This window comes from Lupinus angustifolius, chromosome LG08 (assembly GCF_001865875.1).
Source record: "Lupinus angustifolius cultivar Tanjil chromosome LG08, LupAngTanjil_v1.0, whole genome shotgun sequence".
NCBI lineage: Eukaryota > Viridiplantae > Streptophyta > Magnoliopsida > Fabales > Fabaceae > Lupinus > Lupinus angustifolius.
This window is the reverse complement of record NC_032016.1, coordinates 23,130,182-23,259,062: the sequence shown is the minus strand read 5'-3', so window position 1 is coordinate 23,259,062 and position 128,881 is coordinate 23,130,182. Positions and strand designations below refer to the sequence as shown.

General features: G+C 31.8%; 18 protein-coding genes and 1 long non-coding RNA gene across 24 annotated transcripts in view; 9 read left to right on the top strand and 10 right to left on the bottom strand.

The window, feature by feature from the left end:
- Nucleotides 4,687-10,565, top strand: LOC109355291 (protein argonaute 5-like). Of its 2 annotated transcripts, XM_019598364.1 has the most exons (22): nt 4,689-5,331; nt 5,545-5,762; nt 5,873-6,028; nt 6,104-6,258; nt 6,334-6,440; nt 6,760-6,863; nt 7,006-7,144; nt 7,231-7,347; nt 7,417-7,524; nt 7,607-7,678; nt 8,012-8,134; nt 8,217-8,385; nt 8,458-8,579; nt 8,677-8,814; nt 8,888-9,030; nt 9,169-9,231; nt 9,326-9,389; nt 9,474-9,600; nt 9,749-9,822; nt 9,910-10,004; nt 10,094-10,125; nt 10,216-10,565. In XM_019598364.1, exons 1-22 carry the CDS (start codon nt 4,828-4,830, stop codon nt 10,386-10,388), a joined length of 3,003 nt encoding a protein of 1,000 aa, XP_019453909.1. In that variant the 5' UTR covers nt 4,689-4,827; the 3' UTR covers nt 10,389-10,565. The 2 variants fall into 2 exon arrangements, with proteins under 2 accessions (XP_019453908.1, XP_019453909.1); XM_019598363.1 differs by having other exon boundaries at nt 4,687-5,331; nt 8,217-8,579.
- Nucleotides 11,507-13,135, bottom strand: LOC109355290 (GDSL esterase/lipase At5g22810-like). The gene is made up of 5 exons (XM_019598362.1): nt 12,809-13,135; nt 12,600-12,730; nt 12,261-12,491; nt 11,891-12,146; nt 11,507-11,779 (listed from the first exon to the last, which is right to left on the bottom strand). Exons 1-5 carry the CDS (start codon nt 13,035-13,037, stop codon nt 11,583-11,585), a joined length of 1,044 nt encoding a protein of 347 aa, XP_019453907.1. The 5' UTR covers nt 13,038-13,135; the 3' UTR covers nt 11,507-11,582.
- On the bottom strand, nt 17,730-22,109 carry LOC109355287 (putative phospholipid:diacylglycerol acyltransferase 2). Its single transcript, XM_019598360.1, has 6 exons — nt 21,385-22,109; nt 20,675-20,897; nt 20,140-20,423; nt 19,147-19,486; nt 18,490-18,755; nt 17,730-18,314 (listed from the first exon to the last, which is right to left on the bottom strand). The coding sequence occupies exons 1-6, from the start codon at nt 21,819-21,821 to the stop codon at nt 17,852-17,854; spliced, it is 2,013 nt and encodes a 670-aa protein (XP_019453905.1). The 5' UTR covers nt 21,822-22,109; the 3' UTR covers nt 17,730-17,851.
- LOC109355288 (UDP-D-apiose/UDP-D-xylose synthase 2) lies at nt 26,633-29,586 on the top strand. The gene is made up of 9 exons (XM_019598361.1): nt 26,633-26,945; nt 27,045-27,137; nt 27,252-27,359; nt 27,813-27,927; nt 28,017-28,150; nt 28,241-28,342; nt 28,476-28,568; nt 28,830-28,965; nt 29,068-29,586. The coding sequence occupies exons 1-9, from the start codon at nt 26,670-26,672 to the stop codon at nt 29,178-29,180; spliced, it is 1,170 nt and encodes a 389-aa protein (XP_019453906.1). The 5' UTR covers nt 26,633-26,669; the 3' UTR covers nt 29,181-29,586.
- Nucleotides 44,080-51,053, top strand: LOC109355285 (glucomannan 4-beta-mannosyltransferase 2-like). The gene is made up of 9 exons (XM_019598356.1): nt 44,080-44,748; nt 44,886-44,984; nt 45,334-45,586; nt 47,055-47,165; nt 47,264-47,400; nt 47,871-47,984; nt 48,089-48,288; nt 48,379-48,591; nt 50,495-51,053. The coding sequence occupies exons 1-9, from the start codon at nt 44,419-44,421 to the stop codon at nt 50,646-50,648; spliced, it is 1,611 nt and encodes a 536-aa protein (XP_019453901.1). The 5' UTR covers nt 44,080-44,418; the 3' UTR covers nt 50,649-51,053.
- LOC109355284 (splicing factor U2af small subunit B-like) lies at nt 52,995-55,410 on the top strand. 2 transcript variants are annotated; one of them, XM_019598354.1, is made up of 3 exons: nt 52,995-53,621; nt 53,790-54,213; nt 54,329-55,410. In XM_019598354.1, the coding sequence occupies exons 1-2, from the start codon at nt 53,089-53,091 to the stop codon at nt 54,172-54,174; spliced, it is 918 nt and encodes a 305-aa protein (XP_019453899.1). In that variant the 5' UTR covers nt 52,995-53,088; the 3' UTR covers nt 54,175-54,213; nt 54,329-55,410. The 2 variants fall into 2 exon arrangements, with proteins under 2 accessions (XP_019453899.1, XP_019453900.1); XM_019598355.1 differs by having other exon boundaries at nt 52,996-53,621; nt 55,071-55,410.
- Nucleotides 56,677-59,089, bottom strand: LOC109354154 (histone deacetylase HDT1-like). The gene is made up of 9 exons (XM_019596505.1): nt 58,986-59,089; nt 58,776-58,852; nt 58,470-58,675; nt 58,336-58,364; nt 58,205-58,243; nt 57,951-58,126; nt 57,577-57,666; nt 57,387-57,477; nt 56,677-57,114 (listed from the first exon to the last, which is right to left on the bottom strand). The coding sequence occupies exons 1-9, from the start codon at nt 59,008-59,010 to the stop codon at nt 57,029-57,031; spliced, it is 819 nt and encodes a 272-aa protein (XP_019452050.1). The 5' UTR covers nt 59,011-59,089; the 3' UTR covers nt 56,677-57,028.
- On the bottom strand, nt 68,394-69,381 carry LOC109354093. The gene is made up of 2 exons (XM_019596450.1): nt 68,673-69,381; nt 68,394-68,530 (listed from the first exon to the last, which is right to left on the bottom strand). The coding sequence occupies exons 1-2, from the start codon at nt 69,278-69,280 to the stop codon at nt 68,527-68,529; spliced, it is 612 nt and encodes a 203-aa protein (XP_019451995.1). The 5' UTR covers nt 69,281-69,381; the 3' UTR covers nt 68,394-68,526.
- On the top strand, nt 72,282-74,333 carry LOC109353415 (probable ribosome biogenesis protein RLP24). Of its 2 annotated transcripts, none has more exons than XM_019595678.1 (5): nt 72,282-72,363; nt 72,657-72,766; nt 73,500-73,613; nt 73,702-73,838; nt 73,937-74,333. In XM_019595678.1, the coding sequence occupies exons 2-5, from the start codon at nt 72,686-72,688 to the stop codon at nt 74,103-74,105; spliced, it is 501 nt and encodes a 166-aa protein (XP_019451223.1). In that variant the 5' UTR covers nt 72,282-72,363; nt 72,657-72,685; the 3' UTR covers nt 74,106-74,333. The 2 variants fall into 2 exon arrangements, with proteins under 2 accessions (XP_019451223.1, XP_019451224.1); XM_019595679.1 differs by having other exon boundaries at nt 72,328-72,392.
- LOC109353379 lies at nt 81,258-83,670 on the top strand. Its single transcript, XM_019595620.1, has 2 exons — nt 81,258-82,360; nt 83,366-83,670. Exons 1-2 carry the CDS (start codon nt 81,427-81,429, stop codon nt 83,536-83,538), a joined length of 1,107 nt encoding a protein of 368 aa, XP_019451165.1. The 5' UTR covers nt 81,258-81,426; the 3' UTR covers nt 83,539-83,670.
- LOC109353696 lies at nt 90,427-91,438 on the bottom strand. The gene is given in 3 exon segments (XM_019596051.1): nt 90,427-90,643; nt 90,773-91,301; nt 91,303-91,438. Coding segments are annotated over 3 exon segments (678 nt in total). The 5' UTR covers nt 91,327-91,438; the 3' UTR covers nt 90,427-90,518.
- LOC109353665 (stress-response A/B barrel domain-containing protein At5g22580-like) lies at nt 92,682-93,929 on the bottom strand. The gene is made up of 2 exons (XM_019596011.1): nt 93,459-93,929; nt 92,682-93,101 (listed from the first exon to the last, which is right to left on the bottom strand). The coding sequence occupies exons 1-2, from the start codon at nt 93,575-93,577 to the stop codon at nt 92,897-92,899; spliced, it is 324 nt and encodes a 107-aa protein (XP_019451556.1). The 5' UTR covers nt 93,578-93,929; the 3' UTR covers nt 92,682-92,896.
- LOC109355281 (probable DNA double-strand break repair Rad50 ATPase) lies at nt 95,183-97,209 on the bottom strand. Its single transcript, XM_019598351.1, has 5 exons — nt 97,029-97,209; nt 96,717-96,975; nt 96,258-96,368; nt 95,857-95,937; nt 95,183-95,424 (listed from the first exon to the last, which is right to left on the bottom strand). The coding sequence occupies exons 2-5, from the start codon at nt 96,969-96,971 to the stop codon at nt 95,350-95,352; spliced, it is 522 nt and encodes a 173-aa protein (XP_019453896.1). The 5' UTR covers nt 96,972-96,975; nt 97,029-97,209; the 3' UTR covers nt 95,183-95,349.
- On the bottom strand, nt 99,628-101,254 carry LOC109355282. Its single transcript, XR_002108645.1, has 3 exons — nt 101,236-101,254; nt 100,035-100,194; nt 99,628-99,903 (listed from the first exon to the last, which is right to left on the bottom strand). It is a non-coding gene; the product is annotated as an uncharacterized LOC109355282 (long non-coding RNA).
- Nucleotides 101,947-107,993, top strand: LOC109355280 (histone deacetylase 9). Of its 2 annotated transcripts, none has more exons than XM_019598350.1 (14): nt 101,947-102,152; nt 102,744-102,856; nt 103,067-103,113; nt 103,701-103,775; nt 103,856-104,075; nt 104,785-104,848; nt 105,073-105,165; nt 105,298-105,406; nt 105,563-105,612; nt 105,693-105,783; nt 106,467-106,537; nt 106,769-106,867; nt 107,504-107,570; nt 107,657-107,889. In XM_019598350.1, exons 2-14 carry the CDS (start codon nt 102,828-102,830, stop codon nt 107,737-107,739), a joined length of 1,098 nt encoding a protein of 365 aa, XP_019453895.1. In that variant the 5' UTR covers nt 101,947-102,152; nt 102,744-102,827; the 3' UTR covers nt 107,740-107,889. The 2 variants fall into 2 exon arrangements, with proteins under 2 accessions (XP_019453895.1, XP_019453894.1); XM_019598349.1 differs by having other exon boundaries at nt 101,950-102,152; nt 102,996-103,113; nt 107,657-107,993.
- Nucleotides 108,744-110,871, bottom strand: LOC109355631 (putative low molecular weight protein-tyrosine-phosphatase slr0328). Its single transcript, XM_019598874.1, has 5 exons — nt 110,419-110,871; nt 110,149-110,284; nt 109,810-109,877; nt 109,640-109,726; nt 108,744-109,162 (listed from the first exon to the last, which is right to left on the bottom strand). Exons 1-5 carry the CDS (start codon nt 110,791-110,793, stop codon nt 109,082-109,084), a joined length of 747 nt encoding a protein of 248 aa, XP_019454419.1. The 5' UTR covers nt 110,794-110,871; the 3' UTR covers nt 108,744-109,081.
- LOC109353300 (60S acidic ribosomal protein P2A-like) lies at nt 112,646-114,262 on the bottom strand. Of its 2 annotated transcripts, none has more exons than XM_019595521.1 (4): nt 114,130-114,262; nt 113,933-114,036; nt 112,960-113,183; nt 112,646-112,870 (listed from the first exon to the last, which is right to left on the bottom strand). In XM_019595521.1, exons 2-4 carry the CDS (start codon nt 114,018-114,020, stop codon nt 112,844-112,846), a joined length of 339 nt encoding a protein of 112 aa, XP_019451066.1. In that variant the 5' UTR covers nt 114,021-114,036; nt 114,130-114,262; the 3' UTR covers nt 112,646-112,843. The 2 variants fall into 2 exon arrangements, with proteins under 2 accessions (XP_019451066.1, XP_019451068.1); XM_019595523.1 differs by having other exon boundaries at nt 114,137-114,239.
- On the top strand, nt 118,167-120,764 carry LOC109353678 (DNA polymerase epsilon catalytic subunit A-like). The gene is made up of 7 exons (XM_019596029.1): nt 118,167-118,483; nt 119,065-119,130; nt 119,243-119,302; nt 119,484-119,579; nt 119,923-120,083; nt 120,241-120,329; nt 120,435-120,764. Exons 1-7 carry the CDS (start codon nt 118,304-118,306, stop codon nt 120,674-120,676), a joined length of 894 nt encoding a protein of 297 aa, XP_019451574.1. The 5' UTR covers nt 118,167-118,303; the 3' UTR covers nt 120,677-120,764.
- Nucleotides 122,393-128,881, top strand: part of LOC109355278 (DNA polymerase epsilon catalytic subunit A-like) — a 30,335-nt gene continuing 23,846 nt past the window's right edge. The window contains exons 1-13 of the mRNA XM_019598346.1: nt 122,393-122,697; nt 123,279-123,344; nt 123,457-123,516; nt 123,698-123,793; nt 124,137-124,297; nt 124,455-124,543; nt 124,649-124,866; nt 125,378-125,464; nt 125,616-125,750; nt 126,104-126,226; nt 127,182-127,265; nt 128,122-128,286; nt 128,391-128,567. Coding sequence (XP_019453891.1) covers nt 122,518-122,697; nt 123,279-123,344; nt 123,457-123,516; nt 123,698-123,793; nt 124,137-124,297; nt 124,455-124,543; nt 124,649-124,866; nt 125,378-125,464; nt 125,616-125,750; nt 126,104-126,226; nt 127,182-127,265; nt 128,122-128,286; nt 128,391-128,567 — 1,641 coding nt within the window. The 5' untranslated portion in view covers nt 122,393-122,517. The remainder of the gene's footprint in view (nt 122,698-123,278; nt 123,345-123,456; nt 123,517-123,697; nt 123,794-124,136; nt 124,298-124,454; nt 124,544-124,648; nt 124,867-125,377; nt 125,465-125,615; nt 125,751-126,103; nt 126,227-127,181; nt 127,266-128,121; nt 128,287-128,390; nt 128,568-128,881) is intronic.

Genomic DNA, 128,881 nt, shown 5'->3' with positions numbered 1-128,881 from the left:
ATAGATCGATCGGTTCCCTCAGGAACAGTCCTACCCGGACCTAGGTCGTACAAACGCTTTCAGGGCATCCCTCTCATCGATCTCGAATGCAATCCAGGGGTTGTCAGAGATTGCCTAGTTTGGCCTGTGAGAACTGTCCGATCTAGTTTATGCAAAACAGTGTGTTATATTTTGAATCACATTGTCACATTATGCATTCATGTAATCTCAAGAATGATAACATGAATATTGCAATGTTTCAACTGTGAAATAAAAAATAAAAGACAATATATAATATCTTACAATGTTCTATGTATTAGATAACTTTTAGTTTTTTTAGTTTAGCGCAACCCGCAAACCCGTCCTATCCATGTTTAGGGTAGGCAGGACATGATATTTCATGCCCTAATTAAAAGCGGACATGCTCATGCCCACCCTAATTTTGGCGGGCATTGTGTGGACATGGGCAGCGGCTCTAATTACCAATACTACTCCTTATAGACTTCACCAATAAAGATAATAGCAAGTGATTCAATTATTTGAGTGTTCAATTTTAAATAATAGGATTGAATAATTACCTTAATCAAATATATTCAACTCAAAATTACAATATCTAACATAAATTATTATATTTAATATTTATAACATATAGGTTATACATTATAAACAATAGAAAAATGGATTGATAGACACGAGATTGTCTGTCAGCATGTTAGTCTTTATACTAACAAAATATATATATATATATATATATTACACTCGTATTAAATATATATTATAAATATAAGATATATATCTCATATAAATTATGTAACATTGCTACATAATATAAAGTGAATTATATTTAGGGATAAAATCCTTTAAAATGTGAGTTATAAACCTTCAAATGTGACTTATAAAAAATAGTTTATATAATAAAAGAATATGAGTTCAAATCTAGTTGTCAATCCGAAAACTTTTGATTAAACACGAGTTATGTCCTAATCTTTGAAACCATGGAATCTAGCTCGCAAAAACTTTTTATTATAAACAAGTATAATAAATTTAACTTACCAGTCACTTTATATGCTTATATAGGTCTTAAAAGTGTATTTCCTCTTTCGTTATTATTTGATATTTAGATTGAATTATATATTTGTTGCAATATATTAATTGCCTCTCATTTTTATAAAACTCTTTTAACTAATTGATTTTTATATCTTTAAAATTTCATTTTTAGAATTATGAGAAAAGTAATTAATTTTTTACACAAACGTCACTACTAATTAAGTGAAAAAACAAATTTAATGATGACAAAAGGAGAATCAGTGTCAATAATAAAATATAATTATGAAAATACATGATCCACGAATTTAATGTTAGTTCATTTGTTTCATAACTTCTAATGTTCTGATTTTCATGTTATTTTAAATATTTTGATAATTTAAATGTTCAATACATATTTATATTTTACTTTCTTAATATAAATTTATTTATTACTCATTCTTTTCAGATTTTCATTCTACGCTTATTTTTAATTGGTTTTCAAATCTACATTAAACTAGTTTATTATAGTTAAATTGTATCAAATTTTTACAATATTTATTAAACTACTCGTATAATATTAAAAAAATGAAATTTTGTATTGTTGTTTGAAGCTACAAAAAAAAGTCACACATGAATTAAATATTATATAATATTTGGGGTGAAATACCAGATTATGATCATATTTTATAAGTTAAAATATCATACACTTTTTAAATTATTAGTATATATTATTTATTGTTAATCATCATAAATTATTAAATAAAAACAATACATAGGAATAATATATAACACATTAATCACATAAAATTTGTGCACAGGGAATATATAAATATTAAAATTATATTTTATTTACGTTCACATGAAATTAAAATATTTAATATGATTTTAGATATGCTCTCAAAATATTTTAGGTTCAAGAATACGTTATTAAATACAAGTTGGCTTTACAAAGAATCTACAAAATTTGATTAAATTCTCGAGTTCAATAAACTTTTTGTATAAATTATATGTTGGTCAATAAAACAAAACTTTATAGCTGACTCAAATAACAGAAGATATATATTTTTTATAATTTAGGGTGGCAAAAGTGTCTTTATGATATTTATATTATTGATAAGAAAATAAAATAACAAAAGATTTGTATTCGGAAGTTTTATGTATATCATATTTTTAAAAGTCCTATGCCCAACGAAAGAGTTTAACATCAAATACTATTGTTTACTTAAATAATATAAGTGGAAATAAAATTTTATTTAATTATATTAGTCAATGATATATTTAATAAATGTGTTTTAATTATTGTAAAATTGAGTAATGTTCACATTTTCCTTTATCCACATAAAATTACCAAAAAGATGTTATAAACAAGATTCTGAGATATTATTCTATATGTAAATTACACAACATTTATTTTTGAATATATTATATATTTGTCAAGGATACTACTTTAACATCTTAATTTAATTATGCTTATTTATTTATGTATATAGTAAAGTAACTTAAGTTTTAGATATTTTTGACTAGTTTTTTAAATAATAGTAATTATTTAGCAATAGAATGAGAACATAAACAAGCGTCATGAAAGTATTATTTGTGAAAGAGAAAGGAAATTTTATTTTGAAAAATGATATTTTCATCCTTGGAAGTGTTGAAGTTAATCTCCCAAGTTCAAAATGCTATTATTTTTTATTCATTGATGTCAGTTGGGAACTTATTAACACAAACAATATTATAATCATGAACTATTAAATATCTCCTTATATCATATAATTTATCTTCTTAACTCTACTCAATGTTTAATATGTGTTTTATTTCTCTTCGTTTAAGAAATTTTCATTTTAAAATATATTATAAAAGAAAAAAAAGATACATGTTAAACACTAGATAAATTTAAAAAGATAAATTATCTCTTATATGATAATATACTTTATTCTCTATACATGTATACACTTTAATGTTAAAGTTTAAGGGAAAAAATATAGAGTTTTATCACTTAATTAATGAAGCTTACTTAAATTATATCACATAGTGGATTTTTTATTATTCTTCCCATCATTATATGTCCGTTTGATGCCCTCAACTACAAAACTTTTGATACATGTAAGGTTTTTCTTTGTACTACTAATCACTATTTGAAATTTGTACTAATCTTATATGGAGTCTGTGATTATCTCCTAACAAATATTATTTTTAGGAATGTTGAATTTCTGGAAATATAGCATCATGCACTATTAGAGTAATACATTTTTGGTTGATATTTAAGGTTTGCATATAGAAAAGGAATATAAAATGATTAATAGAATATAAAAAGAATATAAAATGATTAATGTTATTTATACTATATATAAAACCAAAACTTGAAATAACTTCTCTCATAGTGTAATTTTTACTTCCTGTTTTGCTCTTAACATTATTTAATTTTTACAAAAAAACCATATAATCTCAAGCAATCACCGTCAACACATTAATTAACCACATATCCCACCTTAAATTAAACATTATCATAAATGCACAAAAATATAATATAAAGTACATCGAACACAACAAATACATTCTAATTCTAAAAAAATAAAATATATAAAACATCTCGATGAACATTTACTATTTCCATTTATTTGAGGTGTATTAATATTAGAGCACATAAATTAAGAAATATACTTAAGACAAAAAATATATGGATTCATAGTGTAAAAGTTTTACCGTCACTTTATTATTTACTACTATTTTAATTATTATTAACTTTTTAAAAAGTAACATAAATGAATGGTGATGATATAATGATTGTGAACAAATATTTACAATAATATTATACTCTATATTTAATACTGCAAATTGCATTGAATTACGTAATATTTTCCTAATTTATCATTTATTTCTCTGTAATAAAGATAGCCAATAATTCATTTATTTCTATGTAATAAAGAGACTTTTATAAATTTTATTCTTTTATCTAATTAAGTAGGGAGGGTGTATGAGTGTAACTATATTATATACAAAGATAAAATATGATATAAATGTCAGTTTAATTTTATTGTTTCGCATTTAACATTATTTAATTTATATAAAAAAATTCTCGGTAACCACCAATATAATAACTACCTCTTTCACCTTAAATCGAATAATATAATAAAGACAAAAATTATAATACTCTCAAATTCTCTTAAATAAAATACAAACAAATTAAATATTTAGTATCATACAATATATGAATGGATAGATATCAAATACATGGTGACACTAGTAAAAATAATAAATGTTAATTAAATATAGAAAATTATTACTACCTATCCATTATAAAGGTTTTCAACTCTTATAGTTAATAAAAACGCCATTTAAATGTTTGAATGAATTAAAGTTGATAGCAATATTTATTGAAATTGACAATAATTAATTTTTACGAATAAGGTGAGTGGATCTATGAAAGTTCACAATCATGAATTCATTTTCATTTGGATTTAATATGTATATACTGACAGTGTAAATATTATTTATACTGTCATACATATGTATATGCTGACAATATAAAAAACTTTATAATATTAGTGCACATATTTTAAACTCTTTTCATTTTCATAGCTAAACTTAAATAATCGCCGCTTTTTTTTTTGTTCTCCCCTTTCCTTGTCCGGATTAAACAGACTTTATTTCATAAAAAAATATTATTCAAATTTCCGTGTCTTCCTTCCATTACAAGGAGACGGTTTCTTTTTGACAGTGTTAGAAGTTCTATTTAAGCCTCTTACATTCTCCACTCACGCCATTCTATTTCCAGTTTCATTCTCTGTCAAATTCTTCTCTTTTCTTCAAACCCACTCACTCACAATGTCTCGCCGCGGTGGCAGTTACCAACCTGAGCAACGCCGTGATCGTCCCTCTCCGTTGCAACCAACTCCTAGCGAAGTCGCCGGGAGAGGCCGAGGTCGTGGCCGAGGCCGTGGAATTTCTGGTCAAGGCCGTGGAGCGACTCATGCTCCGGCACCGGTGACCGGTTCTCCATCTCAGTCGCCTGTGTTTGATTCTCAACCTCCGGTGATCGGTTCTTCTTCACAGGCGCATGTTGCTCCTGCCTCTAGTTCTGTGACGGTTCCTCCTGCCGCATCTGTTGAGGTGGCTCCGCCAACGGCTTCGACTTCAGTGGAAGCCCTGACATCAGAGGTTGCGGAGCGGCTGACATTGAACGCTCCGGCGCCGGCGCCGGCGCCGTCTTCGTCGAAGGCTATTAGGTTTCCTAACCGCCCAAACTACGGGACACTCGGAAAGAAAATCAGAATTCGGGCGAATCATTTTCTCGTACAAGTTGCTGACCGTGATTTGCACCATTACGATGTCAGTTACACAAACTTCTAAAATTTAATTTCACCTAAAATAAAAAAATATGTTGTATCTGTTCTTTATCGTTTACTGATTTATTTCTTCAATGTGGTTTGACGTTAAACTGAAAAGCTATGCAATGGGACTAAGTTTTGTTTGTTGTCTCTCTTTGACAGGAAAGAGTGAAGACAATTTATTTATATTAATGAATTGGTTTTATGTATTTAGGTTGCAATAAATCCTGAAGTTACTTCCAAGAAGGTTAATAGAGATATCATGACACAATTAGTTGAAACATATCGAGAGACACATTTAGGTAAGCGTACACCTGCTTACGATGGGCGTAAGAATCTTTACACTGGAGGTGCATTACCATTCTCATCAAGAGATTTTGTTGTTAAGTTGGCTGATCATGATAAACAAGCATCTTCTGAAGGTTCAGCAAGGTGAAACATGAAAACATGGAATTTTTTGTTACTAATGAAATTATGTCAATTTTAATTTTATATAATGTATGAGACTATGAGGTGAATTGATTCTTCTTTCTTTAACTCAGCAAAAAACGTGAACGTGAGTTTAAGGTCACCATCCGATTTGCATCAAAGCCCGACCTTCATCATCTTCAGCAATTCCTGAGGCGCCAACAGCTGGACTCTCCTCAAGAGACTATACAAGCTCTTGATGTTGTTTTGAGGGCTACACCTTCATTGAAGTAAGGTTTATGACATTGCATTTGGAGTTATTGTTTTAATCTATTTTATTTAATCTTGATTTTTTTAAAGTATAGGTATAATGTTGTGGGGAGTTCATTTTTTTCACCGGATTTGGGGATAAGTGGTTTACCTGGCAGTGGTATTGGTCCACTTGGCAGTGGTACAGAGTACTGGCGAGGATACTATCAAAGCCTTCGCCCAACACAGATGGGACTATCCCTGAATGTTGGTATGGTTTATATCCCTTATTATTGTATCATTTTCTTCTGTTGAGAGACTTTGTATAACGTTGCTTAGTTTGCAGATGTTTCGGCGAGGGCATTCTATGAACCAATTCTTGTGTCTGACTTTCTTGTCAAACATTTTAAATTCAATTTTTCAAGACCACTGTCCAATCAAGATCGTATTAAGGTATTTCTGTTAGATTTGTGCTATTTGATCTGTTCCATCGTATTAAGGTATTTGTGTTAGAATTATGCTATCTGTTCTGTTCCAAGTTTGATGCTTGTATATGTAAGTTGTAACCCGAGGGTAAGTTTTGCAACTATCATTGATTATTGATATAAATTAAAGAGTGAAATAAATCTTCATAGTATTAGTTTATTTGTGAATATAGTAGTTTATTTGTCTTATGCCTTTCTTTTGAACACTCCATAGTAAATTTTTATATATTCTGTATCCTGCCTGTTTGTGAAACTATTTCCGGTGTGCTCTTTACTTGTGAATTCAGGTTAAGAAAGCACTGAGAGGAGTTAAGGTAGAGCTTATAGGCATTGGGGCTTCAAGAAGTTACAAAGTTTCTGGTATCTCAAAAGAGCCCCTGCGGGAGTTAACGTAAACTTCTCCTTTTTCTTTCAGTTTTATTGATTGTTGTCCTGAGGTCGAGATAAACTGGGTATTTGTATTCTTTGATGTTTTTTTCTTCTTCTGTATTTCTGACTCTAATTCTTGATTTTTTAATTTGATTCCTCTTTAGATTTACCTTGGATGACAAAAATACAAAAAAGACAGTTGTCCAGTATTTCTATGAGAAATATGATGTTCAGTTGAAGTATACAAATCTTCCTGCCGTCCAAGCTGGAAGTGACACAAAACCAGCCTACCTACCAATGGAGGTTTTTCTCTTTAACTATTCTCCATGTGTAATGACTACAGTCCTGTTATTTTGTGCTCTGCTTATGTTTTCTTTTCATCATTTTAGCTTTGTCAAATTGCTGCTGGACAGAGGTACACCAAGAGATTAAATGAGGACCAAGTCACTGCTCTTTTAAGAGCAACCTGTCAGCGTCCCCATGAAAGGGAAAATTACATTAAACAGGTATATTTGATGTAATGGTCTTCCGTTATACTCCTGTTTTCTCATATTCAATGTCTTGCTACTTAGCAGATTTTGAGGAAGAACAATTTCAACACAGATAAGCTTGTGCATGACTTTGGAATTCAAGTAAATGAAGAGCTAGCGACGATTGAAGCCCGTGTCTTGCCTCCTCCAAGGGTATACATGTTCTTATGCTTCAAACACATTGGCAACTTAATTTATGTTATGATTATTATCTAATTTTCTTTTCTCACTGCAGCTTGTATATCATCAAACAGGGAAAGAATCAAGTGTTGACCCCTGGATGGGGCAGTGGAATATGATAAACAAGGTATTCACTATGGCTAGTTACCTATGGAAGTGTTTTTATGTATGATTTTTAGGCTAATGGAGAATTAGACATGATATAAGAAATGACATTGCTTGTATTTTATTGCCCTTGTGTGCTCTGTATGATTTTGTTGCATGTCCACATGATGCAATTTAATCTAATATTGTTCTAACCTTTTTTATTGCCCTTCTTAATATCACATTCCTTTTGTATTTCAAAGTTTATGTTGAAACCTTTTTTAATTTTAGTTGTCTACCATACCCCTAAGATATCGGTAGTGTTCTATGATAACCATATTTTTTATCAGAGAATTAATCTTTTGATATTTTACAGAAAATGATTGATGGTGGTAAGGTGCTACATTGGGCTTGTGTAAACTTTTCAACAAGAGTTAGCAGAGACTTGCCATCAACTTTTTGTTTTGAGCTAGTCAATATGTGTACCAGCAAAGGAATGGTATGATACCATTTTTATGCCATTTCATCAAATCATTTCCTTCCAATGGGATGCCTTTTACCTGTATGTATTTTTATGGCAGGTTTTCGCTCGAGAGCCTTTGATACCAATCATTTCAGCTCAACCTTCTCAAATAGAGAAGGCTCTTGTGGATGTGCATAAGCAGTCTGTGAGTAAGCTTGCGAACATGAAGCAGGAGGGAAAATTAAAGCTGTTGATAATTATTTTGCCTGATGTCAAGGGGTCCTATGGTGAGTGTTATCTAAATTCAAACAGAGTATCAAGATTTGGTTTCATCTCGTTTAATGTTTATCTTCTTACAGGAATAATAAAGCGTATTTGTGAAACTGAATTGGGAATAGTCTCTCAGTGCTGTCAGCCTAGGCAAGCTTCAAAATTGAGTAAACAGTACCTTGAAAATGTTTCCCTCAAGATAAATGTCAAGGTCTAGATTATCCATTCAACGACACTTTTCAGTAAATTTGTTTGATTGCTTCGAAATTTTATACCCATCGTTTTAAATAATTTTAATTTATATATAGGTCGGTGGTCGAAACACAGTTTTGAATGATGCAATGCAGAGGAAAATTCCTCATGTGAGCGATCTGCCAACATTAATTTTGGGTGCAGATGTGACACATCCACAACCGGGAGAAGATTCCAGCCCCTCTATAGCTGCAGTGAGCTATATCTCTTTTTTCAATCTTATTTAGTTATTTAGTTTTTTGTTTAAATTTTTAGATGTTGGTATAGGTTGTCGGATCAATGGACTGGCCTTGGGTCACAAAATACAGGGGAATTATTTCTGCTCAATCTCACCGCGAAGAAATTATTGAGGATCTTTATAAATCTTATCAAGATCCTAAGCGGGGATTGGTACATGGTGGAATGATCAGGTAATAAGTTTAGATTTGCATCTCTCCCACATATCGTGAAAGACTTGATTGTGCTATGAGGCTTAGATGTGCATCTCTACAGCCACATATCGGGAGAGACTTGATTTAGCTACCTGTTTTTCATTTCTCTTTCTGCAGAGAGTTACTTAGAGCTTTCTACCAAACAGCAAGGGTTAAGCCTGCTAGGATTATATTCTACAGGTCTGATTTGGTTTAAACAAAACATGTTAATATTGTCTTGTATGTTTTATATTTTAAATATCTTTTCTTTTCAACATTAACTTGTGCTGAACAGAGATGGTGTTAGTGAGGGTCAATTCAGTCAAGTTTTGCTTCACGAAATGGATGCAATAAGAAAGGTATCCAGTATTCATGTTTTGCCTTTTAGATGGAATTAAAAAAACTTGATTGTTCTATATAAGCTTCACAATTCTGTTTTTCAGGCTTGTGTCTCGTTAGAAGAGGGATATCTACCCCCAGTTACCTTTGTGGTGGTACAGAAGAGACACCACACTCGATTTTTCCCCGTTGATCGGTCTCAGATGGATAAAAGTGGAAACATTATGCCAGGTTTCACGTTTATTACCTGTAGTCAGATATATACTACATATAATATGCTTAGTTAATTTTCTGGATTGGTGTGTCAATATTACTTCCATGTCAAACTACTTCTCTTAACAATGTTTATTTTACCAAGTTTGTACTTTTATTTTTTCAGGGACTGTTGTGGACACTTCTATCTGTCACCCTCGGGAACATGATTTTTATCTTAATAGCCATGCCGGGATTCAAGTAAGATTTGCAAGTGCAACTTTATGCCTGGTCGACTGTTTGATGCTCTGTTGGTGTTTGAAAAATATTTAATCTGATTGCATGCAGGGAACAAGTCGGCCAACACATTATCATGTTTTGTATGATGAGAACAATTTCACTGCGGATGAGCTGCAAAGTTTTACAAATAACTTATGTTATACGTAATTCTCCCCTCTCTAATTGTGCATATACATTGTGACTTGTTAGTTAAGTTGTTAAATGTTGTACTTGTCCTTTTTTTTCTTTCCAGGTATGCAAGATGCACTCGATCTGTTTCAATAGGTTTGATACTTACATTTTTTTATTGCTCCTATCATAGATCACATTTTACAAATATGTTGTGTTTTTCAAAAGTTGTTTATTTGTATGTAGTCCCTCCTGCTTATTATGCACACCTGGTTGCTTTCCGAGCTCGCTACTACATCGAAGGGGAATCATCAGATATAGGTTCTACAAGTGGTGGAAGTGGAAACAGGGTTTCTAACGTGATGGTGACTATGCCCTCAGTTATGGACAGCGTGAAAGAAGTGATGTTTTTCTGTTAAAATGAAGATATATCTGCATACTAGTGATTTTGGGTTTTGACCAAAAACATTTAGGCACCCAATTTTGTCTCTCTCTCTGTCGGACTTTGTAGAGAGCTTTTTGTTTCTTGGTTTTGGTGGATCATAAATATGGAATTTTCATAAGATCTTATTAATTTGTGGTTATTATATTTATATGAGTGTGCTTTTTGTCTATCTTTATGTGGTTGAAGTGTTGGTGGGTTTATGAAGATTTAGAATTTGGAGATATGTATGAGGACTTTAATTTTGGATAGTGGGAAGAGGATTAGGAAGAAATTTTACCAACTTTCCACCATTGAAGGCGGAGGAGAAGATCAGAACGCCCCGAGGCATAATAAAGAGGTGAAAATGGTGGCGTTGGAAGAGAATGCCGCTGAGAGTGTAGTTTCAACGTTGCTAAACTGTGATCCATCACTCTCTTCCTTCTCTTCGCCAAACCCTCTCAAAGGTTTTATTTGAAGCATTTCTATATTTTCTTGTGGTAAATATGATCAAGTAATGCTTATATCTTCTCTCGTTACCTTCGACAATTTGCAACAATTTTGGGATAGTACTCTCTAAGTGCTGCACCCATACCTGCACTCTATTTCGTTTTTTTTTTTGAAGAGTTTTTTTTACCCTTGTAATCTTATCCCATTTACCCCTTTACCCTTGTAATCTTATCCCATTTACCCCTTTACTCTTGTTCCATTCTTTCACCACTAACTGTGTTTCTTCATCCACGAGCTGCCACCTGAATTACCACCACAAGAAGATCAACAATAAAATGAGCCTTTGGCGGTGGCCACAACTACCGCTGCTGCAGCTGCATTCGCCTTATTATTGCCTGTGTCCTCGTCCCCTGTCGCTTTTTAACTCGTTGGATGGACACAAAACTGGCCTTTATCTTCATGTCAGCCACCGTTGGAAGCTGTTTCTGATCCACCACCACCAAGCTTCAATTCTGCCTCACAAAAGATGGTGCGAACAAATGGCCCTGCCTTGCTCTTGTGTATTATAATATTTTACGACATCTTAAAAGATCTATTGTGTTATTTCACTAATGATTTACCAATTAAGACATATAAAATCTTTATTCATTTCATATTGCATGTCGTTTCTATGTTTTCAAAACAAAAAGATCAACCACAACTCTATTTAATCCAAATCAGTGTTTGACTTGAAAATTGTTGATTAAGATATAAGCTGAAAGATGCCAGCAGCTACCATTTGATCCGCCAAAAGCTTGTTTGCAGCCTCGGTAAGATGAACACTATCCCAAAATACATATTCAGATGCATTAGCACATGTTCCGATTGACTTCTCATTGCACAAAATAGACAACTCTATAAAACCCGTTCCGCAACAACCCCTCCTTGCTTCAAGAAATCCTGTGATGGTAGTGGGATGCATGTCACATATAAGAAACAAATAAATAGTGATGAATCTGAGGTTCATATGGAATAATAAGATTGGCAAACTAGGATAATTAGATTTTGTACCATTTTCAGAAGGCTTAGTTACAAGATTATATAAAGGTTGGTAGATGTCAAAGACAACCAAATTCAAGTCAGGAAGCAATTTTTGCAACTTCTCAGATGTGTAATTCAGCTTTTTATTGTAATAAATAGCATCTTTGTTTAGCCGGCCTACACATCCATTGCTATGAGAGCCGAAGAGAGTAATGAGTATTGGCAAGCAACCCGTTGGAGCTAAGTTTGTCACACCTATCCTCCTTGCTCCCAATGCATATAGATGCTGTCATGGGGAAGTTTGGAAACACAACTCAATATTAATAAAATTCTACAACAAAGTTAAATCTTTTTTTTCTTTGGTAATTTTTAATCAAAGGAATTCACTTCTATCGCATGCCTGAATGTATTTTGAATAGCTTTGCAATAGAATGTCTGAAAATTGATCAACCGTATGACCATTGTGAACCAGAACGTTTGTGTAATAGTTAAGAAAGTCACTGCAGCCAATAATAACCATATATATTGCACTTGATATAATTGATGAAGCTTTTGATTGCCCTGCTATTTCCACCAATTTACTCTGGCACTCTTTATAGTACTCGAGCTGCCTGTGTAATGGAATTGTATTCTACACCCACAAAGAAACTCAGTTCATCACTTACTAATATTGGTATATGATGAGGAAAGAAGTAAAAAAAAATGGAGCTTGAGTTTTAGGTTTTTAAATTGTATTTACATATAGCATGGGTATAACATCATAAAAAGCGGAAGCAGCTGAAGCAAAGTTGGCACCATTCAAGAGGTTATTTCCTTTGTCCTCTAAGTTGATGTAAGCTGGTTGGTAAGAAGTAAATCCAAGGATTTCAGCTGCAACAAATGAATGAGTTAATGAAAGAAACAAAGTTAAATGGAATGATGGAGAGAAAAATCAACATAACAAATTACCAATGAAGTCTGTGGCAAGCTTTCCATTGCAGAACCTTCCTGTAGGGGTGTGATTCTTGAAGTCTCTTCCATAAGGAGGGAAGTTTGCTTTAACAAAAGTAAGTAGTTGGTTATTATTGCCGTTGTCACCAATAGAATCACCAAATATGAACAATGCAGGGACCACAGGCTTTCCATTGACCACAGCTAGAAGAAGAAAGCAAGTGAAGAAAGAACTTGAATACCCCATACTCTTCAAATGAAAACACACAGAAAATAAACTCTGAATATGGTCTACTGTATTAGAAATGATTATGTTGCAGTATTTGTCTTTGAAACTTAACCCTAAAATGGAGCTGCTTTAGCTAGATTGTAGCTCATAGATTTCTCATTATTTAGCTTTATTAAAGAAGGCATAAGTTTATCAGGAAAGGCAAAATGTAAGGGCAACTTGGCACCTTAGTGAGTATATAAATGCAAGGGCAAAGCTACTCTAATAAGTAATAACTACCATAATATGAAAATTAATGGTTTGCACCACTGGTTCAAAACAATGTAATAATTTCTTCAAATATAGACAAATAATTTTCCTATTTTCCTTTTTCGGGGACAATGGAGACACTCACGATTCATGTTCATAACTCTCTACTAAGTTGACTTTATCGGGAGTTAGTATCTCTACACATTTATATTTTGCCACCTACCCTCAAAGCAGTTTTTGCTTGAGTTCTCTCGCCTCGTTCTCACTGATAAAGTTTCTCTCCCTCGGGTCGGTTCACAACATTCCTAAAACCAAAAACCTGACAATCAATTATTGTGATGTCAATTGATACATTATTATCATCGTTCTCACTGATCATGTTTAATAAAGGACTGTGATAACTTGCCAGTGCCACCGAGTTCCACACCACAATGAACTCAACTAAAACCATATGCTAAAACTATGGGAACAAAGAATATATGGTAAACAATGAAGAATCTAGACCACCCAGAAACGGTGTTATGTTGTGGGTTTCTAAACCTTAAAGCAAGTTGCACTACAAATACTAGATAATGGTTCATTTATAAAATAAGGAGGTTGCTTGATACATACATGAGGAAGATTATAAAATTATTATACCATGCTAGCATTTGGACTTGGAAATTGGGAATACTAATGCTGTTGGAGACTACTCATAGTTGTGTTGCGTGCCTTATTTACTCAACTTGTGCAGAGTCAACTTTGATCACTAAATTTATATTCAATTCGAGTAATGTAATATCTTAAGATTCAACAGAATTTTAAGTTAACTGTCGGTCAACTCTGCACCGAGATTAAGGGTGTAAGTTGTATTGAACAATATTATTACACTCAGTTTGGACTTATCGATCTAATCTAGAATGTACATGTGTAATTATCAATTTAACTCATCCAACCAGGAACACACTAATCTGATCATACTAAATTATTGAGTATCAGAATCATAATATGTCAGAATATGATATATAAGTGGCACTCACGCAATTTTATATAAGCTGAGGTGAAAATGTTAAATATAAGAGTATTACATACAATTTTAAGAGATAGTACATGTGTGAATACATATATAGGTAGTATACATGAGCGAAGGTGTGCACATTTGTATGATATTTATCTAATATTACTGTATCATCTATTATTTATGTTTAATTATCATTAACTCTTTAAAAATGATACAAATGAATGGTGGTTGATGCATTGAGTGTGTATAAATCTTTACACTAATAATACATAGATATTACACTATTTTTATATTTGAAAACCTATTATGTAAGTTTCATATAATAAACTGGGGTGGTTGATCTATATAAATAATATATAAACGATGAGTATATTAAAAAATTTAAAATTATAGTATTTTTGAAAAAGAGTAATAATTTTGATACATTTACATTATAATGGTCCTTCATTTTATTTATTCCTAATTTCTTTGTTTTTCATCCAAATATATTGCCATGCTCTTCTTGATCTTTGTTTACAATTGATTTTACATCCAAGACATGAAGTTAACCTCCTTATATGTGCATCCATGTTTGACATGGTTAATGAGAATTATTATTAGTTAAATCAAAAATAGGTTTCTCAACCAACAAGTCATTAATATTTGCTAGATATTAGGATGGTCAAAAGATCAATAGTTTGATTCTTCTGAGTGATACTTATTGATGGGAAGGACAACACAAATCACAAAGAGAATTAGGTAAGGGGATACCCTGGTAGTAATAAAAAAACAGATTTATCTTCACTTTTGGAATTAACATTTTTTCATGAAAGATGGAATATAATAAGTATGCCTAGGGCCATAATTCTAAATATTAAAGAGAAGAAAAAACAAATGTGAAAATTCATCAAGAAAAATTATGGAAATGTTTAAAGGTTAAGTTTTATTTAACATTTCACATTTTTTTGTAGTGGACGTAGGTGCAAAAAAACATCAACTTTTATTAATAAAAAAGTAGCAAAATTACAAAACATATGAGAAAATGAAAATTGAACTGCTCGTTGCATAGTTGGATGTTACATGTAGTAGTCCTTCCTCATTCTTGGGAGGCTTAGTTATGGATTTTGTCTAACGGGCTTGGTGGTGGTGATGTGCTGGATGGCATGGTGGTGGTGGAGTTCGATGTGTTGGATGGTGTGGTGGTGGTGGAGTTCGATGGGTTGGATGACGTGGTGGATGTGTTGGATGGCGTGGTGGTGATGAATGTGTTCTTCGTATATAATTTATACACAATTAGGATATTATTCATAATTGATTTATATTATTTTTTGAAATGTCAATATTAATTATATATGAATGATAAATGATACAATAACATCAAATTTTTTACAATTTCATTACCTACATTGTTTTCTCAAAATTGTTATCAATAAACCAAAAAATAATCGATGATTATGAAACACGATATAAACAAAAGATGAATTGTTGTTAATATTTATGTATTATTGATTTAAAGAGGAAATGATATATGTATTGATATTATAAGAAATTTTTATGATGTTATTGTATCATTCATTATTTATTAATAATTAATTTTTAAATAAAAATAATTTAAATAAATAGTGAACATCATTCTAAGATTATTAAAACTTGATCGTAATTATTAACTTTTGACCATGGATTCAATGAAGTTATTAAGTCATTAATGGGGTAAGTTTAGTTGGTTTACATTCAAAAGTTCTAAAATATGTGAATACTAACTAATATTAATTAATAATCGTATACTTAATAAGGAAGATTTTGATATAACAAATATTACAAATAAGTAAACATTATTAAATAAGATAAGTTTTACATTTTAACCCAACAAAAACCAGACAAAAAAAATTAAAACTTAATGAAATAATTAAAGTTTTGTTACAACATAACTAACAAATTAGGAACAAAACAATTATAACTACAAACATAAATGGAGATAATTTGAGGGTAAAATATTCTTTTCCAGACGATATCGTTTGACATTTTATAAAATAAATTGAATGATTTGACCATAATGTAGTCATTGGTTTTATTCATAATATAGCTGACTCCAACTAAATCATATGTAATATCTTTCAGTTCTAATATAATTCCAAGCTCATAGAAAAATATGATGTTTGATGTGATGTCACTTTTTTTAAATTTGGTATTTTACTGCAGATTTGTTCGAGAATATAACCATTTATGAACTCACTGCACATAAACATTTCTCCATTTTGCTTTTCTTACGGTGGAGAGGCAGCCATTCTGTTTCAAATATGTATTGCCTTTTTCTTTTGAAAATATTGTATTTGCCTTTAGCTTTTGTTTTCAAAAATATTTATTGACATTTTCATTTAATATTACCATTGGGAAATATTAATGAATCATCTCAGGAAAGCTGATTAGGGAAGCAGAAAGGAATGCATTTATTGGAAAAACATTATATTAAATAAGAGTGAGAATCGAACTGGGCAGTTCGCCTAGTCGCTAATCGGATTTGAAAACAGTTTTGGTTTATAATCTTAACTGAATGAAAAGTTAGTTTGCTTTGAACGGAAGAAATTCAGGTCTTACTGTATTAAACACGGTTAAACCAGAATAATATGGAAAGTGAACTAGACGATTAACTTAAAATTTTAAATAATGAAACACTACTCTAATATTTTGTTTTACTTCGATCCAAAGAAAGAAGAAGAAATATTACTTCATTTAATTATACATAATTGTTAATTATATAAAATTTTATATTAGAAATTATTGATTATATATAAATTTAACTCCTACGATCAAATAATTTAATCATTTAGTATCCTTGCTTTTTGATGTACATTGTTAAATACATTAAAAAGTGGGGTGTACATGTTATAAATAAAAATACTTTTTATTGCTTCATTAATCAAGATACTCGTTAACATGACGTTTTTTCTCTCTCTTTTTTACTAGTCATCTCAAGAAAATAAAAAAATTCTGTTGATACGAATTTAATTACTATACATTTTTAATTACTCCTTCAATTACACTTATGGGACTTTATGGTAGAATTTTTCAGAACATGTATAATCTCCATTAATGGAGAGGTATGTACATGATTTTGTGTTTCCAATAATAAAAGAGTTATTATATCGTAAATAAAGGATAAAATCTTATCATATTATTATTTTCTTTATTTTTTGTGGTATTTACCTCATCATTAATGGGAACATCCTTACTCAATTTTTCTATATCCACCCATCATCCTCCTAATCTTTCTTATAAGTCAATGATAAAATAAATAGAACTAATTTGTTGTATAAAATATTGAGTACCCAGTTTTTGGCTATATATATTTATATAGATGGGTTGGATAAACTATTTTCCTATTAGCATTCTAATTTAAATCCATGCCATATTTGCTACCATGGTTAATTCTAGATAACTGAAACTATAATTTGATGGCACCCTAATTTAGTCATAACCACATGTAGAGTTGATGCATTAACCTTGTTGACTCCTACAATTCTTACATAACATAACTTTTGAAGAAATTGGACTACCAAGTGCAATTCAATCAAACCCTGATCAATATAATTTCCCCTAAACATAATCACAATGTGAGATTTATCCTCTCAGAAATCCTCATTATATCTGAAAATATCCTATCACCACCAATATCCTCACCTTTGGCTCCAGCAGCAACTCTTAAAACATCTTCAACCAAAGCAACATTTCCCATAACGTTGTCACTTTCTCCACTCTGTATACCTTGCTGCTTGTGCTTGTACTCTCTTAAATATGTAGCAATGCCGGATGGATTGAACCGTGTTCTTCCTCGCCACCCTTTCGCACACATGAATCCGGCACTTATAACATGCACCCTCTCATCACCATCCACAAAATAAACACCATTTTGTAAGCAATGATCCCTTTCTCCATCTGCTGAGTTATCAATTTGGAAAGGAATGCTATTACACTTGTCGGAATGGGACAACTTGTAAGCATGTGATCTTTCAGTAGGAGTTCCTACACCATATAGACAGTATATTTCCATATCCGGAGCATTAGGTAGTCTGAATAAGAAATTCAAATCGAAAGCGTCAATAGTAGTTCTAAACTAAGATATCTTGCATAAGGCACTTATGATTATGAATAACTGAAAACTTGTGTCAAAATGAACAAAATATGCCAAAGAGATTCTTCCAAGGAAAAACCGGTCAAAATGAATTTATGGATCTACATACATACCTGGTCTCAAGTGGATTAGACCAGTATTTGTAATGAGCATATTTAGGATCATCTAAGTTCTCTGCTATCCCGTGAGAGAAGTGTGCCTCGGCACGCTTCATCATTTTTGGAGCGACAAAATTAAGTAGATCGAATGGAGTTCTTTCTGTATAAACCTTCTTTTTACCAACTTTTCTGATGCTTTCTCTGATCATCTCATCATATTCAGTCCACAAAAGTAATTCTGATAAGTTGAAAGTATCAGAATTACTTTTCCACAAAATTCCCTGCTGATAGTGAAACACATACATTATTATTGTTCTCCAATATGTAATTACAATTACCAAAAGAGGAAGCGACACATCCATGTAAAAATTGACATGATTATACAGGTATAAATTATGATTCAATCAATGATGTAATGTAAATTTACAAAACCTATAACATACAATTATGTCTTGGATGCTCAAAGGATAAAAGGGCATTGCACTAGGAAAATTAAAAGCCAGCATTTCTTGATAGTAGACTATACTTCATCATGAAATTTGAGACATTTTACTTCAGTTCTTCTATATCAGCATCGCTAAACAGTTGAAAATAGAGCAAGTTCTTTTTTCTTCCTATAGTTAACGGAATGAAATCATATTTAGAACAAAGAAAGACATGTAAGTATGGTACCTCCGAATCAAGTGGTGTGACATGCGAATCAGTTAACTCTGAGACTGCATTGCCCAAAGAGAATATTCTTCCATGATCGATAGACTCTTTTAGTTGAAGGCCTTTCTGCATATAGCTGCTGTATTGACTACCGTCACTTGCAAAGTGCTTCGCAGGTCCCTTCTTTTCGTGATCACAGTTGTTCCGATCTTTAGGAGACCAATCCAAGTTACCCCAGATGGTTTCACCACCTTTTGGCATCAATGATATGATCGAATCCCAAGTTCTACATACTCGCATGACATGCTCTAGAGTTTGCAGACTAAGATAACCCAAATTTAAAATGCCAGAAGCCATGGATCTGCAAAGTTATGATCACTTCATCATCTGTGAATCATATTATAATTGGTAGAGATGATAAAAAAATAATGTAACATCATTCTATTGGTGTATGCATATTTTGACACATAGCACTGATAACAGCTCCAGTTTTCAGTTGTTTAAATGAAACCACGGAGAAACAATTCCGATAAGAAAAGGTGGTCTAGACAGGTTCTTTTTTTTTTTTTTACTTTTGATTTAGATAAATATACAAATAGATGGAATTGCTACTGAATTAGATAATGTCAATTCACAAGCAGATTAGAAAACAAAATCACCTACAAAAGTTAAAAGGCTTGCATAAAAATCAGCACTATTCCATTTTCCCCCACATTACTTGTGAACATCCTGTTCATTCCAACCATTGCTTCTCATTAGAGTGTGCTGATCAGTTGCTCCATATTCATTAAAGTGTAATTGCTTTCAATTTGATTTACAATTAAAGAAAAAAGTGGTTTACTTAACATTCATGGAACCTTTGACATTTTGCTGAAATTCATATTAAATTACCGCATTGATTATTGTAATAGTATTCCATTTCCTAATGATATACCATCTCTACAATTTCAAATCAGCCTTCAAATTTCACACAATGAAGAGAAATTGATATATGATTTTGTTGCAAGGACTAACCTGACAAACGCAACATCATTGTCTTCAGCCGAAAATATATTGCTAACTGCCTTTGGAACACCAAGAAAAGCTGGGTTAATATTCATGATTGCTTTGATATGCTTGTCACACCAACCAATACCGCCGCCACCTCCCATGGGAAGAGGTGTCTCAACCCATTTTAGGAAATGGAGGAAATAAGTAGCCCCCATAGCTTGAGGAACAACTACCACTTTCTTATAGCCATTTGTTACAAACATTAGCTCAATTGTACTCTTCAGTCTACTAAGAGCTTGGTCTCGAATCTGTTTTTTTCCAATTAAAACTAAATTAGTTGAAACTAATTTCTGCATAAAATACCAGCCATGCTTTTCTAAACAAATTTTAGCTGTGTGGTAGAACATGCAGGATATGCATAGGAAAAACAATCCCACTATTGATTTATCTGTAATTTAGTTAATCGTAAATGAACAAAACTTTCGATTCTTATGAGTAATCTTATAGGAATTGTATAAACACTAAGATAGTGAACTTTCTTGAAAAATAACCACTATACCTCTGTATTCTGGAAAGACAGTCTCCAATCATAGGCAACCATGTACAAGTTCTTACCTTCATAACCAATTTTTGCCAAATTTTCTATTAAAACTGCCCAACAAAGATAACCAGAAGCAATATTGTCAGCAGCAACAAGCCCAGGTACTGCCCTGACTCGAATGCCGGGTGGGTCCAGCCCGGTCTCATTATGCAGAGATAGATGCTCTAACCAGCATAAAGGTCTGAATGTTAGCACAAACAAACAAACAATGCTTATATACATGTTGATAGGATTCATATTTCACACACACAACTTCACCTAAAATTCAAGCTTCACTATGTCAAGTTTGAAGAACACTATATTCAATTTGCATAATATACTAACTAACCGGTCATTAGTCTATTAACCAAACAACAAAAATACAAGTATATGATAAAAAAGTAAGCATCATTAACAAGTGCAAATGTGATAACATTTAGTGTTCCACAATGTGCATTCTAATTGTTAAATAAACATGATATCTTATCATTTAAATCAAATGACCACTTCAATTTATCATACAAGGTTGGTACTTGTATTGTATAGTAGTTTTTTTCATACTACCAAGAGTATCTCGTGACTGCCCTCTCAACAAGTGTAGGTCATAGGAATCAAACACTTGATCTTTTAAGTCTTTGTGGAGATCTAGCAAGACCTTACACTTATGAGTGTGAACATGAGAAACACACCTTTTGAGGATTTCAGCAAAACTACCACGCCACAATGACTCTCTGAAAAGGGCTTCAGCACAAGGCCTCCCTTCCCAGAGTTCCAAACCCCCAGTCACAATGCCAGGTACCAAAACAACAGGGTGAAGTGCAGTGACCCCTTCACTGCTTAACCTCACCCCAGGTGAATCAGGTACATGTTGAAACCCAGGCAAGAATCGGCACAAGAAGCAGAAAAGCCACCAAGTGGTGCACACATACCCAATCATCCAAAACCAGTAATCAATGCACCTCCATTGCTTCTCTTGACTCCTCTTCTCATTCTTCACTCTGCTACTTAATATGTTCTGGCTCTCCTTCTTTTCACTATTTTTGGGTTCAAAATATTGAAAACCAAGTGAGGAACACTTAATGGGTTCCATATAAAGCATCTTCCTGAACCTCATAAGTGAAACCATTCTCACTTGAATTAAACACACACTGAAGGGTCAAAGTACCAATGGAGAAAAGTATATTCTTTCACGAATACCAAAGTTTAAAGGGTTCTGATTTGGTTTATGAGTGACACACTTGTCTTGAAATTTACATGCATGTCTGTATCAAATATCACCATAGAGTTCCACATGTTTGTATTCTATGCTTTGACGTGGATTCAGATGCACCTTTCCACCGCTATGGTCACAAACAATGATTCCTATGATAGAAATAGAAACAGAATATGTGCAGTGTGCATCCATAATCATAGGAAATCATTCATGTTTGTCTTCACTCTTAATTTCATAAGGCTCAAGTTGACAAAAGGGTTTCTTTCCTTCTTCTTATGTTCATACTATAATGTTTTCTTTTTAAAATCATTCACGTTACAAGTCAAATTAACATTTAAAGTTTTAAACCCCATGATATATTGCTGCTGATTTTTTAATGTTTTACTATATCTATATTCTCATACATAATCTCTCTACAAATCCACTTATATTATTATGAAACAAGGATTTCTTTTCAATGTTGAAGAGATAAATACATGTTTTTTCATTTATTTTTTGAAGCAATTTCTCAATTAATAAAAATGATCTTAATTTATTATAAAGTAATATATTTTACTTATAAATCAATCTTATCATAATAATGTATAAGAATAAGGGTTGAAAGTAAAATATGGAATCAAATATTACTTTTTTAAATTTTAATAAAATTAATTACATTTCTTAGTATATTTTTCTTTTTATTTTGGGATGTTTCTTTCCGGTTAATCACATGTTTATACATTATTAGTCACCAGTATAAAAAAAAAATTAAAGTATGGGGTTGATACCGTGCCACCTGCTAGAAAAAGAAAAATATAAAACTTTGATTCTAATTAATAACAGCATGAAACGTCAATATACACAGGGGATTAATCTCAATGCAATGGCAGATACCAAAGATTTCGTGGACAATAATATCATTATTATCATTGCTGCACTGAAGATTATAAGCATTAATATTCTATATCATATTTGCGTTTAATTATTCCACATTGTTTTATCTTAGTATCGATTTATTGGAACGTCCAAGAACTGTATGAAATAAAAGTGGATTATTTTTAGCTGGTTACCAACGTAAGTACGTAACCTACCATAAGAAAATTCAATTGAGGATTACCAACAAAATTTTACTCAACTACCTTCATCTGCAGTGCAACTTTGTTGGTTATGAATATAGAAACAATAGTTTGGTGTGGGAGGAGAGAAATTTTATACTTGAGAGAAGAAGGGAAATATATAAAAGAAAAATGTTTTCATTGATAGAATTGGATACTTGGATACAGGATCCTGCAATGATATTTAGATGGGAAGATTTATGTGGATGAATAAAGTAATTTATTATTTTTTGGTACTTCTGATGATATTTTAACATCTTATGTGAGAGAAAATAATTCTTTTCAGGGTCATGTGGTGTGTGACTATCTCTCTCCAAATATCATAAATACAAGTTCGATAATTCTCCATGCATAAAAAACAACGTTCTCCATTAATTGTAATTTTATTTAACCAAGTTTATCCTAAAAAGGTGTGGCGTTGCTATATTCTTAGATACACAAGAGTGGCTCCAGCATTTTCTGCATTGGGTTGAGCCCACTCAAGATCATAGTCCTTTTCAATTTAGCCCAGTGAGTATATGGGAAGGGCTCCAATATTATCACCATTATTGTTGATAAGATTTCTTTTTAAAAATTAAAAGGTGATATGTTTGGCTCTTAAACCTGAAGGTTTCAACAATAAACAGATTTTAAACCTCTTGACGCACCATATAGACCAATTACTTATATTGTATAAAAAATAATATGTTACTTACTCAGTCAAAAGTCATGAAAAATATAAAATCTTAGAAACAAATTTGTATATATATATATATATTAATTAAATGTAAAATAAAATTGTAAAAAAATTAATTAAATGTAAAAAATTAGAAATAATAAACCGATTAATAAATATTATTTAAATATAGAAATTAAATTCCAAATCAATTTTATAATAAATTAATGTGAGTTGTTAAAGTAATTTAGATGATTTGGATTGAGTTTTACTAATGCGTTTAGAGATCTTAATTTGAGTTTCAATTGACATGTTAAAAGTTTGAGTCTTAAACGAAGACATGCTAATCTTGTAGTAGAATTGGTGATGAATCAATCAATTACAGAGGTTGATGAATCTTGTTCTCATTTTAGAAAATTTATTTTTATTTATTTGTCTAGTTTATAAGTTCATTGTGCATTTGTTTTTACTTTTCATGTTCTCATTTATTTATTACTTTATTGATTTACGTAAATAATGAGAAAAACTAATGAGCATATAGAGAAATGATATAATAAGAAAAAGTTCCTTAAGTCCGTTATAAATTAACATAATCGTTATATATGTTTAGTTAAGAGATGAATTTTCAAAGAAAAATAAGAATAAAGTAATAAATACTTATTTTAGATTAAGAAATTATACAAGTTCTATATTCTATATAAATAGAAAGCATGGTCCAAGCAGCCAAGAATCGCTTGCACCGTTTGCTATTCACATGATGTCGGTGATGCGTTAGGTTGCGTGCAAAGCAATGGAATGGAATGAAACTCTTGAGCTATTTTTTTAGCCTTTCGTCCTACTCAAATCTAACTATCCCATTTTAAGGAATGTAAGGGGTTATTTTTTCAAAATATTTAATTTAAAAAAAATTGAAAATTTGGATTATTAAAATATTATTTTTGTCAAATGTTATAATCTTAAGTATGCGTTACCCTCTAAATAGTTAAGAAGAGTCACACTCCATTTTAAAGTACAAAAGTTACTAATATAATAATCTCTTTACTTATCAAAATCATATTTCACTAACTACAAAATCGTCTCTATACTAAATAAATAGTATCACACTTATATTGGAGAGACCAAAATTGATAGTATAATAAAGATAATTCAGATTAACTTTGTTATTTATTCCATGTTTGACGTGAATTGTGATTTTGGATTATTAATAGTATAGATATATATTATATATATGCATGATAATAATTTATAAGAATATAAACTTACTTTTTTATTACTCAGCCATGAACATTTCCTAATTAAATATAATGTCAAAGCGCGTGGCAAAGACGACGAATATTTTTTGTTTTATAATTTTTGTGAATGATGCGGCACGTGGGCGATAGCATGTACAGCTACATAACTTTCGTGTCCCGCTGTACATTGATAATGTGACGGTGATTGACGTCTGTTTTTCGCTTTTATTTGCAAGACAAAGTTTCAATTGGACGCGCTTTTTATTTTTAGTTATGTACCATGTCTATATATTATCCCAATGTTTTAAATAAATATCTAAAATTTTCAGCTATAGTTTATTACAAAATATAAATTCTATGATTATCTTGAATCTTATAATTATCATACATAATAAAATAAATTAATAATATAAATATTTATATGAATTCATATTTTTAGATCTATACTTTTAATATGTTTTAAGAGTTTGGTATGATAATCATTTTTAATAATACCTTGAATTTTTCAAAGATCTTCATTTTCTTTCTCATGAAGAGTAAAAATGACTATAACTTATGGGTTAAGATATAGACTCTATGTCAGTCATATGTATCAACTTTTAAATTTATTCATTAAATTTATATCAATTTGTAGAAATTAACATATCATCAATATTTGACCACTTAAAATAAAAATGAATTTTAAATAACAGAATATAAAATAATTTGGTGATGTAGGTAAACTCGCGTGGCTTAATGAAAACATAGTATTTTTAAGGTGGTGCTTTGGTAGATAATCTAAAGATATGAAGGGCCATTAATATTGGATTGTTAGAATGTCATTTTTTTTCGTGCAAAATGATCCCCATGCCTAATTTTTCTAATTTTTAATTAAGGGGATAAACAATCAGATACCCACGGATATTTTTATCAACAAATACGTTAACCAAACATAGGAATAAAAAAATATATGAGGATGCCATTATTGTATCAAGTGTTATCTAAAATTTCACATATTTATAAATAATGAGTTATTATAATGGTTGGTCAAAACTCAAAACTAGACTGATCATGTATAAATTCAGTTTCTTACTCATACCGTAGGATTCAGTAGTTGATAGAAAAAAAGACTATTAACAATTCAGATATTATATTAAATTATATTTAAATAAAATAAAATTAGAAATTACCAAACAAATATTTATCAAATATTTTTATTATTTAAGAGAATCTCTTAATGGTAAAAGTTTTATATTTAATTCCTGAAAAGGTCTACCATGCACCTCAATCCAAATAATAAGCTTGCCAATTTTATAATGGATTATTCTTATCATCAAATATCTATTTCATAAACTTCTAAAAAATAATATATTATTTCTGTTGACTAAAATATTCTTCTAGTTTGTATTTAGTGAGTTTTAATTTAATTCTTGAATTATTTATAATACTTATCCATTTTACAATTATAAACACAATAATTTCGCATTTTTTCATGACCCTTACAACAAAAATAAATATTTTATGATTTCTCCAATTTTCACAATAAGGAAAGCAATAAAGCAAGTGGTTTGGACGCAGGCAGAGAGAGTACACGCGCGTTGAATGAGAGTAAGAACTAAGAAGTAAATCCGTTACCGCAACGGTGTCACTATCTAAAAACATATAATCTTCTTCTGATTTCTCCTTTTCATTTTCTTCTTCCCACACCCTTTATATAAATACACATCACCACTTTCCATTCCATTCAATTCAATTCTTCACACCGAAACTCTCACTCTCTCACAACACAATCATAACAACAATGACTTCTTCATCGGAGCGCGTAGATCTTGACGGCAACCCAATAAAGCCGTTAACGATTTGCATGATCGGCGCCGGAGGTTTCATTGGGTCCCACCTCTGCGAGAAGATAATGAATGAGACCCCACATAAGGTTCTCGCCTTAGATGTCTACAATGACAAGATCAAACACCTCTTGGAACCCGATAACCTTCCTTGGCACGGTCGCATCCACTTCCACCGTCTCAATATCAAAAATGATTCTAGACTCGAAGGTCTCATCAAGATGTCAGATCTGGTTAGTTATTATTTTGCACGATATTCCGAAAGAGATTAGTTATTGATTATCGAGGAATCTTTTTAAATATTATAAAAATAATTGAAATTTGTGTTGCAGACTATAAATCTGGCTGCAATTTGTACTCCGGCGGATTACAATACACGACCTCTTGATACAATTTATAGCAATTTCATTGATGCGCTTCCTGTGGTACGTGTTCTTGTGAATCAGGATTCAATCTTTTTTTGTTGGGTGCATGTTGATGAATTGATTGAAGTTAAAGGGTAATAGATGTTGGTTTGATTGTGTTTTTTTCTTGTTTAGGTGAAGTACTGTTCTGAGAATAACAAGAGGCTCATTCATTTCTCTACTTGTGAAGTGTATGGGAAAACGATTGGGAGCTTTCTCCCTAAAGATAGTCCTCTTCGTCAGGTAAACTTTCCTTTTCATAATCTTTGCTATTTCTTTTGACCCTTTTCAATCAACAATTTTGTTTTCAGATCTGTGCATGTTGAATATTAGTTTTGCGTTTGCATGCATGTTTTACTGTGGAATCTATCGTTGGTTAAGCTCACTTGGTTTTCAGATCTTAATTGGTGTTGCTTTTTGGTTTAAATTACATTTTCTTGTAAGGAGATGTTGACTTTGTGCATTGTCCTAACATTTTAGCTTGTTTAGTAAGATGAAAATAGAATTGGTAATTTGAGACATTGTTTGTTACCTTCCTTTAAGGTATCTTAGTAATGATGGTGGACATTTTAAATCAAACTTTTGTGCTGTCCCTATCAGTATTTTAATCTGTTTCTTCTCATTTTGTATTGTTTTTTTGTTGTTGTTGTTGTTGTTGTAATGAGTTCAGCTGCATTATTTCTAATGTTACAATAGGATCCTGCCTACTATGTTCTTAAAGAAGATGAGTCTCCATGCATTTTTGGTTCAATTGAAAAGCAAAGGTGGTCCTATGCATGTGCAAAGCAGCTTATAGAGAGGCTGATTTATGGTTAGTTGATTTCTTATTTACCTTTTTTTGTATAAGTTGTTTCTGTTTTCCAATACTCACTTTGTTCACTAACATTCTATCATTAACAGCTGAGGGTGCTGAAAATGGTATGGACTTCACAATTGTGAGGCCTTTCAACTGGATTGGACCTCGAATGGATTTCATTCCTGGTGTTGATGGTCCAAGTGAAGGTGTTCCTCGTGTTCTAGCATGCTTTAGCAATGTTAGTTACTTTTTGATTTAGCGTCCCTTGAATTCTGTATGTTTTATTCAATTTTTTTGTTGCATGTTCTAAATTCTCTTTATTCTGCAGAATCTTCTCAGAGGGGAGCCCCTCAAGCTTGTGGATGGTGGCCAATCCCAACGAACCTTTGTTTACATTAAGGATGCTATTGAAGCTGTCTTATTAATGATTGTAGGTTCTTATGTTCAATCTTTCATGCAGAGTATTTGTTTTCAAATGGAGTTCATGTGATTTTATTGTAGAAGTTAATCTTAAACTATTATTGTTCTTGACTGGTTCACTGAACACTGTTACTTGTTAACAGGAAAATCCTGGCAGGGCCAATGGCCATATCTTCAATGTTGGTAACCCAAACAACGAGGTTACAGTTAGGCAGCTAGCTGAAATGATGATTCAGGTGAAATGATTAACTTTATATATCGACTCTAATATTATCAGAGAAATTATAAATATTGTAACCCTGAATGTATAAAACTTATAAATTGTCACTGTATCATTCACATCATTGATTCTTCAGAAAAGTAATACAAATGAATGATAGATAATATACTGGCCGTGTATAAATCTTTACAGTGACAATATATAGATATTATATTCATATTGTAATTTAGGGGTCTGGTTTCTGGACTCAAATAATTGTACTTATATGATCCTACAGGTTTACTCAAAGGTAAGTGGAGAACAAACTCCTGAGACACCTACAATTGATGTGAGCTCCAAGGAATTCTATGGAGAGGGATATGATGACAGTGATAAGAGAATTCCTGACATGACCATAATAAACAAGCAGCTAGGTAGGTTTTCTCATTCATCCATCCATACATAGTATTCAAGTTTTATGATTATAAGTTACTTTACACTAATGGGTTGTTCTTGTTGTTGTTGTAACCTGTTAGGATGGAATCCTAAGACCTCACTTTGGGATCTGCTTGAATCTACTCTCACCTATCAGCACAGGACATATGCTGAAGCCATCAAGAAAGTGATTGCTAAACCCATTGCAAGTTAATCTTTACATGTTGATGTAGTACCTTGGAGAAGAAGGTTATTCTTCCCTAGTGTTTTGCCCATTGTGGGCTTTGCATATTTTTCAATGGTTGATTTTACATATATGGTATGTTCCTCCTTTTGGTTTTCAGTAGCCAATAGGCAATAGCATATAGTAAGTCCATGCCTTAGATATGTTTCTGCATAATTAGGAATTTATCTACGGTAATATGTGCTGTTGCTATGTATTTTAATGTAGAGCTTTGTGCTACTAGACATGTTGGAGGGCCTTTTATATACGACGAAAGTTGTTTTTGTTTTCCATGTTATAGATCTGTCGGTCATTGATTTGTTGTCCTTCCAGGTCTATGTAAGTTGTAACATTTTCTTTGATCCACTAAGTCATGTGCTTTAAGTTATTTGTTATTGCTGTGCCACTGGTAACCTTTCAATAACATTAACAATTAGATATCAATTAAAGACTGGTTGTACTCATTGAAATCTGAAAAATTCTAGTTGAGTTCAACTAATCTGATAAGGGCTGATTAATGATATTTTTTTGTCTCTTTCAACAAATGTTGTTCCTATGAATGAAACTTTTGACCTTATAATCATTCTTGAGATTCAATAGGGTTATACTACTAGACTAACATCTTGTTGGTGAAATAAGAACTAATCAAATTGAAAGGGAAGCATTCCCTTCCAAACCATGAAATTCATTTATCCCCACATTGGGGTGAAACTACAGGAATATAAATTATTTTTCCCATATCATTCATTCCCTCTCTTTTCCTTTCCATTCCATTATGTTTATTCTGTTCCATCCCACTTTAAACTACAAAATTCAACATTAAAGAATCTTCATTCACATCCGTATGAAATTCCTGGAAAGCCAAGGATGGTTTTTAAGTTGTTGCAGCATTGGAGCAAAATAAGGACAATCCGTAAATGAATGATGCCTTATTTAAGGTAATTGTCAATAAAAGATATAGCACAATATAAGATATAGCATCTGAACTATTGCATTTGCCCCTGTACAAATTAATACTTTGTATTACTATATTACAATTGCAATAAATTGTAATACTTTGTAACATGTTTGGGTCACTTGTTAGTTGTGACCGCATCAAATCCTAAGGTTATCTAGTATTATTGTGATACTATTAACATTCATTTTTTATGCTTTACCTATGTACTCGGAATAATGAGTATATGTCAGCCCGATATTGAAAATGCTACATATGATTAAGCCTTGTCTTTGTCTTAAAACAAAGTGAAAGCTTAAAAGATAGTGTGATAACGAAATAAAAATGAAAAGACAGTTGCATTAAAATATATTGTATCACTCCTAAATCATTGCTTACATATTGACTCACACACAAGAGTATATAGTACATAATGTGGAAAATTGGTAATCATAAGACAAAATATTATGTGGGTTATAATGATTTTATTTATATTGTTAGTCTATTTATTAATAAATAAAAGTTATTGACTCATATAAATCTCATATACAATTGATGATACATTGAAAATATATATAGAGAAGAAATTATATATACCGATACTGTATGAATTTTATATATTGTTATTGTATTGTTCATTATTCATATTTAATCATTACTGCTCTTCAAGAAAATAATACAAATAAATGATAGATGATATATTAACTATATAAATTTTTACATTGACAAAAATACATATTACATATATTAAACTAAATTATCATCAATGGCAGATAAAATTTTGTCACGGCACATTCCATTTGCGCACACATGTGCTTGAGTTGGATCAAGCTGGACTTAATGCAACAACTAACATGCCTTGATGCCTATTATGAGTGCCAATTCTGTTCTTTATATATATTTCACCTGGTTATATGGTTCCATGCAGAACAAGGTTCTACCAGAACTTCCCTACCCATTTATATATAGTAGCTGTCTTTCCACTATTAGCATTTCAATATACTATTTCACAATCTTATATAACCAATTATAATTTCAATTTTGTTTTTATAAAATTAATTTTTAATGTGGATCAATAAATTAGAATGCCTCCCACCCTAACAGGTACATAGAAGTGTGTCTTTACATGAAAAGACGAATTGTATACAGTAAAGAAAAACAAATTCCATAGATGTGTACCTGCACTATAAAGGTGTTCTCTTTTTCTCTGTCTTTTGAAAATAAAAGAAAAGGACAAAGTAGAAAAAAGAAAAAGGAAATGGATCTGGAGATAAAGTGACTATAACCTAATTTACTTTATATATACGTACAAAGCAAATCGATTTGGTAGGCATAACAATCAAATTAATTAGTCCAAACAAATTTGTTGGGTGTAAGTTGCAAAAAAAATATATAGGAATTTTTTTTCCATTAGTTCCTGGAACTTTTCTCTTCCATTATATTGTACGAAATAGCAAGCATAAATAAAACCCTATATTAAATTCTAATAGTAGGGCCAACTTATAGAAAAGCATTATTTGGGCCTTTTGGGAAATAGGCCACAAACGAATTTTTTGTCTGAATCTATGGTCATAATTTAATTCAGGGTAACCTTTGTGATTGACATATAAAAGAAGAAATTATCTACAAGAGATTCCCCTTCTACCGGATTTGAATTGTGTTATGATAAAGTTTTAAACTAGTAATTGACAAATTTGATTTTGGCTAGAATTTTGAGAAGCTTATTCTCCTTTTTCAAATAAAATTTTATTTACATAAGCTTGATATGCATGATGTTTCAAAATCAACGGCCACCCCTTAATAATAGCAAGTAACATTTCTTTAATAGAAATAATAACTTTAGTCACTACAAATTGCACTATAATATTGCTGTCTAAGTTATCAATAGTTATAGTAGTAGTAGCAGATTGAAGAACTATGGCTATGGCTATTGGCAACCGACACTTTCTTTAGTAATACAAAACTACAATTACATGGTTCCCAATATGATAGGGCCAATGAAACCTTAAAAAAATAAAGCAATTGTAATATTTAAATATAAATGTTTTTTCTTTATGGGTAGTAGGGCCAAATAATGTGAGTTGATTGCTCATTTCCTTCTTTTTCTTATAATCAATAATTTAAGTCAATGAAGTCATCAAAAATAATAATTTAAGTTTGTATGAAAGGGCCCAAGAGAGTAAACATACAAAGAATACATACTGAAGAGGTGGTAGTTGGTTGCTTGATCATTGAAGTGGAAAATGATTGAGTGCCAGTAGTATGGTTTAGATTTTCTCTATAATTGATTTTAAAACACGAAGTTGCATGAATTGATTTTTAGAAACATTGATTTGTATTTGAGAATGATATCCCATGGTTAATTTTTTTTAGGAAATATACACTCTTAAATATAAAGAAATACAAATATATATTGTATTGTGTATTCACTAATTATATATAAATGTTTACTCATATATAAATATTATTAGAATAGTGAGAGACTTAACTTCTATATTATATGATATTTAGAATATAGAATACTAACCTAGTGGGAAAGCATAACAATTATGGGAAAAAGATATATATACTAATAATGTAAAGGTTTTTACATTGTCACTCCATTATTTATTATTGATTTTTGGTTATCATTGACTTTTAAATGAAGATATTACAAATGAATGATAGATAATATACTGACTAATGTATAAATCTTTATACGCGGTACACACATTTTAAACTCAACAATTATGTCAAATGAGATCAGCATCCTCTCAATTTCCACATATGAATAGCACAACTGATTATTCATGTCATAGATCCAATGTATAATATGCATTAATTGGTCACATGTGCTATAATTAAATAATATTATAATTTATCATATTCATATTATTAATTATTATAACTAGTTGATTAAAATAAAATATGAGTAATCCAACAGATAAAATACTTAAACTAACCTTGGGGGTAATAAATGAAAAAAAACGAGTAACACGTACGGTGAATGACTAATGCACGTTTTAGCAGTGCTACAAATGATGTAAAGTTGTAAACTACCGTAAAACCATGTTTGACAAAAAATCAAACATGATATAGAATTTATGAAGTTTTATGCTAATAACCAGACTGGACTTAGACAGTACAACCAATTTGACCCTGACCAGATTTGAAATGGTAATAGTTTATAATTTTAACTAAATGATGGTTAAACCGCTTTGAATCGGAGAAATTTTAGTTTGACTGTTTTAAACTCGGTTGAATCAGAATAACTCGGGAAGTAAACCAGACGGTTTACTTAAAATTTTAAAAAAATAAAACATTACTCTAATATTTTGTTTACTCCGATTCAGAAAAGGGTGGAAATATATTATTTCAATATAATTATTACACATAATATTAATTATAAAATTTTATATTTATAATAAAAATGATAAATTATATATAAAATCATTCAATCCAACCTAACAGTTTAACTGTTTAAATCAGTTAAACCTAATATGAAACATTTTCCGATTTGATATCCGACTCAGATTACACATCAGTGCTATGAACTACTAAAAATAAAACAAAGCACAGAGTGGTGAATTTATATTAGCATATCAGGAATGGGTCCAAAGGATATTCTTTCAATGCATATTGATTATTTATTTGTGTGGTTGGTAAGTCCACATAGTTATTTCAGCTTCACCAATTTTAGAGATTTTATATAAAAAAGGGATTTTGTGAAAGTGGCAGAGTGTGCAGTAGCCAAAATTAATAATTCCTCAATTTTTTTTGATAGGCAATTGTTAGTATGTTAGTATTTTGTTGTGGTGAGATTTTACCCTCAATCTTCTACACTCCATTCCTTACGACCGCTCTCTTCACCATCAAACCACCTTATGACTCTCTCATCAGACCACCTTATGACTCCCAATAAGTAGTAAACTTAATACTGATTAAGTGATTTGGGTGAACGATCCAAATCAAAACAGTTGAAGGCAATGCATAAGATAAAATGGAAGAGAAGATGGTAAAAGTTTTATATATTATTAATCTATTATTTATTGTACATTTTTAATTATTATTAACTTTTCAAAAAAATATTACAAATGAATAATAAATAATTTATTAATTGTATATAAATCTTTATACTGATAATATGAATATCACACTCAAACCACATTAAAGCATAGAGCAAAATTATGAGCATGTCACCCGGGAAATGACATATTAATAACCAATAACCTGAAGACTTGACAAAGTTGTTTTTGAAAGAAATGGATTTGTATGTATCTAATTGCAGTAATAATGTTTCATCTAATTTGGGAATAATAAAAATCTTTATTTTCGAGATAAGCCATCACCTCATTAAAAATATTCTTATACTTGTTTTTTGATTTTTTTTAACGAGTTTATTGTTTTTATTGATAATAAAGATAATAACATAGAATAAGTATGGAATATATATTTATGTTATAGAATAGGATATATATGTAGTTGGCCTTTTTAATAGTATATTGATATATTGGTAGATATAGATAAATACATATAATGTGGGATATAATGTTAAAAAATGATGTATAAATAATAGAACTTTTTTCATGCATCTCCTAGAAACTAAAGCTGTGAAGTCAGAACTTCTGTTTGACAAAAGAAAAAAAGAAGAATTGGCTTGTCCAATTTGAATGCAAAATATATTCCTCGTTTTTAATCTTCTTGGTAATATCAAACATTAGAGATTTATAATTGTAGTTAAGGGTCATAAATCTGAGAGATCAATGATTCAAAAGTTAAAGTTGGTGTCTAATAAAGGTTAGAGAACAAAGTGTCATGTTTTATCTAGTTCAAGAAACAACAACTCATGGATTGTAGGTTTAATTCCTTTCATCTTGTTCATTGAGGGTTATGGGAATGTCTTAAAAGAAACCCATGATATGTATGATTCTCTACATATATCCATGACTAACATTTTCACTTTTCTCTCTCCATGTTTTCCCCTTTTATTCTAGAAAGATATATAGTGTGTTATATCCATCCTTTTTCTTATATTCTGCCAGAAAAGAAAGAAAAAATGATAACTTTAATTAAAGCGAAAATAAAGATATGAACAAAGGTAGGGTAGGTGTTCACAGTAGCACACTCTAAATGTGGTAGGTCATATTGTCTAACCCCTTTTATCACATGATAGCTATGATCATCTCCTTAGAACATAAACAAAACTCCAAATCAAATGCCATATGGTTGAGAATCTACCTAGAAATTAAATATTTTACTTTCTAGCTAGGCATAATGGAATCTGCAAACTCAATTTTTTTCCACTCTTATGAAAGGTAAACTCAAATGACCATTCAAAATCCACCAAACGTTAGTCTAGTGGTATAAGGTTCCATTGATTTCTGAAAACAAAAAATTTGAAATAAAAGCTACTTGGTTGATACCTAGATTGGCCTTTCTGAAATTACAATTTAGGCTTTTTTCCAGAACCATTGATATCCTCTAAGTTGACAAAACACTATAACTTGATCTAGGTGTTTAGTGGTATTTTCTTAGTTTAATTGAGAGTGTATGAAGTGAAAGATTTTTATCTTAATCTGGTTTCTGAAGTGGAATAAGTGTTAGTTATTATATAACTTCAAATAACCCTCAGTTTATAACTCTGGTGTTTGTATTACATATTACTTTGCTATTGCTATTCTGCAACTCTAGTTTTGATGCACATGATACTCTTCCTAGAATGCTGAAGAATATAGTAGTTTGATACTGAAGCTAGCTTGAGTAGCTTCTTTTAATAAAAGTAACTTTGTCTAAAAAAATCAAATATGGCTCACTCAATTAAGCAAATTGTGCATATATCAGTGTGCTATCTGGATTAAGTATTAACTATTTATGGACTATGATAGAAGAGCCTTGTAGTTATTGAGCAATGAAATTCCCAACCAAGAGGGTAAAACTCAAATATTACTCGGTTCAATTTGACAAAGACAACCACAGTTCAATTTTTGGCATGGGAAAAGAGTGAATCTTTCTGCAAAGAAAGTGAAAAGGGATCTTTGGTCTTTCTAATTATAGATAATAGATTGGTGTCAGGGGCTCTAGGCATTCTGTTTCCTAAGCCTATATATTACTGGCATATATAAGAAGAACAATAATGATAGAAGATGCCCAAAACTTTGACAGCTCTAAGGGTTTGTAAGAGTACATTTGTTTTCTCCAAAATTATGTCATTTGTTACTTGCCATTGGTTAAGAAAATATATTTAAATTAAATGTTTATTTACTACATATTATTTTGAGGTAATTAAAAGTACATACAATGACATACTTTTTGATATAACATGTGTGGTAGCTAGAATTGGAGTAATTAACAACATACAGGTCCCATTGAAAATCAATATAAGAATTACTCTAAATCGCTATACATCATGTCCCTCATTAATAGCTCACATGATTAGTTGTTACAGATTGCGATGATTAATATTATTGTCTATATTAAAACGACTTAAGTTCTGCAAATTAATAATTAACTTAAACTGTGTATACTTTATATTATTACCCTGTTAAAATGATCTACATGTTAGTTGTCTTAGTCAGTGTCACTTTCTCGTTAATGACACTTTTAATAAATTAAGATCACAAGATTTTGCTGTTTATTGCCATTAACCTCATGTCTATGACTTAGCCTTCCAATTGCTTTTGGACTTTTCTTTGAGAAGAAAGAAGAGATTAAAATATGTACAGTGACATAATAATAGATAAACTTATGTATAGGTGAGTACTTTGATATTAAATCAAGGAAGTTGAAGAAAGTTTATAAGGAAGAACAATTTTCTTATTAACTATCATCCTTGAAAAGCATTTACATTCAGAAAAGTGGATCAATGATCTTGTCTGAGTGTGTTTCTGGTCTATTAATTGAATATGTTTTTCATATATTCCTTTGCTGCACAATTAAGAAAACAACAACTTTGCCTTGTGGTTGTGGATATTATGAACAACAAATTAATGTCTCTTTTAACAGTTGCACTTACTATCGAATTTAACTAATGCATTCATCATCTTGTATTGGTACTTAATTTGGCTTATTCATAATGCATTATTCTTGCTTGTATTGTATGATATCTTATTACAAGTTGGATTATATGAAATGCATGGAAGCCAAGAAAATGAAAGAAAATCCAAGAAAACTCATAGAGGATTGAATTAATGCAGAAACCAAAGCAACCACACCTTGCACTGAAAACTCGAAAAAATATATGCATCAATCTGAACAGGTTATGTTGTAAAGATATGCTCACAATAAAGCTTTTTCCAAGATGTTGACCATCCTGGGCCTTCATCTCTTCTTTTTAATGTCATTGTAGTTAATGCAGATTGCAACATCTCCTTTCTTTCTTCCAATTATACCTCCATAGCCCCCAACAGGTTCTTTGTCCACCTTCATTTCTTTAATGAATGTTCCTGCATGCTTTGGCCCAAATAGGTACAATTGTAGAGATTTTATCTTAGCTTTACTTATCAAAGTGTGAAACTCCAGCACAACATTATTGTATACTTTGTCAAATTGAGAACACTTATCAAAGAATCCACACAAGGTGTTAAACAAGAAAGAACAACTCATGCAACAAATAAGCATGACTTGATAAGAAAGATATCACCCTTGAAAATTACATGCCAAACCATATAGATTCATATTTGGTTGAATAGAAGGTTCAATATGAGTCAGAACAAAATGTCCATCAACAATCCCAAGAGAGAAGTAAGCAACCATGAACCTAAGTAACCATGAATGAGAATGATGATATAGTTATAAGCGAAAGCTATCGAATGAATAATTATGCTTTAATATTATGTTAAAATGATAGGAGCCATAGACAAAAGAAATCTTATTGATGAATAAGAAGGAATGAGAAATGTTATTAAAATAAATTTTTATAAAATTACATTGAATCATCTATTTTAAATACTAATTAACTATATCATTCCAAACCAAATTACCCTAACCAACTAACAAAAAGGCTCTAACTATTTTAAATATATTTGTCATATATTTGACTTACTCAAGTATAGAGACTAAAATATAAAATTTACTATGCTAATTATATTAAAGAAACAAACTAATAAAAATATTAGTCATCTTGTTAAACTAATAAATAACGAACCCCATAGTTTTTTTTAAATAGAAAAACAATAACTCAGAGAACTGTATTATAAGCTTTCTATGTATATTCAATAAAAAAATCCATATAATTTATTTTTTGATTTGTATACGATTGCTGGTGTGTTTTTATTCTTTACCCCATATGCTCCAATAATGCATGTATAGAACGGTGGAAATGAATGAGCATATAGAAAGGGAGGGAGCAAAAGGGATAACCATGCACGTTATGAACAGGTATATGGTATTTGTACACCACCTATAATGTTGGTTCCAGCCTTACCCTATTTATGTTAATTGGCCTTTCTCTTCACTATTGAGAACATGCATTTATCATAGACCCAAGATTTTTCTGATTTCCCAACATGGGTTTCATCACATTATTAGAAGACAATGTTGTCCCTACTTCACCTTTGTAAACCCCAGATCCCCATACCAACTTGTCTCCTTTTCTTTTATTTATGAACTAAAAAACATGTCTCTTTCACGAGTCATCACCAAAAATACCCCAATGCATTGCCAACTGATATGATGATTTGATTTATCTATATATAGTGTTTCTATGTTTTAGATTTTTTACAAAGGTGTTTTTACCATGTATAGCTCGGGTTGCACCCCAGCTTAAGGATATTTAGCTTAAAGTGTGAAAAGTACACATATTCAATTTTTATTTTAAATTTAGCTCTTATTTATAAGAATGAAGGCCAGCTAAGGAACTGATTGAGCATTGGTAAAAAAAATTCTTTCAGGCAGGTTTATCTTATTATTTTATATTTATGAGTTATTTTTATTTTGTTGTTTTGCCTATATAATATAAAATTTGTAGTTACCAACAAGATATTGATCTAGTAGTACAAGACTTCATTAGATTCTCAAAATCGAATGTTGATACTTGTTAAGAGGGCAACCACAAATCCGAAATGATTAGTTCCTTAACAACAAAAAATGAAAAAAAAATTTTGATAGTACCCAAAAAAAAATATATAATTTATAGTTTAATTTACACTTTTTATAGAACATTCAATTTTTGGATTGAAAATCAAGAACTGATTTATAGGAAATCTGAAGTCCATAATGGTAAAAACAGCAAGGGCAATGTATCTATTGTTCAATTTGATAGCTTAGCAAACATAAAGTGAAGCTGTAGTTGCAATCATACGGATAACCAAAAATATGGGTAACGAACGGAAATTTAATTATGTTGAGGAAAATAATTATTGAAAGTTTAATTAAATGACGAGAATGATTTGGTTACATCAAAATTAAGTTACATTATTTACACTCAATCTCAGTCATTTATTTTCTTAAATTAAACGAATCAAACCTTATTGCATTCACTCATTTGGTTTGTCAGATTTAGGAAAATGAATGGCTAAAATTGAATAGACAATAAAATGATACACTTTTAGCCATTATGAAATTTAAAAGGATAGAGAAATCTATCTTAATAAGTATGTAACCTTAAATACAAGAGAAGTGATATAAGAATTTAAAACAGGAAACAAATATATGAATAATATTAAATATTGGCCAAATGAAGAGAACGATGTGAGTGATTAAATATTGACTTAAAAAAGATAGAATGATGTAGCCTTCTTATAGCCAAACAAAAGAAGTAATTTTGGTGAAGATAATATACATGAATTTTCTTTTGGCTATATAATTTTTAAGAATTTTGACTAGAAATGTTTCAAATCATTGTAATAGACTAAGAGATATTAATACTTTAAAGTTAGTGCACCCTCTCTTTTTCTATTCTATGTTATCATAGTGAAATTATTTTAGCTGTTCTTTATCCATAGAGATATACAAATTGTCAAACCATATTAATTTTTTGATGTCATTTTTTATGTTATATTTTGTGAATGGGTCTTCCATTGCAACAAATAAATCACTTGTTTTTACATAACTTGGCTGTCACAGTCCAGAATGAGCAAATATACAATTTCCAAAGGATTTATCACTCTAATCTAAGAATAGAGCACCGATCTGTTTTGTTTTGAGGTGATGGAGAAACTATTTGTCTTGCGAAGATCAATTTGTTAGTTTTCATCAAATTGGCACCACATTCCATGTACTATATAGCAGCTCTTTAAAAATAAGGAAAAGGTTGGTCCATTCACGTTTCTTTAAATTCAACATACATTCTACAAATATCGCCTGTACTTCACATATTTCACCATTCAAAATGAAAAACTTAATTTGGTCAACAAATTTTTTTAATCTAGGTTGAAATATTCTCTTTTGGGTATTTTTAGAACTTAAGAGGAAATATTTTTACTCACATTTAATAAAAAAATATAATCAATTTGAGATCTTTTATTTTTCAGGAAAAAAATTGGTACACAAAATCAAAGTTGGTCTTAATTTTTATTGAATATGATTTAAATAAAAATGTCATATATAATATATTTAGGTAGAGATATTTTATTTAAACGACAAATAAGAAAACTATAATTTCATTTAGAAAAATCTAATTAAATAAGGAAACAATTTAAAAATAAAATACGTTGGGATTCCTTAAATGATTCTAAAATATAATAAAAGTATTTGAAGAAAATTTTCAAATATTCAAACACCAATTTTATGCTCTCTCAATTATGGAGTGAATTGCGGTAATACCTCTCATACATTACATCATACAATCACACTAAGTTTATGACCAAGATCTTATAGACAGGTACAATGTAAACATTGGATTAGACTATTAATTTTTGAAAATGATAATGCTACACAATAATACAAATCGAAATCAAGTATATTTCCTAATACCTATAATAAGACAAGCTTTACTTTTGACTAACATAGCACACATAACATGGGAAATGCCTCATAGATTGGCATTACAATCGGAGTGATTGCATATTAATGAAATTTGGAAGCAAATCTTTTTTCCTTTTTCTCTTTTCATAATCACCTTTACTCCTTCATTGACACTGATATTCATATATCACGCATTAGAAGCAGAAAATTAATTAAACTCGTTTTTGGTAAAGGAAAGTTTTCCTTTTTTTTAAGAAGGAATAGACGACATTTTCTTCCACTGCGAATCCCCTAATTAAAATATGATTGATTCTATAATATATGTCGAATGGAGAACAATATTTTTATTCTTATTTAGGTTTCATATATTATTTTATAATTTATTATAAAACAACATTTATTTTTTTCCCACAATGACAAACATTATTCTTATTTGGGTCTTACAACTTACCTAAGCTTCTATATTTTATAATAAATATAGCAAAATATTAAGAATAATTACTTATTTATTAATAAATTAAAAATTGTTATAAATATTAGAAATCAATTATAAATAAAAAAATATAATTTTGTTGTTGATATATATGCAATTAGTGAAATTTTCGTTTAAGAAAGACAAATTGGGGTTCTTCGATTTTTTTTTTAATTTTCGTTTCTGCAAAATTTATTTTTTTGTAATGATTCTAGATATTTTGATGTTTTTGTATATGTTTGTGCTTGTATTCATAGATTATGTATTTTCATTTCATTGTCTTTCTCTTCTAACAATGAGTGTTCTCATTTAAGAACAAAATGCAAAGAATAACAACAACATAGTGAACAGAGTAAGAATGTTCTTATTTTGTTAACAACAGCCTTAAGAACAACCGTGCTCTAACTATATACATTATTCTTGCATTTCTTTTTCTTTTTTTAATAATGTGAATAAGTTAAAAAAATAACTTCAATTCAGAATGAAAAGTGGTGTATACAGCCAACTTAATTTCCAAAATTAACTAACTAAATTTATATTTCTTACATAATATTCTTACAAGATTACTTGTACAATCTTAAAAATCTTTTCCTTATAAACTATATTCTTTACCGTCGCAATTATAGTAAAAACATCAAATACTTTTGGTCTAAAATAACACTTTTAATTGGAACAATAACACTTTTTTTATTAAATCTATTAACTAATTTGGTTAAAAAATAAAGTCGTATTTTCTATGAGACACAATCAACGTAACTGTATCTGACTGAAAATAAAGAAAGTTACTCGTCGGGTGAAAGAGAAAGGAAGATCCTAATTGAAATCATAATTGCTTCTGAATCATCCAAGTATTTTAAACAATAATATCACAGGGTTTCAGATAGCACCAAAACTCCAAAAGTAATAAAAACAGAAATAAGTTTCTATCTCAAACAACCCACCAATGGAAATAAAATACATAAATATCAATAATCAATGGTAATTGAGTCAAGACTAAAAAAGACAACGGTAAAGACCGAAGACATTTTTTTATTCGTCATTAATTCTTTTGGACATATAGAAAGTTTAAGTAAAAAAAACATTTTCTCCTAATGATTAAATAGTATCAATTTTTAGATGAGTTTTAGTCAATATTTTAAGGGCATTGGTTAAGATAGTAAAAAAATTATGTTTGAAAAAAAAACAGTCAATTTAAAACTTTGACAATTACTGGACTCAATAAATATTCAAAATTTTCTTTTATTGTTAACAATTTTTTTAAAATTGCGTATTGTAATAAGATAATTTTTCACCCAAAAGACGCAAGTAATGATATGTTTAGGTTTTGGGTTTTCAGATGTGTTATTTTTCTTAATGCTGTTTTAATCTTATACCAATGAGAGTATCACTTTTCATATTGAAATTCCCGAAATATAAAAAAAAAACATTTCATCTTCTGCATATGCCACCTAACAATGAAGTGGGCTAATTTTATTCAAAATGATACATTAGGAAAGGTAGATATAACTTACAAAATAGAAGTTGCACGTTTTTTTACTTATCTCTTTATCGCCCTTAGTTTTTTTAGAAAAAAAAAATATATGCTCAAAGTATAAGAGTATTTTATATTATTATTATATCATTTATCATTCTCTTTTATTTATTTTTAACTTTTAAATAAAATTAATGCAAAAAAATGGTGAATAATATGCTGATTGTATACACCATTTAAAACTTCAATTAACCTTTATGGTAATGCATAAACAAGTGTAGTCATATTTTAGACATCAATTTTAGGAAAATTGAGTGATTTTAATGAATTTATTAATTTAAATCATTAGATTTCCTTAAAATAATAGGGAATGAAATATCTTCTGGTATAAGGAGATAAATTATCTCATTCTGTTAGTGAAATTATGACATGTTTTATCATTTTCTATAAAAATATTTAAAAAAAAAACAAAAAAAAGCACACATGTCATATTTTTACTGGTTAGAGGAGATAAGTTATCTTCTGATATGAGGAGAGACATTATTCTCAAAATAATAACTAACATATGAAATAAAATTTTAAAACTCATTAAATGGATCTCCTTCCAATAAAATAATATATTTTGACATAAGTATCTATAATAACTTATACTCTCAATCATCACATTCCATTTACTTTGGATTAGTAATATAAGAAAAAGAGATAGAGGTAAAAGGGTAATTATTATTTTATTAAAGCAACAAATGTTATAAAAAAACACAAAATTTATTGGGGGTGATATATTTAACAAGTAATATATGCGACTTTATTTCCTAGTACAAAACTTTATTTTCTGGATTCATTAATATGTTTAATTTATCAAGTAATTGATCTTGTTATTAATTAGTTTTATTAAAATTCAGTCAATTTCTCAATTAAGTGTTAGCTTTCAAATTATATCTTGTAATCTTTCAGTTATTGTATCAACAATTTTACATCCAGCAAAAAGAGATTGTAATACTCTATACATGAGAATTGTGAAAATGGAAAATAATAATAATAATAGAAATAAAGATACGGTTGGAAGAAAATCTAACTATAAAGCAACCCCGCTATCTCTGCATCTATTGCAATTTTCACAGTCTCTCACTCACAACACTCTTGAATGCTTCACTTCTTCTCTGTCTCTCTGCGATAGAAAGAAAGAGAAGAAAAACGAAGCATTCTTTGGCTATTGTTGGTATTAGCAGTGTAGAAAGTAGTGTGCTTTTCTACATTCTATATCTGGGAAGAGAGAGATCTGAAATATTGAGTACCTTTCCATCTTAGTTTCCAAACAAATAAAAGTTTCAATCTTTGTGTCCAAATCAACAACCCCATTTGTTCCAAATCATATATAAAAAGGGTTGTCTCTCTATATCTCATTACTCTTTGTGTGCTAGTTTTTACTTTTGTGAGAGAAGTGAGTTTCAAATTTGACCAATTACCAAAAATGGGTGAATCAGAACCCAAGTTTTTCATACCAGAAGCAATTCATGGTGTGAGTACTGATCTATTTGCACAGGTTCAGATGATTTGGGATTTGATAAAAGCACCATTGATAGTGCCTATGCTGAATGCTGGAGTGGTTATATGCTTAGTCATGGCCCTTATGCTTTTCTTTGAGAGGCTCTATATGGGTATTGTCATTGTCCTTGTTAAGCTCTTTTGGAAGAAACCAGAACAAAGATATAGGTATGAGCCAATCCAAGATGATGTTGAAGTAGGAAGCTCCAATTTCCCTGTGGTTCTGATTCAAATTCCAATGTTTAATGAAAAAGAGGTACTAATAGTAGTAGAATAGATTCTATTGGTTTTTTGTATGGTTGTGTTATTGGATTATACTATTTGCCTAGTGATTATTTCTTCATGGATTTATACAAAAAGAGTGAACTTTGAAATTTGTGCTTATTATTTCAGGTGTACAAGGTGTCCATTGGTGCAGCTTGTGGGCTTTCATGGCCTTCAGACCGTCTCGTAATCCAAGTCCTAGATGATTCTACTGACCTTGCCATTAAGGTAGTGTATATTTTTCATTATCAAATCTTGATATTTTTCAATTTTAAACTAAGGTTTGCATTTTTGCATAACACTTTGATATGAGGCTTAACTTTGAGATTCACTGCTATACCATGTATACATTCCTTTTCTTATTCAATATATGATTTCAAGTCCCAATAGAAGAAATTCTTTCCAAGTGCCACTTTTCATTATTTCAATTTCCAAAGCATACAGTATCATGTGTCAACACATGTACTCATTAAAATTTCTTCTACTTTATATTAAATTTTAATTTGAATCCTACCAAGTAATTTATTACTAGCATTAAAATGTTATCACAAATTAAAACCTGGTTTGGTTTTTGCAGCAATTGGTGGAGATGGAATGTCAAAGATGGGCAAGTAAAGGACTAAACATAACATACCAAATAAGAGAGAATAGAACAGGTTACAAAGCAGGTGCCTTAAAAGAAGGACTAAAACGTAGCTATGTGAAACACTGTGAGTACGTGGCTATCTTTGATGCAGATTTCAGGCCAGAGCCAGATTTTCTGAGGCGTGCAATTCCCTTCTTAGTTGGAAATCCTGACATTGCTCTTGTTCAAGCTCGATGGAGATTTGGTAACCCAACTACCATTTTTTTAATGCTATGCTTTACTCTACTATTACTTATGCTACTAATTTATTTTACATCACTCATTACTACACCTTGGTTTTATTTTAACACTCATTTTGACTCCACCAAACTTTTTAGTTTTTTACTTGCTCAATTTCTCTACTTTCATAGTGTCGGTGGCATCTCATTTTCCAATTTTTTTAGTTAAAATCTTTTGTAGATTTTTTCTTTCTTTTATTTTATATAAATTGATGTAGATTGGACTTTTGCTTTCCCATTTTGTCCTTGTTTGACCTGTGCTACCCCACGAAAAAATGCCCTACAATCACGGGTGGGGACCACTAACGACCTCCTTGTGAAACTTGTTGAGCCCACCCAAAAGGAGTGTTATAATAAATTAAAGTGTAAACTATACTCAGCACCCTAAATATTTAGCTTAATAAATAATTATATTCATTACAAATATCTCTTACCGTAATGCCATATATGTATTAATATAAATTAGTGGGAAGTTGTTTTGCTTTGAAGGAGAAATAATACCATATATACATTCACTAAACATCAGGTATTAGTCTATTACATCCTAATTTACTCTTAATAAAATAAAAAGTGAAAGATTGTAGATAGCAAGAAACAAATAAAACCACCTAACTCCAACTAGTGTCTGTAGCTATAATTTTATTTATATTTTGTAATACAATTCATACAAAAAAATATAATGTGCTTAGCTCAATGCAATTGTTAAGTTAGGTGATACCAAAAGGATTGAAATGAAGATGAAAAGAGTGGGAATTGTTTGGCAAAGAAAATGGTGTGTGGGTGTAAAATTTGTCATTTAAGGACTCCAACCAAAGTTCTCTAAATCAAGCAAACCCACTTCCCACGTGCCTTTGCAGTATTATTTTGGGTTTTAGATAAAATATAATAACTTTCTCACTTGTCTTAGTACCATGTGCTGTGATGGTGCATCTTACCACTTACTTGCCGACACTACCATTTCTCTTCCCCTCTATTTCGTCACTTCATCACATAAAAAAAACTTACCTAGGAATTTTATTTCAGTAAATTAAATCCGTATCCGTACGATTTAGCTTAATTATTTTATTTAAAATATTATAATAACCTTCTATTAGCTGAGTGTACCCCGAGGTCAGAGTTAAATAAATGTATATAATTATATTACCATTACCATAATTTTTATATTAGAATTCTTCTTATTTCCAATTCCATGTGAATATTGTCACGTGCGTGTGTGAGGGCCACATGTGACCTTTGCTTATATTGTACCCTTCACCGTAGCGGTATTGGGTCATTTTTAGTGCAATTGTGTACTTTCTGACAAAAGTTAAAAACTTATGTCATTTTAATTTTATTTTAACTTTCTGCTATTGTACTTTTTTTCATGATCTATTGATAAAACTGAACATGAAGAAGTAGACATAAATTATTGAGAGTTAGTTAATTTTGTTACAGTGAATTCGGATGAGTGTTTGTTGACCAGAATGCAAGAGATGTCATTGGATTACCATTTCACAGTAGAACAAGAAGTTGGGTCAGCCACTCATGCTTTCTTTGGTTTCAACGGTATTTCATTTACTTTATACTATTATTCTAACATGTCCGACTATCTATTTATATGTTCTTTAACTCATCCACTTTTATATCGGATGCTAATAATTCAGGGACAGCGGGTGTTTGGAGACTAGCTGCAATCAGTGAAGCAGGAGGGTGGAAAGACAGAACAACAGTGGAAGATATGGACCTTGCTGTTCGTGCCAGTCTTAGGGGATGGAAATTTGTATACCTTGGAGACCTCCAGGTTAATATTCTTTCTACCTACAAACTTAATTAGTTTTATAATAAATGCATCAAAATGGTCTTTTTTAATGTCAAATTTTGTCATCAAATTCACCCAATTTAATGCTTATAATTAACATGATAGTGTAGGAAAATTTTGCTGGTTTTTTGTAGAAGGACCAACTTATGTATGACATTTCTGTTTCCAGGTGTTAACTGTTATGTTTTTGGCAAATCTTTCTTGAACATTGAATTAGGACACAATCATATGATGTCTCTTTGCCTTTTCGATATAACTTTGAATAATTAGACTCTGTATTGCGCATTACAGTAAAAGGGGATAAGATGGTTTTGCTTATTCTAAGTATGATTTGTATGACATTTATTAGAGAATAAAATATCTCCTCCAACTACAAAATTCATGACATGTGTCCTATTTTTACGTCTGTTAGTAAGATTGGTTGTTTTTAATCGGAAACATAAACTTTATAGGCTAAAAGTGAGCTTCCAAGTACTTTGAGAGCCTTCAGATTCCAGCAGCACAGATGGTCTTGTGGACCGGCTAATCTGTTCCGCAAAATGGTGATGGAGATAATAAGGAACAAGGTTAGTCTTTTCAATCATATAACTCAGATACTGAGGAAGAAAAAGGAACTTGCTCACATTTTCATATATTTTGATGCTCTCTTTTTATGTACACAAATCTGCAGAGAGTGAGGTTCTGGAAGAAAGTATATGTTATATACAGCTTCTTCTTTGTTCGTAAGATCATAGCCCATATGGTCACCTTCTTCTTCTATTGTGTGGTGCTTCCCCTTACAATTTTGGTCCCTGAAGTTCATGTTCCAATATGGGGAGCTGTTTATATTCCTTCCATCATCACCATTCTCAATTCAGTTGGAACACCAAGGTCTGATTATTTGTTCTTCTCTCTACTTGCCATATGATGTTCTTACACAATTCATTAATTTGTTCTAAAAGCTATGTGGAACTTTGACAGGTCAATACATCTCTTGTTCTATTGGATCCTTTTTGAGAATGTGATGTCTTTGCACAGAACCAAAGCTACCTTAATAGGTCTTTTTGAAGCTGGGAGAGTCAATGAATGGGTTGTTACTGAAAAACTTGGGGACTCTGTCAATAATAATAAAAAAGATGCTGCCAAGAAGACTAATGTCAAAGCCCCTAAGAAAAGATCCAAGTTTTTTGAAAGGTTAGTTTTATATATATTTTGCTTCAGAACAAATCATTGTAGCTGTATTTACTATGTAGTATTATATTTTTAAGATCTGCATCTCTATTGTCACATACACACTGGCATCATGAAGGACACAGGTTCTAGATTGTGTGGATAATAGTTTAATGATTTCAAGGAAATGATACATGGCACTCTGAATTATTGGTGGCTTCAAGTTATTAATTTGTTTTGTTTTTTCATCTTTTTACTAGTTAAGATTCTTTGAGTGGTAAACAATTATAATGACAGCAAAGGACTTGGAAATCTATATTCTTCCAAGTTCTTTTTAATTCCCTTTCCAAGTATGCAGCATGCTACTTAATCAAAACGTTTCTGCCACATGCACATGAGAGAATATTTTAGAAAGCCACATGCACATGAGAGAATATTTTAGAAAGCCACATGCACATGAGAGAATATTTTAGAAAGCCACATGCACATGAGAGAATATTTTAGAAAGCCATCATGACATGTGTCCTATTTTTACGTCTGTTAGTAAGATTGGTTGTTTTTAATCGGAAACATAAACTTTATAGGCTAAAAGTGAGCTTCCAAGTACTTTGAGAGCCTTCAGATTCCAGCAGCACAGATGGTCTTGTGGACCGGCTAATCTGTTCCGCAAAATGGTGATGGAGATAATAAGGAACAAGGTTAGTCTTTTCAATCATATAACTCAGATACTGAGGAAGAAAAAGGAACTTGCTCACATTTTCATATATTTTGATGCTCTCTTTTTATGTACACAAATCTGCAGAGAGTGAGGTTCTGGAAGAAAGTATATGTTATATACAGCTTCTTCTTTGTTCGTAAGATCATAGCCCATATGGTCACCTTCTTCTTCTATTGTGTGGTGCTTCCCCTTACAATTTTGGTCCCTGAAGTTCATGTTCCAATATGGGGAGCTGTTTATATTCCTTCCATCATCACCATTCTCAATTCAGTTGGAACACCAAGGTCTGATTATTTGTTCTTCTCTCTACTTGCCATATGATGTTCTTACACAATTCATTAATTTGTTCTAAAAGCTATGTGGAACTTTGACAGGTCAATACATCTCTTGTTCTATTGGATCCTTTTTGAGAATGTGATGTCTTTGCACAGAACCAAAGCTACCTTAATAGGTCTTTTTGAAGCTGGGAGAGTCAATGAATGGGTTGTTACTGAAAAACTTGGGGACTCTGTCAATAATAATAAAAAAGATGCTGCCAAGAAGACTAATGTCAAAGCCCCTAAGAAAAGATCCAAGTTTTTTGAAAGGTTAGTTTTATATATATTTTGCTTCAGAACAAATCATTGTAGCTGTATTTACTATGTAGTATTATATTTTTAAGATCTGCATCTCTATTGTCACATACACACTGGCATCATGAAGGACACAGGTTCTAGATTGTGTGGATAATAGTTTAATGATTTCAAGGAAATGATACATGGCACTCTGAATTATTGGTGGCTTCAAGTTATTAATTTGTTTTGTTTTTTCATCTTTTTACTAGTTAAGATTCTTTGAGTGGTAAACAATTATAATGACAGCAAAGGACTTGGAAATCTATATTCTTCCAAGTTCTTTTTAATTCCCTTTCCAAGTATGCAGCATGCTACTTAATCAAAACGTTTCTGCCACATGCACATGAGAGAATATTTTAGAAAGCCACATGCACATGAGAGAATATTTTAGAAAGCCATGAATTGAAATTATGATAGAATGCACCAAAACTATATAATTCCAAGGTTAATCTAAAACAGAAATTGTAATATACTTTATGCCTTGAACCAAATAATAGTTAAGTGCTGACTTACATTATTTTGAAGTATTATCTATTACTTAGGATGTCTTAAATTTTCTCATGTTTTCTTTTCCTTCTTGTTTGAACATGACCAGGCTGAACTTATTGGAGCTGGGATTTGCAGCCTTCCTCTTCATCTGTGGTTGCTATGATTTTGTTCATGGGAAACACAACTACTTTATCTATCTCTTCCTTCAGACCATATCTTTCTTAATTGTAGGATTTGGCTATGTTGGCACCATAGTCTAAGGTTGCTTGAGCCAACATGAGTTACTTAAGTTTCATCGATGCTGTGTCCATATCTTTCTAGTTTCTCCTCTACAAAATAAATAAAGGGGGGTCGATTTCTTACGGCGACTATGAAGCATTATACCAAATCTGCAACAGCTAATTTAGACAGATCTTATTCATTTTGGAAAGAGGAGTTCTTTCTAAAATTTCATTATCATCATTCAAGAAGATCTAAACAAACCACAGGCAGAAGGATGTTATTATCAGAATGTCATTTCAAGTGTTTAAGTACAAGCAAGAAGATCTACCAAAAGAAAATATTTAAGTTAGAGTCTGAGGCAACAAGTAGATAGTGTGGTTTTGTTTTCATAGATTGCTTTGTGAGATTATATAGTTATATATTTCATGGGTCCTTTATTTGTTCTGGTAGATAAAAGCTGCAGTTCTAATTCATGTTATTTGACCTTTTCCCTAAGGAATGAATTTAATAATTGGTTTTAATCTGAAGTTCTAATAATATGCTCAACTTCTATTAGTGATTTTTCTCCCTGGCCTAGATTTTCTAAAATTGTTCATAAGTTTAACCCAGCAATTGTTTCAAGTTATTTGGTTACAAAGATTGCCAATTATGCAGCTCTCTCTAACAGACTCTGCCTCTGTTCTATGCCCAAGTTCCAGTGTATGGTTTTAAGTACACGTACCATGCTTGATTTATTTATAATTTTCGTTTTTTAAGTCACTATCTTATTGTTTCTGAACCTTCCGACAAGAAAACAACCAATTGCATAATTTCAGAAGTCACTTTCAATAGTTAAAGAAAAGCATGGGATTCCATATTTCAGTATTTGTTCACAGCTTCTTTGCCTTAAGAAAAAGAACACTAGGATAAGACATCACATGTAGTAGAGCATGTGCTGTTTGTTGTATTCTCTAAAACACACTATCAATCATAATTTCATCTAATCAGTAGACTTTTTGATGCAACCACACAATATTCTTAAGCCAAATGTCTTTTACTGCAAAAGGTTCAATTATAACCCTATCACAACCTTGCTTCACAATGTTTTTTTAAGGCATGGTGATCTTCTTGTGACAGCAGTAAAGTACACTAAAAGATTAAAAAAGATCAAAGTAACCTTTTTTGGGAACACTTTCATGTTTTCTCTCATGCCTTGTGCCCAATCATATGTGCTAATCTGTGATGACAACAATCATGAATTGTCATTTTCATTACTTAAAAGCAAAAGTGTCATGATCTGTGCAACATTTTTACTTATTTTAATATCAATTTAACTTCCTGTCTAATTTTATTAGCGCAGTAAAATTTGTAGGCACATGCAATCCTAGCACTAATATAATAAGGTGGGTGGCAACAAATTAATTTCTTCAGATCATTGGAATGGCCAATATACTTTTTACCCATCAGTTAAAAAGGTATAACACAATGATTGTTCTTTCTATGTGATGTTTTATATTAGCAGGACAAGTTTTTGGTTAAAACAACCACCAAAGTTTATATCTTTGTTCAATGTCATCAAATTCCCTCACTTCTATTGTATAGTTTTACTATTTGAATACAGCAACAGATCTTACAATCCTAGTACCCTTCTCCTACAATGAGATGCTCTATTGCTACCGTAGGACTTGTACACCTTCACCACATTTGATGACATAGCTCAATATGAACCATTCAAATTTTTTTTGTTAATAACAAGGGTACCCGTTTCCCTATGGGTAAGGAACTACTCTCATTCTGGGTGCGTGATTGTCATTGACAACAAGTATTATTATCAGGAATCGAACATTTGACATTTTGTTGAATTGACTAGCGGGACCTTACACCCCTAAATTAACACGTTAATATATAAACCCTTCAATTGAAAAAGTCATTTGAAATAAATTGTGAAGGATGTAATTGAAATAATTTGCCAATGATGTATTGAAATGGTGGACCTTACACACTAAATTAACACGTTTACAATATCATCTATATTCATATTTAATTATTATTGGCTGGTCAAAAAAGTAATTGAAATAAATTATGAATGATGCGCTGACTGTGTATAAATATTTATAATAATAATACATGTTTATTACACTCTAAAAATAAATTAAAAAATTTCAGTTGAATTCAATTATTTTGAAAACATAGGTTTCACACAAAATATCTTTTAATATTGCTTAAACCGATAACAGACTAAACTCATTTGATGTGATAGCTTTGCTTTTAGCATGAACACATCGGGGCATTAGATTGAAGAGTCCATCACATAATTGGGCTTACAATGAGCTTTATTAGGCCCAACAAAGCCTAGTAACGAAGCAAGTAGAAGGTCCTAGAACAAAAAACAAAACGTAATCATAACAGGTAGTAGTGTATTAGTGTATTATGTATTTCATCACCTCTTCCATTGAATCAGAATAAAAATCAAAACCCTAATCGGAATCCATTGAATCAATGGCGGAGCATTTAGCATCAATATTCGGAACAGAGAAGGACAGAGTAAACTGTCCATTCTACTTCAAAATCGGCGCGTGTAGACACGGCGATCGGTGTTCTCGTCTCCACACAAAACCTACCATAAGCCCAACCCTTCTTCTCTCAAACATGTACCAGCGCCCTGACATGATAACTCCCGGCGTTGACGTTAATGGAAAACCAATCGATCCTCGTAAAATTGAGGAACATTTTGAAGATTTCTATCAGGATCTGTTCGATGAACTCAACAAATACGGTAAACTTGAGAGTCTCAATGTTTGTGATAATCTCGCTGATCATATGGTTGGTAATGTTTATGTTCAGTTTCGAGAGGAAGAACATGCTGCTAATGCACTTAATAATCTTACTGGAAGATTTTATGCTGGGAGGCCTATTATTGTTGATTTCTCTCCTGTTACTGATTTTCGTGAAGCTACTTGTAGACAGTATGATGAGAATTGTTGCAACCGTGGCGGTTATTGTAATTTTATGCATTTGAAAAGGATTAGCAGGTATTGTAGATATAACGTATTCCATGGTTGATGTACTGTGTAAATGAAGTGTTAGAATGTGATGTGATATGAAGTGTGGCTTCAATTCTATAATAATACTGCCTTGAACTTTTCATTTGTGCATCCAATGAAAAAGTTTTGATTTATTTTATATATGGTTTTGCTCAGGGATTTGAGGCGACAATTGTTTGGGAGCCATCACCGCAGCAGGCATAGCCGAAGCAGGAGTAGGAGCAGGAGTCCTTACAGGCACCGGAGCTATGAGGACCGGTCTCATCGTAGTCATAGAAGGTATGATGATAGGGACTATGTTGAGAGTCGTAATAGGAAACAGAAGACCATGAGCCCTGAACATCAGAGAGCAAGAAGTCGAAGTCCTGGTGGAAAGAGGAATCGTAGCCCGGTCAGAGATGGCAGTGAAGAGAGACGTGCTCGAATTGAGCAATGGAACAGGGAGAGAGACGAGCGGGTGAATCCAACTGAGGTTGATACTGAGAGAAAGGAGCATGATAACAATAACTGCATGCACAATGGGAATGAACAACAACCTTAGAATGGAGGATATGGATACTGATCTTTTTATGTTATTCTGGTTTGTGTCCTCTTTCTTTTTCTCTGAATGTTGTTAGTCTTAGGAAAAAGATTTTATTCTAGAGTAAACCACCCACTAAATAAATATAGCTTACCACGCATTTTCCAATGTGCAGGGTGTACAGGTGCACTGTTCTGTCATATGGAATGTGTTTCCTTCTACTCCCCCTTTTATTTTCCACACATGATGCTTGATTGTTTGTAATTGCTTGTTCTGCTTCATATGATAGTTTCCCCTATAGGTTTCTTAACTGAATTTGACGACTTTTCATATTTTCCCAACATGGTCAAAATTGGTTTTGATTAACTGATAGGATGTGTGTTGCTAGGAGTGCTCTTGTTTGCATTTCATGTAGGAAGCTCCGCAGAAAAAGAAATCGGAAAACCCGTGATTCTACAAATTTCTATACTCTAAATAATAATATTTTTCCAATTTTGTCATTCCTGTATATTTCTCAATTCTGGTTAACATGCAAGGGCCCTTTCCTATAAATAATAACTATAGGCTTGTGAGCTACTATAATGTGTACCTGTTTTACCATTTTCTCTAAGACACTGTTTCCCTTTTTACAAGTGTGTTGATATTACCATTCAGTGGATTATGTATGCTTGTTACCATGGTTGAGTTGCACTTGTGCTTGCATTATTTTACAGTCAGGAAAACTGATCAGCACCATACATGAAGACTTGTGAACGACCAATTTCAATGGTTCTGTATGGCTTTCTGTTTTCAATGAGCTTTACTTTAACCTTCAAATTTGAAGACGTTGTGTTATGAGTTTTGCAGGTTCAGGTATCCTTCCTTCTAGGAATCGAGTTATTGATTTAATTGTAGTTTACTGTGGAATTTGTGTACAGGTTTTCTCGTGCGCTTTTGCAACAGACTGTTTTAGTGGGATCTTTCAGGTTACTTTTTGGTGCTCTTCAAAAGCATTTACAGATAGCAAGCAACCGTGTTTGGATGGATTAGTAGGTGAGATGTCGATTTTCTTGTCAGTGCAGGCAAATAGTGACAGTGGTATTTTATGTGTATCTGGTAAGCATATTAATTCGGATGCTTTCTTCTTATGTAAGCCTTAGATAACTACTGGAGACTTGCGTTCAAACCTAGTTAGTAGTATCTTTGGATTGTAATATTTATATTCTGAGGAGCCTTGAACATTTCAAACATTGTCTTTGCATTTAAACTAATTGTTGAGTTGGATTAGTACCGTACAAGAAGCAGTTGATATCAATAGAAGTTGTTTCATTTGTGATCTTTATCAAAGTTTGGGAAAGAATAAAAGGAAACTGAGCTTTAAGTAGGAAATTAGGGAGCTTTAACATGGTTTTTATTCTTTAGCCTAAGGATTTGAATTGCACCGGATCCAAACTCTGAAATAAATCTGGGACAAATATGATTTGGGGAATCAGTTTGACATTTAAAATAAGAGGTAAGACTCGGCGGAACAACTTTATGCCTGAATGTTATGAGTTTAATTCTAGAGAATAAGGTTGCATATATTTATCATCTTCAGAATTCCTCCAGCCTCCATTTTAATGATTTAACACACATTTTAGCTTCCCCAACCTTTTTTTTACCTAATAGTTGTACCTAAAGGTCAGGAAACAAATATATTTCTTCCCTACCTAAAAATGTGTGCCTAATTTTTTTATACCTAATAGATGTACTTTAAGGTCAGATTAAAGTGTGTATCTTGTCTTACTGGGGAGGCTCACGCTGTGAAGGGAGAAACTATTATCTACCGGGAATCGCCAAACCTGACAAAATTAAACCTATTCATCCTTTCCTTAGTTTCATGCATCGTTTCTGTTTGCAAAATCCTTGTTCCATTACTTTGGGAAGGTTTGGTCAAGGTTGCTGGCAATGTTATTATTAATAAGAAGGATAATTTTTATCTCTATTTTCTTATAATTCTTACCTCACCAAAAAGCTAAAAAATCACTAGATTTTCAATTGACAGTGGGCAGAGGGTATTCAGTAAAAATTTTAAACTTATTTCACATCATAATCATCAATTTTAAAGAAATCCAATAATTTGAATCAGTGAGTATATCTAAACTATTATATTTCCTTAAAATTGATAGCTACAATAAAAATTAAGTTTAAAAAACTTATTCTTGGAGTAAGTAGATACTCATTCCACCAAATAGGTTAAGCAGTCACATCAGATATGAGCGCATATTGTTTTGAAATTTTACATTTAGGTCCCCAAGGATTTTTTGGAAAACAGCAAATGTTATTAAAATAAAACAAAAATTAAAACCCATCGAATAGAACAACAGGCACTACATTCAACAAAGTGCATTGAAGTTGTAGAATTTCATGTGATTGTACATTTGTACTCCAAGAAGAGGCAGCAACTTTCACAGCGTTTTTAAGATGTAAAAATATAGGGACAACTTCAAACTTAATTTTTTTTAAAATCAAAATATCCTTCACGTGTTTCCCATAGCTCAAAATACCATATAAGAAGGTAAACACATTGAATGACTGAAAAACAAAATTAAAACGCTGCAATTTTAATATATAGGGACAAATTAAAACGCTGCCTATCAGTGTCTAACACTACTTCCAAACCAAGTCATGCGTTCAACTTCACTCTTTCACCCTAAACCGACTCTGACTATAACTACAGAGAAAGTGAATAAGGTAACTAATGCAATATCAGTGGCAGCCACATAGCTTTTTTATGTTGTTCCAAAACACTTTTGAAGGTGAAAGACCTGGCCAAGCCAAAAAAAATAAGCCAATACTCATAATCCATCTTATAATCATACCGTTTGCAACTTTTGCATGAAAATTGTACACAAATTTAGGAGCGTTGTCCTTTCTTGTTGGAATTCTTTCCACCCTTCTTCACAGGGTGAGGAGAAGCTGTATGCAAGCTTTTCTTACCACCTGTAAGACAAATTGAATCAAATTTTACCCGCGTCAATAAAAAAGAACGGCATGTCAAATGTATGATTTTCTATGACTAGGTATAACATAAGACCAACATGATTAGATCAATCAACAACGTAAAGTAAGAAAGCATTAGTATAGACTTAGCGGTAAGCACTAAACCAAGCATTCAAGAAGCATGAGCTTGTTCAATTTGTTATATATGGAAACAGAAGACCTGAGGAGGAAACTGATACGAATGCAATGCAACGTATAAATCATAGACTAACCGTTGTTCTCAGGAGTAGCATTTTTAGCTTTCTTGATAGAAACTGGATTTTTGGATGCAGATCCATTGGGTCTCTTCTTGCCCTGATCCACCTTTTTAAAACAAAGTCATATATAAGAGCTTGCAAACACCCATCACAAAACCATAATACATTATATGACAAAACAAAAGAATAGCTGCAATACCATTACCTTCTTAAGAGGGGTCTCTTCATCATCTTCAGATTCATCTTCATCTTCATCACTGTCACTATCATCATCAATATCACTATCATCATCCATCTGCAGTGATCAGTGCCAAAATGTTACCAAACAATAAATTATAAATCATTGAATAACAGCAAGTAAAATCAAATATATTTCTCATTGAAGACCAACTGCAATGGTTCACATCATCAAACAGAGTCTTAAACAAACATGGAAGTACTACGAAAACAAACTTCTGCAAAGAGATCTTGTTTAATCATTTTGTACACAAGGAATTACAAAAAGTAAATCTTCACATTTTCGAGATAGAATAATAATTTGCATCGGAGAGTGAGTTACCACAAAAGTGAGTAAAATACCTCATCAGAGCTTCCAAAATCATCTTCGTCATCAGAATCGTCGTCGTCATCAGATTCATCTGCTTCATCTTTCTTTGGAACAGCAATCTTGGCTTGTTTTGCAGATGCACCAATTGAGACTGGAGGTCTCTTAGATTCAACAACCTTTATATCGTCACCATTTTTTTCAAGTTTTCCTGAAAAGAAGATGGTCATCGAGCACTTATTATAATGTGTAAAACCAACAAAATTTCACATTAAGAGAAAATGTATACCATCATCTTTGTTCAAAATCGGTAGATCTTCATCACTATCTGTACAAATAATACAAAATGCAACAATGATTGAGCAACGGACTTAACGAAAGTATCATTAACAGGGTAAAGAGAAAATGATTAATCCTCACCAGAAAAGTCAGAAACACTATTAAAGTCACTGGTATAACAGGGAACATAGCAGAAGTTAAGGGATAATAAAATATTTAGTAAAAATTAAGACCTCTAAACACATTTGGAATGAAAAAGATTGTGTCAAGGATACTTTTCAACTTTGTATCCACTAAAATAAACACTCGAATTTTTCGAATTATGCGAAAGCTCAAACTCCGAGTGCAGAAATAAATCTACAGAGAGTTGAGGAATATCATTCCTAATCAATGTTCCCAAAACAAACTTTCGTTCACCAACTTTCAAATACAGAACCACAGGTTCATTTGCTTTGTCTTTCTTTGACTCGCCCAACGCAATCTGAAGGCAAAATATGACAATTTTTTATAGCTAAAATCAGCAATAACATGATAGAATAAATAATCACAAAATTTCTAACGTGGGAAAGAAATTATCTAACTTGAGAAAGGTGAATGGTTTCGCCAAGTAGATCATTTCTGTCAACTTTAACCGCTTGTCCTACCTTTACCTCAACGCCTAAATTTCAAACAAATAAGATCACAGAGCCATTAAAATTCACAAATAAAGAGCAAAATAATTAGTAAATAGAATTATGATTTTGGAATGAAAAGAATCGAAAAGTAAGAAAAGGAGAGAGAAAGTAAGATACCCCAAAACTCCATTGGTCCAGCCATAATGAGAGATGGAAGCAAGGTTCAGGTGAAGAGTGAGTCGATTCGGTTATGATGAAAATTTGGGGTTTAAGGGTTTAACATAAATATATTCCGACAATTCCCTGCTAGAACCTGTGTTTTCTTTTACTCTTCTTCTAATGGGCCTAAAAACTCTTCTGTGACACATTTTAAATGGGCTTTCATTGAGTATAAATTTTTGGATAATTTATATTACTAAAGTAAATTATACTAATATTTCTTGAGTTTCAATGAAATTATACAAATCAATTTTCTACCTTGTGGTTCACTATTATTTATTATATTTTTATTAACTAAAAGAAGTAAAGAAGGGAAAAAGAGGTTTACAAAAATTTAGTTGCAACATTTAGAATGCCAAGGGTAAGTATGGAATTATATATGAAGCATCAGCACATTTTTTTAAGAGATGTTTTTATATTCAATATCCCATCTTAGATGTCCAATTTAAAACTATATATCCATTGACTTAGAAACTTAACCGACACCCTCTCCTACAGATTTCTCCTTTTTTCTCAAACGGATTTGAGCTGAGCTATTTTAGAAACAGGATTTGTGTGGGTTTAGGAACATGTTAACAAACAGGATTTGACTTGAGAAGTAGTGTCACTAATATATACATAGATCATTTATTCTAAATAATGTTTCATTCTCTGTTCCATTCTAATAAGATATTGTAACATGATAAAAGAAATTTTTTAGAAACAAAAAATAATAATAACTTACATTCTAATGGCCCAAGATAAAAAATTAGAAACCACATGAGACATGTAATCTTTCTTCTCCTAACCTAATGGAAATATGTTCTTTGCACATTTCAGGTGTCTAACATCTTTCACATGTTAAGGTATATGTGCCAAAATAAAAGTATTGAAATGGTCAGGTGTGCATGCAAATAGGCAAATTCACTTTATATGATACACATTGAGTGAAAAATTACGATTTTGGTATACCTTTTAGAAAATTATAAATCTGGTGTAAATTTTCCTGAAATCGGCAATGGAAATGTCAATTTCATTTTTTTTTCTGACTCCCCCCAAAATCGGCAATAGGGAGAGTTTTATTTAGTTCTAATTTTTTTTCTCTCTCCCCTAAATCAACACTGGGGGAGTTTTATATTTTTTCTCTCCCCCCTAAATCGGCAATCAGGGGGAGGTTTATATTTTTTCCTCTATTCCCCCTAAATCGACAATGGTTTTTTAATTGTTTTTCTCTCTCCCCAAAATCGGCAATGGGAGGAGCTTTATTATTAATTTTAGGGTTTAGTTTTTTCAAGCCCTAACCCTAACAACATACAACACAATAGTTTTTTCCAACCCTAACAACACACAACACTATAATGAAATATTTTTTTCCAACTCTAATATTATTCAAAAAAACAAAATATTACACTATTAAATTTTTAATTTGTTAAATCCCAGAAAACTTTAATGACGTCTGTGTGATGAAGTGCCACTTGGAGGTGGTGGTCTCCTTCTTGGCGGTTGAAATTGTTGTTCATTCCGCTGCAAGATTCTCCCTATACCACATGTCTCCAACTGTGGCTCCTCCTCATCTGAATCATCTTCATCTTAATCAACATCCTCAACCACAACTTCGTCATCAGTATGTTGTATACCAAAAATGTTTATAGATGGCATAATAAGACGATAATATTGTTGAGAATCGTATGTCGACAATGATGTACTTGAAGTAGTAGCAAACATTGATGGTAGTGAGATTTGAGAATTTGATGATAAATAATTGTATGAATAATTATAATTTGTGAACCCATACGGTTGTTGTTGTTGAAGAGTAATTGATGAAGTATGTCCTTGAGAATGACTATCTTTCCAGGTATATGATAATGATGAGTAGGAAGAGCTTCATCAATGTGGGTAGAGTATGCATTGAGGTATAGTTCAATCAATGCTCCCATCATTTCATGACCAGATGATAAGACGTCACATAAAGATTGTGTGAGATTTATAAGTGAAGTTGGAGGACGACTCTGATCACAAATTCTTTATGCATATGTGTAATAAATTTTTTAGAGAAAATTAGAAGTAAATAATATGATTAAAGATAAAGTTTAATTTATAAAAAAGTTACCATTCTATCAGAGTGTGCTCAATCTCCAGATATGTATCTTCTATTCCTTTTTAAGTATCACCGCATATACTCAGAGTAGTGGTTCAAAGGCAGGCTATTTGCGGGTAAACCATCGACCACATAATTATCCCAATTATTCCATATTTGAATCCAGCAACAATGCTTATGTGACCAGTCACAACCAGTTTTGCCACGTAAGTTAACTTTATGAATTTTTTCAAATTCACTGGATCTTGTGAAATTGGTTTACCAAAACCAAATTGCCTCAAAACCAAATTGCCTCATAACCGGACCAGTAGGGTGTCATTCCACAATTGCAAAACAGATTAGTGACACAGATGATCGGCTTCCGAGATGTTTGGCAGGAAAGACAGTTGGTAATATGACATCCACCGAAACTGGTAATAATGTTACTAAAAAAGTTAATATATAAAATATTCAAACATAAATATACAAACAAAATGAAAGTTTGGCTTATTATTTCTACATAAAAACATACAAACATAAATAATATACATTTCTACATAAAATATACAAATATAAATATATCTGATCAACGCGCATACAGTCAAACATTGTATGTATGATATTAAAAGCATGTCCATGGATGTTGGTGGTGATTAAATATTGTGACCACCTATTATTAATCCTTGTTAGTTAGTAAAAAAAATTGAATCACTTTTCTTAATTAAAATTTTATATATAATGATAAAACTAATATATATTTTTTGACCAATGGAAAATAAAGTATTGTTGGGTCGCACGGTCTTGGTGCAAGATTTTCAATGTGATCATATGACCATGATTGAAGAAGTAGTAGACATCCTCCAATATCTTTTTGATCACTAATTATTGTTGCACGACATAGTCCACGATAAAGACAAGTCAATACAGTTGAGCCTCAACTGCATTGAAATGTCTTCGTTAAGTCCTCAAGCAATGGGAGATACATAAGGTGGACTCGGTTACCTGATGTATCTGGCATGAGAAATCCACCGATCATTCTTAGAATAATGCTCTAGCGTGTTGTCCAATAACAACTTCATTAGCATTCTGAGGGAGATCACGAAACGTCCTCTCAAATCAAGTGAGTTTCACACTCTGCCCCATTAATTCGTTACCTACTGGAACAACACCCAATAACTGGATACAAAGTGTTTCCCTATCCATACTTGTCACTCCGGTAACATCTTCTCCTTCTATCGGAATGCCCAGTTGATAAGCCACATCCTCAAGAGTGACGGTGGCCTCTCCACATGGAAAATGGAAAGTATGTATTTCTGGTCTTCATCTCTCGATCAATACTAATAGTAGATAATTGTTGATTTTTACTGCTCGAAGTGTCAACAAGTTACCAAAAGTAGTGTTGCGGATAACTTACAACACTGATTCAGAAGGTAGTGATTGTCAGAAACAAGATCTAGACCGAAAAACACATTCAATGTCATTCCACACATTTTTTTGATATATGGTCATTTTGCATTGTAAGTAGTGAAGTGTCAATTTGCCCTGGATTAAGGTACTCTGTTAGAAACTGTGTATATGTGAAGAAAGTGTGAACAAAGTATGAAGAAGGTGTGAATAAAGTTTGAAGAAAGTATGAAGAGTAGATGTGAGTTAGTGAAATCTACATGCCAATATTTATAATGAATGTGAGTGAGTGAAATGTATATTCAAGTGTAAGATGTTTTATTTTTTTAATAGTGAGTGTGAGTGGGTGATTGTGGCTTGCCGTTGGAAAACAATACAAAGAAATCGACAACCTCTTTGTCGATTTTTAAGTGAGTAATAAAATCCACCAAAATCTTCCATCCATTGACGATTTTTGTGTAAGTAGAATATAAAATACACATCAAAATCATCCACCCCATTGACGATTTTTGTGTAAGTAAAATACACATCAAAATCGTCCACCCCATTGACTGTGCAATGAATTGTCGTTGGTCATTCATTGACTTCAAGAATCTCTGCCACAATAAAGAACTTTGAATGAGTTTTAATAAGTTTCAATGATGGAATCTCTACCACAAAAATTACATTGAAACAATGATAAAATCTTTATCAACTACCCCCTTCAATGCATTGAAACAATTTAAATATATGGTCATTCAATGAGGGAATCTCTGCATCACACTCTTCATGCATTGTCACTCACTATTTTCTCTACACCACACTCTTCATGCATTGTCACTCACTATTTTATCTGCACCACACTCTTCATGCATTGTCACTCACTATTTTCACTCACTATTCTTTGTATGCATTGTCAATCAATCTTTGTTTGTATTCACTTATTCATTCAATGAGGGAATCTCTGCATTTGTTTGCTTTCACTATTTTCACTCACTATTTTCTGCATGCATTGTCACTCACTATGACCACACTTTTTGTTTGTATTCATTCATTCAGTCTTTGACCACACGTATATATATTGTAATGAATAGTTATAATGCATTCAAGTTAATGCATAGTTATAGTATATAGTTATAGAATATATATGGGATAATATATTTAGTTACATTATATAGTTATATTATATATATTTTATAGTCTATTTATTTATAGTATATAGTTATAGTATATATATTGTATAATATATTTAGTTATAGTATATATAATATATTAAGTATCTCCACTACACACAATTGAGAGCAGATGTTATAGATCAATAGAATTACATTGTAAAAGTCAGATTAAAATATAAACTACTCTTGGGAATGTTGCCTATAACTCTCCCCCAGTTCTCTAGATCGCAATGGACATATCTTCCTGTTATGCCCTTCGGTTCTACACCATCCACATTTTTTAAGTTGTTCACCTTCAACTTCATCCATTTCATTGTGAATGTGTGCAATCTTTGGTCTTCCACTTCTTTTCCTACGCATAACATGATTCAGAATGAATATTGGACCTGAATAAGGAGGCCAATATTCTTCATTATCAATTGGTTGAAACTCATATCCATAGACCTTCTGGAGATTATCTAGCCGATAAATTGGTGAGATAAATTGGTTGCAGTCTAAATTTAAAGAAGCGCATGTTGCAATAGCATGAGAGCATGACAATCTTAATGATTGAAATTCTTTATAGTCACACCAATTGTCGACAAGTTTCACTGTATACAACCTCACTTGGCGACCAACAGTTCTAGATACAACTTCAACTTCAAAGACTCTAGTATCTCGTTAAAAATTTCGAACTAGTTGATATGTAGACTTTTGTTGATTTTCTTTAATCATCTTTGTTAAGTCTTCGCAATATACATGCCCTGCCATAATCATGTTATATGCTTCATTTCGATGTTCATTGAACCATTGATTTAGCATGTAGTATGTTGCTCTGACAAGGACAGTGATAGAAAGAGCTCTAGATCCTTCCAGAACACAATTTATGCATTCTGCAAGATTAGTAGTCATGTGACCATATCGTCTTCCTTCATCATATGCCTGACTCTATTTCTCTTTTGGAATCTGGTCCAACCATGCTCCAACGCTCAGATTTTTTGACACAACAAATTCAACATTCGCTGAACCGTGGTTGCATCAACTCATAACCTACAAAATCAATACAAACCTATTAATATCCATATATAATAATATTTCTAAAATTTAAAAATATAAATAACACATACCCATTTCTAAAACTTTGTCTTTCAGATCAGAATCTCGGAATTCCTTATTGAAATTACTAGCAAGATGACGAATACAATAAACTGATTCTACACTAGACCATCGTGTCAGCTCACATCGGAGTGCAGCTAATAAACTTGTCCCCCTATATGATATAATACACATGTTTGGTTGAGGGATAACATAATTCTTAAGGTTGTAAAAGAACCACTCACAAGCTTCTTTCATCTCTCATTCAAGAATGGCAAAGGCAACTGGAAATACACGTATGTTTCCATATTGTGAACTTGCTATTAGCAATGTTCTAGTTTATTTCCCAGTAAAAAATGTCTCATCCACTTGTAGGATTGGTTTACAATATGCAAACCCTTCAACACATGGTTTGAAAGTCCAAAATATTCTATCGAGAATGATTCGACTTGGGTCTTCCATGTCATCTACAATTTGGTGACGTGTTTCATATTTTACAATTGTGTCGGGAAAAAGATATTGTAGAGCATTCATCCAACGTGGTAAATTATTATATTATCCTTCCCAATCACCATAAATTTCGGCCAAGGCCATTTGTTTTGCAGTCCACGCCTTTCTATATGTGACTGTATAACCAAAGCGACTAACAACCTCCTTCGCTAGTGCCTTAACTGGTATACTCGGATCTACATATACTAAATTAACAACAATGTCTGAAATGAATGATGAATTTAATTTACTATGATCTTGGGAAACTAACATAGATACACAAGTGTGTGTTCCACTAATTTTCCTAATCTCCTAATAATTGCGCTTAACGTTATAAGAAGTGCGAATTCGCCACTAACATCCTGCACCAAAATGTTTACATTTGACAACGTATCTGTCCGGTCTAGACTCTGCAATAACATAGTCGAACGAATTTTTTATATGAAATTCTCTAATTGCATTTATTGTGGCTTCTTTAGATTCAAATTGCGTATCAATAAACAAATCATTATCAATAATATCCGTTAAACCAGTGGTATGTCCAAAATCACGACTAACTTCAGAATTTGTGTTCAAGAAAAATGATGATGGAGTAGTATATGTCATACTACGAGATGAACCATCATCAAACTGAATGTAATAATTGAATGATATACATTTAACAATTAATAACATTAAAACATATAAACTTACAATTTAATACCCTGAATCTATGTGGAGTTAAGACTTGAATATTAAAATAGGTTAATCAATAAAATAAAATTAGAATTGTTGTTGGAAAATGTAAGAAACTATATTGCCAATTTAACTACATAAAATTAATGTTGGCCCACATTTAATTTATAATGTTACAATGTTAGGTAGGTTACTTTCTAGCTCCCAAACCATCATCATATAAATTCTACCTTGTTGACCTAAGACATTCTTTTAAAAAAATGGTGTATTCATATATATTATTTTTGAATATTTGTATATATTCATTTCTACACCCTCGAAATCTAGCTACAGATAGAAACTGGGTGATTCCTTGTGGAACCTCCCATTCCATTAGCCTGGAGTCGGCCATTTAACCTCAACAAGATTTGTTAGATATTTCTTCATGATTGATGAAATATTAATACTTTAATCTTGAATCTCATGATTCTCACACATTATATATAAAACAAAGGATACAAAAGTCATACATGAATCTCTGAATTTATGTTCTCTGATATATTCCTTTGATATATATTTTGAGAGAGTTTTGATATAATGATATTCCTCAACCAAATCCTGAATTCCTTTTAGAACCTTCATTATCTCTAATGGGGAGAAGTGAAAACTATTTGTGATTTGGTGTATTAGGAACCATAACCGTCTCTTACATGTTAACTTATAGAGTTCTCATTATCCCCTATAGGCCAACCGTTTGAGTATCCACTCATTAAGCTCATATTCGTTATCATTTTCAGAAGTCTTATAGGTTGTTAGTAATTAAATCACTTGTTTTGTAACCCAAAAATAAATAGTCGATATAATTGTATTAAATATATGGTACTCACCTTAATTAGAAATTATGAATTTCTAACAGGATTATCTTCTCAAATAGTATGGTTGAGGAGAGTCATACTTCTCTGGATGGAGAGAGAAGTACTATACAAAACAATAAAAAAACAAAATGAATTATGATTATATTCTTCTACTTATACTTGCAAAGATATTTTAATCTCTACTCAGTTGAGATAACAGTCAAGACTTCACTATTCAAATTGGATAAAGGCTAAAAAAATATTGAATAATAATAAATCATTAGTTGGTTAATTATTATGTTAATAAAAGTTGTTGAAGGAAAATATAAGAGAAACATGTCTAGCATACTTCATGTCATTTTTAATTCTTAGATAACAAGAGAAATATAAATAGCCTAGTTTCCCTACAAATAAAATATAAATACTGTAAAAATATACTCTTTCCTTTCCATATATTTTGTTGTTTAATGTTAATATATATTCTGAACGATCACTAAGGAGTATTATATTTTGATTCAAACACTCATATTTATTTCCTCACAAGAAAAAGTAGGATTGACCAAATGCTAAATGATATGAAATAGGAAGAGCAATAGGTGCATTCTGCCTTTTACTCTTTTTAATCCAAAATAGTGAATGACATAGGAGAACAAAACTCTTTACTTGTACATGATGGAATAAAGACTTCGATAAGAGGGGATCCGTTAGAAGCTACATAAGCTCTTATTGTATGAGGTGTTTGGTGTGTGCCAGATAATTATTATATTGATGTGTAGTTTTAGTATTCATGATACATGATAGTATAAAAAACTTTTACTTTGTCAATTCATACATTATTTTCTCAATTATTAACACAATAATATCAAGTACCTTCGTTTAAAAGAGAGTAAGTTCAGTTAGTGGACCTATCAGGCATGAAGTTAAAATCCTCAAGTTCAAATTTCCATTCGGAAGATTGTTGGCACCCTTTAAAAAATGTATCTACTAATAATGTTAAAATTTGTTATATTATCTATTATTTATATTTAATTATCATTAATTTTCAAACAAATATAATACAAAATGAATAATATACTGACTATATATAAATTTTTATAATGATAGTGTATAAATATTATACTTATATTATATATACAAAAATATCATTAACTTCAAAATCGTTTTTTCCAACAAAAAAATTGTTGGACGCCCAATCCTACATTTCACCCAACCATTGTGCCCATTGTCCCCTTACTTCCATGGTGCTAATTCCAAATATCTATAATATTGTTATATGTAATAAGTTAAAATCATGCATTATCATTGTCACTCATAATTTAAGCACCTTTTCTTCCCCATGTAAGGGCTACTAGGCTACCATAAACTCAAAACTATTTAGTTGGTAAAAAACAACAAGTATGAAAAGCATCAACCATGAAAACACCTCACAAATCACAGCATTGATTATCATTTTCTAAAGTAAAGAAAGGAAACTGAGGAGGGGAAACACTACCAATACACCATTATCAACTATAGAACTATTTCTTGTCTTGAATCGTGTCATTAAATGTGTTATTAGTTATGATTGATTAGAAATATATCTTACTACAATTAATGACATGAAGTGATATAAATTATGAGAAAATAAATTTGTTCCAATTAACTGGAGTAAACATAAATCGAACTATTGTCCTATTTTGAGGAAGAAGCATGTATTATTCAAATTCGGTTCGAAATCCAATTCAACAATTTCAGCAGCGGCACCACTCAAGCATGTTCGATACTTTCGATTTATATTTTCCATGCCTACGTAAAAGCTACTACTGTAGCCATCATTAACTTCAAAAGCGAAAAATATTATAATATTAAAAAAATGTCCTGAAAACTGTGTCAGTAACCACACGCTACAATACGAGATGTCGTTTTTATCATGAATCTTTTTTTTTTGAATAAAAAATAAAATAAAAAAATAGGTTTTTACCGTCGTCGTTTATTGGTATTGGAGGTTGACAACGGTCTCTGCTTGCGTTTCAATGGCTCCACCACCGAGTCTCTATACCGATGCGGCAACACACGATTCCTCGTTCTCCCACTCCTCAACTCGTAACTCAGTACCCTTTTCTCTTCCTCCGAGTTTGACTCGTCTTTTTCTGATATCACTTTCGCCGCTTCAATAAGCAAATCAATGGAATTACTATCTCCGAATGACGACGCCGTTTCCACTTTGCTACCCTCGTTTCCCTTTCTATCTTCTTCAGATTCTGATTCCACGTCAGCAATTTCATTGTTTTGAATCCCAAAGATTTGAACTTGGTTATCAGTACCCTGTGAAACTTCAACGCTCTTTTCTTCAACAGCGTAAGCCTTAGTTTCTTCTCCATCTTGATTGATGATAAAAGATTCAGATTCTCCACTCTCCGTGGTAGAATAGATACTCACATTCAAATCAATATCAATCCCTTTGCTGTTGTTGGGAAAAGTCGAAGAATTTGGTTGATTGGTGGGTTGAATTGATGTAATTGTGTGGAGAATCTTGAAGAGACACATTTGGGATTTGGAACAATTGAGGTTGTGATAAGAAGAAACCATTGAATTTGACGATAAGGGTTTCTTTTATCCAATCTGCACGACGATCAAAGAGTATTTCAAAGAGAAGAAAACAAGTGACAGTGATGATAATGAGTAGCAAAAGAAAGGAAGCTTTTTTAGGGAAAACAATTAATCAGTCAAAAATAGATAAAGAACAATGAATCAGTTTTAGTATTTCTTAATTTCTTTCTATATATCAACCTAATTATTAATTTATGTATCAAAAATACCTAATTATTAATTTTGTTACAATTAAATTAAAATAATTAAGAAAATATATACATCTTATCAACACCAAGCAAAAATATAGTTAAAAATTGGAGGGAATTTACTTAATCTAAGAATAAGTTAAAAGTTATTTAACATTTTAGTCATACATTCTATAAAAATCTTATATGTATATCAAATTTCTATCTATGATTAAGATAATTTATTTTCATATATAGAAAGTAGGAAAAAAGTTTATGTGTATGAAAAAAATTATAGGTTAATCTTAGAAGAGAAATTATAATTTTATAATATAAACATCAGCTAAGCAACTCTATAAAATATTTGTGAATGATGATGTTTGGGTATTGTAAGATTGTATTTTATGAAGTTGTGGCCTCTAATGGAGTGCAGACTCAGTCACTAGTCAGGATTGTCTTGGAGTGAGAAATATATAAAAAGTAAAAGAAAACACAATATAAATCTTCAATATATAATGATACAAGGCTTCTATTCTTAAATTGGGAAGTAAAAACAACAATCTCATACAGAGAGGAATATGATTCCATGAGGACTGTTTCCATTCTTGCCATGCGACACGTGGCTCGATGGGATTACTAATTGAATTGAAAGGTCATGGCATACCTGAAATGGGATCACTTATGTCAAAATGAGTGTATCTCTGTATCTTAACTAATGAGATTTTTATAAATAAAGTAAAAATGTTATTTTATATTTTTAAAGTTTTTCTTTTTAATTAAGTGTCATTTTTTTCATTAGATGAGAACAGTAAATGAGTGAGAGAGGAATAGACACAGATGATCTCTTTCGTGCCCAACTCCACCTGCATGCACAAACAAGCTGCATCTTCCTTTGTCTGCTATCTGCAGTATTAAAAAGGAATCTCTTTTGTTTTCCATTGTCGCTTACAATTATTTTCCTTTCCTTTTTTGTGTGAATGTTCACTTTAAAATAAACTATTGTATTTTATTAGTTCATATACTTTTAAAAAAATGTAGCTCATAACTCCTACAAATAACGTAGGACAAGTTAGTTTTCTTTCCTCCTTTTTACTATGACCTCAAATAAAATTGTCCTTTGCAACAAGAGAAGGAATGGAAGAAAGAAAAATTACAAAATATCTGGTCTTCTTTGAACAAAGGGTGGTCCTTAATCATCAAGTCTAGTCAATTAGGGTTGAAATGGATGTAAGAAAAGTCTCCATTTTCAGATTCAGGCAAAATATGTAACATTGTTTTAGTGATAACCAATAATAATTAATATGTATTGTTCTCACATCACATGCATTAGCTGCTTGTTTGATTTCAAAGGAAAACTAATCAATTATATTTTACTGCAACAATAAGATTCACATTTTTATGTTCACCCAATCTTGAAGGATATATATGATCATAGTAATGTATACTTGGTAAAACCCACAGCTACCAAAGAGGCATAGCAAATTCCTCAATATTACAAATTAAAGAACACCGCAGTCCTTGGGATAAAAAAATGTGGCTTGGTGCACTTAGTTCTCATCTAATACAATGGGATATGAGAAAAGTAAATAATGCAACTTTACTCAATAAGTATAATTTATATAACTTTACTCAATAAGTATAATTTATATAACTTTACTCTGCAAGTAGAAAGGTCTTTTTTTCTAGTAAAAATGCCACACAAAAATTCAAATCCAAAAACAACAATCTCTACATGAAAACTTTAGATAGATGTTGATAGCATATAACAAGTTTTTTAATAGTATTTGAAAAATATTAGATTTATAATTTATTTATTTTTAAATAAATAATTTTGATATTCTATAGAAACTAAGATCTGATCGACTATAGAAATGAAGACATATAGAGATCCTCTCTATTAATGGAGAGACAAGTATTTCAATTTACTTGTATTTTCATTATTTTTTGTTCATTACAAAATAGTATAAGAGTGATTTAAATAATATTTTATTAGAATCATTGATGCATTTGGTACCAAAAATAATGAAAATGTATTGACTCGTATATTATTTGGATTTGTCTCCATAATATATTATATTTTGTTTAATTTAATTACATTTATCATCATTTTTAATTTTTTTATTTAAAATATCACACTTATTTATCATGCAATGACAACCAATATAATGTATGTGTATAAATCAGGAGTTTTGCATGTGTAAAAAATGAATGAACGATTTGTATAATTTCACTAAAATTGAAAGGATGTCAATGTAATTTATTCATAATATTAAACACATTCTTAATTTACACAAAACTACTAAAATAATCTTATTAAAGATCAGAGAGTATTCTACTTTATTCCATATAAATATAACATTTAGTTAGAATTCAGACTTTCAAATTGAGTCATGAGTGACAAAATCATGATACCCTATCATAATATTCAATCCAATAATTGATTGGATTTTATTATTGATCAGAGGAGGAACATGGATTGGGATACTTGAACTGGTGCCAAGGGCTTTTGGGTGCTTTTTTCCTGGTCAGATGGTGGGACAACATAGTGGACCAGAATACTGATAAATATATTCTGATCCCTAAGCAAAGAAGTGTTTAAATTGATGTTGATACCTACTTTGAAGCTTTAATTATGAATCTGAATCCAAGTTATAAGGCATAAATACAATCTCACTCCACTGGATTCTGATATTAGATCTTGAGGAAGGCAAAGCCTATTTATAGTTGTTGGAGCCTTGTAGCCCATAACTCGAAATAGAGCCAGGCCCACTACAATATTCAATTTTTCTGTAATTTTATCTGGAACCCTAAGTAAATAGACATTGAATACGTTACCAACCAAAAAGAAAAAGAAAAACTCGAGTATCTTCAACGAGCACACCCACGTTGCTTCAGGTTCCTTCTCTACCTTCAAAGAATTTTAGGTTTTCTACTGAATTCTTTTGATGTTATCCCTTATTTAGTTATTGAGAGAAAGAAATAGGATCTAATACTTTATGTTTGTTCACTTATATGGTGTATATATTCCTGTCTTCGATATATAATTGATAAGCGTTCAGTTTGCTTTTCTTATATGATTCACAATTACACTTCAAATTAACAATATTTGCTCCTTAATTTGTATTCTTCGAGGGACTATGGCAATAATATTGAATAGTTTATCATTTTTTGGGACTATTTTGTTGTAGTGAAGTGTTGCTTCTAGTCTGGAGAAGCAATGAGATTGGAGAAATGCTGGTTCTGTTCTTCAACGGTATACCCTGGACATGGAATCCAATTTGTTCGTAATGATGCTAAGGTAAAATAAAAAAACTACTTCATTATTTCCTTTAAAAATTGTCATAGTGTTCTAGATGTTGAACAATGACTGAAGGTAGGTTTAGTTGTCTATCGAGGGGAAAATATTTTGTACAAACTAGTTTTACTAGTTTATTGTATAATATTTAAATTATAATTGCTAATTAGCAGCAATTGAGGTTATATGTATTGTCACCATAATATATTAGTGTGAGTTTTTATGTGTGTAAACTAAATTAGTTTTGGCAATCTAATTATCGTAATAGAAGCTTATCTGAACCAACTTGAGTAATGAGATCTCCATGGAACTGTGGAAGTGACAAGTTGTCAGGTAAAAGGAGTCACCAAGTTGATGTTGTTCTACCCTTCTTCCTCTGGTGTCATGTATGTTACACTCATTATGATTTATGAAAGACAGGCTTAGTTCCTAGCTACTTTCTGAAGCTATACAGTGTAACTTTAGTCGAGAAGGAAAAGTCATTTGCATTGTACTCTGAGATTTCCACGTTCTTGCTTATTCTCCCATGATGTATACGTAGATTCTGTAGTTTTGTGTCTCCTGGAGTCCCTGCTTGATTTGATTGCTTAGATCAGATATATCAAGTTCACGAAGTTTATATATTTTTCTATTTAAACTTCACTTAATATCAAGAATGTTAAGTGGCTATTTATGGTCATAGGTTCACTTCACATGGCATATATGTGGTTCGGGTTTCTGATGACTGTTGTTGCAGATTTTTCGATTTTGTAGATCCAAGTGTCACAAGAACTTTAAAATGAAGAGAAACCCTCGGAAAGTAAAATGGACTAAGGCATATAGGCGGGTGCATGGAAAGGATATGACACAGGTAAATGAAATTCCCTTTTATCTCTTTCTTGTATGTGTGTTGGTTACTCTCTTTTCATGGAGAAACTGACAATTGTATGTTGTTTTAGGATTCAACCTTTGAGTTTGAGAGAAAGCGAAACAGGCCTGAGAGATATGACAGGAATCTTACTGAGAATGTTCTCAAGGCCATTCCTAAGATTGATAAGATCAGAGTCGGCAGGGAGGAGAGACACCATAAGAATAGGTAATTCTTTGATTCCATTTCTAGTTACAGCAGAAAGCTTTACAAGTGTTTTCTTTTTGTTCTCTACTAACATTTTGTCAAACCTACCATTCCTATAGGATGAAAGGCAAGAAGCAGAAGCTGCAGATGGAGGCAGCTAAGGAATTGGAGCAGAGCATCAGTTTGGTCAAAGCTCCTTCTGTTTTTCAACAGGATCAGTCTCTCACTCTACCAAAGATTGTGGTCAGTGTTTCCCAACAACAATCGGAGAATCGCATGGAAGAGTGATGTTAATGCCGGACTATTTCCCCCCTTTACTTTTAAGTTTGATGTTTGTGGCAGACTTTGATCTGGTAGAGCTTATAAGGTCCCGATTTGTTGATCAGTAATGTGAGTGATGTGCTTTTGAGACAAAAGTTTTGGCCTTCAAGAATATGTTAGTGATTTTGTGTTTGTATAATGATCCTATGGGATAGTGAACTATCAGACAAAGCAAATCAAAAAAACTTTCCCATACTTGAATTCTCTTTTGATGCAGTAGAATTGTCATGTTCATGAATATTCAATCTGATATTCTCAAATCAATTACACGGTAGGATACTTCATGCTTGGGAAACTATAATTCTGAATACTTGATGCTTGAAAATGCAGTCATTCTATGACTACTTGCTGAAATCAAAACTTGCAACACATGATGTTTGATTTTTCTCAGATAAAAAATAACATAATTTAAGCGAATAACTTTATTTCGTTTTTCCTTCACCTATTCTCTGAGACGATTATTTCTCATATGTTTAGCTTGTACTTTCAATTCACTATTCCCCCCCTCTCTCTCTCTCTCTTTATAACCGCATTAAGTAGGGGTCAGCATGGGCGGGTTAAGGCTTGTATTTACCCGATTCTAAATATTTATTGGGTTACTTTTTTGAATCTGGACCCGGCCCTAGACCCGAATTTAACCCGACCTTAAATAGCGATTGAGTCAGCCTTTAAACCTGACCCTAAACTCGATTAAATATAATGCATACTCATTTTAAATAAAGACTTCTCAATATTATTTATTTATTATGAATGTAGTTTGTTATATAAAATGATATATGTATATATATTATTAATCTATATGTTATGAAAAAAATTAAAGAATAAATGATACTTTCGATTAAAAATGTATCATTACTCTATACAAATTTGAATAAAAACACATACAAACATGACGAGTGAGTGACCCTAGGATGGGACGGATCGGGTCATGCTTGGTCCCTACCTGACCTAAAAATTGACTGAGTCTATTTTTGGAATCCAAACCCGACCCTAAACTCGATCAGACCCGACCTTATTCAAACCCGATTATGATTAGATCGTATCGAGTGAGCGGTAGGACCGACTACTCACCCTTAGCATTAAGGTAATGACATATAGATTAGAAAATACAATTGATGTGTATATTTGTATTACTTATGTATTTTATTTTCTTAATTTATTCTATCTCTTTTATAATAGTTACTGTCATTCCATTCTATTTACTATCTCTTTTATAATAGTTACAGTCATTTCATTCTCTTCACTATCTCTTTCAAGACCTTACTCTCATGGTTTATTGGTTGTGTGTAAAAGTTAGCTGTAACTGTAGATTTTCGGATGTATTATCCTAGTAGTATTACTCATAACCTTACTCTCATGGTTTATTGGTTTACCTTTCGTATTACATATCAAATTTAGTGTATACTGCATATTATTGTTGGGATGTCAACAAATCTTATAATAATTTATTTATATTATATATAAAGCCAAAACATGGATAATTTTTATCATGATATAATTTTTACTTCCTATTTTACCCTTCATATTATTTAATTTTTACAAAAAACCATATAATCCTAATTAACCACCATCAAAATATTAATTAACCACATCTCTAATCTTAAACTAAATACTATCATAAACACACAAAAATTATAATATATAGTATACCGAATATAATAAGTATATTCTAATTATAAAAAATTAAATATATACAAATTAAATATATTGTACTATACAATATTGAACCGGTAGACACGAAGTACAGCGTGCCTGTACTCGCTAGTAATAATAATATAAAAAGTGATAATATGACTTAGCTTGCAAGTCAACTATAATGATTAAGTGTGTTGGTCCAGTAGTATAAGGCTCTGCTATATTTCTAAAATGACCAAAAAATCCAGGGTTCGATTCATATAAGCGACATTTGTCAAAATGGATAGTCATATACCCCAATTAATTCCTTACATTAAATATATCATTTGATCCATTCCTGGTTTGTTATATTGCAGACAGATATGAAATATAATTTTTCTTTCACGCTGACAGAAGAATTTGAGGGAAGTAAGATGATCAATTGTCGTTGTCATCAAATAATTAAATGTAATAATGTAAGTTTCTGTCAGCAAGAAAATGGACTGTTCACCAAACTTCGAAAGAGCATTACAAAATCCAATCAAAATCTTTTTGATGATGCTTCTTAATTCTCTTTGAAACAAATATTCATTAATTATTCATGTACATCAGCACATCGCATTTTTTTACTCATCTTTGGAGGAGAATGACATGAAATCTTGGTTAGGAATTGTTTAATTGTAAAGAAAATAGAAAAAATAATAAAGAATGTAGGTTTATTGACTTTGTCTATGATTTCTATAATCAAATATCATTCTTCTATCCCTTCATTGAATATTTCAATAAAAGAAAGTCAAGGGCCAAATTTAAACTCACTCATAAGTTAGTTGTAGGATGATGCCTACCTACAACTACTTAATTCAGCTTAATCTCTTATCCATGAGCCATAACAAAGACCTTAAGCTCTTGTCATCATCACGTATCATAATTAGAATGATGCTATCTAACATCATCTTATGCACATTTTTTACTAGTTTCACATTATTTTATACATACTTGCACTTTAATTTTTCTAGAATCCCCATATATTCAAAATGTTGATTTTAAATAAATTCTTATAATTTTAATATGTAATGATTATCCAAACGAATGTATTTGAGACTATTGGTACGAGACCATGCTAAGATTTCGCCTTACATGGTGTGTCCAGTAATTAGGTATCAAATATTATTCAATGGTATATAAGACTGTTTTTCATTATATTTCATTTTTTATACTACTGAAGGTATTCTCATCTTTTAGATAAATAACTAATCCCTTTGAAATGTGTGACTGTCCCTCTCAATAAATGTCATTTCGAGGAATCAAATCATTAATTTTTTAATCATTCTAAAGATATAGCGCGATCTTAAATCATACATATTCTTTTTCAACAATAATGAACAGTTTTTCTTACAAACAATAGTAGATAGATGAACAATGGCTTAAAAGTAAATATAAAAAAGGGTATGAGAAAAAGGTGTTAGAACATGGTTGCTCTTATTATTAAAGGAAAACAATTGTTATTACTAACTTTTTTTAGTTTACTTGCCAGCTGATACTATTGATTTAATCTCCTTCAGTTTCCCCCCTCGTGTTCCTTTATCAGAAATTATTGTTAAGTACAAAAATCACATGATAATATCCTCCTGACAAACGTATAACTGAAGAAATGCTTAGTACTTATTTATTACTGAAAGCAGAAAAAGTTCATTTTGCATCTGTTCTTCTCCAAATTTTACTTTTATATAACATAGACATCATATATAAACATGTGTATTTCAATTAGTTTTCTAAATTATGGTCTATAAGGTTCCATTAGATCCTCAGGATGACTAAAAGGTCTAGGATTCAATTCCTGTGAACGACACTTGTTGGGAGGAGCAGTCACCCCCGAAAGGGAGTAGTTTCTTACCCAAAGAGTAAGAGATACCCTTGGTAGTACCAAAAATTATGATACTAACCACTAGTCACTTTGTTTTGTACCTGCAACTACACCTGAAAATCCTTCTCCATGAAAGAATGTGGTCCTTAGTAGAAGTCACTGCTGTTAAGCATACATCTATATAATTGAATACCATATTTAAAACCCAAGTTCATTTAAATGAATATGTACTCCCTAAGGTCCAAGTGACTTAAAATATTAATAATCTAGGATAAGTTCAGTACTTGAATATCAGCCATAAATGTTAAATCTAAAGCCAAAATTGGATTATTCAGTGTATTATATTGTACAGTCCATGAAATAGCTTATTCCTCTGATATAAGACAGTTTTAGACATTTGGAAAAAGAAATTTTGCAAAGCTATTTTTGTCAATAAAACATGTTATAGTTTTTTTCTTAATAAAACGCGTCCCTTTATCATTATCATATGCAGCATATTTAAGCATAATATCAGTATTGCATTTTGGAATAAATATAACACTGTTTGAAGTTGAAATCACTAGAGGACAGTGATAAAAAGTAGAGAGGAAAAAAGGCAAATTCATGAGCTAGCTGGGTGGTCCAATTGGTCGATCTATAAATATTTGGTAACATGGTTGCTTCAAGTTTCATCAAGAAGTTAAGAAAATTCAAATGAAATTTGATCAACTTTGTCAGTAAAAGATGCCCCCATAGGCATTTTGGTTCGAAAGAATTTCTTGGTATTCTATAAGGCAAAAGACACAAGATTTTCTTTTCAGTTGGATTCCATTTTGCATGCCCTTTTGAATTGTCACCCTCACGTTGCGTTTAGTTGTATATATCATCCTTTAGGAATCTTAATGTAACTAATGTTAAGCATCAAAAGAGAAAGAAGAAAACACCAGAATTGAACTCTCTAGAATAAAGTGAATTGTGTCACATACAAGTTAAAGTTATTGTCTTTAACGGTAGAAGTTTGTGATACATCATGCATGGATTATGATTAGTTAACAATTAACATGTAGAACTGATTCATCAATTCCTGCAAATGGATCTCTAGTCTCTATTACTAGCAACCACCATAAACTTTACAAAAGTAAAGATTTAAGAAAATGATAGAATAAGCTAGATATATGGCCTACAAGTTTAACTAAACAAAAAGGCTAAAGGAATTCTTGGTAACTTAAATGAAAACAAATCTTTGTCAATTCCAGCTACCTTGGTGGTTAAGATCAAATGCTTAAGAGTGAGACTTATTATAATTTTGGAAGGGATTTGTTTTGTATTCTACTTTGTTAGGGAAAGATAAAAGTGGCCATGAAAAGAAAATAAAAGAAAAGTTAGCATTCCTTCTTATAACTCAGGAAATTCATAGGAAGCTGCATTCTATCATTCACCTTTTATATATTGTGATTTAAATTATATAAAGTTACAAAGATGTATGTTCTTTAACAGCAAGGCTTAGAAGATTGTTTTGCTCCTTTTTGTTTATTTTGTACGAGCCAGTTAAACTTGAAATGAAAACATGCAAGCTAAGAGCATCTCATACATCAACCACAATCTTCATTTTTATTTAACTCTCACATATTATTTTATAATTTATTATAATTCTATATGAAACAATAATAATATCTATTTTTTCTCACAATGGTCAAATTATTCTTATTCATACTTGGGTCACATAATATTTATTTTTGTCTCCAACATCTATTTTTTTCCTCAATTTCCTTTGACTAAGAATAATCAAAATAGTTCTTATTTAATAACAAAAAATAAGAATAATACAGCAGAGAATATAATAAAAATATTTTATTTTGTTAAGAATAAGATTAAGAACAACTTCATTTTTGTAAGTTATTCTAATTGTTCCCCTTCTTTTCTTTCACTCTCTCAACCTTTAATGCTCTTTTATTTATGTTACTACAAAATTCACAAATTAATGATGTTCTGGTTTGGTTGGACAAAACTACTGTACTATGTACAATACTAAAGTGATGAATGAGGGTAAGAGGATTGAAATTGGATCTGTTGACCAAAACTATAATAATTCTTTTCTTTCCCAACTGCAACCACATGATATTTTCATTATTTTATATTGAATTATGTAACAAGTTGACCAGAACCAATTAAAATATTCACACTCCTCTAAAATGACATTAAATACTTTATGCCTTATTCTGAATTTTATTATCTTTGAATGTCAATAGATGGTGATAATTAATTAGACAAAGTCATAAGATTCTATAGCTCTTATAATATTATTCCCCACTTCATTTTAATGAATTATGCCACATTTTACTAAAGAGAAAAATATGTATATATTAATTGTATGATGCATTATCTACTATTCATATTTTATTATGAATTTAATATATATATTGACAGTGTAAATATTTTTTATATTATCAGCATTTATAATTCGTATGTTAATTAACATTCATTCTCAAACAAATGTCATACAGATCAATGGTGAATGATGTGTCGATTGTGTAAAATTTTTTACATTGATAATGCAAAGATTTTAAACTCTTTTATTATTGTTAACTTTTAAAAAAAAAATAACTATATTAACTGTGGTATATATATATATATTATATTATATATATTGTTTACTGAGTTTGAAAATAAGTTTGTGTTGGAGTAAGTGGATCTACTAGCTAAATTTATTTTGTGGGCCAACGTTTAGTGTCAGATATTCATGCCTTCCCCACTTCACTTTTCATTTTGTTGGTTATTACAAGAAAGGGGTAAAGTATTTTTTGGCACCCGAAAGAAAGAAAAAGTAACAACATATCTATCCCATCACATTTTCTTCAATATAATGGTCCCCCAATGTAAGGAACCCCTCAATTTATGAAGGCAACTTAAAAAAGCTCTCAAATCTCTACCAATTTTTTGTGAGTTTGATTCAAGCTAATGGGTCCTTGGATAAATTTAGCATATATAGTTTCACTATCTCTTTCAAGTGTCTTTAATTTTGTTTACCAAACTAGTATAGAAATTTATGGTTGAAGTGAGGTGTGAGACTCACATTGAAAGATAAGAGTTTGAATCACAATATGACACCTAGTAGAGCGTTCCAACGAAACTGAAACTTTATGGTATTATTAATAAACACTTACAAATGCTTAATAAATAGTATTCAATAAATCATTTTCCAATAAACACTTGTTCCTATTAAGTATTCTTAATATTTGTCCCATGGCACGGACATTCACGCATGCACCTAATAACTCACTCATAACATTTTCTACTTAATTGCTGTTCTTCTTTTTTTGGTTATCCTTAATTGCTGTTCTTAATCACCAAGTACCATGTACACAAATTAAAAGGAAAAGAAAAACTGGATCGTGTCACAAATAGTGATCCAAAGGTTCAATTTTTTTTAACTCTTTTTCTTTCCATTTTTTAAATTATTTGTATTACTTTTTAATTCAATGATGATTGAGTATTATGTATTGACAGTGTATAAAACTTATATATATTTTCCAACTTATCTCATTTGGGGTGTCATGTTTTGTTCATAGTAATCGAACCCTTAACATTTTGGTCATACTCATGATCTAGCTGAGCTTTATACCACTCTACATGTTGATACTCATACATTTTTTCAAATAAGATATTAGAGTGTGTGTGACATGATAAATGGCAATGGAGCTGTCAGAAAATCGAATTGTCTAGCCTTCATCCTCGTGATTTCTTGATAGAATCCCAAAAACAAAAAGGACCCTTCACCCGTTTCTCCATAAAGTTCTGATCTTTGTAATCAACAACATTTTTTTATTCAAAATGAGAGACATAGTTTCATGTTTCAGCGAGAACTCAGTAAATGTGTCTCGTTCTTCATGTTCTACCTATTCAAAAAACGCTTGTATCTCTCCAAGCCTTGTACCTTCAACTCAAAACTCAGTTTCCAATGTCTACAAACTTGTCCTCTTCAACCTCAAACAACTCTTGATCACTGTTACTTGGTGTAAGAGTCATTCCAACCAAGGATTCAGCATAAGCTTTGGTGATAATAATCATGACCCTTCAGCTTCAGCACCCTTTAGACTCAACACAAATTCAAGGTTTTTCAGGAAGAAAAAAGGTAGCAAATTGCTTGAATTATGTGATGATTCAAAAGTTGAAGTCTTCTGGGACCTCTCAAATGCAAAATATGAAGCTGGACCTGAACCTGTTGAAGGGTTTTATGTAGTGGTTATGGTTGATTCAGAAATAGGACTTGTTATTGGTGATAACATAGCAGAAGAAGCATTTTTCAAGAAGTTCAAAACCAGCACCAACCATGTTGCTAAAGTTTCTCTTTTATCAAGAAGAGAACATTGTTCTGGCAACACACTTTACACAACCAAGGCGCAATTCTGTGACACTGGAACATTCCATGATGTGATGCTAAGGTGCAGTGTTGAGAATGAAGGAGGAGGGTTAATGAACTCATCATCTTCACCAGTTCTATCTGTTTGCATTGATAAGAAAACTGTGATCCGTGTGAAGAGGCTGCAATGGAATTTTAGGGGTAACCAAACAATTTTTGTTGATGGGTTGTTGGTTGATTTGCTTTGGGATGTTCATGATTGGTTCTTCAACCCTGCTTCTTCTAATGGCTATGCAGTGTTCATGTTCAGAACTAGGAGTGGTTTGGATAGTAGATTGTGGTTAGAGGAAAAGACTGCACATAAAGATAAAGATCGAGTTGAATTCTCCTTGTTGATCTATGCTTGTAAGTGTTCATAAGGGAAATGTGTTCATCCTACTTTTTCTTACCACCTTTTTTCTTTATCTATTTAGTTTTTTTATCTTCCCCCCTCTTGTAGTCTTGCCATGAAAGGATACTTACCCATTCTATATGTTTTAATCATAGAAAAGAGAAACAACAATGATTTAGGACTTCAGAGTTATGAGTTTTAACTGAACAATTAGCTATTGTTAGTCTTTTGTTTCTCTGCTTTTTCTTGTTTTACTTGTGTGACAGGTGTAGAATTGATTCATTCAATTCTTTGAAAGTTACTAGAGTACAAGAGTTAAAAAGAGATCTACCATCTCAAAACATGTTCCATTTCATGTTTGGTGTTAATAAAAACATGCCATTACAATTAAAAAGTTTAATTTTTATTTTATTTTTTGGGTCTATTTTTACTTTATTATTATTATGGTGAGACATACTTTAAGTAACAGGTATTTGGTTGGAAGAGTTTTAGTACAACCTTAAATCTCTAGGAACATGAGTGTGGCTTCATGGATAAAAATAAAAATGTCCAGATTGTTTATAAATTTTGGTTTTAATTATTTCTTTCTTTTGAAGAAAAATGGTGCCTAAACAAGCTTTTAGGATGATTACATGGATGTCAAGGAAAACTTGCTAAAGATTTTGATTGCCATGGTTGTTGATTGGATAATTGAATGATCAATATCTTTACCACTATTCTCCTTTGCTGTTTAGAATTTCGTTTGTAACTGTAATCTTTCTATATATATAAAGTGTTTTTTAATAATAATCATCCACCAATGAAGGCAAGTAGGGAAGACTTATGTGCCATTTACTTTCATATCAGTTTAAAATATAATCAAGCCTTTAGGAATTTATAGAGCATTTAATCATATGAATTAACTTTAGTAAGAAAATAACTTTGATATAAAAGTATTAAACATTTTAAATAATCAGTTTGTCTTTACTGGTATGGTGGAACCTTTGATTGCCTATGATAGTCTATTCCTCTGTCCTGAGATGCCTTGACATGTGTTTATGACTACTTGGTCCCTCCATTTCTCAAAGTTCACTGCCAGAAACAAAAATCACTGCCAAACACTGTGGTTCATGGCATGGTAATAGCTATAGCATTGGCAAAAACAATGATTGTAGTTCTATATATATGGAAAATTGAGACATTTCTGCTTTAGATATAATCTCCACGTCTCTTAATACATATGAGCATCAATAAAACAATTTTAATTTCCATGCTTTTGCTACTATTCTGCTTTATCCTTTGTCAGAGTAAGTGCAAAATTATGTTGTATAAAAGTGTAAAGATGTATGGTTAATCTGGATCCTCTTTATTATATGAGAGTTCGGTATTGGATGGAATTACAACATGTATTATTTAAAAAGTTTTAATGACTTAGATTTTAAATTATTTTTAATTAAAGTTTATTTTTAAATCATCAAATAAATTTGGGTCATATATTCCTGTACTTGACCTATCCAATATAGGAGAGGATCTCAACTCCTTAAGTGTACCATCATAGTTTCATCTTTAAATTATATTCACTTTTCTTTTTGACTGAGGGTACAATTATTTCTTAACTAAGGTAAGATTCTACTATGCTTTACATGTTATGTTATGATGGTGGCAAGGAGAAATCAAGAGATATAGCATCTTACTACAGCTCTTATAACTGCTTTTGCATGTTAGGTTTTGTTTGGTGGATGTTACTTTCAGTAGTTATTAAAACTCTTACATACTCTTAAGAAGACTGTGCAAGCTTATTAAATTAAGTGTTGGTTAATCATTATCAATGTGTAGGTTAACAGAATCATACTCATTGATTTAGTCTTTGCTATTTTTCAAATGTTGAGTATTAGCCACTCCACTACTCTTGGAAAAATCTATGCAAGTTAGGTTTGTTATCATCTTTAAAGTAGAAAATGATTGGCATTACTAAAAATGTTTGATATTTATGCATTATTAATATAAAAATTTATATACAATCAGTATTGTTCACTATTAATTTGTATTGTTTTTTTTAATAGTCAACGATAATTAAAAATAAATAGTGAATGATACAATAACAGTATACAAAACTCATACAGTATCGTGTATAATATCAATCCATTCATTTTTTCCTCTTATATATTCTGATAACCATATTGTTGACTTGCAATTAAACTGATTTCCTTATTAGTTATTAGACTAGTTCTAACATATCAGACTTAGGGTCAAAGTTTATCATGTATGAAACTACAATCTTACATGATCATTCTGGTTTGGTGCACATTTTTCTACTTTCAGCAAGTTGTAGTAGTTGAGATTTGAATTTGAGCTCTGCTCTTAGCATCAAAATAAATTATAGAAAATCTTTAACAGTGACTTTGTACAATCATTTAATTTGTTAATTTTAAATGTTGTCCTTTCCTTTTTACCCTTGTTTCATTCAAATCATGGGTGTCACATTACCTTAAGTAAAATTGGAAAATAATGATGGGTAATTTCCTTAAGAAAGCAGAAAACTTAATCAGTAGATCTCTACTTGTTTCCCCAAAGATACAAGTATTATTAATTTCATTTAAAGAATTTGGACTTTAATTTAGTCTCACACTGATTTAAAAACAAAATCTAATGTTGTAAAAAAATAGCATCAATTTAGTCTCTTAATTTAGAAAAATTTCTCAATTATACAAATTTGACATTAATTCTAGTCCCCTAACATGTTTTGAAGTAAGACTAAATTATTTTTTCCATAGATATGTTAAAATCAAGAATGAAAAAATTGTTGGAGGAACTTGAGTTTATTCTCTGCCTAAAACAACAAGAAGACTAGGAAGAAGAAGAAGGAGATGAAGAAGCCGTGAGGCTGAGTAATAGAGAAGTGGAGATTTGGAGTTTTGAGAAGAAGAAGAATGAGTTAAAGAGTTGAAGAATTAGTAGAAAAGAGTTCAACAATGAAAATGATCTTGTTATTCAACAAACACAATGCACAAACTATTTATAGTAAGTTCACAACTAACTACCAACTAACTTTCAAAAACTATCTTTAAAAGGAAACTAACTAACTAGTTATTTCTAACACTCCCCCTTAATTCTAAATCTCTTGTTACAAGCAAATCACACACAATAACCTTCTCAACATTCTAAATCTATCAACTTTAACCGGTTTTGTCATCACATCAGCAACTTGCAATTCAGTTTTGCAATATTTCAAACATATCTTGCCTTTTTCTACTTGATCTCTAAGGTAGTGATACTTCCTTTCTATATGCTTGCTTCTGCCATGGCCAGCCGGATTCTTAGCCAAGTTAATGTCTAATTTGTTATCAACAACAAGCTCCACATTGCCTTCAAACCCAACCATCAACTCTTCAAGTAAAGAACTCAACCACAAGGCTTGACAAGCAGCATGACAAGCTGAAACATACTCAACTTCACATGTAGAGAGAGCAACAATTTTCTGCTTCTTTGAGCACCATGACACTAGTGAACCACTCAATGTGAAAACATAGCCCATAGTGATCTTTCTCTCAATCAAATCCCTAGACCAATCTGAATCAGAGTATGCAGAGAGTTGTAGCCTGCATTTTTCTGGTTTATTGGAGAAGAAGACTCCAAAATCAAGTGTACCACTAAGATACCTTAGAATTTTCTTGGCTGCTATGAGATGAGGCTTCCTAGGATCACTCATAAATCTACTTACCAATCCAACATTGAATGAGATTTCAGGTCTGGTATGGAAAATGAATCTCAAGCAGCCAACCATTTGTCTAAACTCAGTGTCATCTATAGTAGGTTCAGTGTTTCCTCTGTCCAGTTTTAGGTTTGGCTCTGCTGGTGTCTCAGCTGAGTTACAATTAACCATGTTGAACTTCTTTAGGACATCTTGTATGTACTTTCTTTGGTGCATAAGAATTCCTCCTTCAATCTGTCTAAACTCTATGCCTAGGAAGTAAGACAACCTTCCTAGACCAGAAATTTCAATCTCTGATTTCAGGTTTTGCTTGATCAACTCAACTCCATCTGAATTGCTTTATGTAATCAGGAGGTCATCTACATACAGACAAATGATGAGAACATGGTTGTTGCTTGTGCACTTAACATAGACATCATGTTCAACATCACATTTCCTGAATCTTGCTTTTAAGAAGAAAGCATCAATCCTTCTATTCCAAGCTTTTGGAGCTTGTCTCAATCCATACAAAGCCTTCTTCAATCTATAGACTTTGTCCTCACTACCTCTGATCACAAATCCAGGGGTTTCTTTATGTAAACCTTCTCAATTAGTGAGCCATTAAGAAAGGCTGACTTCACATCAAGTTGCCACATCTTCCAATTACTCTTGGTTGCTAGAGCAATTATTAAGCTAAATGTCTCAAGTCTGGCCATAGGAGCAAAAACCTCAGAGAAATCCACACCTTCCTTCTGCATAAAGCCCTTTGCTACTAATCTTGTTTTATACTTGCTAATGGAGCCATTTGGTTTCAGTTTTGTTTAAAAACCCATCTTACTGAAATTGGTTTTGGATCATTTGGAAGCTTAACCAACTCCCAGGTCTCATTCTTGACAATGGACCTCAAATCTTCCTCCATAGCTTTCTTCTATACTTTCTTATTAAGGGCTTCTTCAACTGTGATAGGTTCAGTATCTGCAAATAGTGCAGATACTAAACTAGCTCACCTTCATTTACGATCGCGTTATCAGGTAGGATTTCACAATCTCTTAGTCTGGCTGGTAGGTTTCTCATTCTAGAGGGCCTGTTTGCTTCACTATCATCAATTCCAGCTTCTGATTGAGGCTCTATTCCACTTGAATTCAGATCTTCTATGCTAAGAAGTCACTTGGATTCCATTCCAGGGGAACTTGAATTACAGGTTCTGCCATATTCTGTTTTTCAGTCTAAGTGCTTGATTCATTGAAGTGCACATCCCTATTGAATAAGACTTGATTAGTCTTGGGATTGAGTAGTTTATAAGATCTTGTGGAATGATAGCCTACAAAGATCAACAACTCACTCTTGTCATCCAACTTTCTTCTTTTCTGGTCAGGGATGCATCAGTAGCAAGCTGATCTAAAGACTCTAAAGTGTGTAATTGAGGGTTTCCTACCAGACCAGACTTCCTCAGGCACTTTAGATTCAAGTTTCTTTGTTGGATAAAGATTAAGAACATATGTTGCTATTGTTGCAGCCTCACCCCATAAGCCATGTGTTAAATTTCTAAACTTTAGCATGCTCCTAATCATGTTAAGAATGGTTTTATTCCTTCTTTCATCTATTCCATTATGTTGAGGGGTATAAGGTGCAATCACGTCATGCATAATTCCTTTCTCAGTGCAAAACAACTCGAATTCTTTAGAAGTGAATTCACCACTCCATCAGTTCTCAGCACCTTGATTGATTTTTATGATTGTTTCTCAACCATGCACTTGAAGGTGTTGAATATACCAAACACATCACTCTTGAGCTTGATCAAGTAGAGCCAGATCTTTCTGTTGAAGTCATCAACAAATGTGACAAAATATCTATTTCCACCAAGTGAGGGAACCTCAAAGGGACCACAAACATCATAATAGACAATGTGTAGAAGATTAGTAGCCCTTGAAGCAGTGAATTTGCTAAAGGATGATCTTGGTTGCTTTCTAATCTGGTAGCTATCACAGATCTTCTTTGGTATCTGAATTGAAGGCAAACCAAGGACCATTTCCTTTGTTTTGGCTTGTCACTCTCTATGGCCTGTCATGTGATTTGAGCACCTAGAGTCCATATACCATATTTCTTCACTACTATTGCCTTGGCTTGTTGTCATCATTAGCAAGATGGGTGAATCATCATCAGCATAGATATTATCTTCCTTCACCATGTGAGCATCAAAGTATCTTGGTTGTGTTTGGCATTCATAAGAGAAGTGGCCCAATTTACTATAATTGAAACACTTCACTCTTTTTCTGTCTACTTTATTCTTTCATCCCCTCCAACTGCTACCGCCTCCTCTCTTTGAGTAGGTTGATGCTTGATCAAGATCGGTGCTTTCTTGATCTTGAAGTCCATAAATGCTTGAGTTCTTCCCCCGTAGTCTATCCCCCTTCCTCGGTTTCTTTCACTATTCTTACCAAAGTGTCTTCCCTTCTTGTAAGTCTGAGCTTGTAATGCTTGACTGACTTTATCAGTTGATCTCTCAATGAGTCTTTGCTTATGAGCCTCGAGGGAGCCCTGAAGATCTTCTAGCTTCAAATCTTCAAGTCTTTTTTATTCTTCAATAACAACAACTATATGATCAAAATTTGGGGTAAGAGTTCTTAGGATCTTTTTGACAATGGCTTGATCAGCTATGGCTTCACCACAAGCCTTCATCTGGTTTGTAAAACAGATGATCCTGTTAAAGAACTGAACAACCTTTTCATTCACCTCCATCTGCATCAATTCATATTAGCGCCTCATGGTTTGGAGTCTAACTTTCTTCAATTGTTCTGCTCCCTTGTTACATTTCTCTAAGATTTGCCATGCCTCTTGTGAAGATTGTACTGAAGCAATCTTCTCAAAGTATGCTTCATCAACACACTGACGTAGAAGACACATGACTTTACAATCCTTCATTTTGTTCTCCTTGTGTGCCAATCTTTGTTGTTCTATTGAATTTGCCTCAAGTTGAGGGTAACCAAGCTCAACAATTTCTGAGATTTCTTGAAACCCCGTGATTGCCCTCATTTGAATGCTCCATCTATTCCAATTTTTGCCATCGAGGATAGGTAGGCTAGCTGGAAAACTTGTGCTTGTGTGCCCCATCTAAAGAAAGCAGAAGAATGAAATTGGAGGGGATAGAGTGCATAGGATCTCACTTGAGCTCTTGATACCAATTTGTTGGAGGAACTTGAGTTCACTCTCTGCCTAAAACAACAAGAAGACTAGGAAGAAAAAGAAGGAGATGAAGAAGCCATGAGGCTGAGTAATAGAGAAGTGGAGATTTAGAGTTTTGAGAAGAAGAAGAATAAGTTAAAGAGATGAAGAATTAGTAGAAAAGAGTTCAACAATGAAAATGATCTTGTTATTCAACAAACACAATGCACAAGTTATTTATAGTAAGTTCATAACCAACTACCAACTAACTTTCAAAAACTATCTTTAAAAAGAAACTAACTAACTAGTTATTTCTAACAAAAGCATGTAACAAACAATAAATTAGGTTGAGGCTGACATGTTTATAGGTCTATTTTATCCGGGTGTAAATACTTTGGACCCAAAATTTAAATTTTGGACCCATCCATGTTATACATTTTCCATAATGTTTTTTCCTCTATTCCTAACTCCATACTCAGTTTTCTTCAAATTTCGGTATCCTTATAAACCATAATCATCATCTTCTTTACTCATACAGTTATCCTATCACTATAATAACGATAATAATTCACTTCATTCTGAGATCCTATACATTTTGAACTATTGGAATGTGTTTATTAGAGGTACCTCTTGAAGTGTAATTGAGAAGTAACAAACCAGATCCTTGCATGTCATGGTGTGTGGTTTCAGATCCTATATATTTTGAACTATTCATATTTTATTATTATTGATGACTTTTAAATATAAGTAATTCAAATGAATAATATATAATATATTAACTGTGTATAAATACGAGCAATAAGGTATATAGAAAAATGATATATGTAGGTTTGTGTAGGACAGTAGGACTGTATCCCACATCTGCATTTCCTTCATATCCATTCGTGAGTTGGATTGAGGTTGACAACATCATCGCTCTTTTATTTACTAATAAAAGTTAACAAGTTAAGATATAATACTGCCAATAAGGTCTACCGCTTTCAATTTTTTAACAAAAGTTGTTAAAAATAATAATCTGATGATAATGTATATTAATGGAATTTCTAAATTGTTTTTAACAAAAACTCATATGATTAACTGTATAAGCAGAAATTGTGCAGTGAATAATAGTGTAGAGATAAAAGATAATATCATGTCCCTTATATTCATATTATAAACATTCGACCAAATTTTATCTTGGTTATCGACCGATTAACATAAAAACTAACACATGGCATTTAAATTACCTTTATTTGTTTGCAATCAGTTTGATTGGGACATTAAGAGGTAGTTGTGACAGAAATTTTACAGATCATTTCAGGTTCCATTACTAAGTTTCAATCTGCTTGCTTAGAAATCATTTACATATATGCATGAAGAAAATAATCATGCATTAAGAAGGCTACTAAACTAAGGAAACAAAATAAAGAGAGAAAAACACTACCAGTAGATTTTATGGACTTGGCCTTGTTGATGACCTTATCTGCTGCAAAATTATCATCAAAGTCACTGAGTCAGAGAATCACCAAACAATTTCATGTTTTCCTTATATATTAAAATGGAAGCAAAATAAAAATATTATGCATGTCAAAGATAAAGGTACTTAGTTACTTACTGCACTCTTTTGCATGGCATAAACACTTCAATCCAGCACCACAACTTCCATTAATCCTTTTACAATCCTTACAAATATCTGGTACATGATCTGTCATATCAAAAGAAATCCTTGTTCCTAACTTATATCCTTCATAATCTCCATCATTTGAGGAGCTTCTATGTATCCAGCTATAGTGAGAGCAGTTCAATTGTTCAGGATGAAAATCCTTATCCAATTTTAACAAATCTTTAGCAACTAAACATGAATAAGGACTTTTCTCTTGCTGATGAATCCTATAAGGTGGTGAAGAAGGAGAACCACATTTATATGAGTATCTGCAGTTTTGCATGAATGGTGAAATGGAATCTCTTATGCTTGAGCAGTTGAAGAGAATAAGCGAGTTGGGTTGTGGAGGAGAAGGGAAACCGGCTGTGACAGCCAGAGGAGAAACATATTGGAGAGAAGAAGAACAAGATGAGTGTGAGATTGTTAGTACTCTAGCATTATAGTTAACTGAAGAAACTTGGAAAAGGCCAAGGGATGTTTTAAAGTAGAGATTTTGAGATCTGCATAGAGTGATGCTCTCTAATAGTGAAGATATAGAAGAATTTTGATTCAAGGAATGTGTTTGAGTTCTGAAATTCTCACAGTTATTTTTATGATTATGATGGGCTATAGAAGAGCCTAATATGACATTGAACATGAGCAAAGAATGAAGGAAATGTTGTTTCTTGAATGGTTTCAAGATCAATGTAAGGTAAATGTTTTCTCAATGTTTTGAATCTTGTTGGATTTCTTTCAGGAATATACTAGATAGGAAGGCATAATGTTAGAAGGTTAAGAAATCAATACATCCAAATTGATTTCCAAGTTGGTCCTATGTTGAATCAATTACTTTTCTTTTTCTTCCTTTTTTGTACTATCAAGGATATCTCACCTTTTGGATAAGGAATTATTCCCTTTCTGGTTCGTAGTTACATTTCCCAACAAGTGTCACTCCTAAAAATCGAATCATTAACTTTTTGATCTTTCTTAGAATTTAGCATGACCTTGTACCACTAGACCAATGACTCATTGGTCTTCTCCTTCTTTTTACTTTCACTAGAAAAAGGTGACATTGCTTTTGGCAATCTTTGGGCTTAAAAGATCAATCTTTTTTATGATTTGTCATCCCTTTTTGACTTGGGATGGAACTTTCGTGGTCATCCTTCATAAAGTATTGTTAATTATTAATTATTTCCCATGGTTCATCAGGGTATGCATCATTCAAATTCTTTTGACCACCATTAACAATCATTCCTTTCCACCCCATACACTCCTAAAGTTGTTTCCATGTTAAGATTTTTTATGGCAAAGTAAATGATGATATTCTCTCACAGTAACTATTAGCTGTAACTCTGAATCGTTCAATTTATTAATCAAGAAGCCAAAAGGTAGATGCTACTGTTGTTTACAGAAGGCCTATTTAGAAGGTTTTCAAAGTGAGTAAGAGTTTTTCATTCTTAAGTAGTCACACTCAAGGAGCCAAAAAAATAAATCCTAGACAGTTTAGACCAAATCAAATATATACAAGGAAAATTTTTATCCAAAGAACATAGAAATAAGTACCTTAGAAGATTATATTTTTAGGAAATTACACTCCCTCCTCAAAAACCAACCAGAAAACAAAAATACTAAAGGGCTCTATTTTGTTCTTATTAAAAATCATTATTTCAAGTCCAAAGCAACAAAATTAAGTGAAGGTAAGCTTTTTGATTTTTGGGTATTACAATTGTGCATGTTTTACCTTTGGACCATCACGCCTTATACATCTACTCTTCCCGAAGCTTATTAGGTAAGAGTCTCGTGCATTGGGTTACCCATTTTTATTTCCGCTCGTGGGTGGTTGGATGTCTTTTACCTTAGGAGATTTGAGGCCAAGAAAATGTGCTGGTACAGATCAGAATGTAGTAGAATTTGGGAGAGAATTAGTATTACCTAATACTAACTCCTAAACATTCCAAAATTAGAAGGAAAAATAGCATATAAAGTTGAAATTACATGAAAAATGGTAGAAACAACTCATAACATACTACAAATAACCAATGCACACTTAAGCATACACTTCAAAGAAAACTTTAATTGGTTGAACATCTTCCATGATCATGCTGGTGCAGGTGCTTTGACAAGATTGGATGGGAAATCCAGCACCACAATGTTCTCAACAGCAGGTGAAAATATTTTGGCGAACTCAATATGATCTTGGTGAGTCTGAAATGCATTGAAGTCCTCTTTCCCATTGAATCTCATCAAGAATGCATGAGTGAAACCTTGCCTCAGCATCTCATGGTTTTCAATGTCCTTTCCCCTGTTAAGACAAATACAAGCATATATAATAGTAACTATGCTAGGTTTGTTTACACAAAAACACTAACAACCAAAAACTTGTCTGCTACATGGGTCAAACTTGAAACTAAGAATTCTATACAATCTTTAAGTTGGTTGTGCTTTATTTACTATATCATAAAATTAGCTTGTGCTATTGAAGTCTAGAACTACTTCCTCTTCCAATTAAGGTAACCAAACATATAAATGCACAAACCAAGGTCTTTATGTTAAAGGAAAGAACATGACTTTAGTCGGGTAATAGAAAATTGTCCCACCCTCATTTTCGGTTAAGCGACTAATATATAGTAGGTTGAGTTGAAGCAAAGTAAAAACATACCATTCAAAGGACTTGACTTGGTCAATCCCTGAGACCATTTTCTCCAACCCTTGGACAATCTCTTCAACTGCTACACCATCTTTGAACTTAACAATTACATAGTGATTGAATGCCCCCATGGTTACAACTTAGAAATATTACACTAACACATATGAAGCAATACAAGTTACTAGTACACTAATATATATATGGACACAAAAACTTATAATAATTAATATGCAAAATTTGGTCGTCAACAATCACAGTCCCTAGGTGTGTACTAATGTCAGATCCTCACGAGTCATGACCCATTTCACACAAGGTGATAATCAATTACCCCAAAAAAAAGTTATAGGAGACAGCATTTACAGCTTAATTTTAGGAAAGGTGATACTTTGTTTCATGCACAGTGTGCAACTTCTTATGTCCTTCCTATAGTAATATTTGTCATTGCACATGAATAAGAGCCTTTCTATCTAGAAGTTTGAATTATGGGTTGGCCTAATTCAGAGTATATAATATAATATATATGGCAGGCATGCCCTTTTCAGTAGTTTTTTTCTTTCTATATTGCTTAAGCAGATATGCTGGATTTTTCTCCATGTCCTTGCCATGTGCATTACCAAGGTAAATTACTGAACTTTAATATATGTGTATATATATGACATGATGATGTGTCTTATCGTTAAGGAATCCTAGGGGAATAGAAAATGTTATCTAATATTTACATCCACTGATACAATTTCTGAAGGTTAGAACTTGCAGTTCAGGCTATTTTATTCAAATATTAATATAGTTTTTATTTTACTTTAAAATACACTAATTATTCTTTTAAATCATGTCACTTCTCACCTTAATCTGTCATTTTTAAAAATTTCTTATTGAAAAGTAGCCCTAATAATATGTAATCAAAGTTGAAAACAAAGGACCAGTGATTCAGTGAATATTCGATTCACATTGATTTTTTAGAAGGGAAAAAAAATACACCACATGATAGTGTAACTTCTTTTATAAAATTTCATAATCACCGACACTGTCCTTTTGAATAGTTGTGTAATTTACCTTTCGTTCAGAAACCCTACTTGATCTATATTCAAGGAGGAAAAGACTTTGTTCATCTGACAAATTGATGAAAGTTCTCAAAATATCTAGTTATAACTAGTGTAATATCTATAAATATTTAATACACAGTACATCATTATTACTTTTATTCATTTGTATTATTTGTGTAAAGAGTTAATAATAATTAAATACATGAATCATTTGTATATAAAACTCGTTGACAATGAATATGTTATTTTCTCTTACAAACATCTATCAGTTGAGGTATCCAACTAGTGTTTTGACTAAGTCACACTTCCAATATTAACAATAACCATGTTATTTATTTGTACATCAACGGCTCCACAATTTCTCTTTTTCATTACTTTTCAGTTTTCACCACTTTTTACCCAAAAAGATACGTAATACACTATTGTGATCACATCATTTCATCACTTATATGGAGATGGTTAACACTAGAGAAGGGGAGACTTTTTTTTTATAATTTTAAGTTAACGAAATAAATTTAATTTATTATATAAAATAGGAATTACTTTTTTGATAATGTTATAATTTTTTGTGTTATAATTTTTTGTGTTGCATGCAAGAATTAAGTAAAATGAATGGATGGATTAGCTTAACTATCCTTTTTTGGAGTATTCAATTTGCATTTGATGACAGAATCTACTTATATCATGATATTAAAATAAAATGACAACACATTTTGTAGTATTCAGAATTTAGAAGTCTAATGCACACTTTTTACTGGACATTCTTTCCTAATTAAGTCAGCAAAATACAATGAAATCACACACACAAAATCATGCCATGTTCAACCATATACTGATTCTAGTTACTTTTTATTAGCATTTCAATTCAGGGTCTCTATGTTTTTGCTTAGCTCCTCCAACTTCTTCATCCTCAGCATCTCACTTTCAGTGACAAGCTAATACAAAGTTCAATGTTAGGAACCATAATTATAAATTTTGAGTACAAACACTACAAAATTTAACAAAATGCTTCTAGAGAAATCCTTTTAGGTTTTTTGTTTTGAGAACATAATGAGTCGTAAATAAGTATTGAGAAAATATGTTATATATAAGGCTTAATTTCATTCATCAATGAGACATAAGATACATAATTTATATAGCATAACAAAGAAAATTTATATAGCATAACAAAGAAAATTTATATAGCATTCATCAATATTCCTAATAGTCATAATAATTCTTTATTGCCTTGTAAATAGAAAACATAACATCTTACCGGTCATACTAATCTATGAGTAAATAATAATAAATTTCTATAATTATAAAGATAAAACAAGAGGGAAATGTGAAGAAAAAAAAGTGAAACATCACTGTCCAAAATTTCTAACCTCCATTAGTTTTGTAACAAGTTGAGCTTTTTCCTTGTTTTTCTCATTAAAAGCATCAAGTGCTTCCTTGTATTCTCTCTCCTGACCACAAAAAATATTCAGAAAAAATAAATACAGAAACAAAAGAGAGAAATTCAAGCTAAGATATATATTTCCCTTCAATCATTTTTATCCATTAATCTTATTCTATCATTTTCTAAGTGGACACCAAAACACAGTTATTATGAATAATCACCTTAACCACTAAAGTGGTCATGCCCATATGCCCCTAGGATGAGACAACATGGGACCAAGAAGGAAAACAACTTAACAAGTTTAATTGATTAAATTCTGTATCAAAAGTTGTGTAAGTAAAGAATTTAGAAATAAAAAAACAAAAGCAAACAGTTAAAAAAAACCACCTTTCTTTGGCAGGTTTGGCCCAGTGGCTTTAACTCTTTGTTAACACTGTCTATCTTCTTTCTAACTATTCCAACTTCCTTCCTCAATGGATCTGTGAGACCCTCAAGCTCCTACAACATGATATTCATATTTTCAATCAAACATTACTATTAGCTTTGATGCAAAGGAAGGAAAAAAATTGCATTTAAAACATGTAACTTATGTATGTGTTTGTTAAAGAATCAGGCTAAACAACTTAGTACTATATATGCACACAACAATTAATAATCCCTTGCTCAAACTAGTATGAATTGGATTATATACATTTTCCAATATCATAAGTGTATATTGATTAGTATATATACATAACATAATCTATATAATATATGTACATAAATCAAAAACCAAGTAAAGCATGAATGCTTAGAGCAAAAACCAAATATAAAATCAAAGGAAAGTGTCAGTATTGTTTGAATTACCTCTCTAATCTCAGCCAAACGCTTAGTTTCTTCCTCGACTCGACCGAGATAAGCATGAACCTTACCCCTCACCTCCATTTTCTTCCTCTCAATTTCTTCTTCCTTTGCTCTGAACATTGCTAGAGCTGATCTTGACATCTCCTCTTCCTTATCATCCATAATTGGGCTCTGGTTAGAGCTGACCATCCCCGAGTTCCTCACTCGCGGCACGATTGCTAGTTGTTGATGCTCATATGATTGTTTTGGTGTTGCCATTGTTGCACCAATAACCAATATGCACTCTTTTATTCTACCTTGCCAACTCTCTTTTCTTCAGAATCATAGCACTCTTTCCTCTGCCTTAGATGCTTTATAAACAAGACTAACTTTTAAGGGTAATAAACCAAGTAGCTTATTTTATTAACAACCGTAGAATAAGATCAAATCACAGTTAACAAAGTATAGATTGTAATATTGTATAGTTAACAGTGAATTTATATGTTATGAACAAATACTTTCTTATAGTGTTTTATACCTGCCACCTTTACTCAAAAGCTATCTTTGATTATGGCACCATCCAAGTTCTAGTATTGGAATTGAAGGTAGTTATACGTCTGAGTATTAAACTATAAATGTTAAGTCTTTGTCTACACATTTCAGTTTTATTTATTCTCTGAAAACTTAGTGAAGAATCTTGATGAGCCTACTTTGGTTAGGTAGCTATTTTCTTAAGTTGGTATATTGGCAAATTCAGCTAACTATTGCTTCTCAATTCTCAATAAGGGCATCAATATTTTAAAATAAGGATCACATGTCAAAAAATTACTGTCATATCTCAAGTCAATTACATTACAACAAGTAATCAAAAAAAATTGGTTTTTATTTTTATGATTTTTTTCTTAACTAGTTGGCACTTTTTAATAGGATTGATATATAATGAGACACCAAATCTTGGGACACGTGATCTCCATTCCAATAGTTTTTCTCAAAGAAATGTATATTTATATACCTGCCACCCCACCTTAACACATGGAAACAGATCCCCCTTTACCATTTATTTCATATTCCATATCTGTTTGTAGTTAGAATACTTGTATAGTTAAATTTGTTTGAAAGTTTCTAAGGAGTATTGGTGTAATTATATAAGGTGCTTTTTTGAAGATGGAAAGGTGCTTGGAGGAGAAGTTTTGTTGAGGAGTGGACAGAAAAGGCTCACCTACATAAAGCATGAATGTGGGAGAGCCTTAGAAAACAAGACAGAGTAGGAGAATTTGGAGCAGCTAGTTGCCTTTATGGAAAATCATTACCCATATAGCTGACCCGGCCAAAAATGTATTCTAGGGCAGAAAGTGATATACCACAACATCTTGGCTCTTTAAGAAAGAACTTCCAGCTTGTGTTCCAAATATTTGGTCTCTCTCATAAAAAGCATCATCATCGAATCTTAAATTCATTTTTAAGGTGTTATTTTACTATATGAGGTTGCCCTTATATTCTTCGTTTAGCATTAAAAAAATTAATATAAGAGGTTGCTTAGAATCTACATACAAATACACATAACCTTAATGATTTTAGTAGGGTTAGTAGGAACATGTACAACACATAAAATGTTCATGCCAAAGACTTTCCAGGCTGAAATATGATCCATGATTATTAATAAGTATTCCTCATAGGTTAATTTTGCAGACCAATGGTAAAAGAATGACCCACCATGAGGCTCTCACGGTCTCACCTAATGAGGATTGGAAAGGGTAGATATATGCAAACGAAAAACGAGGAAGTTGTTTACAATATTTGAACACGAACTCAAGTATGTCCATTCAGAAACAACAAAAATGTTGATTGCAGGCATTTGAATATTATACTGTCCTTCCAGCCTTATAGTTTCCTGATGGCTGTGGTAGGTGTTGAGTTCTTGACTCTTCGTGAGGTTCTAAGCATTGTGAACTGTGAGTAGGTAATGTTAAACTTTGAGTTGCTCAAGCTTACTAGTCCCAAAGTTGACAAGTCATATATTTCAGCTGGTTTTGACAGGAAAAGTTTTACTTTTGCATTGATAATAAGAATCCTTTCGCTGCTTGTGCTCACACTCTTATTGAAATCAATAAATAAATACTTCAAGGAAAAAATTGTGTTTGCCTTTACAAAAACTAGTTCGAGATTTAATCATCTATATCCTGGATTTATTACCAAAACAAACATCGTTCCTTCCTTTAAGTGCTTTCTCTAATCTTCCATATATCCAGGTTTCCATTTCTCATTCTGTACCCCAAAGGTTTAAGGTGAACCGGGTCCATTCAACACCTTCAAGGGGTTACTTTCAGGTGGATTAGACCACCAAATTTGACCTATGGTACAAAAATGCCATCGTCGACTACAAGGGCAGTAAGTAAGTTAAGGAATTCATCACCCATCCAATATATCCATGTACAAAAAAATTTATTATAATGATTTAAAATTTAAATGAATTGAACTAATTGGAACATTGTACTCCTGTCTTAATGGTTCACTTCCGTATAATTTCAATATCACCATTGTAACTTGTAAAGGCAACACAAATTTCAATAAGCTTGGTGTAACTTTTAAAACAAGGGTGTCAGGTGTAATTGAATTACGGAGAACCTCAATCAAAGTCTACGCAATATCCGCCTTGTTTATTTCATCGATTCCTGTTACTACCCCTCACCTTTCTGATTCAAAGCCCATGCATGGAAGAGCATGCTGGCTCATTGTTGCCCATAGCATATCACAATTTTGAAACCAAAACAAGCAACAACTGCTCGCTATACAGTTCAACTGGCCTATCTACAATGCCAAAGGACAGTTCAGAATCAAAATGTTTAATGATGTAATTGAAAAACTGTTGCACGTATATGATGCATGCAAAGGAGGTATGGGAAAAAACTAGAAGCAGTTGACACAGAACAAGCACCAAACCAGAATCCAAATGTTGCAGTTTGAATAATCATTTGATTTTGTCAAACACGTAAAGAACATTTGTAATCATTTTATAAATCTCCAATGTAGCTCAAAGTCTGCAATTAAGCAATTTTATTGAGATAAAAGGCATAAAGGCAAAGAAAATCAATGGTCCATATTGGGAAGTGCAGGTAGGTTTGTGCAGTATAAACACCCACTTCCTCAATCAGAAATTTCTAAGTCATTCTTTCTTTCCAATTCCATGTGACATGTTATATATGCCCCGCCCCTGTACAAAAAAAATAAAGCAGCGCTCATGAGATATTATCGCATGAAACAGATTGAGTTAGAAGACACACCAATAACTTCAATCTGTTAAAGTTAATAAAGACAAGTGATTCTGGTTATGAATAAACTTACAATCATAAAAATTGAAGAAGCTGCCAGAGCAAGTGGTATGGCAACAGAGGTAACCTTATCGAGTGGCCCTTTCAAGTGTGTGTACCTTTGGGCATTCTGGTAATATTTTTGCTTCTCCAAAAGCTTCTCTCGTGGTCTGAAGGGTGCTTCAGTCGACATCCTACACAAGGCAGTCCATAATTATCTCATAAATTCTTATTCACAACAATATAAGGAGAGGGAAATGAAAAAAAGATAAATGTTTGATCACATGACAAATCAGACATGGGAGAAGAAGGGGTAAATAAAGAAGAAAAAGAACAAAAATATAGATAAATTAACAAAGAACTATAATACATTAATACTGAACTCCCAAATGACACAATCATGTTTCACATCAACTAAAGTGGGCACTTTTAGTGGTAAACACTGAGAAGTATGATATATCACAATAACTTACACTAATAGAGGATGACATATCATAGAATAACTTACACTAATAGAGGAACAACTATTTTCGTTCATAACACAATATCCAAATGTCATATCAAATAAGCTTTATACATACACTTAACAATGAAGCAGACTTCCACATTCCAGTATGTAACGGACTAGCTCTTCCTATATCCTCTCCGTCCAAAAGTCTCTTGCCTAAGAGGATGTTTCTTTGGGGATTCATAAATAATACACATCTTAATCTGCATATTTCATAACTTGTGTGTGTATTCATGATTCACCAATTATCTATCTAATCAAGAATTGTGATCAGTACCAGAAGAACTTTGACATAGTTAACACTCCCAAGTTCCAAGCGCATGCTACGAGATTGGAACAAAAGTATGACTAAACCTAATGTCATTTCCACCACTGAATCGAAAGTTACAGACAACTACATATGAATCCATATTTCATAATACAAAATAACACTAAATGAGGAACAATCCCAAATAAAAATTCAGCTGAAGACAAAATTGAGGCATTGATTTCGCCAAAAGTATATATGATCAAAATAGGGTAAACAACAATTGATTTAGATTCAGATAAACATATTAAATACAGTCATACAAAAATTGTGATTAAAAAAAATCATGTCACCGATAAGATTCGCACGAATTTGGCAATTATTATTTATATAATAATAAATATTATTGAAAAGAAAAGATAGTGGTTCGAAATCTAGAGAAGTGCGTGATTGAAATAACGCAGTGTGAGAAGAGCTTACTCTGAATGAAGAATTGGGGCAGGGAAAATGAAGAACACGGGCTTTTTGTTATTCTATCGCACTGGGTGGGGTCTCTACATTTGTGAAGATTAACAACTTTATAGGGCTCCGCTTATGATCATCTTGACCCGATCCAACTTGAACAATCCTCTTCCGGTTTGTTCTTGTTAAAATTATATTTTAACTAATTTATCACTCATTTTTTTACCTTTTGAATATGTCAATAAAGAATTAATGTCTATACATAAATGATATACTGATTGTATAAAATTTGATTTCACTCGATGGATCCTGATTGAGCCTAAATTAGATTATTGTTATTTAGAATACAAAGTTAATCATGTATTTTGCTTAAAAGAAGGTGTAAGTTGTTGTATTGGATTTACATTCTAAATAGTAATACAAAAATAAAAAAAGTTAGTTGGTGAATAAAAATATATATTTTTAAATGAAAGTCGATGATATAATCAATATGATTTAAATGAAAATCAATTCATATGATTAATTGTTTTACCCATTTTAGTCAATTTTAACCATTTAACTAATATAATTGTTATCCGGTTCAATAGGCTGGTATTGTACGGTTTTCACATCCATGGATGAAGTGAAATGTTTGAGCCGAACCGGGGTTCACATATTGTGGTTTGGACCGCTGGTTTTGCCACTGAAACGCTAAACGATACAAATCTCATTTATAAAAACGACATGTCGTTTAATAGCATTAGGGAGAGTGATACACATCACAATAGAAAGCTCGCTAAAGCCCGCAAGCCCAAGTGCAAAACGGCATAGCTAAAAGCTCAGGCGAGTGATAATGTCGTTACCGGTATCGTAGCCATCTTCATCTTTTTCCACTCTTCTTCAACTCTTGTTCCAAAACATGCGCTCCAAGGACAGAATCTCCTACTTCTACGATGGTTCGTTTTCTTCTATTCATCTTCCGTTCATTCCTTTTTAGCTTCTATTGTTCTTTCTATAACTTGAGTTTCGCCGTTTTTTTTGTTTTCTCCTATTCTTCTCTGGTGGAATTGAATCTGTGAAAAACGTTGATTCTCTTCGTGTGAAATATATCTTCTTATTCATAGTTCAGTTTCTTTCATGTATATCGAAACCCTAGCCTTATTTATTTCCATGCTTGTTACGTTGAACGCTGCGTTTCGATGCAACGGGGATGAACAACACGAAATCATCTTGCGCTTAGAACTGTTTTCGATTTCAGATTTAAGTCCACAAGTCTTTTTTCACGTTATAGAAACGGCAACAAAGAAAGAAATTTAGAGTTGTGCGATTTTTCTTTCTTTCATAACAATAGATAGTTATGCACTTATTTTATAAATTTCCATGCTGTTCGGTAAGGAAATTAGCATCCATAGTACCTAATGACACTCAAGTTCTTTCTGGAGCTGTTCAATCTTAATAATCAATTGTTGATTTTTTCCTGAGGTTTTCTTGATATTATTTGTTTATATGTTTTTCATGAACTGAATTGTTTAAACTTTGTATTGCAGGTGATGTCGGTAGTGTTTACTTTGGGCCAAACCATCCGATGAAGCCTCACAGGCTTTGCATGACTCACCATCTCGTTCTTTCTTATGATCTTCACAAGAAGATGGAAATTTATGTTAGTTACATACACCAGCTGTTTCATTTTAATTTGTATGTTTGGGTTATTGTTGCCAAATTGTTCGTTATTGGTGATCTGGCGTCGATTGCGTAAATAGTGTTATTTCATTTATTTATTCATCTTGTGTATGATGCAGCGGCCACACAAGGCTTATCCTGTTGAGCTTGCCCAGTTTCATTCAGCTGACTATGTTGAGTTTTTGCACAGGATTACACCTGACACTCAGCACTTGTTCTCAACTGAATTAGCAAAATGTGCGTCTTTCCATATTCTTGAACTTACCTGATGATATGTGATTTTTTAGTTGTACATAGAGTGAGAAACACTGCAAGAGTTTCCTGCTGTGTGTTATATGCTATATGCCATAGTGATACAGAGGGAAAGATAAGGTCCATCATTTTGTGTAAAGGGTGAAATTTTAAATGCTAATTTTTTTAAATCGATTTTTTGAATGTTATTGTCATCACTCATTTAGCTATAACTTTATATTGTTAAAACTTTTGATGCATACCAAACCGGCATAACAATTTCAAATTTATTTCTAAAGAGAAGAGAAAACAACGGGGGTTGGTGTTGCCATTTACAGTTTATTTCAATTCTGTAGAAGATAGCAAATGCTTATAACCCTGCAATTGTTGTTACTCTTCATATAACACGAGCTTGTGTCCTTACTTTCAATGATCCATATTTGATTTCTGAATTCATATTTGTGTCCTCGCTAACATTATCTAACCCCAATATGTATATAGTAATTTTACCTTTATATTTTCAATTTCTTGTGTTACTAATAGTAATTAACAAGTTCCTCATACATTGTCAATCATTTCTGTACTTCCGTCAGATAACCTTGGAGAAGACTGCCCAGTATTTGATAACTTATTTGAATTTTGTCAGATTTATGCTGGTGGAACTATAGGTAATTTGTTTATAACAGTGATTCTCTTGAATTTTTCTCTAGCCCTCTTTGTCATATATATGCTGGTTGATGACCTGCAGATGCTGCACGTCGATTAAACAATCAACTGTGTGATATTGCTATAAACTGGGCTGGCGGACTACACCATGCCAAGAAATGTGAGGCATCTGGGTTTTGTTACATCAATGACTTGGTTTTAGGAATCTTGGAGCTTCTTAAATATCATGCCCGTGTTTTGTATATTGATATAGATGTACACCATGGTGATGGTGTAGAAGAAGCCTTCTACTTCACTGACAGGTTAGCCTGTTTCTCATATCATCTGAAGACTGGAAATTGATTAGAGTTGTGAATGTGAAACCACTGAGAACCTTCAAGTTGCAAAGGCAATATCAAGATTAATTACACGACTACAATTCTGTCTTCCTGATATATACTAGCTGACCCTTCTGATATGTTCTCTTTAAAACTATTGATTTTGAACCTAGGATAGTAACTATAAGCAATTTTTAATCTTATAACTTATAAGGAGTTAAGGACTTGGTATGTTTGTGTAGGTATATTAATATTTTATTATTAAAATTTAATTATTGTTTATAAACTCAACTTCCACTGGACTTCATGATTGCCCAATAACAAGCATATTAATTCATTATCTAAATCTCTATATAATAGTTACCAAATTTGCTTAATAATCCTGCAAGTCCCATACCTTAGTTAATGTACCAAATACCACATTCCAGATTTGTCATAAAGAAAGTCTTGTGTTATAATTGCAAGAAATGATTAATCTTGTACCTATACCCATGCCCTCTTTATGTTACCTATGCTTCGTGTTTCGCTCGGCAGTTGGCACTGTTCTAAAACAACCAAGCCTTGTCTATTCTCATGTAAAATTCAAAGATGGTAGACATAACTTGCTTTTCTAATGCTATATGCTGGTTAGATAGTTTTGTCATACTACCCATGATTTTCTCTATTTTGTTAAAAAGGAAGATTTTCATTACAGGGTGATGACCGTCAGTTTTCACAAGTATGGAGATTTGTTCTTTCCTGGCACTGGTGATGCAAAGGTATTTTCTTCATTCGATTTTTATTTTTGGTGACTTGTCTGATTGTCAATCACTCTGTTGCTATTATAATTTAATCTGTGACAGATTGAGATTTGAGGAACTGCATAACTGTGGCTCCATTCCCCATGTTATGTATTTGCTGAAATTGAATATGCTTTATCATTTGAAACATTTCTGGACCTCTGTAGATTGGAGTAAATTGAACTGATTTTACTTTATTAAAGGAAGTAGGAGAAAAAGAAGGAAAGTACTATGCTATAAATGTCCCATTGAAGGATGGAATAGATGACACTAGCTTCACTCGACTTTTCAAGACTGTAAGTTCATTCTTCTCTCTTTTTTTTTGGGGGGTTGCTAGCTCAAAGCAAAAGCTCTTCATTTCAATATTTGTCGCATTACTCTAGCTTGATGGTGTATTTTTTGAACCTGCTTAAATGCCTACAATGTAGATTATATCTAAAGTAGTTGAAACATATCAACCCGGTGTGATAGTTCTCCAGTGTGGAGCAGATTCACTTGCTGGAGATCGCTTGGGCTGCTTCAATCTCTCTATTGATGGTGCTTATTTCCTAGTAAATTTCCTATTTCGATGAAAATATTCTTTTATGTAATCACTCTTTGACTGCGTGTCTTCTTTGCATATGTTGGTCTCCATTTAATTAGTGGATGAATTACTTTAATTAGTATATTATCTGTTTGTTTCTTTTACTACAGGTCATTCTGAATGTGTTAGATTTGTGAAGAGATTTAATTTGCCCTTGCTGGTGGGTTTCTATAACTTAGTTTTTGTCTTTATTTCACCTGTTCTATGAGTCAGATTTATATGAATAGATTTCTGCCACAGGTCACCGGAGGGGGGGGATACACAAAAGAGAATGTTGCTCGATGCTGGACAGTTGAAACTGGAGTTCTTCTGGATACAGAGCTTCCAAATGGTACATTAAGTCATCCAGACTTGACATCTTTTCAACTCTTTTATGACATGTTATACAAAGAATTGATTTTGTTTCATTAAATGGATTTAATGAGGGTGAGCTTTGGTGCAATGCTGCTGTGGTAATTTGCCTTGTGACCTGGTGGTCATGGGCTCAAATCCTGAAAACTATCTCTCTGTTTGTGGGGTAATGTTATGTACATTTACCCTCCCTCAGACCCTGGCCTTTTTAATTGGATTTATTATTCATTGTTCAAGCTTCAAAGTAATGCAGAAACACTCTTGTGAATTGTGATGTGATATACGATACTGTAATTTTTCATTGGGCCTGGCAGTTTTGGAGAGCATGCTATGCATGCATTTATATAGTAAACTAGTACTTCTTTGTTATACATCTGCAATATAAACCCGGACAATAATGTGTGGCCTCAATGCTTTCTATCTCAGCCCAATATAGTTAACTTTTCCCTCCAGAGGATGGGGGCACACATCTTTTAGACTTTAATTATTGCTCCAAATTTACTTGCTTGTGCTTGTAGTATTATGCCCTGATAGGGAAAAACTGTAATCTGCCCTCACACTGTAAGCTTCTAAAATATTGCATGCATCTCTTTTCAAATGAGTTAAATCGGCATTCGAGATCCCTAAGGGAGACATTATTGACCTGCTTGATCTGTCATGCAGAGATCCCAGAGAATGATTATATTAAGTATTTTGGGCCAGATTTTTCGTTGAAGATTCCAAGTGGCTACATAGTATGTATTTTCTCAGTACTCTTGTCTAAGACTCTATTTATCTAGACTTTTCTTTTATTCTAACTTTGATTGGAGTCCATTGTCTGGCATTTGAAATTGCCAATTTATATTGGTTATGATCTAAAACATGTGGCTATTATTTTTACTTTGGACTTTGCAGTGTGCAGTGAAGTGTCTAAAAATATAAACCACTGATTGGTCCTCATTATTTTTCTCCTTTAATTTGATCAGGAGAATTTAAATAGTAAATCATATCTTACCACCATCAAAATGCAAGTCATGGAGAATCTTCGTTGCATTCAACATGCTCCAAGTGTGCAAATGCAGGAGGTGAGTTCATCCTTGAAATAGGAACACCCAACCTAGCTGGTTGGTTCAGTTTTTTTTACTCAGAGTTGGCTACCCTTAGAGGGGTTATGAAACAAGTTATTTGATTTCCACCTTTATTGTGTTTGCTTAAACTTTTATGAATGTTCACAAATCAATGATTTGCTTTGGGAGGAGAATTTTCAAGTTATTGGAATAGCATAATTCCTTCTTAGTAGTACTTCTAATATATTATCTGAAAATCTTTAGTATTGAGGAGAATGGAAATTATAAGTTGGGTGGAAATTAAGGCACAATATATTAGCAACAATTGCTGGTCCAGCAAGAATACTTGAGCTGATGAACAAAGGCTATAGCCTATGATTAAGTTATTTAGCATTAGACCTCTACTCCATTGAGACTGAAACCTATTATTTATTTAGGTTATGTTTATGCATACTAATATATGTTTTTGTTAATCATTTTGATGTCAAATAGTTACTCTCTCTGTCTATGTTAAACTTTTTTGGACTTGGTTTGAATGCATGCTCCTTTGCTGATTTCATGATCATATCACTTCTAGCCAAAATCAATCGATGGCAATGTATGTACACCGATATTTTTTCCCAAAAGGTGAAACTAACAATTTGTGGGTCACAGGTCCCACCTGATTTCTACATTCCTGATTTTGATGAAGATGAGCAAAACCCTGATGAGCGCAATGATCGTAAGGAGAAAAAGTCCTTTCTTAATAGCGCTCCATACTTGGTGCCAAATCATAGTTTATTGATTTTGATAATTTTTGTTTTTCAGAACACACTCAAGACAAGCATATTCAGCGAGATGATGAATATTATGAAGGTGACAATGACAATGACCACATGGATGTTGCATGAAGTTGGTTTGGGCTATTGGAGGAATGACCATTTTCAGTTTGAGAGAAGGAAAATGTAATTAGGTAGAGAACAACTCAGTTATATCAAGAAAGCCGAACATTCATATGTTTGTTAGATTTTGTTGTATTTTTTTATAGTGTTGTTTGTTTCTTTTGGGCGAACTCATGTTTTTGCGTGAAATGAACACGTAGAATGTACATGATTATTAAGGATCTAAATGCAAAGTTGAAGAAAAATTAAAACATTCAGACAAACTCAGTGCCTCTTCTGTAATCTGTAGGGATTTATAAGACTTTCTACTTATCAAGAATCATACAAGACTGGCGTTTGAAAAACTGGGCACGATGAGTATGCATAACAAAAGTGGTCAAATCTTATTAGATCCTGGTTTAAATCATATTTAAGTTTGGTCAAAATAAAAAATATTTTACTTCAAAATCAATGCATGTTAATTAGAGCTACTCAATAATTTTTTATCATAGAGAAAACTGATTTACAAATTCTAATGATTGAAAAATCTTATCTAAATCTGTCAATTCCTTCTAATTGATTTTTCAAAGAAGTAATGCCAAACAGTCCTTTACAAGTTTCAAGGGTTTTGATTACCTGGTAAGGAACCATTTTTGATCTATTTCAAGGATCTATACTTGATTTCTCAATAGAAAAGTATATTTTGGGTCCTTTACAAATGACATTATTTATTTACCATTAGTCGATTAGTGCACGGTATCACTAGATACCCAGAAAAATTAAAAAGTCATGAGTTCAATTCCTATAAGATGATGAAATTCCCTTGGTAATAAGAAAAGTGACATTATTTTAAAATGACTGAATAGAGATGTCCAGAGGCCAACACAAGGAGTCCACTATAGATGTTACAGTACAAAGTATTATTCTGTTTTTGTAACACTTGTATGAGACAGATTGTATAATATAGATGCACTCAAAATATACCTATCTAGACAAATATGTACATGCATTCTCACATCACACTCAACCAGTTGTAATGCAGATAAATGACAGTGCTAAATTCCTTGCATTACAATTAAAGCAGTTTTTAAGTTCTAACTGCAACAAACAAGTGATAAATGTGTATGTCAACAGAACCACCACAATTTAACTCATGCTATAATTTGCCTCACTAAATCAATGTGGTAAGCAGGGAAAATAAAAATAAAAGAAGGCCAAGTGAAACACATTTAAGTATGGCAAGAAGTTTTTGATATGCAGAAGTTGTGGATTTCGGATAGTGAGCCTCTGAAAGTACTAAAACACTGGGTACTTGCATCCTTGAAAACCAATTGATCTACCCATGGATTGAACCTTCTGGCTATTACATAAGTTAGGATTCTTGTATATGTTTATTTTCTGCCAAAATGCTTTCCAGCAATGATTCACAAGCATCTTCAAGTAAATCTAATACCTGCAAGTGGCACACAATGATATATGAGCAAGAGCATCAGCCAGGAATAAAGAATTCTTCTTTATAACGAGAAAATGTTTTTAAATGATCATATATGTGGATTTCCTGCATCACCAAACATTTGAGACTATGGGTACCAAATATGTACACTGAACGCATGTAATTCAATGACACGAGAAAATCATCTTCAAAGGCACCGACCAAGGAGAATAAATCTCCAACAGGTAGTCATAAAAAGGTGCTTGCATAAATGACTGAATTTACAGTATAATTTCATCCTTCAACCAATTCAACTAGACATGTCAATATAATGCTTGGTTTTTTCTTAATGATTTAGATCAGCTTATTGAAAAACAATAGTACTAGGATTCTCGAATCATAACCATGTATCACATGATGGCAAGTGATACATTAATGTACTCCACTTTTCAACCTACAAAATGAAGCAAGTACCAACCAATAACCTAATATGAATACCTTCTCAAACCCCTTCTGTCCACCATAGTAAGGATCAGGCACTTCAGTTTCATCATGCTTCTTACAATATGAACATATCAACTTAACCTGCATCATCGCAATCGCAAACCCACATAAAAAAATTAAAATAAAAACAAAAGAAACCGGGAGGATCAAAATCTTGAACTAACCTTCTTATGTCCATCTTCTGGTAATGTCTGACTAGATTTCCATCTATTGAAGGCCTCCAATATATCCTCTAAATCAAACAAAAGTGCACATTACTATTACAATGTATGACAAAGGCACATTGAATGGATCAACCACATTTCATCCAACTTTAATAGTTCATATTAAAATTGGGAAATTACACTGACCAACACACCCCTATTGTTTTAGAAATTATAACAACCTCCCTAAGTTTATCCTAAAGAGGTGATAAATGAAATTAAAACAAAAACTGAATAGTAATCAGCTTAATTTACACACAATAAAAACATCACATAAATTTGAGTATTGCATTCACCTACCTCTATTTTGCTTGTCCATGGCAAGAATGAGATCAAAATCAACAAAATCAGAAGGCCTAATTGGTCTCGAAATAGAAGTTATCTTAATCCCACGCCTCTTTGAGGCTGCCCTCATTCTCTGATCCGCTTCATTCCCCTTTCAAAAATAATTCATCCAAAAAAATCAACTTTTATTTAAAAAATCCAAAACAAAAAAAATGAATTTAGCAAAAAAAGTTATTATTTTTGTTGAAAAAGATCACATTTTTAGTGAAACAACGACATACCCACCTCGTGGTAATCGATGGTACCAGCAGAATCGATTTTGAAGTTAGAATCAAAACCCCTTTTCTTAACCAAATCAGTGAAAACTCCTTCAGCAGCTGGGCTTCTGCATATGTTGCCTAAGCACACAAAGAGCACAGAAAATGGTTTTGTATCAATGGATGATGAGGTTGGAAGAGAAGACGCCATTGACGATCGAATCAATGAAGAAAAAGAAGAAGAATAGAAACGTTGTTTTTTAGATGAAATAGAAGTAAGGTGTGGAATTTTGGAGGAAGAAGGAACAAGAGATAGTGTGTTTGGGTTTGGAGAGAGGAATTGGGAATAGTGGCAAACTCGTAAATTAGTGAAGTTTGTTGCATCAGTGTACAGTGTCCTCATATTTTGGTTTCTGCTGATGGATGCAACTTTACCCAATAAGAATAGATTTTGCTTCTCCTTTGAGTCAGACAAGCCCAAGAAACAAACCTCCTTCACTTTTCTCTCTCTTTTTCATCCCCTTGGGAGTTTCGCAAATAGTGTTAGTTTCATATGGTTTTTTTGGGTACTACAGTTTCATATGGTTTAAGATTACCTTTTTAATTAAGTAATTGTATGTGAGTTATGTCTCAAGTTTTACTATTGCGAAAAGATAATAATTACTTTTATTTATATATTTTATTAAAACAAAATATGTCATTGGTAGATCATATTTTAGAAGTATAAATAAATGTATTGGTTGTTTGTTTTATCATTCATACCGAAATTATGGTAAAAATAAATCATTTTCATTAAAAATTAATTTTAAATAAAAATTGGCATATATAACTAATTTTCAATTAAAAATCAGTTAGTATGATCGGTTTTTGTCAATATAATTGTGTGATCGATATAATTATTATATCATACCAATATTTGGATTGATTCACCGGGTTTTTTTTATTAAACCAGCTGGTCGAAACTGATTTTCATAACATTGCTTCATATTTATGCAAGATGAGTTGAATCATCCACTTAAAGTGCCTCAATTCTTCAAGTATAACCTTGTGTTTGAGAGTTATGAGAAATAATGCTCCAAAGTTGCCTTTGCCATTTATATATTTTAACAAAATGTAATTGTTCTGACAATAATAAAATGTTATGTGAATCATTGGATCCTATCATTTCTTAGCAGATCGTTTTTTTTCATGACCAATTATACAACATAGTTAATAACAATCGTTTTGGATAAAAGATGAAAGAACTAAAAAGGCCATATTTCACCAACACTTATGTAACCAAAAAAAACACTCCAAGTTTAATGAAAAACATTGCATTTCAAAGTTTGTCAAATATTACACCGCACCATTTTAAGGCATTTTACTAACATTTATTGAATGGAACATTCTTGCTAATATTTCATTGTTTAACATGGTTAAAATCAACTCTTTTTCAAGCTAAAATAAGGAGCATTTTGCAGTGATATGCAAACATATAGGCAATACTTTACAATTGTAGTTAGCCCGGGTCGCATAATTGCAAATGATCCCGCTCAACGATCACTTATTATAATTGTATGAGACAGGATTTTCAACCTTCAAAATATGTAATTTTTGTCATGATTGCATCACAACCCAGATGATGGATCCTCTTGTTCTCTATCTGCGGAATAGAAGGATCATAGGGAGGTGGAAATATTTTCATCATAGCTTCAATGATTCCTCTCCCCTGCCAACCAAAACTGGCAACTATGATTGACCTCCAAAACTGCGAACTATCAACGGCGGACCCAAATCGAGAACCAGAACATATTAGCCAGTTCGTAATTCATAGTGGAGCGAATTATGTGAATATGACCCTACCAAACCAGTGGTTAAAAAACATGGGCAGTAACCTAATTCATTCAAAAGCAGAGTATTGTCTTCAGACTATAAGTCTGCATCTAAGACCCATCAGTGGCGTCCGTTCAAAATATGTAGGGTTTAGATAACTTGTTCATGGTATTTGTGTTTACATAACCTTTTGTGTTTTCATAGGCTAAAATAATAAATAGCAAAAGTGACGAAATTATATAGACATTTCTTTTAGAAGCCAAATACAAGCAACAAGGAACCATGTTGCTGCCCATCCTAAATATGTCTCTGGCAACAAACAGAGTCATGAGGTGGTGTTATTGGCAGTCTTTTAAATGAAGAAAATAAATGGCAGAGGGTTAACGACATTCATACCAATCTTGCACTGGTGATAATGGAAAGAATAAACCCAAATTAACCAGTAAGTCAACAGATTAATCTCTTCATCTCAGTAATTATATCGGACAGCTTGATGTGTCATTACATTGTCTCAAATTGCAAATGGGAAAACCCATAAAATCTAATACAATATGCAACTGCGATAACAAAATATGTAATTCAACTAAAACTCTTACCATAAATCTGCAGACACCACTGACAAACAAAACACTTCAAACTTTTTAGTCAAATAAACTGAAGCCCATGTCCTGCAGAACCAATAGGATATATAAACATTAGCAAACAGTCACTAAATTACTTAATATCAACCAATTGAGCTGCAACTTCAAAAGCTTACATCATCAGACTCCTCCTTCTCTTCGACCTTCTTTTCCACCTTTGCCTCAGCAGCAGGAGCAGCAGCACCGGTTGCTGCAGGTGCAGCAGCAACAGCCACGGCACCACCACCAGAAGGAACTGAAGCTAGCTTTTCCCTTCCACTAGCAATCAGTTCAGTTATGTCCTTGCCCTTAACTTCAGTTAAGAGCAGCTGAATTCTGTCATCATCAGCCTCGGCTCCAACTGCAAACATAAACCAAAAGACAGTTCAAAATTCAATGTTTCAATTGACAAATAACAGAGTTTACCATCCATTCAGCAACATAAAATTTAATCTCCCTGTAATATAAATTCAGCATCCCATATTATAAGTGCACTCAATGTCAAATAGGATATAGCAATCAATAGAAAACAGGTACATAAGAGGAAACATTGAATACTAATACATAGCACATACAATTGTGATTTGTGGATCATAGTTACAACAATCTTCAATTCAATTATTGTAATGAAAAAATCAGAGTAAAAATTGATAAGCTATACAAATAAGAGAGAGAGAGAGAGAGAGAAAAGATGGATGCAGTGTAAGAGTTTTTGCAATAATTCATGTTTAATTAAATAAAAGTAATATAACTGAATAATGGATTATGCAACCTAGATATTACACTCTATAAATGCTAGCATACACCCCAAAATTATAAACCCCAAAACCTCTATAAAGCCCAAACTGACATCAATAACCCAAAAAACATATACTTTAAACTGAAGAACCTAAGTAGGGTACGCAATCACACAATTATGTATATCATAATCCAGCAATAATTAATAATGTTTTTAGGCTTAATTTCTCGACAATGTTAATGCTAACAAAGACGAAACATTAATAAAACCTCAATTTTATATTCCTCTGATTAACACCCCAACAAAACCCACACTAAAATGAGATACTTTTGAATAGCTTGAAGAGTGAGCACGAGTGAAAAAATAAGAACCTGAAGCAAGGATGTGTTTAAGATCCTGAGCTGAAGGGGAAGAATTGCCTCCCAAAACAGCGAGCAAGTAAGCTGCGATCACCTTCATCGCTTTCTCTCTCTTCCTATAAAATATTCACAACACCGCAATCAGTAACATCAAAATCAAAACATGAGAAATCGGTGAAAGGTGAGAAAGAGAGAGAGGGAAAGTGTACTTGGTACAAGTAAGAACAAAGGGACTTGGATTTTGGTGCAGAGAGAGGCGCAATGTGGAGAGAGATGATGATATATATAGTTAGGGTTTATAATGGTTAGGTCTAATATCCAATTTCATCTAGTCCGTTCATTTTTTTTTCGTCATGCAAAAAATAAATATTATTAATATAATATTTACGCACTCCATAAAAAAATTATACATGATCATTGTTAATTTATATTATTTTTTAAATAATTCAATAATGATTAAAACATAAATAATGTTATAGTGTTCAAACTTATAATCTACACATTTCTGATTCTCCTTTTTTTATGTGCAAACATATGTTTAATCCAAACTAACACTAATATGCTTAATTTTTATTACTTTATTTTTATTTTATAAAATTTAATATCTATAGACTAAAGTTTAAATATCATTCATTATCCATGTATATCCGATAATGGGTAATATATAAATGTATTAAAAGTATATTTTTTCTACATTATCAATAGATAATTGTTTTCGATGTATTATATTTAAATAACAATTTTTAGTTAATATATTTTTGGAATGCTAATTCTTTTAAAAAATATTTTCTCTATGTTATATGCTTACATTATATTGTCAGGATAGGTACAAGTGCATTTGAATCTGTTTTCATATTGTTTATTGTTTGTAATGTATAGTCTATATATTATAAATGTCAAATATAATAAGTTGTGTTAGATATTCTTGTTTTTTTGGCAAATAATTAATCTTGTGGTTGCATATTCCCACTTACTCCTAGGAATTGAACTCTTACCATATAGATGTAGTTGAGGCTTTACCCCATTAGATCAATAATTCATTGATAGATATTGTAATTTACAGTTAAATATATAGTGATGTTCTTTTAATTTTTGAATCTACAAAGAAAACAATATGTTGCTCCGACCCTTTTATGACCATGTTTTTACATATTCAATCTATATTCAATTATTATAAAATTGTATGCAATGGATATGTACATTATAGTTTAGCATTATGTATTAATATGTGTTATTTTTAACATTCAAAAGGTTTATTGTGCTTGATCAAATATGATTGTTGTTACAATATTACTAACTTATAACAATGCATATCATGCTTTTGTGTTGATTGGATTTATCCTTCATAGTTTATATTGATTCAAAAGCTGTAAAAACATTACTCTTGCATATATTATCAGTTTTTATTACTTAAAAACTTACCTTTGAGTTAATGAGGACAATGTTGAAATATAAAAATTACACATGTTCAATTACATATTTATCTCTTAGTCATACTCTGACTTTATGTAGTAAAATAATGTTTTAATAGAGTTTAATATTTATGTATTGTTATTGTAAAATTTATACATAGTTAATACATTGTCTACGATATTCATTTGTTATTATTTTTATGTAAGAGTCAACGATAAATAAATATAAATATGGATAATACAGCTACAGTATAAAAAATTCTTACACGATCAATATTACAATAGATTTTTTTCATTTTAAAACATACATTCTAACGTAGTAGTGTGATAATGTATATACAAGTTTCTCTGACGTGCAATTAATTCTGTTTAAACAACCATTTGTTGTAAATGATTTATTCAAAAAAGTCACTTTATAGTTAATTATATGAAAAATGTTTTTTCATTTACAATGCTGTCGATTTGGAAATAAAATATAATTGACGAAAACTAACTCTGAAAAATATTTAAATTATGAAACTCAAATGTCTAGAGTGGAAAGAGACTAGATCCATGATGTGAATGGCATGCCATAAGTCGTAGTTATCAAAGATGACTTAGATGACTTAATATTTATATATCAAAAGTGGAAGTTATATGGTTAGTAAATCATTTATAATTAATTTGTTAATTATTATTAACTTTTAAATAAAAGTAATTTAAATAATGATGGTTAATATGTTGACAACATAATTTTGTATACATTATTAATACATAGATTTTAAACTCTATAAAAAACATATCTAACCCATCAACATGTATAATTTTATTACATACTCATATTGATTATTTTATATAATATATATATACCGTATATCTATATTTATAATTCTATATTTTTATATCTATATTATATATAAGAGAAAATATTGTATAACTACCTATAGTTTACTTTTTGCTTTTAATACTTTAATTTCTAGAGAAAAAAATATATAATCATATGTAACAATCAACAACATATTAATCATCCTCACACTTTTTTTGACAAACAATCGTCACACTATTACATATAAAATAAATCTAAATTATACTATATATGAAAAGAAAATATTGTGTAACTACTCATATTATAATTTTTCTTTTTTATTTTGTCCTTAACACTTTAATTTTTAGGAAAAAATCATATAATCATATGTAATCATCATCAACATATTAACCACCCTCACCCATTCTTTTGACAATTAAAATAAAAAGAAAGAAATATAATATAAAGTACACTTAATAAAAATTACAATATAAAGTATGTTAAGTACAAAAAATATTACAATTCACTAAAATAAAATATATAAAACTTAAATACTTTACTCCAAAAAATGTAGGTAGGCATGCATGAAGTACCTATCACCATCGCCATACTAGTACATATAAAATAAATAACAATATATAAATCATGTATGCAAATTGATGTAAAAAATTGAGATATTAGATTTGTTAATTAATGTAGACTTGGTAACTTATTTAAGAATCACTTGATACATTTAAGCTAACAACTCATGTTAGACTTTTAGGTTATGTTTGATTTGGTTAAAAAGTTAAGGAAAGAAAGTGGATAGATTTATATGTTTTCCATCATTTGGTTTATAAAGAAAAGTACGAAGGAAAGAAAAATGTTGTGTGATCACATAAAAAACTATTCCACCAAATTATGGAGAAAGTAATGAGAAACTAGTCATCAATAAGTATTACAATCTTACTCATAAAACTATGGATAATGTATTATGATGTGAGGTAGACAAATACAATAGATTGAGTATCATTGAAATTTGTATAAATAATATTTTAATTAATTAATTAATTTTAATATAAATATATTTTCTATACATCATTATTTATTGAAATATTTAATTTTAAAATAAAAGTGAATATTTGTATGTTAATGCTTGTATTTCTTTAGTTACTAATATTTATGTGATTTTTGTCTCATCATATGTTTTCTTTATTTTATATTTTATTCCATACCAAACGACTAAAAAATCATTATAATTTCCACGGTTTTTCTTTCCTCCAACTTTCATTTATTAAGTTTCCTTTCCTTTCATTTTCTTTCATAAACCAAATATAGTTTTAAAGATACCAGACATGTATAAAAAAAATCGAACAAAACAAATAAATCAAACTTAGATTACGGTATGATAAACATGAATAACGCGTGGTTTTGAAAGTCTTGACCTATTTCTACTCTTAATTGTGGATTTTGGGATTTGATACAGAAACAAATATCTAAGAATGACACGTGGTTTTGAAAGTACGATTTTATCGAGTTTGTAATTTTGGAAAGTGGGAAGAATTAGGAAAATTAGGAAAATTAGTAAAAGGGTATCTCGATGTTTTTAATTTTTGTTGACATCTTCAAAATCTGATGGGGTTCTAAATAACAAGGACGCGCCTGAAAAGCGGAAACATCTTATATCATCAATATGTATATAGAGTAGTACAAACTTTGAGATAGAAAATATGACTATATGAAAAGTGTTTCTTATTCTAAATGAGTCAATAGAATAAGTGACTCCAATAAGATATTGCTATAGTAGTATAAGATATTGTGATTTTGTTAGATTAGATTACAAAAACACCAAAAGCTAAGAGTCAATTATTAGAAACAATATTTATTGTAAAAAACAATCACACATTTCAATAAAAATTAGTCATTTATAAAGAATAATAAATATATTTAAATTAAAAATGTAATAATTAAATATTTTTCTAAGTAATTATTTTTGTCGGAGAGAAAATGTCCCCTAAGACCAACTCACCAAAGGACTGAACTTGAGATTTGTCTACAACGGGGGGCGTTTATGTCATTATACATAAACGCGGGAAAATGCAATAGCTTCAGCCTCCGAAACACTACTCAGCCTCATTCTTTCAGATCAGTAAAGAGCTACTTCAACCTCGCTTAACCGTAAAGCCTCCGATATCATCGTCGCTAACAATGAACGGCGCCGGAAACCGTAGATGGGAGCGCAGAGACAATAACAATATCAACAAGAACGGAGGATCCAATAAGCAGAAGCTGATTCGTAGTGCTGAGGAAGAACTCGAGTCCAAATTAGGGTTCGATATTTTCTCCGAAGGTGATAAACGACTTGGATGGTTGCTCAATTTTGCAACGGTAAGCCAATTCATTTTCATCTTTTAGCAAAACCTATTTTTTCAATCTGTGAAATTTGTGACTGTGTTCAGCACTTCCGCATTGAAGTAATGAAATTGATCAATGCGAAAGCAAAATTTATTTCCTGTTTGTGCAAGAAAGTGGAACTAACATTACAGCGTTTTGTTATTTTCTTTGCCGATACTGCTGTTACTTACGTAATTGTTCCTCTTAGTCCTACATCCTCTAGCGTATTTTACTAATAATTTTGAACGATATTTACATAATCGTTTTCAGTTGTTTTTTCGGATGACTATCAGAATTCTTTTTGGCTCCTAATTATGATATTTAAAAATCATAACAAGTTGGTTTCCTCTGATTTATAATTCAATTATTTTGGTATGGTAGCTGAAGTAAAATAATTCACTGATGAGTTGTCTACATACAAGGTTTTTTTATTTATAAAAAAACAATCTTGCATGTAAAAGTAAGAAAATTATAAAATTTTAGGAGTGTGGAGAACCTTACCCCCTCACTACACAATTAGCTCCATGCTGTGTATTATTCCAAGGGACTTATATACACTTTGCCATGTTTTGCAGTCATCGAGTGAAGATGAAGACACACACAAAGTCTACAGTTGTGTTGATCTATACTTTGTTACACAGGTATTGCTCGGCTAACATGTTTCTTCTTAAATTTTTTACATATCTTGCAAGTTTTCACCCAAAAGAGTAACCTGATTTGGTAAATAGTTCATTGATGGGATTCTACTTGCAGGATGGGTCTTCATTCAAGACAAAATACAGATTTCGTCCTTATTTCTATGCAGCTACAAAGGTAAGCAAGCACATTCGCATGCATGAGTATGTGATGTAACAGCAAGATATTTTATTGAAGCATGTGCATGTGTCCAACCGAGCATGTGTGTTCATTGCTTTTGCATATCTAGTCTAACAGAGTTTATTCTGTAATAACTATCATGATGTTGGTGCTAATTCTGATTATATAAATTTATCAGGATAAAATGGAGATGGACGTTGAAGCATACCTGAGGCGACGTTATGAAAGCCAGATTGCAGATATTGAAATAATAGAGAAGGAGGACCTTGATCTTGTGAGCAATTTATTCATCTTTTATTTGCTTCACTTTATCTGGCAGATGATAAGCACCTTTATAAATACACCTTTAGTATCTGCAATATTTTTCATGATATGTTCTATTGTATTTTATTTGGTATTCTTCCAGAGTTTAAGAAGGTAAAGTCAATATGGTTCATGATGTAGTCAACATTAGTTTATTGCTTACTATTTTTGGGTTTTACAAGGTCACTTGAAAGTGTAATATAAGATTGTCATGTTTCCTTGATGTTTTCATTTTGGCTTCAATTCATAAGGCTATGCTTGTTTTCTATCTCTTCATTAATGTACTCTGACTTATTTTTCATGGTTCTCAACAGAAAAACCATTTGTCTGGATTAAAAAAATATTATTTAAAGCTTTCATTTGATACCGTGCAACAATTGATGAATGTGAAGAGGGACCTCATGCATGTAGTTGAAAGAAATCAGGCAAAGTCTGATGCTGCAGATGCCTATGAGTCTATATTAACTGGGAGAAGGTAGATCAAGTTTTGTGGGATAGGAGAGTTTATGTAGAAGTATCAAATTTTACTTCCTTTTAACAATGCAATGCTATTTTCTAGTGCTGACCATTTAAGTTGAATATAACTTTGCTTTGTTACATAATCCAATCATAACTTGCTTCTTGCTTAGCAGAGAACAAAAACCTCAAGATTTTCTAGATTGCATAATCGATCTCCGTGAATATGATGTTCCTTATCATGTTCGCTTTGCCATTGACAATGGTACCTCTTGATATCCATTGCCTTTTTTTTGTAATTATTGAATTGTCCTATCTTCCTATGCAATGTTTATATTTATCATGACCTTCAGAATCATATGTTATCCAGATATACGGAGTGGCCAGTGGTATGATGTTGGAGTGTCCAATACTGGGGTTACACTTGAGAAGAGGACAGATCTTCTGCAGCGTGCTGAAGTTCGTATTTGTGCATTTGATATTGAGACCACAAAACTTCCATTAAAATTTCCTGATGCTGACTATGATATAATTATGATGATTTCATACATGGTAGATGGACAAGGGTACTTGATCATAAACCGAGAGGTACATGTTAATGACAAATGTTAACATTTGTGCAATCTTTCTCCTACTCACCCTGTTATTATTACAATGGAAATTAACAAACACATGTTTCATAATAAGGATTTTATCCACAGTCTCCCCATATTTAATATCTATTGGTTTCTCTTTTACAACAAATTCATGCTACTTAGATTATTTGTTAAGTACAAAAAATATTACAATTCACTAAAATAAAATATATAAAACTTAAATACTTTACTCCAAAAAATGTAGGTAGGCATGCATGAAGTACCTATCACCATCGCCATACTAGTACATATAAAATAAATAACAATATATAAATCATGTATGCAAATTGATGTAAAAAATTGAGATATTAGATTTGTTAATTAATGTAGACTTGGTAACTTATTTAAGAATCACTTGATACATTTAAGCTAACAACTCATGTTAGACTTTTAGGTTATGTTTGATTTGGTTAAAAAGTTAAGGAAAGAAAGTGGATAGATTTATATGTTTTCCATCATTTGGTTTATAAAGAAAAGTACGAAGGAAAGAAAAATGTTGTGTGATCACATAAAAAACTATTCCACCAAATTATGGAGAAAGTAATGAGAAACTAGTCATCAATAAGTATTACAATCTTACTCATAAAACTATGGATAATGTATTATGATGTGAGGTAGACAAATACAATAGATTGAGTATCATTGAAATTTGTATAAATAATATTTTAATTAATTAATTAATTTTAATATAAATATATTTTCTATACATCATTATTTATTGAAATATTTAATTTTAAAATAAAAGTGAATATTTGTATGTTAATGCTTGTATTTCTTTAGTTACTAATATTTATGTGATTTTTGTCTCATCATATGTTTTCTTTATTTTATATTTTATTCCATACCAAACGACTAAAAAATCATTATAATTTCCACGGTTTTTCTTTCCTCCAACTTTCATTTATTAAGTTTCCTTTCCTTTCATTTTCTTTCATAAACCAAATATAGTTTTAAAGATACCAGACATGTATAAAAAAAATCGAACAAAACAAATAAATCAAACTTAGATTACGGTATGATAAACATGAATAACGCGTGGTTTTGAAAGTCTTGACCTATTTCTACTCTTAATTGTGGATTTTGGGATTTGATACAGAAACAAATATCTAAGAATGACACGTGGTTTTGAAAGTACGATTTTATCGAGTTTGTAATTTTGGAAAGTGGGAAGAATTAGGAAAATTAGGAAAATTAGTAAAAGGGTATCTCGATGTTTTTAATTTTTGTTGACATCTTCAAAATCTGATGGGGTTCTAAATAACAAGGACGCGCCTGAAAAGCGGAAACATCTTATATCATCAATATGTATATAGAGTAGTACAAACTTTGAGATAGAAAATATGACTATATGAAAAGTGTTTCTTATTCTAAATGAGTCAATAGAATAAGTGACTCCAATAAGATATTGCTATAGTAGTATAAGATATTGTGATTTTGTTAGATTAGATTACAAAAACACCAAAAGCTAAGAGTCAATTATTAGAAACAATATTTATTGTAAAAAACAATCACACATTTCAATAAAAATTAGTCATTTATAAAGAATAATAAATATATTTAAATTAAAAATGTAATAATTAAATATTTTTCTAAGTAATTATTTTTGTCGGAGAGAAAATGTCCCCTAAGACCAACTCACCAAAGGACTGAACTTGAGATTTGTCTACAACGGGGGGCGTTTATGTCATTATACATAAACGCGGGAAAATGCAATAGCTTCAGCCTCCGAAACACTACTCAGCCTCATTCTTTCAGATCAGTAAAGAGCTACTTCAACCTCGCTTAACCGTAAAGCCTCCGATATCATCGTCGCTAACAATGAACGGCGCCGGAAACCGTAGATGGGAGCGCAGAGACAATAACAATATCAACAAGAACGGAGGATCCAATAAGCAGAAGCTGATTCGTAGTGCTGAGGAAGAACTCGAGTCCAAATTAGGGTTCGATATTTTCTCCGAAGGTGATAAACGACTTGGATGGTTGCTCAATTTTGCAACGGTAAGCCAATTCATTTTCATCTTTTAGCAAAACCTATTTTTTCAATCTGTGAAATTTGTGACTGTGTTCAGCACTTCCGCATTGAAGTAATGAAATTGATCAATGCGAAAGCAAAATTTATTTCCTGTTTGTGCAAGAAAGTGGAACTAACATTACAGCGTTTTGTTATTTTCTTTGCCGATACTGCTGTTACTTACGTAATTGTTCCTCTTAGTCCTACATCCTCTAGCGTATTTTACTAATAATTTTGAACGATATTTACATAATCGTTTTCAGTTGTTTTTTCGGATGACTATCAGAATTCTTTTTGGCTCCTAATTATGATATTTAAAAATCATAACAAGTTGGTTTCCTCTGATTTATAATTCAATTATTTTGGTATGGTAGCTGAAGTAAAATAATTCACTGATGAGTTGTCTACATACAAGGTTTTTTTATTTATAAAAAAACAATCTTGCATGTAAAAGTAAGAAAATTATAAAATTTTAGGAGTGTGGAGAACCTTACCCCCTCACTACACAATTAGCTCCATGCTGTGTATTATTCCAAGGGACTTATATACACTTTGCCATGTTTTGCAGTCATCGAGTGAAGATGAAGACACACACAAAGTCTACAGTTGTGTTGATCTATACTTTGTTACACAGGTATTGCTCGGCTAACATGTTTCTTCTTAAATTTTTTACATATCTTGCAAGTTTTCACCCAAAAGAGTAACCTGATTTGGTAAATAGTTCATTGATGGGATTCTACTTGCAGGATGGGTCTTCATTCAAGACAAAATACAGATTTCGTCCTTATTTCTATGCAGCTACAAAGGTAAGCAAGCACATTCGCATGCATGAGTATGTGATGTAACAGCAAGATATTTTATTGAAGCATGTGCATGTGTCCAACCGAGCATGTGTGTTCATTGCTTTTGCATATCTAGTCTAACAGAGTTTATTCTGTAATAACTATCATGATGTTGGTGCTAATTCTGATTATATAAATTTATCAGGATAAAATGGAGATGGACGTTGAAGCATACCTGAGGCGACGTTATGAAAGCCAGATTGCAGATATTGAAATAATAGAGAAGGAGGACCTTGATCTTGTGAGCAATTTATTCATCTTTTATTTGCTTCACTTTATCTGGCAGATGATAAGCACCTTTATAAATACACCTTTAGTATCTGCAATATTTTTCATGATATGTTCTATTGTATTTTATTTGGTATTCTTCCAGAGTTTAAGAAGGTAAAGTCAATATGGTTCATGATGTAGTCAACATTAGTTTATTGCTTACTATTTTTGGGTTTTACAAGGTCACTTGAAAGTGTAATATAAGATTGTCATGTTTCCTTGATGTTTTCATTTTGGCTTCAATTCATAAGGCTATGCTTGTTTTCTATCTCTTCATTAATGTACTCTGACTTATTTTTCATGGTTCTCAACAGAAAAACCATTTGTCTGGATTAAAAAAATATTATTTAAAGCTTTCATTTGATACCGTGCAACAATTGATGAATGTGAAGAGGGACCTCATGCATGTAGTTGAAAGAAATCAGGCAAAGTCTGATGCTGCAGATGCCTATGAGTCTATATTAACTGGGAGAAGGTAGATCAAGTTTTGTGGGATAGGAGAGTTTATGTAGAAGTATCAAATTTTACTTCCTTTTAACAATGCAATGCTATTTTCTAGTGCTGACCATTTAAGTTGAATATAACTTTGCTTTGTTACATAATCCAATCATAACTTGCTTCTTGCTTAGCAGAGAACAAAAACCTCAAGATTTTCTAGATTGCATAATCGATCTCCGTGAATATGATGTTCCTTATCATGTTCGCTTTGCCATTGACAATGGTACCTCTTGATATCCATTGCCTTTTTTTTGTAATTATTGAATTGTCCTATCTTCCTATGCAATGTTTATATTTATCATGACCTTCAGAATCATATGTTATCCAGATATACGGAGTGGCCAGTGGTATGATGTTGGAGTGTCCAATACTGGGGTTACACTTGAGAAGAGGACAGATCTTCTGCAGCGTGCTGAAGTTCGTATTTGTGCATTTGATATTGAGACCACAAAACTTCCATTAAAATTTCCTGATGCTGACTATGATATAATTATGATGATTTCATACATGGTAGATGGACAAGGGTACTTGATCATAAACCGAGAGGTACATGTTAATGACAAATGTTAACATTTGTGCAATCTTTCTCCTACTCACCCTGTTATTATTACAATGGAAATTAACAAACACATGTTTCATAATAAGGATTTTATCCACAGTCTCCCCATATTTAATATCTATTGGTTTCTCTTTTACAACAAATTCATGCTACTTAGATTATTCATCTTCAAATGTTTTTTAAGTTCCCAAGCATCCCCTATTTTGCATGCTCATGAGATTGATTACTTGGCATTGAACTATTTAATAAAGTGTTGGTCTCTGAATCTAAATTTGATTTATATCTAGGAATTGTGTAATCGTTTTGAATGCCAAATTATGCATCAAGTATACCCAAAAGATCGCACACAATCTGGCAAGTGCAATAGTAACAAACTATTTAATTATTGTATACCAGTAGTTGTTACTTGATCTTGAAGTCGTATATTCAGCAAATGTATTGTAAAGCTTTAGTCATTGTCACAGGCTGATTACGCTAGTTTGTTGGTTTGATTTTCAGCGTGTTGGGGCAGATATAGAAGATATAGAGTACACTCCAAAGCCAGAGTTTGAAGGGTGTTTTAAGGTGACAAATGTTCAAAATGAGGTAATGGTATATGTGAATCCATGTATAATGGATACGTCATGCATGTTATTTTCCTACTGAATGCTCTTCTAAGCTGTTTTGCATCGCTGACTTCAATTTTGTTCAGGTTTATTGTCGTTTTTTTGGTCTAAGAATTTGGTTGCTTTTGCAGATTCAGCTTCTCAGATTGTGGTTTTCTCATATGCAAGAGGTGAAACCTGGTATCTATGTGACTTATAATGGTGATTTCTTTGATTGGCCATTCCTGGAACGAAGGGCAGCCAGTCACGGGTTCAAAATGAGTGATGTAAGTTGCTAAACTTTTTTTGGCAGTAGTGGGTTTCTACTAAGCAATAAAAATGTAAAATGTAGTTTGCTGGCATGTCTGCTTAATTCCCAGTTTCTTCTGTACATTGATTTATATCATTCTTAATTCATAGCTTGGACTTGAAGAATAATGTGTTATTCCCATAGTATTTGAGCTTGAATTTGACTTTGCTATTTAATAGTTGTATTTGTGATGTGTTTTTCTTTGTTATTCCCATAAATTTTTTCATATTTGTTCCTTATTCTCAAGCATATAGTTTAGATGATTTCCCTTTTAATTAATTCATCGTGTATCTTGTATTTTTCTTTTTTCTTTGTTATTCAATCTTGTAGGAATTGGGGTTTCAATGTGATACAAATCAAGGAGAATGTCGTGCCAAGTTTGCTTGTCATTTAGATTGTTTTGCTTGGGTTAAACGTGATAGTTATCTTCCACAGGGGAGCCAAGGCCTAAAGGTACCAAGTTCGTACTCTCAAATTCTCAGTTATTTTGCATAATCTATTTCACAAATGATTAATATCACTCTCTTAGTAATTAACTTTTACTGACTTATTTATAACTTGGGTTTCCTGTCACAAGGTATATATATATATATATATATATATATATTTATATTTAAATTCATCCAATAGAAAAGACTAGTCTTTTCTGTCACATGGTGGCGTGCTGTTTCTGAAAATTTGCAGTCAATTTGGTTGCAGCAAAAGGGAATTGTTTTAAATGGCGAATCATAATACCGCTGTTAGTGACAAAATAAATTTTATGTCTTCCCTTTAGTTATCTGCTTGTGACTTCAATGGAAACTCCATTTCAGTTTTCAGATATTATTTTCCTCTTTCCTACTTGTACCTTAATTTTTTTCTTTGTTGCTTCACCATGGGTCGACCTATTTCTTCTATCCCTTCTTGCTGTTCATCATCCACGTAGGTGATTTTGTGCAAGTGCAAAAAGTAGCCATTTGTGCCAAGATCATGCGCGATCTTCAAGTTTTGGGGTTGTGTGCTCTGTCCATCTTTTGGGATAGTCCAAAAGAGTCATGCCATTGCAGTAGAACATGATTTTTCTGGATTACCATTCAGAGGAAAATCAATTCATGTTGTTGTTTTTTGTATGATACACAGAATTAGTAGGCTGGAATTGTACCATTAATTTTCAACCAAAAGAGGAATATAAACAGTTTGGTCCCCTTTGCTGGAGGATGTCCAGAAAGTTTAATCTCTTTAATTAATTGTCTAGTTCACTGCATATTCATTCATTTCTTATATACTGAAAGGTATATTCAAAATTCATATTCGATAAATTTGAATGGCCTCCTTGCATGCTGTACTGACTAAAAGCATGTTTGGGATCATTAATCTCAGATTAACACTATTTGTCCTTTCTCCCTGTGACGTTTTCTTTGTTTTTTAGGCTGTCACAAAAGCAAAGTTGGGTTATGATCCGTTGGAGGTAAACCCTGAGGACATGGTTCGCTTTGCAAAGGAAAAGCCTCAGGTATAACTGACTTCCACCTAGTGTGAAAAGGTCTTCGTTGTTAATTGTTCTTCGATATAGATAAAATGTTATCTTGGTTGCCACTACTATTTAGTTTCAATTTAAAGCGATGATGATGATATATTAATTTTTTGTTTCGAATTATATGGGACTCAATGTTGGGCAGTAAAATGTCAACAAGAAAATAAGTTCAATGAAGCAGAGGTGAGAATGTTGCGTTAGATGAGTGAACACATTAGACAAAGTAGGATTATGAATGAATGCATTCGGGGAAAAGTTGGGATAACTTCTATTATAGAGAAGATGGTAGAATCACGCCTTATTGTAGTTTGGGCATGTGTGGAGGACACCTTTAGATGCCTCAATAAGGAGAGTAGACCAAATGAAAGATAATCCATTTTCTATAGGAAGAGGGAGACCAATAATAACCATAAGCGAAATGATTAGGAAAAATTTAGAGATCAATGCTTTGTCAATATACATGATATATGATAGATCATTATGATATCGTTCGATCTGTATAGCTAACCCCACCTAGAGAGACTAAAGCTTGATTGATGTGTATAGAAATAGTGGTCTAGTTGCCTAATAAAAATGTGGTACATTCAGTTTTGATTGAGACTGCTATGTAAAATTGGAAGGCAGCCCTTTACTTTATGCTACTTTTCTAGGTAAAGTGTGCATCCCCTAATTCTTCAGGTCTCTTAGTTCTGGCAAATTTAGTGATCATTGTTTTTTTATCCATGTTTTTTCCTCAGCAGCCTGGAAAGCTAGGCGTTTTGTTGGCCATGAGATATCTTGATTATTTTATTTATTTATTTGGTTTATTTTGTTTGATTTTAGAATCTTATTGCAGATGATGGCTTCCTACTCTGTTTCTGATGCAGTGGCAACTTATTACTTATATACAACTTATGTTCATCCCTTTATTTTCTCTCTTGCCACTATTATACCCATGTCACCAGATGAGGTTTTGCGCAAAGGCAGTGGGACCCTCTGTGAAATGTTGCTCATGGTCCAGGTGGGCTCTTATGCATATGTTCATAAACGTTGAAATTATTTCCTTAAAATTTTCATTTGTAGACCTCCAGTTTCCCTTGTAATTTGTTTTTGCATCTGTTACAGGCATACAAGGCCAATGTTATATGTCCTAACAAACACCAATCTGATCCAGAGAAGTTTTATAACAACCATCTTCTTGAGAGTGAGACATACATAGGTGGCCATGTTGAATGCCTAGAAACTGGTGTGTTTAGATCTGATATTCCATCTAGTTTTACCCTTGAGCCATCTGCCTATGAGGTTTGTTGTTTCCATCTTCTTTAATTACTTTGCTGGTGATTACACACCCACTTTTATTATAGAACATTCCATACAATCTTTTTTTTGGGTACTACCAAAGATATTCCCTCGTCCTTTTTGGGTAAGGAACTAATCCCTTTCGGGGTACATGACTGCCCCTCTCAATAAGTGTCGCTCCCAGGAATCGAACCCGTGATGGGGATCTAGTAGGGTCTTACACCATTAGACCAACACCTTGTTGGTATCCCATACAATCCTAATACATTAGATATTATATCTTCCATTTCTCGCTGTGTTCTCAGAAAGGGGAAAAT

Bases quoted from the DNA above. Each gene is read 5' to 3' on its own strand.
- LOC109354093 (XM_019596450.1), bottom strand. From the start codon at position 69,280: ATGGTTTCTTCTTATCACAACCTCAATTGTTCCAAATCCCAAATGTGT.
- LOC109353665 (XM_019596011.1), bottom strand. From the start codon at position 93,577: ATGGGGGCATTCAATCACTATGTAATTGTTAAGTTCAAAGATGGTGTA. The intron at 93,102-93,458 runs GTATGTTTTTAC...TTGTCTTAACAG, and splicing joins CAAGTCAAGTCCTTTGAATG to GGGAAAGGACATTGAAAACC.
- LOC109353300 (XM_019595521.1), bottom strand. From the start codon at position 114,020: ATGAAGGTGATCGCAGCTTACTTGCTCGCTGTTTTGGGAGGCAATTCT. The intron at 113,184-113,932 runs GTTCTTATTTTT...TTATGTTTGCAG, and splicing joins TAAACACATCCTTGCTTCAG to TTGGAGCCGAGGCTGATGAT. The intron at 112,871-112,959 runs GTAAGCTTTTGA...TTGGTTCTGCAG, and splicing joins AGAAGGAGGAGTCTGATGAT to GACATGGGCTTCAGTTTATT.
- LOC109355285 (XM_019598356.1), top strand. From the start codon at position 44,419: ATGGGTGAATCAGAACCCAAGTTTTTCATACCAGAAGCAATTCATGGT. The intron at 47,166-47,263 runs GTATTTCATTTA...CTAATAATTCAG, and splicing joins TGCTTTCTTTGGTTTCAACG to GGACAGCGGGTGTTTGGAGA. The intron at 48,289-48,378 runs GTCTGATTATTT...GAACTTTGACAG, and splicing joins AATTCAGTTGGAACACCAAG to GTCAATACATCTCTTGTTCT.
- LOC109353379 (XM_019595620.1), top strand. From the start codon at position 81,427: ATGAGAGACATAGTTTCATGTTTCAGCGAGAACTCAGTAAATGTGTCT. The intron at 82,361-83,365 runs GTAAGTGTTCAT...CTCTGTCCTGAG, and splicing joins CTCCTTGTTGATCTATGCTT to ATGCCTTGACATGTGTTTAT.
- LOC109355290 (XM_019598362.1), bottom strand. From the start codon at position 13,037: ATGGGGTATTCAAGTTCTTTCTTCACTTGCTTTCTTCTTCTAGCTGTG. The intron at 12,731-12,808 runs GTAATTTGTTAT...CATTTGTTGCAG, and splicing joins GCTTGCCACAGACTTCATTG to CTGAAATCCTTGGATTTACT. The intron at 12,492-12,599 runs GTAAATACAATT...TTGTGGGTGTAG, and splicing joins ATGTTATACCCATGCTATAT to AATACAATTCCATTACACAG.
- LOC109355291 (XM_019598363.1), top strand. From the start codon at position 4,828: ATGTCTCGCCGCGGTGGCAGTTACCAACCTGAGCAACGCCGTGATCGT. The intron at 7,348-7,416 runs GTATATTTGATG...GCTACTTAGCAG, and splicing joins GGGAAAATTACATTAAACAG to ATTTTGAGGAAGAACAATTT. The intron at 7,525-7,606 runs GTATACATGTTC...TTCTCACTGCAG, and splicing joins GTGTCTTGCCTCCTCCAAGG to CTTGTATATCATCAAACAGG.
- LOC109355287 (XM_019598360.1), bottom strand. From the start codon at position 21,821: ATGGTTTCACTTATGAGGTTCAGGAAGATGCTTTATATGGAACCCATT. The intron at 20,898-21,384 runs GTGTGTTTCTCA...GCTAACATTCAG, and splicing joins TTTGCTGAAATCCTCAAAAG to ACCTTTATGCTGGTTAGAGC. The intron at 18,756-19,146 runs GTACCATACTTA...CACTATCAGCAG, and splicing joins TCACACCACTTGATTCGGAG to GGAATTTTGTGGAAAAGTAA.
- LOC109353415 (XM_019595678.1), top strand. From the start codon at position 72,686: ATGAGATTGGAGAAATGCTGGTTCTGTTCTTCAACGGTATACCCTGGA. The intron at 72,767-73,499 runs GTAAAATAAAAA...CTGTTGTTGCAG, and splicing joins TTGTTCGTAATGATGCTAAG to ATTTTTCGATTTTGTAGATC. The intron at 73,839-73,936 runs GTAATTCTTTGA...CCATTCCTATAG, and splicing joins GAGAGACACCATAAGAATAG to GATGAAAGGCAAGAAGCAGA.
- LOC109355284 (XM_019598354.1), top strand. From the start codon at position 53,089: ATGGCGGAGCATTTAGCATCAATATTCGGAACAGAGAAGGACAGAGTA. The intron at 53,622-53,789 runs GTATTGTAGATA...GGTTTTGCTCAG, and splicing joins CATTTGAAAAGGATTAGCAG to GGATTTGAGGCGACAATTGT.
- LOC109355281 (XM_019598351.1), bottom strand. From the start codon at position 96,971: ATGGCAACACCAAAACAATCATATGAGCATCAACAACTAGCAATCGTG. The intron at 96,369-96,716 runs GTAATTCAAACA...ATCATGTTGTAG, and splicing joins GTTTGGCTGAGATTAGAGAG to GAGCTTGAGGGTCTCACAGA. The intron at 95,938-96,257 runs GTGGTTTTTTTT...TTTTGTGGTCAG, and splicing joins GCCAAACCTGCCAAAGAAAG to GAGAGAGAATACAAGGAAGC.
- LOC109354154 (XM_019596505.1), bottom strand. From the start codon at position 59,010: ATGGCTGGACCAATGGAGTTTTGGG. The intron at 58,853-58,985 runs GTATCTTACTTT...TTTGAAATTTAG, and splicing joins TGGACCAATGGAGTTTTGGG to GCGTTGAGGTAAAGGTAGGA. The intron at 58,676-58,775 runs GTTAGATAATTT...TTTTGCCTTCAG, and splicing joins AAACCATTCACCTTTCTCAA to ATTGCGTTGGGCGAGTCAAA.
- LOC109353678 (XM_019596029.1), top strand. From the start codon at position 118,304: ATGAACGGCGCCGGAAACCGTAGATGGGAGCGCAGAGACAATAACAAT. The intron at 119,303-119,483 runs GTAAGCAAGCAC...TAAATTTATCAG, and splicing joins ATTTCTATGCAGCTACAAAG to GATAAAATGGAGATGGACGT. The intron at 120,330-120,434 runs GTACCTCTTGAT...TATGTTATCCAG, and splicing joins TCGCTTTGCCATTGACAATG to ATATACGGAGTGGCCAGTGG.
- LOC109355631 (XM_019598874.1), bottom strand. From the start codon at position 110,793: ATGAGGACACTGTACACTGATGCAACAAACTTCACTAATTTACGAGTT. The intron at 110,285-110,418 runs GTGGGTATGTCG...TATTTTTGAAAG, and splicing joins GTACCATCGATTACCACGAG to GGGAATGAAGCGGATCAGAG. The intron at 109,727-109,809 runs GTTAGTTCAAGA...GCGATGATGCAG, and splicing joins CAGAAGATGGACATAAGAAG to GTTAAGTTGATATGTTCATA.
- LOC109355288 (XM_019598361.1), top strand. From the start codon at position 26,670: ATGACTTCTTCATCGGAGCGCGTAGATCTTGACGGCAACCCAATAAAG. The intron at 27,138-27,251 runs GTACGTGTTCTT...TTTCTTGTTTAG, and splicing joins TCATTGATGCGCTTCCTGTG to GTGAAGTACTGTTCTGAGAA. The intron at 28,966-29,067 runs GTAGGTTTTCTC...GTAACCTGTTAG, and splicing joins CATAATAAACAAGCAGCTAG to GATGGAATCCTAAGACCTCA.
- LOC109355280 (XM_019598349.1), top strand. From the start codon at position 102,116: ATGCGCTCCAAGGACAGAATCTCCTACTTCTACGATG. The intron at 103,114-103,700 runs GTGCGTCTTTCC...TACTTCCGTCAG, and splicing joins CTCAACTGAATTAGCAAAAT to ATAACCTTGGAGAAGACTGC. The intron at 104,849-105,072 runs GTATTTTCTTCA...ACTTTATTAAAG, and splicing joins CTGGCACTGGTGATGCAAAG to GAAGTAGGAGAAAAAGAAGG.